The following is a 104,978-nucleotide window of genomic DNA, read 5'->3' as shown; positions in this document are numbered from 1 at the left end:
CTCCCTATGTACAGTATCCCTTCCCAGTGTACAGTATCCCTCTCGTTATGTACAGTAATTCTTTCTATGTACAGTATCCCTACCCAGTGTACAGTATCCCTCTCGTTATGTACAGTAATTCTTTCTATGTACAGTATCCCTCTCCCTATGTACAGTATCCCTTCCCAGTGTACAGTATCCCTCTCCCTATGTACAGTATCCCTCTCCCTATGTACAGTATCCCTTCCTATGTACAGTATCCCCTCCCAGTGTACAGTATCCATCTTTCTATGTACAGTATCCCTACCCAGTGTACAGTATCCCCTCCCTATGTACAGTGTCCCTCTCCCTATGTACAGTATCCCCTCCCTATGTACAGTATCCCTTCCCAGTGTACAGTATCCCTCTCCCTATGTACAGTATCCCTCTCCCTATGTACAGTATCCCCTCCCTATGTACAGTATCCTCTCCCTATGTACAGTATCCCTACCCAGTGTACAGTATCCCTCTCGTTATGTACAGTAATTCTTTCTATGTACAGTATCCCTACCCAGTGTACAGTATCCCTTCCCAGTGTACAATATCCCTCTAGTTATGTACAGTATCCCTCCCTATGTTCAGTATCCCTCTAGTTATGTAAAGTAATTCTTTCTATGTACACTATCCCCTCCCTTTGGGCAGTATCCCTCTCTCTATGTACACTATGTCTGCTTATCTACATTTATCCCTCCCTAAGTACAGTATTTCCCTTATGTACAGTATCCCCTTGCATTGTACTGTTTCCGTTATGTGTTCAATAACCTTCCCAGTGAACAGCAGGTCCGCCACGTAAATATATGCAGTATACGTCAGCTCTATGTTACAGGTGGAGAAGATATTTAGTCTCGTATGCATTACGTACGTATGAGTATAGCTAGGCCTTTACACCTGAAGAGGAAAAACACTATTGCCAAGTACTGTATTTGGCCCAGGTTCCTGTCACCTTTTTAAAAATAGACATATTGATAATATCTGTGTCGAGTTGGTGCAAGTCGGGATCAAATTTGAAAGTGTTTTTTTATTTAATTATCTTTAAAAGCTAAGTTTGACACAATTTCGATAGTAGGTTGAAATCATGATATATATTTACCATATGACTTTATTTTTCAATTTTTAAATGAACTTTCTGAGGTATTGGATTTACATGTATTATAATCGACAGTTTCTATTAGTCGGCTGAATGCTTTCTTTATCGAATACTCATTTTCGAGATTGTTCTTCCAAGGGCATGCTCCAGAGCTTTAAATCCGGGAAAACAAGCATCAATATCTGTTCTTTGTATACTTGTGTTTGAATAAATATTCTTGGTCGTCTCGCCTAACAAGCTAATGCGAAAAGCAATATCACACTGTAATGAAGGAATTTACAGTACTCGGTTATCTATACAATAGTAATAAGACCGATTTCTCCGCTGCCATTTGAAATGTTAGTGCTGTTGGGTTGATCTCTTCGCAACTCTTGCCCCGAAAGTCCTTCAAAACGAGCACGAGAACAGATAGTGTGCCGCGTTGATGTCTCCGATACCCTTTGCGATGTTGTTATATAGAGCACAATCTAATGATATGACCCGTGATTTCTCTGCTATTCTTTGCGATGATAGTCTTAATCGGCCTAACAAAGACACGGATCAATTCCTGGTAATGGCAGCAGGTAGTTACACACAAGACCATTCAACCGAAAACGTGAATAGCGACATTCGGAATATCAATTATAGTGAACAGACAAGTTTAACTTCATACTCCTAAAGACAGACTATCGTTATTTCGGACTATGTACCTTCTGGCTATCGCTACTTCGGACAATGTACCTTCTGGCTATCACTATTTCGGACAATGTACCTTCTGACTATCGTTATTTCGGACAATGTACCTTCTGGCTATCACTACTTCGGACAATGTACCTTCTGGCTATCGCTATTTCGCCAAATGTACCTTCTGACTATCGCTATTTCGGACAATGTACCTTCTGACTATCGCTATTTCGCGCAATGTACCTTCTGGCTATCGCTATTTCGGACAACGTACCTTCTGAATATCGCTATTTCGGACAATGTACCTTCTGACTATCGTTATTTCGGACAATGTACCTTCTAGCTATCACTACTTCGGACAATGTACCTTCTTGCTATCGCTATTTCGCGCAATGTACCTTCTGGCTATCACTACGTCGGACAGTGTACCTTCTGGCTATCGCTATTTCGGACAACGTACCTTCTGACTATCGCTATTTCGGACAATGGACCTTCTGGCTATCGCTATTTCGGACAATGTTCCTTCTGACTATCGTTATTTCGGACAATGTACCTTCTGGCTATCGCTATTTCGAACAATGTACCTTCTGGCTATCGCTACTTCGGACAATGTACCTTCTTGCTATCGCTATTTCGCGCTATGTACCTTCTGTCTATCGCTATTTCGGACAATGTACCTTCTTACTATCACTACTTCGGACAATGTACCTTCTTGCTATCGCTATTTCGCGCTATGTACCTTCTGGCTATCGCTAGTTCGGACAATGTACCTTCTGGCTATCGCTATTTCGGACAATGTACCTTCTTGCTATCGCTATTTCGCGCAATGTACCTTCTGGCTATCACTACCTCGGACAATGTACCTTCTGGCTATCGCTATTTCGGACAATGTACCTTCTGGCTATCGCTATTTCGGACAATGCACCTTCTGGCTATCGCTACTTCGGACAATGTACCTTCTGACTATCGCTATTTCGCGCAATGTACCTTCTGGCTATCACTAATTCGGACAATGTTCCTTCTGGCTATCGCTTCTTCGGACAATGTACCTTCTGACTATCGCTATTTCGGACAATGCACCTTCTGACTATCACTACTTCGGACAATGTACCTTCTGACTATCGCTATTTCGGACAATGTACCTTCTGACTATTGCGATTTCTGGCAATGTACCTTCTAGCCATCGCTATTTCGCACAATGTACCTTCTGATTATCACTTCTTCGGACAATGTACTTTGTGATTTTAGAGGAGGGAGAGGAGGGGGGCCGGGGGTCAAGTATTTGTTCCTCTCTTTTGTCAGAAGCCGTAGCTTGTACGGCGTGTTAACGGGTTATGTGGCACACTAAGTAACAGAGTCTATGATAAGTGTTCTTTAGACGTAAAGGAATAGGTCGAACGACGCATTCTTATCAATTTGATGTTATTTTTTTATGAAATTGAAGCAGACACAAAACTACTTAAGATAAGTTTTATGATGCTACTTGAAAGTCACACCTTTTTAGCGGTAAAACGAGAAATTAGACAACCCAGACATAGCGCAACGATAAGACGAGTCGACCAGCCATCTTGTTATATTACTCTTATCGCCTTATACATCTGGGTACCGATACACCACAGTGCTCAAACTCAGCCTTGCTCCGAAGTTATCAGGGATTCAACATGTTCTATAGCAATAATTCATTATTTTAATATGATCTAAAACTAGCACGGATTCAACATCTCCTAAAAAACTCTCGTGGGTTCAACATATCACTAAAATATATTTTAACAATTAATTTGTTCTCAATCATTCATATTTAACTGCACCCGAATTATCATGGATTTAACCTGTTCTCGAATGATCACGTATTTAACCTGTTGTCGAATGATCACGAATTTAACCTGTTGTCGAATTATCATGGATTTAACCTGTTCTCGAATTATCACTGATTTAACCTGTTCTCGAATGATCACGGATTTAACCTGTTCTCGAATTATCACGGATTTAACCTTTTCTCGAATTATTACGGATTCAACCTGTTCTCGAATTATCACGGATTTAACCTGTTCTCGAATTATCACGGATTTAACCTGTTCTCGAATGATCACGGATTTAACCTGTTCTCGAATTATCACGGATTTAACCTAGCCTGTTCTCGAATTATCACGGATTCAACCTGTTCTCGAATTATCACGGATTCAATATTTTTCATATGAAAAATGGTTCTCACGTATCTGTGAATTACAATGGGTAAAAATCGTTCTCAAACTTAGAACCATCAACATATTCTCCAACAACCACATATTCAACCTGTCGTAACTTTTCCACAATCTACTTTTTTAACGTATCGCAGTGTGGAAACCGTATTTCATGTAGTCTATAAACCGTCTAGTTTATAGACTACATGTACATGTATATAAATGTACAGTGCGCTATAGACGTGGTCACCACTGGTAGTTAAAGTAACGGTCTGTCTCTTTGTGAGCTTGGCTGTGAAGTTGCAACCTCGAAACACGTGATAAGGTGCACGTGTGTGCCGAGGAAACATCATCATAAACATCGCACGCGCGCTACCAATGACTAGTGCTGTATCAATCAACAGTTCAATAATAATCAGCCTTTACTTGCAATCAGACAAACTGACCGGTCGGTGAGAGACATCCGGCGCCGACATCTGACCATGTAGTCTGACCAAGGCTCTACGGGCGGGCCGCGTGTTTTGTACTTACACAGATGTCCGAGCAGACTGGTGTATCCGATATCCTATCAACGCATCACTCAAAGTATCATTCTACTCAGCCTGCATATTGGAACTGGTCCAAAGATTCGTCATTTGATTTGAAATATTGAGGCAATATCAAATGCGTCCGCTTTTATAAAGAAAGATACATTGTATAACATAAGCTCTCGTTATTTTCGTGGAGCGCAATATGGTGTTGCGTTGGATTCAATTTACGGTACGCTTTTTTAATCGAATGTTAGATAAAGTTTGCATTTGAATGCCAAGAAAACAAGTTTAACAATATTAAAACTGTTTGCCAAACTTTGCTCTAGCAATCAGCAGAGAAATCTTAAGAAAACAATATTCTGCAATTCTTTCAAACTCTGCCGCAGGAATATATTGCAGCACTGCACGTCAGCCCGTCCCCGATCACCAGGCTCTGCAATGCATAGTTCCTTTGTAGAGGACGGTGCTATACACATGTATGAAGTATAGAACTCTATTATAACGGACCGTCCGTCGCTTCTCATGGCAGTGAGGAGCTTACCTCGAGATATCAAACGAGTAACTTCTGAGCTGTATCTCGGAACCTTCTATCTAGAAAGGCTTATCATCCCAGTCTAAATCTGTATCACAGCTTGGCGTAATTTCTTTAGTATTTTATTGAAGAAAACGCCGCCAACGTGATACATTACCAATAAACGTCGGCTAAAATAGCGAGCGTTTCTTTATCAATAACACACACACATATATATATATCTACCCAGATAAAAAGACGAGACTTTGATAATTAAGTGTTTGCCAGAAAATGTCAATTATCTCCGCACGCTAGCCACTCCAAACCGTGATGATTATAGACCTGCTAGTTTAGGAATACAGCGACAATGGCGGGGGAGGGCGTGGTGGACCCCGCGGGGCGAGATCATCACGTAATCCCCAACAATTTTCCACAGCTAGACACAAATACAGCAATCAAAATTAGTTTAATTTGCATTGAGAAATAAACTGTTGGTTTAAGTATATACGTTTCAGAGAGGCTGTTAAGAGTCGCGCCGAGGAGAGGTGCTATCGGCAGACAAATGTGGCGATGTATGTATTCACACTTACAAGGGAAACCCATAATTTCCGGCGGCGACCGGCGAGTAACTGTTTGTCAGCGCCTAGTACGTGAGAACATCTATGGCCATGTATTCCGGTGCTGTGAGAGGAGGTCTCCAGTTTCAAACTTCCTATTTCTGTTCCGCTCTTGAACATTGCGTATAAGTTTACTACTACCCTAAACAGCTCCAAGTGTAGTTTTAAATGCGACGAACCATACGAGAGTTGCATCCTATCTTTAGTCGGTTTGATGGATTTCCTCGTCTGGCAGCAACTAAAATCAGTGTGAAAATGTTGTTTTCTTTCTTTTAAGGATGCTGTGGTCTTTGTTTTAACGGATTACTTCTTGTCCCATGCTAATGCCATCCTGGCAAACTCATTTCGCAAACATGGCGACATAATTCCGATGACATCATGGAGTTACGGCAACTGGTTACGTTGTGTTTTGTCTATATGGCGCTTGTGCCGGACGCATGTGCAGGAATCAATAACCTCATCGATGGTTTTCAAAGGGTGAGTATGTGTCTTCGATATCAATCATTGTGTGGTCTTAACAGCACATCAGAAAAGTCGAACATTGCTGGATTAAATAGCAAGCATATGAATGTCTTGATATCCTTAAAATCGTCATTGAATATACGCCAGATCTAATAGGCAATACGCTATTGGGCATAAAACACTTCACATGATCAACGTTGTATTTTTAGTTGATCATTAGGTATCGATACTTCAAAGGAAATATCTAGTGATTTGTTTAATGCAGATAATAAGTGTGGTGTCCTATGCTTGGTTTGGTTTTAAAGTGTAAAATGTCCGATTAACAGTCAATGATATTCATGACGTGCTTCCAGGCGTGTACTGTATGTTTGCATGTGTGTACTTGTTCTGGAGACGGTATGTTGGTGTATTGCCCCCTTGCGATAGCGTGGATCTAATGCCGACTTCATAGTGTTACCATGATGAAGACACCGAGTATCGACCCGGTCACATCATACTGACAACGGGTAAAACCCCAGTTGTTGTCATTACTCGAAATGCTGATCATTTATGAGGTTATACGTAATAACAGCTACCAGTCTTAAGGACCTTAAACTGTCCAAGCCTGGGTACAATACCTATTGCCTTCCCCTATTTGGTAAACGGTCAACACTAGTGAGGTATTGCCAAGGAAGGCGCTAGAAAACATAAAAGTTGTTAGGAGGTAGAGAGAAAATATAAAAACCAAGTCGTTACTACTTGTAATAAACCCCTCTATAGGTATACACGGATTGGAGCTGTACTGTGTCTTTGTCTCGTGACTTCGGTCGGGTAGTCAGGTGACGCAGTAGATAACGCACTCTCAAACACCAACACGACCGGGGTTCGATTCCCCGATCGCGTGTGAAAAGGTCTCTCTTGTCCCGTCATAATGGTTTTCTCCGGGTATCCCGGTTTCCTCTCACATAAAGACCACTGTGCGATAACATCCGGACTAAGAAGAGAGATTTATATATGGTATAACATTGTTTCATTATTGTTGTAAAATAAATACGATAAAATACATCCTGATCTCGGAGACAATGGGTGTCATTTCTATGGGCCAGTGTTCTATGCATGGCTTCTGAGTCTTAGTGTGTTATTTATATATCACAATGATTTACTACCTCAGAGCCTATAATGTCATTTTTATAAGAGTGGACTATCTCTATCGATAGGCAACTCTTCATATGCTAAGTTTGTTTTAATTGTTTCATTACAGGCAAGTTTGGACAATTTCTATGAGAAAGTGTCGCATGGATACCTAGCTTCTATTGAGTTGATACTACATGGCAAAATTAAAGTAGTAAGTTATTTCAGCGGGCAAGGTTCTCATGGCTAAACAATTGTAGTAAGGTATGTTTGAGGGGCACATAACTAATAGTAGGGTTTTTCTAATGGGCGATGTCTCGTGGCCACAGAACTTGAAGTAGGATATTCCTAAAGGGCAGTGTCTCAGAACTTGTGGTACAATATTTCTAAGGGAAAGTGCACGTGTCTCATAGCCAAATAATTTGTAGTGGGGTATTTCTAAGGGGCAGTGTTTGATGACCGCATAACTAGGAGTAGGGTTTTGCTATGGGGCAGTATTTCATGGCCACATAACTTGTAGTAGGGTATTGCTATGGAGCGGTGTATCATGGCCAAATAATTTGTAGTGGGGTATTTCTAAGGTGCAGAATTTGATGACGACATAACTAGGAGTAGGGTTTTGCTATGGGGCAGTGTTTCATGGCCACATAACTTGTAGAAGGGTATTTCTAGGGGGCAGTGTATCATAGTCACAGAATTTGTAGTAGAGTATTCCTGAGTGGCAGTGTCTCATGTCCACATAACTTGTAGTAGGGTATTTTCTTGGGGTAGTGTCTCGTGGTCACATCACTTGTAGTTGGGTATTTTTAAGGGGCAGTGTCTCATGGCCACATACTTTGTAGTAGGGTATTTCTGAGAGCCAGTGTATCTTGTCCACATAATTTGTAGTAGGGTATTTCCTGGGGGCACTGTCTCATGTCCGCATAACCTGTAGTAGGGTATTTCTAGGGGGCAGTGTCTCATGGTCACCTAACTTGTAGAAGGATATTCATAAGGGGTAGTGTGTCATGGCCACATACCTTGTAGTAGGGTATTTCTAGGGGGCAGTGTATCATGTCCACATAATTTGTAGTAGTATATTTCTATGAAGCAGTGTCTCATGGCCACATAACTTGTAGTAGGGTATTTCTATGAGACAATGTCTCATGGCCACATAACCTGTAGTAGGGTATTTCTATGAGACAGTGTCTCATGGCCACATAACTTGTAGTAGAGTATTTCTATGAGACAGTGTCTCATAGCCACATAACTTGTAGTAGGGTATTTCTATGAGACAGTGTCTCATGGCCACATAACTTGTAGTAGGGTATTTCTATGAGACAGTGTATCATGGCCACATAACTTGTAGTAGGGTATTTCCTGGGGGAAGTGTCTCATGTCCACATAATTTGTAGTAGTATATTTCTATGAAGCAGTGTCGCATGGCCACATAACTTGTAGTAAGGTATTTCTATGAGACAGTGTCTCATGGCCACATAACCTGTAGTAGGGTATTTCTATGAGACAGTGTATCATGGCCACATAACTTGTAGTAGAGTATTTCTATGAGACAGTGTCTCATGGCCACATAACTTGTAGTAGGGTATTTCTATGAAGCAGTGTCTCATGGCCACATAACTTGTAGTAGGGTATTTCTAGGGGTCAGTGTGTCATGGCTACATACCTTAAAGTAGGGTATTTCTGAGGGACAGTGTTCCATGATCACATAGCTTGTAGTAGGGTATTTCTGAAGGACAGTGTTTCATGGCCACATAATGTGTAGTATCGTATTTCCTAGGGGTAGTGTTTCATAGCAACATAACTTGTAGTATGGTGTTTCTAGGGGGCAGTGTCTCATGGCCACATAACCTGTAGTATGGTATTTCCCTGGGGCTGTGTCTGGTGGTCACATAACTTGTAATAGGGCATTTATAATGGGTAATGTCCTTTGACCACATAACCTGTAGTAGGTTATTTCTATGGGGCTGTGTCCTATGGCCACATAACCTGTAGTAGGGTATATCTACGGGGCTGTGTCCTATGGCCACATGACTAGTAGTAGGGTATATCTGCGGGGCTGTGTCCTATGGCCACGTGACTAGTAGTAGGGTATATCTGCGGGGCTGTGTCCTATGGCCACGTGACTAGTAGTAGGGTATATCTACGTGGCTGTGTCCTATGGCCACATGGCTAGTAGTAGGGTATATCTACGGGGCTGTGTCCTATGGCCACATAACTTGTAGTAGGGTATCTTTAAGGGTATCATGTCCACATAATTTGTATTAGGGTATTTCCTGGAGGTAGTGTGTTATGGTCCCACAGAGCTTGCAGTAGGGTATTTCTATGGAACAGTAATCCATGGACACATAATTGGAGTAGGCTATTTTCTAAGGAGCAGTGTATGATGGTCTAAGAATTTGTTGTATGTTATTTCTGCGGATCAGTGTATATTTCGCTACGGGGCAATGTCTCACGGGCACATGATTAAACTTCTGGGAAAGCATTTGATATTTATATTGTCACAGATTGTTTTAATCGGCATCAGTATGATTCAACATATCGTACATGTATACTACTACGATTCGAATATATCATATATGGACGACAATGTGTTTTGGCACCATTCTGAATAGTTTACCCCAGCCAGAGGTTATCGGCACAACATAACTCCCTTTACCACTGTTGTTGACCATCTGATGGACAGTAATTGGTTGTATGCTATGACCTGTTTGTGTCTGTTGGCTTTCGATACAAACTTGATTTCCGAATGTCTGAGCATGACTGTCGAATCAGGTTATGACCAGTCTGTAAACAGAACAGGTATACACTTGCGTCTGGTTGCGATGTCAGGTTCTTCATGGCTAGCTGTATACAAACACTCGTAACTCTTTGCAAGGTGTCCGAAATATACTTACAGAAATTGTGATTCTCGAAATGAAACCCTAGCGAATAAGTTTCGAAAACAAAATCGCGAAATTTTAACCCCGCGAAATTTAACAATTTAACAGTTACACGATTCTGGGCCTGTTTTAATAAATAGATATTACGATGGGGAAGAGGGGTAATTGTCAGCTCTCCTAGACCAGATAGAAATCATATAGAAACGAAGCCTGCCACTAGCAAAGTATCGCCTGTACTGGTTATGTTGTATCTATTCTGTTCAAACCCTAATAATTTTCTATCCAATGCTCGTTCTATCCCAATAAATGCTGCATCTATAATCGTACTATTTACACTCAATGTCCGACCTACCTATCATCTTTGTTCATTGATGTTGTCTATCTCTTGTTGTCCAATCCTACTGAATCAATTTCATTGATAAATACGTTTCAACTGAATATTGTTAACAAAAATGTGTACGTTTTACCACCAATGTACGTACGGTCTACCATCAATGTTAGTACGGTTTACCATCAATGTTTGTACGGTTTACCACCAATGTTCGTACGGTCTACCATCAATATTTGTACGGTCTACCATCAATGTTCGTACGGTTTACCATCAATGTTCGAACGTTTACCATCAATGTTAGTACGGTCTACCATCAATGTTTGTACCGTTTACCATCAATGTTCGTACGGTCTACCATCAATGTTCGTACCGTCTACCATCAATGTTAGTACGGTTTACCATAAATGTTCGTACGGTTTCCATAATGTTCGTACGGTCTACCATGAATGTTCGTACGGTTTACCAGTCTACCATCAATGTTCGTACCGTCTGCCTTCAATGTTCGTACGGTCTTCCATCAATGTTCGTACCGTTTACCATCAATGTTCGTACCGTCTACCATCAATGTTCATACGGTTTACCTTCAATGTTCGGACGGTGTACTATCAATGTTCATACTATTTACCATCAACGTTCGTACGGTCTACCATCAATGTTCGTACGGTCTACCATAAATGTTAGTACGGTCTACCATCAATGTTCGTACGGTCTACCATCATTGTTAGTACGGTCGACCATCAATGTTTGTACGGTCTACCATCAATGTTAGTACGGTTTACCATCAATGTTAGTACGGTCTACCATCAATGTTCGTACGGTTTACCATAAATGTTCACACGGCCTACCATCAATGTTCGTACGGTCTACCATCAATGTTCGTACCGTCTACCCTCATTGTTCGTACGGTCTACCATCAATGTTATACTATTTACCATCAATGTACGTACTGTAAACCATCAATGTTCGTACCGTTTACCTTCAATGTTCGTACGGTCTTCCATCAATGTTCATACGGTTTACCATCAATGTTCCTACGGTTTACCATCAATGTTAGTACGGTCTACCATCAATGTTCATACGTTTTACCATCTATGTTCGTACAGTCTACCATCAATGTTCTACCATCAATGTTCATACTATTTACCATCAATGTTCGTACGGTCTACCATCAATGTTCGTACGGTTTACCATAAATGTTCGTACGGTTTACCTTCAATGTTCGTACGGTCTACTATCAATGTTCATACTATTTACCATCAACGTTCGTACGGTCTACCATCAATGTTCGTACGGTTTACCATCAATGTTCGTACGGTCTACCATCATTGTTAGTACGGTCTACCATCAATGTTCGTACGGTCTACCATCATTGTTAGTACGGTCTACCATCAATGTTTGTACGGTCTACCATCAATGTTCATACTATTTACCATCAATGTACGTACTGTAAACCATCAAGGTTCGTACGGTCTACCATCAATGTTCGTACCGTCTACCCTCAATGTTCGTACGGTCTACCATCAATGTTCGTACGGTTTACCATTAATGTTCGTACGGTCTACCATCAATGATCGTACGGTCTACCATCAATGTTCGTACGGTTTACCATAAATGTTCATACGGTTTACCATCAATGTTCATACGGTCTACCATCAATGTTCGTACGGTTTACCATCAATGTTCGTACGGTCTACCATCAATGTTCGTACGGTCTACCATCAATGTTCGTACGGTTTACCATAAATGTTCGTACGGTTTCCTTAAATGCTCATACGGTCTACCATCAATGTTCGTACGGTGTACCATAAATGTTCGTACAGTTTACCTTCAATGTCCGTAGGTCTACCATCAATGTTCATACGGTTAACCATAAATGTTCGTACGGTTTACCATAAATGTTCGTACGGTCTATCATCAATGTTAGTACGGTCTACCATCAATGTTCGTACGGTTTACCATAAATGTTCATACGGTCTACCATCAATGTTCGTACGGTCTACCATCAATGTTCGTACCGTCTAAATCAATGTTCGTACGGTTTACCATAAATGTTCGTACGGTTTCCATAAATGTTCATACGGTCTACCATCAATGTTCGTACGGTTTACCATAAATGTTCATACGGTTTACCATCAATGTTCGTACGGTTTACCATAAATGTTCATACGGTCTACCATCAATGTTCGTACGGTCTACCATCAATGTTCGTACCGTCTAAATCAATGTTCGTACGGTTTACCATAAATGTTCGTACGGTTTCCATAAATGTTCATACGGTCTACCATCAATGTTCGTACGGTTTACCATAAATGTTCATACGGTTTACCATCAATGTTCGTACGGTTTACCATAAATGTTCATACGGTCTACCATCAATGTTCGTACGGTCTACCATCAATGTTCGTACCGTCTACATCAATGTTCGTACGGTTTACCATAAATGTTCGTACGGTTTCCATAAATGTTCATACGGTCTACCATCAATGTTCGTACGGTTTACCATAAATGTTCATACGGTTTACCATCAATGTTCGTACGGTTTACCATAAATGTTCATACGGTCTACCATCAATGTTCGTACGGTTTACCATAAATGTTCATACGGTCTACCATCAATGTTCGTACGGTTTACCATAAATGTTAGTACGGTTTACCTTAAATGTTCGTACAGTTTACCTTCAATGTCCGTACGGTCTACCATCAATGTTCATACGGTTTACCATCAATGTTAATACGGTTTACCATAAATGTTCGTACGGTTTACCATAAATGTTCGTACGGTCTACCATCAATGTTCATACGGTTTACCATAAATGTTCGTACGGTTTACCATCAATGTTCGTACCGTCTACCATCAATGTTCATACTATTTACCATCAATGTTCGTAAGGTTTACCATCAATGTTCGTAAGGTCTTCCATCAATGTTCGAACGGTTTACCTTCAATGTTCGTACGGTCTACCATCAATGTTCGTAAGGTCTTCCATCAATGTTCGTACGGTTTACCAATAATATTAGTATATAATGGTTAACCGTCAATGTAGACTAACAAGTCATCAGTATCTGTCCTGTCAGTCATCACCGTCATTCTCTATCTACTATCACTACTCGTCCTGTCTTGATCAGTGTCCTTCCTATCTACCATCACTACTCGTCCTGTCTGGATTAGTGTCCGCCTTATCTACTATCACTACTCGTCCTGTCTTGATCAGTGACCTTCCTATCTACCATCACTACTCGTCCTGTCTGGACCAGTGTCCGTCCTATCTACCATCACTACTCGTTCTAACTGGATTAGTGTCCGCCTTATCTACCATCACTACTCGTCCTGTCTGTATCAGTGTCCTTCCTATCTACCATCACTCCTCGTCCTGTCTGGATTAGTGTCCGCCTTATATACCATCACTACTCGTCCTGTCTGGATTAGTGTCCTTCCTATCAACAATCATAACTCGTCCTGTCTGTACAAGTGTCCGTCCTATCTGCAATCATAACTCGTACTGTCTGGATTAGTGTCCGCCTTATCTACTATCACTACTCGTCCTGTCTGATAGGTGTCTGTCCTATCTACCATCACTACTCGTCCTGTCTGGACCAGTGCCCGTCCTATCTACCATCACTACTCGTTCTGTCTGGATTAGTGTCCGCCTTATCTACCATCACTACTCGTCTTTTCTGATAAGTGTCTGTCCTATCTACCATCACTACTCGTCCTGTCTAGATCCGTCGCCCTATATAATTACACTACTCGTCCTGTCTGTATCAGTGTCCTTCCTATCTACCATCGCTACTCGTCCTGTCTGGATTAGTGTCCGTCCTATCTACCATCACTACACGTCCTGTCTGGATTTGTGTCCGTCCTATCTACCATCGCTACTTGTCCTATCAGGATCAGTGTCCGTCCTATCTACCATCACTACTCGTCCTGTCTGGATTAGTGTCCGTCCTATCTACCATCACTCCTCGTCCTGTCTGGATTAGTGTCCGCCTTGTCTTCCATCACTCCTCGTCCTGTCTGATAGGTGTCTGTCTTATCTACCATCACTTCACGTCCTGTCTGGATTTGTGTCCGTCCTATCTACATGTACCATCACTACTCGTCGTATCAGAATCAGTGTCCGTCTGATCTACCATCACTACTCGTCCTGTCTGGATTAGTGTCCGTCCTATCTACATGTACCATCACTACTCGTCGTATCAGGATCAGTGTCCATCTGATCTACCATCACTACTCGTCCTGTCTGGACCAGTGCCCGTCCTATCTACCATCACTACTCGTTCTGTCTGGTTTAGTGTCCGCCTTATCTACCATCCCTTCTCGTTCTGTCTGTATCAATGTCCTTCCTATCTACTCGTCCTGTCTTGATCAGTGTCCTTCCTATCTACCATCACTAATCGTCCTGTCTGGATTAGTGTCCGCCATATCTACCATCACTACTCGTCCTGTCCGTATCGGTGTCCGCCCTATCTACCATCACTACTCGTTCTGTCTGGTTTAGTGTCCGCCTTATCTACCATCCCTACTCGTTCTGTCTGTATCAATGTCCTTCCTATCTCCCATCACTACTCGTCCTGTCTGGATTAGTGTCCGTCTTATCTACCATCACTACTCGTCCTGTCTGTATCAATGTCCTTCCTATCTACTCGTCCTGTCTTGATCAGTGTCCTTCCTATCTACCATCACTACTCGTTCTGTCTGGACCAGTGTCCGCCTTATCTACCATCCCTACTCGTCCTATCTGTATCAGTGTCCGTCCTATCTACCATCACTGCTCGTTCTAACTGGATTAGTGTCCGCCTTATCTACCATCACTACTCGTCCTGTCCGTATCAATGTCCTTCCTATCTACCAGCACTACTCGTCCTGTCTGGATTAGTGTCCGTCCTATCTACCATCACTCCTCGTCCTGTCTGTATCAATGTCCTTCCTATCTACTCGTCCTGTCTTGATCAGTGTCCTTCCTATCTACCATCACTACTCGTTCTGTCTGGATTAGTGTCCGCCTTATCTACCATCACTCCTCGTCCTGTCTGTATCAATGTCCTTCCTATCTACCATCACTACTCGTTCTGTCTGGATTAGTGTCCGCCTTATCTACCATCACTCCTCGTCCTATCTGGATCAGTGTCCGTCCTATCTACCATCACCACTCGTCCTGTCTGGATCAGTGTCTTTCCTATCTACCATCACTACCCCGTCCTGTCTGGATCAGTGTCTGTCCTATCTTCCATCACTCCTCGTCCTGTCTGATAGGTGTCTGTCTTATCTACCATCACTTCACGTCCTGTCTGGATTAGTGTCCGTCCTATCTACATGTACCATCACTACTCGTCGTATCAGGATCAGTGTCCGTCTGATCTACCATCACTACTCGTCCTGTCTGGATTAGTGTCCGTCTTATCTACCATCACTACTCGTCCTGTCTAGATTAGTCGCCCTATATAATAACACTACTCGTCTCTACAGTGTCCTTCCTATCTACCATCACTTACTCGTCCTGTCCGTATCAGTGTCCGCCCTATCTATCATCACTACTCGTTCTGTCTGGTTTAGTGTCCGCCTTATCTACCATCCCTACTCGTCCTATCTGTATCAGTGTCCGTCCTATCTACCATCACTTCTCGTTCTAACTGGATTAGGGTCCGCCTTATCTACCATCACTACTCGTCCTATCTGGCTCAGTGTCCGTCCTATCTACCATCACTACTCGTTCTGTCTGGACCAGTGTCCGCCTTATCTACCATCCCTACTCGTTCTGTCTGTATCAATGTCCTTCCTATCTACCAGCACTACTCGTCCTGTCTGGATAAGTGTCCGCCTTATCTACCATCACTATTCGTCCTGTCTGGATTAGTGTCCGTCTTATCTCCTATCACTACTCGTCATGTCTGGATCAATCTCCGTCTTATCTACCATCACTACTCGTCCTGTCTAGATTAGTCGCCCTATATAATAACACTACTCGTCTCTACAGTGGCCTTCCTATCTACCATCCCTCCTCGCCCTGTCTGGATTAGTGTCCGCCTTATCTACTATCACTACTTCGTCCTGTCTGCCTATCTACCATCACTACTCGTCCTGTCTGGATAAGTGTCCGCCTTATCTACCATCACTATTCGTCCTGTCTGGATTAGTGTCCGTCTTATCTACCATCACTACTCGTCCTGTCTAGATTAGTCGCCCTATATAATAACACTACTCGTCTCTACAGTGTCCTCTCTATCTACCATCACTACTCGTCCTGTCTAGATTAGTCGCCCTATATAATAACACTACTCGTCTCTACAGTGTCCTTCTAATAACACTACTCGTCTCTACAGTGTCCTTCTAATAACACTACTCGTCTCTACAGTGTCCTTCTAATAACACTACTCGTCTCTACAGTGTCCTTCTAATAACACTACTCGTCTCTACAGTGTCCTCTCTATCTACCATCCCTACTCGTCCTGTCTGTATCAGTGTCCTTCCTATCTACCATCACTTACTCGTCCTGTCCGTATCAGTGTCCGCCCTATCTATCATCACTACTCGTTCTGTCTGGTTTAGTGTCCGCCTTATCTACCATCCCTACTCGTTCTGTCTGTATCAATGTCCTTCCTATCTCCACCACTTCTCGTCCTGTCTGGATAAGTGTCCGCCTTATCTACCATCACTATTCGTCCTGTCTGGATTAGTGTCCGTCTTTTCTACTATCACTACTCGTCATGTCTGGATCAATGTCCGTCTTATCTCCCATCACTACTCGTCCTGTCTGGATTAGAGTCTGTCCTATCTACCATCACTAATCGTCCTGTCTGGATTAGTGGCCGTCTTATCTACTATCACTACTCGTCATGTCTGGATCAATCTCCGTCTTATCTACCATCACTACTCGTCCTGTCTAGATTAGTCGCCCTATATAATAACACTACTCGTCTCTACAGTGTCCTTCTAATAACACTACTCGTCTCTACAGTGTCCTCTCTATCTACCATCACTACTCGTCCTGTCTGAATTAGTGTCCGCCTTATCTACTATCACTACTTCGTCCTGTCTGGATCAGGGTCCTTCCTATCTACCATCACTACTCGGCCTGTTTGGATCAGTGTCTGTCCTATCTACCCTCACTACTCGTCCTGTCTGGATCAGTGCCTGTCCTATCTACCATCACTTCTCGGCCTGTCTAGGCCAGTCGCCCTATATAATAACACTACTCGTCTCTACAGTGGCCTTCCTATCTACCATCCCTCCTCGCCCTGTCTGGATTAGTGTCCGCCTTATCTACTATCGCTACTTCGTCCTGTCTGGATCAGTGTCTTTCCTATCTACCATCACTACTCCGTCCTGTCTGGATCAGTGTCTGTCCTATCTACCATCACTAATCGTCCTGTCTGGATTAGTGTCCGTCTTATCTACTATCACTACTCGTCATGTCTGGATCAATGTCCGTCTTATCTACCATCACTACTCGTCCTGTCTGGATCAGTGTCTTTCCTATCTACCATCACTACTTCGTCCTGTCTGGATCAGTGTCCCTCCTATCTACCATCACTACTCGTCCTGTCTGGATCAGTGTCTTTCCTATCTACCATCACTACTTCGTCCTGTCTGGATCAGTGTCCTTCCTATCTACCATCACCACTCGTCCTGTCTGGATTAGTGTCCTCCTTATCTACTATCACTACTCGTCATGTCTGGATCAGTGTCCGTCCTATCTACCATCACTACTCGTCCTGTTTGGAGCAGTGTCTGTCCTATCTACCATCACTACTCGTCCTGGCTGGATCAGTGTCTGTCCTATCTACCATCACTACTCGTCCTGTCTAGATTAGTCGCCCTATATAATAACACTACTCGTCTCTACAGTGTCCTTCCTATCTTCCATCACTACTCGTCCTGTCTAGTTTAGTCGCCCTATATAATAACACAACTCGTCTCTACAGTGCCCTTCCTATCTACCATCACTCCTTGTCCTGCCTGGATTAGTGCCTGCCCTATCTACTATCACTACTCGTCATGTCTGTATCACTGTCTGGCTCAGTGTCTGTCCTGTCTACCATCACTACTCGCCCTGTCTGGATCAGTGTCTGTCCTATCTACCACCACTACTCGTCCTGTCTAGATTAGTCGCCCTATATAATAACACAACTCGTCTCTACAGTGCCCTTCCTATCTACCATCACTCCTTCGTCCTGTCTGGAGCAGTGTCCTTCCTATCTACCACCACTACTCGTCCTGTCTGGATCCGTGTCTGTCCTATCTACCATCACTAATCGTCCTGTCTGGATTAGTGTCTTTCCTATCTACCATCACTACTTCGTCCTGACTGGATCAGTGTCCTTCCTATCAACCATCACTACTCGTCCTGTCTGTATCAGTGTCTTTCCTATCTACCATCTCTACTTCCTCCTGTCTGGATCAGTGGCCTTCCTATCTACCATCACTACCCATCCTATCTGGATCAGTGTCCGTCCTATATCTACCATCCATAATCGTCCTGTTTTAGTTTATTGTAAGTTATATATGTGCTATCCTTATCCGTCCTGTTTATCATCACTGCATGTCTTTGTCCTATCAGGATCAGTGTCCGTCCTATCTACCATCACTTCTCCGTCCTGTCTGGATCAGTGTCTGCCCTATCTACCATCACTTCTCGTCCTGTCTGGATTAGGGGCCGCCTTATCTACTATCACTACTTCGTCCTGTCTGGACCCGTGTCCTTCCTATCTACCATCTCTACTTCCTCCTGTCTGGATCAGTGGCCTTCCTATCTACCATCACTACCCGTCCTGTCTGGATTAGTGTCCTTCCTATCTACCATCTCTACTTCCTCCTGTCTGGATCAGTGCTCGTCCTATCTACCATCACTACCCGTCCTGTCTGGATTAGTGTCTTTCCTATCTACCATCACTACTGCGTCCTGTCTGGATCAGTGTCCATCCTATCTACCATCACCACTTGTCCTGTCTGGATTAGTGCCTGCCTTATCTACCATCACTACTAGACCTGTCTTGATTAGTGTCCGCCTTATCTAACATCACTACTCGTCCTGTCTGTATCAGTGTCTTTCCTATCTCCCATCACTACTCGTCCTGTCTGTATCAGTGTCTTTCCTATCTACCATCTCTACTTCCTCCTGTCTGGATCAGTGCCCTTCCTATCTACCATCACTACCCCGTCCTGTCTGGATCAGGGTCCTTCCTATCTACCATCACCACTTCGTCCTGTCTGGATCAGGGTCCTTCCTATCTACCATCACTGCTGCGTCCTGTCTGGATCAGTGTCTTTCCTATCTACCATCTCTACTTCCTCCTGTCTGGATCAGTGTCCTTCCAATCTACCATCACTACTCGTCCTTTCTGGATTAGTGTCCGCCTTATCTACCATCACTACTCGTCCTGTGTTGATTAGTGTCCGCCTTATATACCATCACTACTCGTCCTGTCCGTATCAGTGTCCGCCCTATCTACATTCACTACTCGCCCTGTCCGTATCAGTGTTCGTCCTATCTACCATCACTACTCATCCTATCTGGATCAGTGTCCGTCCTATATCTACCATCCATAATCGTCCTGTTTTATTTTATTGTAAGTTATATATGTGCTATCCTTATCCGTCCTGTTTATCATCACTGCATGTCTCGATTACAATCAATGTCTGTCCTGTGTACCCACGCCATAATGAATGTCTGTATTTCTTATATCTCGTAAAAGTAGGTTCCGTCCACAAACCTGGGAATAAACATGATACAGAGGAGCGATTGTGTTGCGCACTTAAGTCCCGGTAGTGTTTGCATTGTAAATGTTCACGTGCATTATCAAGTAGATGCACGAAGGAATGTATGATAACTTACTATCTTCACATCCGCTTGCTCTTGACGTCGATATGATGGTGATGCTGGGCTTACATGTATAAGGGTCTAGTGTCAACGGAGAAAACATGTGCCTATGCCTACGACAGAGAAATCTCATTCTCTGGTAGATAAATCTCGTTGTCGGACAGGCAAATTAAATATACATATCCGACAGGGAAATTTCGCATCTCGGAACGAAATTCTTGTTCTTAGATAAGGAAATTTCGTATCTCTGTCAGGAAATCTCCTACCAAGGTCAAAGAAGTAAATTGGGCAGGGGAATATCGATCTCAGAAGGGAAATCTCGTGCTCGAACTGGGAAATCTCGTATCAAGGACAGCGAAATCTCGTACATGTAACTAGGACAGAGAAATATCTCGAACAGGGAAATCTTTTTTTGGACAAAGAAATATCGTTCCCAGACAGGAAAATCTCGTATCTCGGATAGGGAATTCTCGTATCTTGTACAGTAAATTTCCCAGCATTGAATTTTTAGAGAGTTAGGGACCAATGCCACATTTCTTTTTTTATTGAGATGGACACACTTATAATATATACTACTGACTGTTCACAATGGCCTTTGTTTAATAAGCATAGCCCATATTACATTTTATCCTTTGTCAACAATATTTGACAATATTATCACTGATATTATGTATGTGTAGGTTCAGCTCAAGTCAAGGAACGAGACATGTTTCGCATAATAGTTTATAATTTAATTAGCGATATCGCCATCGTAAATCCCGTGTCGTGAATTGTTTCTTTAATAAAAAAAAAATACATACATCTTGAAGTATTTTGCTTTAGTTAAATAATCTGATATATAAATGATGTTGTCATCAGCAAGCAGCGCCTTGAAGGTGACTACGTGCTTACGATTTCGTGTACCAAGTTGTTTAGCCAATTTTATTACACCCTACATCAAATCTTACATCGATGATATATTAAAAGATAGAATTATCTCTCAGTTGAACATAGTAAATTATCCGGTAAAGTAATCTCAAGCAGCACACATGCTTTATGTGATAGGTATCATGTCTGGTGAAAACCATGTGTATAATCTAAGGAAGGATATATGTTTAGTGTAGCGGCGTTATCACTTCCGGCGGATTACGTACTTCCGGCGGATTACGTATCCGACAAACCTAACAACACTACGCTCTCCACTCTCTCACACACAACTTTCTTATCTCGCCTGATATCGCGCAGTAGGGATACAGACGACTTATAGCGCTTTGAACATCAATTTATCTGCTACTGAAAAACCGAATGGAACTTCAACAGTGATACGATTTATGGGTCAAAAAGAGATATATCCTTTCGCCAACTGCATCCTGGCATTGGAAATCAGTAATAGCTATTGCTGACAGCTTAACTGCCCACTTGTATCCCACGCTTCTCCCCACATCAACAAACACGTGAATCTGCTGCCAAGCATGCGATAGACCGCTGGGCACACAATGCAACATATATGATAACAGTTTTAAAGAATATGGTTAAGACGCACTAGAATTCAAAGCGTTGTGTCATAAATCTTGTTATATTTAGATAAACTACCTTCCTATACAACATTGTTTCTATTTTCCTCCGTTTCCTTGATTTAAAGATTAACCTTAAAGCATCTTTTCGGTTATCTATCGGTGTCAAAAAAGCACCGGTTCGACTTGTGAGTTGACAGGAGGATGCGATGTATCTCAACACATGTCATATAAGATTGAAGGCTGTATAACAAAGAACAAAGAGTGTGATTTTATCACATAATTCCCGTAATGTTTAGAGAATATATCCTTGTTCTATATTTACCATCGTATGACGTTGTCGCTACCTACCACATTCAGATGTTGTAGGGTCTGAAGGGTACACGAGTATATTTCATACACAAGGGTGGTTGAAAACGATATAGTAAGTACATATAAGTGTTGAACTACTTTCAGTTGGAATTCATAGGCAGTTAAATGATCAAATAACCTCACATCCTATTGTGACGTCATCAAAAGATACATGAAATAACGTCACATGATTTCAAGATTATATTATGTCGTAACAATGGAGATTTATAGAATCCATTACTCTAGTTTGATAAAAACACAGAAATATCGACCCGAGTGTAATATTTTAGTTAAGAACGAGCCTTCACCGAATGCAAAACTTTAAATTTCATATCCGGAGGATTGAGATTTTTCCAGTGTGAATTATTGTTTCTCTCACATTTTCCGATAAGTCCACCCATTGAAAAGCGCCTGTNTTAAAAAAAAAAAAAAAAAAAAAAAAAAAACATCATCAAACTCGTATTTAATGTGCAACAAAATTACGCAGACTGTTTATAGTGATGTGATGGTGACGTCCTTTAGTTAAAAAATAATTGCGTGTGAACTGTCTTCATTTCCCTTGCAAAAACGGGCATACACATGTGATGTGTGAGAGAAAAAACATAGAGCCAAGATGGCAAATTTGAAAATGTTATAGAAAAGCATTCTTTTTGCAGTACAAGTGTAACAGATAAGGAAGTTGAGGGGTAAATACTGTCTTACTGGTAAGCTTGCTTTCCAGTGATGCGGTATAACCCAGTGACACGCTCGCTGGTTCAGCAATGTCGATCGTGGTCAGTAGTTGGATGAGTGACCGCCTGCACGTTACCCTCGCAAGCATTCTAGATTATGTTGACAGACAGTATTTTAAATTCGCTTCCAATCATACTCGTCAACAATTGTAAGTTAAGTTTCCATAAGTTCGCTGAAATAAAAATGTTGATATTCTTTTCATAAATCTCATGACGTGGTAACTCAAATAAGACTTATATGTATGAAGAGATTGCTATACAAGGAGTGGGAACAAGTATTTATGTTGAAGTATATGTATGTGTATCTAGATGTTGATATCTGTCAAAGTTATCACTAGCGCTCCACCACTGGGTCGCGGGTTCGAGATCTACGTGGGGCAGTCGCCAGGTAATTGTTCACAGGTCGATGGTTTTCTTTCAGGTACTCAGGCTTTCCTCTACCACAAGAACCTGGCACATCCTTAAATGACCATAGCTGTTTATAAGACGTAAAAAAAAGAAAAAAAAAAGTGAATTTTGTTAACACAATGGTGGCAATGCGTATATGCTGTTTCAATGACTATGGAGTTAGGAACAAGATCTTTACTGCTGTTTGATTCTGGAAAGCCGTGTATAAATTTGACACGTACACCAATAGCCCGTTTTACTGAGTTAACAGAGAAGGCGTCATACTTAAGGGTTGATGAAAGTAATAACACTTATACACGGAACCTAATGATGCTAATGTAATGGAAAGACAAAAGTACGGAAGCCGGTTAGTGTCACGTGAAATGTTATCTTTATGTTGGCAGACCCTTACGTTGTTACGAGTAACATGTACCTATCCTAGTTAAAATGTTTATTTTCAAAGTACCATGTATTCATAATTCGTAACTTAGTTTAAACATTTGTTAATTACGATAATGTGTTTCCAATGAGAAGCTAATTGTATGTTTGTAGATAGACATAGACAAATGAGAAGTAATTCTTCAAAAAAACAACAACCCCACATTGAATACCCCCTCAGCTCAGAAATGCTTTGCTTCCGTGAAAGCAACGATTTCCTCTTCAAATAGATGTTTTTTAAGTTTAAGTCCTTTTTAGCAATCGTACCCTGTGTCTCTCCATGTAGATGGACCTTCATTTTGAAGGCGTATACGGCAGTACGAACGCAGTTGGCAACGAACATATTTTATGGTGCGAGAGATGCTCCGATCAATTCAGAAAGATGTCGTCGAACGCCATTTTCGCCAAATTTTCCTGCGATTATTTCATTGGTTGACAAGAAGTTCACCTGGACAGCATATCTATTGGGCTACCTCAGATCCTCACGTTAGAATATCAGAGAGAACACAAGGTGATTATAACATTATTTTAATTAGATTGCCCTCCACAGAACGAGTTCGTACAAGACTTACATGTCACTCCACACGTGGGAGTGCGGCCGATGTCTGTTCCGCTATGGTAACAGCGATAATGAGATGGTTATCGCGATGAATTAGGCGCGGTACAACTTGTACTGGTTACGGAGGTTGATCCGTTAACGTAATCATACATTTACCAAAATATCCCAAACATCTTATATCGATTTAACACAAACAGTTTTATATTACCATGAACATAGGTTTTGTATGACGTTTAACGTTTATTCAAAGTGAGGTATGACCCATGACGTGTTCATAGAGGTTTGTATGTATGACTGAGGACGTGTACACCTAGTTAATTCATGATTTATAACGGTTTTATCAGTTTGTATGAGTATGGAGTTGTACAGTTTGTATCACTTTAGACAAGTATATTAAACATCGTTTTTTTTGTAAACACTACCATTCAAAACTTTGGACGCATAGAGTTGTTTGTAGCTTCGTATGAGTCCGTGTACATACAGTTCAATGACTCTGGACGTGTACGTGTAGCTTCGTATGAGTCCGTGTACATACAGTTCAATGACTCTGTGCGTGTACATGTAGCTTCGTATGAGTCCGTGTACATACAGTTCGATGACTCTGTGCGTTTACATGTAGCTTCGTATGCATGAGTCCATGAACATACAATTCAATGGTTCTGTGCGCGTTTATGTAGCTTCGTATGAGTCCGTGTACATACAGTTCAATGACTCTGGACGCGTACGTGTAGCTTCGTATGAGTCCGTGTACATACAGTTCAATGACTCTGTGCGTTTACATGTAGCTTCGTATGCATGAGTCCGTGAACATACAATTCAATGGTTCTGTGCGCGTTCATGTAGCTTCGTATGAGTCCGTGTACATAAAATTCAATGACTCTGGACGTGTACGTGTAGCTTCGTATGCATGAGTCCGTGTACATACAGTTCAATGATTCTGTGCGTGTACATGTAGCTTCGTATGAGTCCCTGTACATAAAATTCAATGACTCTGGACGTGTACATGTAGCTTCGTATGCATGAGTCCGTGTACATACAGTTCAATGATTCTGTGCGTGTACATGTAGCTTCGTATGAGTCCGTGTACATAAAGTTCAATGACTCTGGACGTGTACATGTAGCTTCGTATGCATGAGTCCGTGAACATACAGTTCAATGATTCTGTGCGTGTACCTGTAGCTTCGTATGAGTCCCTGTACATAAAATTCAATGACTCTGGACGTGTACATGCAGCTTCGTATGAGTCCGTGTACATACAGTTCAATGACTCTGTACGTGTACATGTAGCTTCGTATGAGTACGTGTACATACAGTTCAATGACTCTGTGCGTGTACATGTAGCTTTGTATGCATGAGTCCGTGTACATACAGTTCAATGGCTCTGGTCGTGTACATGTAGCTTCGTATGAGTCAGTGTACATACAGTTCAATGACTCTGTACGTGTACATGTAGCTTCGTATGAGCCCGTGTACATACAGTTCAATGACTCTGTGCGTGTACATGTAGCTTTGTATGAGTCCGTGTACATACAGTTTTAATGATAATGGACGTGAACATATATAGCTTCGTATGAGTCCGGGTACATACAGTTTTAATGGCCGTGTACGAAGCATTAGGATTGATGCTGGGACATTGCTACGTGTAGTTAGTAGGTCTTTCACGTCATTAATTGGTGCAGATTTACATGGAATGAAGGTCATGTATGAGTTCGGCTCTTTGGCATGGTGCAAAAGAAATCCAATCAAAAGATACTGCGTTTAATCTGCAGGGTAGGATGTGTCAAACACGAGTATAACGCTGTGTCTTCACCCTGTAGTTCTGAAGGATCTTCGTTAATATGCTACGGAGTCTTGGCATACTGACAATCCTGCAAACTTCATATTACATTATGTAAGACAAAAGTACGAGGTAAACGTAATTAAATTGTACCAAGAAATAACAGAATGTGCCTTGACAGGATAAGTTATCATCATTATTATAACCAGGTTTCCGTGTACAAGGCTGGCATTTAATTCAATTAATATAATTGTAAGTGTATTTAATATGTATTATGAAGATTATCGAGGCCTTAAATATTTGAAATATCTGCTGATTTCGCGTTTACCAAGTCATCGCAAAACAAAAGAAATAAAGTAATTAAATAAATAAAGGCACTTGCGAATATATTTACACGCCCTGGGGAATTGCTATGCCAATACTAAAAAAAATACTCAAAGAGTAGTTTCAGGAGTTCAAACGCGAATTTCCACTTGATTGCATCGCACAAATGCACTATGTGGTAAAAGTACGATATGTTAAAAATGCACAGTCACAGCTGGTACGTTATGTTCGGTATGAGATCGGAATACGCTATGTGTGCTTGTTCGGGTAAAAACACAGTCAGGTACATATAGTAAGTTAGGTTTATTGGTAGATGGTTTTTGTGTGTTTTCCTTATTAATTGAACAGATTAAACGTATATATGTACCAAACACGTCTTTGGCTTTGGACAGCTCGGACCCCTGAGAATGTCTGCCAATGTATACACGTGAGGGGCTGTAAATGCTGTAATTGTGTAAACGAGGCAGGTTGAATGAGACTTTTGTTATCCTGTCCTCGTATTATCATAAACAACAATGACTAAATGGCGCGTAAAGTAGCGAGAGGTGTTCCGAATGCGTGAGATTCGCCATCTGCGTCTGGCGTACACGTCTCAGATTGTAAACACATTACCGATGTGAAACAAAGACCGCTAGGCAGCGAAACGGAAGCAATGTTTTTTATGAACTAACAGATGTCATTTCCATTTTTTACATCATCTAAGTACGATCACGGTTCTGTTGAAATACAATCCGTAACAATAATAGGTTCTCACATTACAATAAACATCCGCAAAGAACCCATACAAATTACATGTTTGGCATTCCAGGGAAAATAGACGCGAGACGAGGATATGAATTATCAATTATATATGTTTAGCCCAGACGGCAAGAAATGGATTTTTAAAACAAAACATTTGGCCATGAATCTCATTGATATACATGATAAAGACAAGTGTTTTCCTATGATTCATATGGTAAGTTCAGGCGTAAGGGGAAAAAACTTATCCTGTATGGGACGAATTAGCACTCATGCTATTTCTATCAGCTCACTTGTATAGGACGAGTTCGTTTCTATGAGCTCACTTAAATAGGACGAGTTCTTTCCTGAGGTTTTTATTATAAACTCTCTTCAATGCTTGTATGGGACGAATTTGTCCTGTATTGGACGAATAAGATATCATGCTTTTTCCATCAGCTCACTTTTATGGGACGAGTTCGTTTTTCTTTGATAATTATATTAAGCCCTCTGCGATACTTGTATGGGACGAATTTGTCCTGTATTGGACGAATTAGATATCATGCTTTTTCTATCAGCTCACTTTTACGCGACGAGTTCGTCTCTGTGATAATTATAACAAGCTCTCTTCAATACTTGTATTGGACGAATTTGTCCTGTATGGGACGAATTAGATATCATGCTTTTTCCATCAGCTCACTTTTACGGGACGAGTTGGTCTCTGTGATAATTATAACAAGCTCTCTTCAATACTTGTATGGGACGAATTTGTCCTGTATTGGACGAATAAGATATCATGCTTTTTCTATTAGCTCACTTTTTCTCTTCAATACTTGTATGGGACGAATTTGTCCTGTATGGGACGAATTAGATATCATGCTTTTTCCATCAGCTCACTTTTACGGGACGAGTTGGTCTCTGTGATAATTATAACAAGCTCTCTTCAATACTTGTATGGGACGAATTTGTCCTGTATTGGACGAATAAGATATCATGCTTTTTCTATCAGCTCACTTTTTATGGGACGAGTTCGTTCCTGAGGTTTTTATTATAACTCTCATCAGTGCTTGTATGTGACGAATTTGTCCTGTATTGGACGAATTAGATATCATGCTTTTTCTATCAGCTCACTTTTATGGGACGAGTTTGTTCCTGAGTTGTTTTTTTATAAACTCTCCTCCGTGCTTGTAGGAGACGAATTTATCCTGTATTGGACGAATTAGATATCATGCTTTTTCTATCAGCTCACTTTTACGGGACGAGTTCGTCTCTGTGATAATTTTAATAAGCTCTCTTCAAAACTTGTATCGGACGAATTTGTTCTGTATGTTATTTCTTATGACAGTGTGTTTTCAGGGGTTACCGTTAGAACAATTTTCTCATCACGAGCACGTACAATGTAGATAAAATCGAGAGGCCACTGCAAATGGACTCGAGTTTTTATCCACATGTGAGCGATGAGAAATTGTCGTTAGAACACACATGGGGGCACGTCCTTAAATGACCTTAGCTATTATTATTAGGACGTTAAACAAAATTAAACAAAACGAAACCAAATCGTCAGAACAATTTTCTCATCACGATCGCGAGCACGTAGATAAAATCGAGAGGCCACTGCTGATGGACTCGACATTTTATCCACGTGCGAGCGAAGAGAAAAAATGCTAGAATAACAAACTGAAAATACTGTATGATAAACTGTTTGGTTGAGATTCAAGGTCGGTGATAAACGTTACAAGTTCTACGCGGGGAATACCACGAACCCCTTATATTGTGTAGAAGAATATTTCCAATCAATTTTCTTGTCATTGGCTTCTCCATACGCACTTTACGATTAAAAAGATAAATGATAGAAAAATGACAGACCGCGAAAAACACCCATTTTACAGTAATCGCCAAATAGTTTGTTTAGTGGAATTTTGTTCGTTGTATTTTTTTTGAGTAACCAACTTTTAGTTAAATCACATGGATAAATGAATGAGTCTGATGCTACCTCTAGACGAAGAATTTCATTTCGTTCGCATCGAAGCCGACGAAATATTTTTCAAATTCTGTAGACTTGTAACATTCCCTCCAATTTGGAAGTATGTATATATTTTATAGGTGATCTCGCTGTGTAAAAGTAGTAAAAAAGCTCCTTTGATCCGTACAGGTCAACATGTTGAGTCTGGTCAGGGTTGTTTGGTGTTTGGCAAGTCGACAGCGTAAGAACATTGATTAAATCATGGCAAATCACTAAAGACAACAACAGGTCTGGATGGTTGCCTCGTGTTTTGCTGCCAATTATCGAGAAAAGATGAAAGAAAGAATGTGATTCGTGAAGACCCACTTTATAGACGAAGCTGCAGACATAATGTTTTACACTGCATGTAACATTTCTCTACAGAATCTAGTTGTAACCCAGTTGCTATTCTACAAGCCGTGTCGGATATCAGTCGGTTATTGCGCGCCTTCACTACTCCTCCTATCTCTGTGATGGATGATGACGATATGATGCTCACTGATTCGTGTCAGGATGGCGTTTGTCTTTGATACATGAATTAATTGAGCGTTTTGCTGACATATCAGGTGGAACGTGTGTACCATTGTCGGAAACATTTAGTAATGTCACATTGATTACGTGTAACATCCCTCCATTGATCAATTACAAACAGTTAAACTATAAACCTTCTACCATTGCCCGACAGAACTACAGTGGAAAATGTATGTATATACAAACTTTATTTTACAAAAATTATGAAACGAGTTATTTCAACTTATATTTATCACTCTTGTCGGCCCGGATGTTACCGCGCGAGGGGTCTCAATGTGGGATAAATCTACCAAAATATGAAAAATATAAATTTCAGTGTTGAATACTGTTTCGTTTCCTTTGCAGGGTCCGTCAATCACCTCCCTCCACATCCGGTCTGACATCCGGTTCCGTTTTGCCACCACGACCGTCTACAGCTCCATAGCCAACGCCGACATTGCCGACCATGAGACCACATTTGACGTCACGCTTCCGGACGCTGCATACATCACGAACTTTACATTGTACGTTCCATTTCTCTAGTCTTGAACACTAAAATAACGTTTTTAAGTTCTTTCTATATTTACAATGACCGTAATGGTTTCCGACTTCATGAATGAAAAAATCTCCGTCCATTGAATTTTCTAAATCTTTACTTACGCTTGGGTCAAATTTGTTAAAGCTTTACTGATTGCTCAATGTTATTTATCTTTCCTAATGGATGGATTTTGTAAAATCTTAGCTAATGTTTTATTTAAACTTCATCGCAATATTGTACAGGTTTATTTGAAGTCATTAGCGAGGGGTTATTTTTACCTCTTCAAAATATTGTTCATATCAATTTGTCGAATCAGCTTCACTTCATCCTTTTCAAAAATTAGAATACACATCAATTATCTGCATATCAGTATTTATGCATGAAATAAGAGACTATTGTAAAACATAAGGATTGGATTTCCGCTTTGTCTAGCTGAAGGACTGGGCCCACTTGTATAAAACATTTTAACTCTTGAGATTTCCTCAAGTCTAAGATTTCCCATAGACAATACATTGCTTGAGATTTTCCTTTACTTTGAGATGTTTTATACAAGTGGGCCCTGATTAGATAGACTCCTTAGAAGTTAACCGAATTTGTATGTTTTCATCTTATAAGCCCTTACCAGTACCTCGTAAACTAGACAAAAATCCAGATGGCTAATCAGTTTCATCTCTATATTTGGTCTTGAGCTGTGCATACAGGAAATTACAATCACAACTGCAATAAAAAAACAGATTGATGTGCTTGTTTTCCTATAAACTGTTACAATGTATTTGTTTCATTTTTCATTTTTTTTATAATGCTTGGAATACCCTAAATGTCGAACTCAATTCCAATATTAGATAAAGATTTGGGTAAAATTGTAAAAACATTTCATATTATATGTACCTGATTGGAAATAGTAATAAGTCATTAGTCCGGCTGCCAATAGACTGAATAATAATTTCCCAGTGAAGACAATGACGTATAGCAAAATTAATTTGCTGTCATCTGTTTATTTAAAATCTGATCAAAATAATACTTTTTGACTCCCCGTGGACCCCTAATTTTGAGCATGATGGCCATGCGACAGTAGGTCAATGGTTAAACTGTTTGATATTTCCACCAATACCAAATATTGTAACAAAAATATAATTTATGATTTACAAATCATTGAAGTAAGGGTGATAACTCTAACACAAGTCATCGGTGTACGGTAGCATGCAAGTTTTCTTCAAATCATGTTCCCATCATCTAAATTTCAAATATCTTTTTTACAGAGGGAGATCGATGAAAAAAATGCATTGCTCCATAAATGTATGAACGATGTACATTCTTTTATATAGCTGCCCACAGAATGACTGTTAGGGCAAACTATATTAATCCCATTGCATACTTTTATACCTCTGCCCATAGGGAGATTCGTTGGCAAAACGTATTGACCCTAAAACTGTGTAGATATGTTTCATATCATTTTCCTCGCGGAAACACATTGCCAAAATATATACTTTGTTTTATATACCTGTCCACAGGGAGGTATATCTAACCGATATATTCGGTTTTTAAATCTCTTTCCACAGGGAAATCGGCGGGGTTGTGTACCCGGGGGTGATCAAAGAGCGAGAGGCTGCCAAGTCCCAGTACGACAAGGCCAAGAAAAAGGGACAGTCCGCTGGTCACATCGCCACCAACAAGTGAGAACCTCACGATAACGAGGTTGACTTCCGGTCAAACGACCTCTAGTCGTACTAGTCTCGTCCAATCAGACTCTTGTTGTCTGCGCAAGCTATGACGAACAGGGAGACTCTTGTGATCAAGCGTCTGGTTGAACAAGACTATAGTCGTACCTGTCTCATGTATCTGTAGTCATCAAACGTACCGTGAAGCCAGTGTATAAAAAGTATCTATATAGTCTGATATACCAGACATATACCAGACTAGTTTACGTTGTAAACTTACATTTGTAAGTTAAACCTTTTGAAAAATGTGTCTGTCCATATTCATACATTTTGTTCATTATCAATAGTCTTAATTTAATTTTCATGAACATATTTGAGTCAACGACACTCGATGAAATAGTATCATATAATTTATAGTAATTTACAGAAGATAAAGCAGGAAGAAATATAAAACAACCTCAACTTAAGTTCATTATTTTTATGGTTAAAGTTTCTATTTTACATCAAACGATTATCTACCACAGACCCAGAGATACCAATCGATTCAAAGTATCCCTAAATATAGCAGCGCAAACCAAGATCAAGTTCACCTTGACCTACAACGAACTTCTCCAGCGTCGACGCGGCAGCTACGATCACACCATCTACATCCGGCCAAGGCAGATCGTCAACGACTTCCGGGTAGAGGTTTACATCCAGGAATCTCGTCAAATCACGTACCTCCGAGTCCCGCCATTACGAGATGATGTTCTCATTAACTATAATAGTATTGGTATGCATTATTTGATTTCGTCACTTGTTTGTTGTCTTCTATACCACCTAAAAGGGAATAAAATTGAGTCTGTAGATATGCATTCCGTTTGGCGGTATGTTTGAATTACCGATAGTTTCGTACAGAGATGGCAAATTGAAGCATTGGCAAATATAGTCGCAAAAATAACGAGCGCGTAATAAGCATCAATCTTCCATCTATCTATCCGTCCGATCTTTCAGCAATGAATATGAAACAGCATTTAAATCGGTTATTTTAATATTTTTTTTTTAGATTCTCTATAAAAGTGCATTACAGGAAAAATAACGTGTGTATTTGTTTGTTCTGGTCTTTTCTTCGGATAAGAAAATCTATTGACTTGAAGTTTGCTTTCCCAATCAAACAATTCCGTATCCCTATTCATTAACACATAGTGTAGTTGTTGAAACTGAAAGAAAACAGAACAAAGCATTGTTTTTCTTATTGTTTGATATATTTTGACAGAGCAGAATCGGCTCGCGCAGGTCAGCCGTCCGTCCTCCACGTCCGCCCATATCGTGTATGAGCCGTCCACCGAGGAACAGAGCCTCGTTTCCCAGCAGGGACTTTCCGGGCTGTTCGTGGTGGAGTATGACGTGGACAGACGGTTGGACGCAGGTGACGTCCTGGTGGGTATATGGTGAAGGCAATTTGTCATCTCCCTTTATTTGTTTTAACATGCGTTCAACTAATTAGCAACGACTGTTTTAGCAAATGCTGTTATGGTCCTATAACACACATCGCTATTGATGACAAACTTAATAAAGCCCGGTACAAAAGAGATTGATGACTTTACAATAGCAAAAATGTTGTTATAATCTCCCAACAACATTTGCCTTCCACGTTGCAACGGAAGGATGCAGAGCAAATGTAAATAATATTCTGCATTTATGAGAATATCTTTTCTTAGTGTATACCAACGTGTAAATTTGTTTTTTGTTTGTTTATTTGTTTTCATTTTATAATTTTGTCATCTCTGTATTACGTTCAGCAAAACTAGATGTTATCTTTGTCTGGGACAAAATACGTGTCTCAGAAAAAAAATCAGCTAGAAATGCATGAACATGTAGTGTGACATTGGAACTTTTTAAAACTATGTCGTATGCTGTGTTCAGATCTTACTCCAGTTTAACATTACTAAGAACCCTTTTGCGTATCCGGTTCAACAATGACACGAAAGACATGCTCATATCTGAACCGAGACTGACCTCGGGAATATTCGGAACGTGCATATCGTGGGGGTTCAGACGTGCCTGATTCCCTCTGACTGAACTAAAATGCTGACTATTGCTAGTCTGCATTATTTCTGCATAAAATAAAGTCGATTCACATGCATATTTAAGAAATTAAGCGCACGCGTGAAAGAAGGGCATGCTATTCTCGATATATTGTTATTAAATTGTCACAAATCTTCGAAACTGTGCAGTTTTAGCTCTGCCTAAATCTTTGACACAGTTCCGGTCCAAATGCCTTCGTTTATTGCGAAATACGTTTTCAACAATTTAACCTTTCGAACCAGGATCCACGAAAGCGACCTTATTCTATTTACATGCACGTGAAGTGATAGTCTTTGGAAGAAAGTGCTGTGGTTGGTTTATATATAGAAAATTTACATATGCGTACTCTTTCGTAAATCAAGTACCATATATGAGTAAATGGAATATGGTAGATAGGCTAAAGTATTGTTTTAACGACAGGTTGTCAACGGATATTTTGTCCACTTCTTTGCTCCCCATGGGCTAGACCGCATGCGCAGACGGATCCTATTTATCCTGGATACCAGTGGGTCGATGGTAGGTACGAAAATGAAACAGATGCAGACCGCCATGATTGAAATCCTCGATGATCTACACGAAGGGGATAAGTTCAACATCATCGAGTTTGACGGGAACGTCCAAAAATGGCAGGATGGCATATCGGCTGTTCCTGTCACACAGGAGTCCATAGAGTCAGCCAAGCAGTATGTCAAGGGTCTGGTTGCTGATGGCTGTAAGTTTACAAAAGTTTGGCAAAGTATGTCAGCTTGAAGGACGCACTCTTGTTGATCAACGTTGAAAACTTGTATAAAGAAAAGAAAAAGTGAATTGTCGGGTTACCTAACTGTTATGGTCAGAACTCCCCCTTGAAAATACTGAAATACGGTGACATTATGAAAAGTCAGTGAAAATCGGGGGGAGGGGTGGCCGGGCGGGGGGATACTGAAAACAAAAATCTCTGAAATTATCTTAAATGAATCTATATTATAAATAGATGAATAGACATTGCAAACGAGAAGTGTTTAATTCATTGTGAATGTTACCGCATGTCAATGACAATGTTATGTTTATACAGGGACGAATATAGATGGAGCTGTGATGCAGGGTATCAAGGATATCCTAGCGGACAGTATGGACGAAAGTGTCCCTATTGTCATCTTTCTCACGGACGGAGAACCAACCACGGGAGAAATGAACGTCAACAAGATCCTCGCCAACATCAAGACACGTAACACAGAAGGTGTACCCGTGTTCTCGTTGTCTTTTGGCGATGGAGCAGACTTCGACTTCCTAAAGCGGCTGTCTTTACAAAACAATGGGTTCGCCCGCAAAATATACGAGGCTTCTGACGCGGACATACAACTTACTGGTTTCTACGACGAAGTCTCGTCAGTTCTCGTATCTAACGTTACATTCCGTTACTTAGATGATACTGTGATAAAAAATACTGTTTCAAATGTGATATTTCCTAATTATTTCGCGGGGTCCGAATTAGTTGTGACCGGTCAGCTGATGGACACAGCAATGACCGATATACCTGTCTCTATATTCGGTGAAAGTTCGAATGGTCTGCTGGAACTACGTTCCTCTGGTAATACTATACTCAACGACATGGAATTGACGTCATTTGATGACGACTCGCAGCCGACCGTGAACTTCACGGACATCGCCGAAAAAATATGGGCGTATGTGAACATTAAGCAACTATTGGACGAACGACTGAGGGAGACCAATCAGACCATACGGGACGAGATCAAGGAGAGGGCCACACAGCTAGCACTGAAGGTAACCAATCAAATATGCTGACATTTCATTTCATCAAATATTGACAAGATGTCATAGTCAATTGGATAGAATAACAGGCAAAGCATATTTAAATTCTCTCCGTCAAATGGCCAAAGTGGAATAAACAATGAGACAAAATATTTTAGACATGTTGGAAATAAAAAAATTAACACAAAATAATTCATATTTGTATGCTGACATAAATGTATACATATTAATGTACCGTCGTTACACATCAGCATATCTCTTCCATAAGCACTTAATTTTTCTCTCACTCCCGACTCATTGGATAAACCGGCTAGGAGTTAGTAAACAGTTTGGTTACCCACTAGGGGTTAGCCCCCAGTACGTGATTTCATTGGTCAATCTTTTAAATATGAAGTCAAGTAACAATGCTTTACGTCATCATCTTTTATTGTGACGTCATAGTTCATCGCAATTGTGTCCCCGATCTGAAACAGGGATAATGTATGCCGAAGAGAAACAATGGTTTAATAGATATAGTATGTGAACGTTGTCGGAGAAAAGGTCCCCAAACTCGTGATTGTTGATTATCATGTTTATCTAACTTTCGATTGCCTGCCACCAACAGAGTGTTCTCAACTTGTCGGGTCATTTTACACATAGTACAAAATATAACTCATGTAATTCGAGTGACGATGCTCTCTTGTAATATCACAGTTGTATATATGAAATGTTTGAAAGGTAAACGTACAATCCTAATTTTGTTTAATTTTTAGTACAATTTTGTGACTCCCCTGACGTCTATGGTGGTCACGAAGCCAGAACAAGAGACAATGGTCGACCCTAACGGTAAAGGATAAGCCAACATAAACACCGATTATCTCCCTTATCTTTGAATGCAACTGGTATTATATCAAACTAATGTTATCCAGTGAATAATTGACATTCATGAAATGGAAAAAATGAAATAAACAGAGCCTTTTAACTAGAGTTTGATTTTTCCCAAAGCATTAAACGGGAGGGGAGATAACTGTAATATCAAAGTTTTTCAGCACATCTAATACAGCCAGCCTTTCGTCTGAAGAAAATGATCAGTATGTCCAATACTCAAAGTATGGCAATGCAATATAATAATATCCAGCACTAAGTCATATACGGTTAAATGTATAACTTTAATTCCAAATATTAGGTATCCTAGTTTGTTGCCCCCCCCCCCCCCCCCCCCCCCCCCCCCTACCTTCCATACGAAAATTCTCTTTAAGTTAACAGGTACATGTATCATATAAATTACCTAGTTTTGAAGCAGAAATCGTGCAGTTGGTGTTTGTTTACTGTTTACGTCATGCAATCCGCGAAGCTTTCCTGGCTGGTGATCAGTGTTCCAATTGTCATGGTGTGTCTGATTTTGCAATTTCGAGAGTAAAAGAAAAGATACATAAGAAAACCTTAATGTAGTGATTTTACTCTATTTTTGAAGAGGTCGAGAAAGCGAACCAGTCCGCCTGGCAGTCCGGTGCCAATCCTGGCCAGGCTCTCATCGGCAAGTCGCCATCCTTCGGTAAGATGTTGACAGAAAACCGCATTCACCTTGAAAAGAATCAATTGCAAATAGCCAGCCGTTATTTGGCTGATGCTGGCAAGTCGAATATATTGATAGAAAATCGCCTTCCTTTGACCGAATCATCCTCTTGTAAAAAAAATGATGGTACGTTTCCACTCCTCTCGTGGGCTGTTGGTGGTAAGGTGTTGATACATGTAGCATGTCACATTCCTTTCTGGCATGGCCCTTTTGTGGTACGTAATTGATGGCCAAGTAGCTCTCCAGCGGTAAGGTATTAATGGCAGGATGGCCTTTCTTTGATATGACATCAAAACAGAAGCAATCCTTTGGTAAGACATTGATTACGAGTTGCTTTCCTTTGCTAATAATGTATTTGATGACCAGATTGCCAAAAATTGTTTTGGTAAGAAATCAGTATAATTCCATAAGTGATGCCGAATCAATACTTGGTAAGATCGATAATGGTTTACTCTGAAACTCCAAATCACACGATCCCCATGTTGTGTGTTTTATTTGACGTTGTAGCTTGACTAATGATGTTAAATTTTATTTGAATCATGAACACGAGTTTGTTTTGTCTTTGGATGCCTTGAATGTACAATTGTAATTCAAATCAGTGTGAAATTATCGGTATGGATAGGTTCGATAGGTTGCTAGCTAAACGTTACTCGCCATTTCACGTCAATAACGACGACTGGATGAACTGTTTCTGCCATAAGACTGTAAGAAGTGTAAGAATTTACACACCTCTAAAACAATTTTGTTTCAACAATTGTTAAACAACCCCCGCCATAGCATCAACGATATGTCCCTGAAGGACGATATATATATGTTGTGCATTGTAGTTTATTTTTTGGATTATGCCTACTGTATTTATAAACAAACTTTAAAGGTGAAATCACCTTTACGTGCGTGTTAAGAAATCTCCATATTGAAAAAGAATCAAATAAGTCCCATATTGTTTATCAAATACTTTCCACCTCAAATTTCATTATGTGTGAAAGCACTTACGATGTGGTTTGGTGTTATTGACTAGGTTATGATTGGCGATCTCACGATTTTCGTTGTGTGTGTCTATTTTAAAGATGATCAGACACCTTTTGGCCTTGTAAATCTGTCATACCGTATCCTACTATCTACGGGGCTTTAAGTATATACCTACTATAAAATATGAATGGAAAACAAAAAGATGTTTATCATCTTTGGAAACACATTTATATATGTCACATTAAATCGCTGTGGTGAGGAAGTATACGTTTAGAAGTCATTTAAGTGCGATGTCCGTTATCATTGTTAACCCGACACAGGCTCAGTCTGACACATGATATGTTCTCAAATGCAAGCTGTAATGCTGTCTGTGACCGCGAATCAATCTAAACATCATTCCGTGATTTATACTTTATGATAATGGGGATTGGTAAAATGTTAATGAGGAAACATGTACAAAAGCTATATTTAAATGGTACCAATTATCAATATATTAAAGAGGAAACCACAGCTAATTTGAATTTGAATTTAGAAATATTATTTAGAAAGAGCATCCATGTTTTTGTCTTCATCACATATTGCGAAAAGCGTAGAGGCAATCTTCGGGCTTAAATGACCTTTACTGTCACGGTGACCTTCTTCTGGTAGTAAATACTGTACCGTTATTTTTTTAACCTTTGTTCTCTCTCTGACATGTTTCAGTGGACAGTGACCCCCACTTCATCGTGCATGTGAAGGGTCTGGATACCTCGGTGTGTTTTGACATCATGGGACAACCGGGCGATCGACTCAATCTTGTCTCCGACGACGTGTCAGGTACGGAAGCAGCAAATGTTGGCTGTACATAGGGGTAAAATATGCTGTCTGTTCACTAGAGGGCAGTATATATGTTGGCTGTACTCCGACGGGCAGTATTCTTCGGGCTATACTCTAGGGGGTAGTATATGCTCGCTGCACACTAGGGGGCAGATTATGTTGGCTATTCACTAGGGGGCAGCACTTGTTATCTGTTCACTGGGGGGCAGCACCTGCTATCTGTTCACTAGGGGTAGCACATGTTGGCTGTACACTAGGGGGCAGCACATATTGGCTGTACACTATGGGTCAACATTGCGGTTGTACACTTAGGGGCAGCAAATGTTGGCTGTACACTAGGGGGCAGCACATGTTGACTGTTCACTAGGGTGCAGCACATGTTGTCTGTGCACTAGGGGGCAGCACATGCTGGCTGTTCACTAGGTGGTAAGCACATGCTGACTGTACACTAGGCGGCAGCACATGCTGGCTGCGCACTAGGAGGCAGCACATGCTGGCTGTTCACTAGGTGGCAGCACATGCTGGCTGTTCACTAGGTGGCAGCACATGTTGGCTGTGCACTAGGGGGAAGCACATGCTCGCTGTACGCTAGGTGGCAGCACATGTTATCTGTTCACTAGGCGGCAGCACATGTTATCTGTTCACTAGGGTGCAGCATATGTTGGCTGCGCTCTAGGGGGTAGCACATGCTGGCTGTTCACTAGGTGGCAGCACATGTTGGCTTTGCACTAGGGGACAGCACATGTTGGCTGTGCACTAGGGGGCAGCACATGCTGGCTGTACGCTAGGCGGCAGCACATGCTGGCTGCGCACTAGGAGGCAGCACATGCTGGCTGTTCACTAGGTGGCAGCACATGTTGGCTGTGCACTAGGGGGAAGCACATGCTGGCTCTTCAATAGGTGGCAGCACATGTTGGCTGTGCACTAGGGGTAGCACATGTTGGCTGTACACTAGGGTGCAACACATGCTAGCTGTTCACTAGGGGGCAGCATATGCTGGCTGTACGCTAGGAGGGCAGGCAGCACATGCTGGCTGTTCACTAGGTGACAGCATATAATGGCTGTTCACTAGGGTGCAGCACCAGTTTGCTGTATAGTAAGCGGCAGTTTCAACTATAACAATATCTTAATAACTATGTGACTTTTTCCGATAAAATGACATACATAAATAATATTTCGTTTGGTTTTAAAGTTGATTGAGAAGATTATCCTGCAAGTTTACATTGTTTTTCAAACAAGGTATATTTTATGGATAATAGTATTCTTCTAGAGTATCATTACATTATGCAGATACAATCACTGCATGTGGGGATAGTAAAACTAATAAGTTGTGTGCCCTCATTTTCATTATCCCCAACCCTCACCCTTGTTTCTTGTGTTAAACTGTATTGGATTTTGGTATGAACACACGTCCTCTCCTGTAGGTATCAGCGTCACGGCAGCCATAATATCAAACAAAGACACGCCAAGGTCACGCAGGAAGAGGAAGGGCGGATCAGCTGATCAGATAAAGGAGACGACAAAGACATATTTAGGAGAAATACGAATCGAGGGACTGAAGACAAAGCTGTCCTTCACGCCTACAAACTGGACCATGGATGGCCAGCGATACGCGTGGAAAAGCTCAGAGGCTTTGAAATCTCACAGAACGAAAGTTGTGACTGACGGCACTGGTCAGCAGATCGCCATTATCTTCCCGAACAAAGTGCTGTTGCTCGTCATACGCCACATGAGGACCAAGTCACAACTGAGGATGGGCAAGGTGCCATTTCTAGGCTTTTACATCGTGGAAGAGAAAGGATTTTCGTGGCACACACACGGGATTCTCGGTATTTATTTATTTTAATTGTTCACTTTCACAGATATTGCCTTGTACTATAGATTACACACTTTATGTAAACTAAATTACAAAATATCTTATCCAACTGATATAGCGATTCATATGTATCCCTAACAAAAACGTACATTCTCCTAGAATACGTATTCTACCTTATTTGCAAGGAAATGGTACGCTAACCGAACCTACAATTCATCAGTTCATTACTATTTGAATGTTTATCACGGGAAATTGTCAAAGAAGTTTTGCAACAGGTCAAGACCGTAATATGTCCTCCATTTAGAGGAGTGCTTTATCTTTTTAGTATCCTCGATATCCAGGGGTTACGGTAACTTTCGCTCTCTGCACACTTGGGATATGTCGTAACAAAATCGAAAGCTCAGCGTGCACCACATTGTGGATGAGACGAGAAGACTAGTTTGGTCCTTTGATGTACACCAAAAGAATCTGTCGGTCGCGTAACAGTAAAATTAACTGGCTTTGAAGTCGGGTGTCGCTCCTCTGTGATCTGTTTTTTTTTACCTGAGACCAATCAAATTGCCTGCCGTGTGCCTTCCATTTTGCTATGACATATTCCAGAGGTGCAGAGAGCGACAGAGAGCGTAAACCTTGGAGTATCGAGGATGCCTTTTTAATAACTCCAGCTAAACACGGTTTCAGAGTTCGTTCAGTACCATGGTGAATATCTAACACGGGTAAAAGTATCGACTGGTAGGACTTTATTACAACATATAGAGGACAAGTTAACACTAAGTAAACTGTCAGTTGGTGACAGAAGCCAGAGCTAATGTGATTGTTTCTTTAGCTTATAAAAGCTAGAGGTCTATATTGAATTGATATTTGAGTTTTGCTTCAGGATTGACGTATTTTATTAATATTGTATTCAATTCCAGAACAAGATAACTGATTAAAGATGAACTCAAATGAACATCTGGCTTCCTGAAACGTACATGAAGAAATGTTACCGATACATCTGTCATCCATTCTTTATATATTAGTATGGTCAGAAGCAAACTAGAATATGCTTGTGAAATATGGTATCCATATCGAACTTCTTTAGAGAAAATTTCTTATTTTTTTATGCATTAAAGCAAAGATTGACTGTGATGTTTTATCTTATTAAGATATATGTGATTTTTTTAATTTACCACCTCTTTTAAAACGCAGAATGTATTTAGATCGTTTGTTCCTTTTGATGTGTGTAAACAGTATGTTTGACTGTCCATATATCTTATTGAACAAATCAACATGTTCCATAATTCATACACAAGATGTAAACACATTGTTGTTTGTTATAATATGAATGTCTCAATGGATCATTAACATAAAATAAATTCGAATTGCTCTTTCGAACTTGTTAACTACCTATGTACATTATCCAGTCATCGATTCTCTTTGTAAGAAGTATACACATTCATGTTAGTTACGCGCAATTACTTCAACATATACCTTATGTTTTAACACTGCCTGTGACATTACATCAATGTGTGAATGGAATATTAAGTTATAGTAAACTCTCCAGCAATTCGCTGAAGCTAGGGTGAACAAGTACTTGTAGTTGGGCCTCTAGCGTCACCGACAAGTCCTAGAAGGACGAAACAGCTGTTTGATGCAGTGCATGTAATTCAATTTTTGGCATCTTATATCGATAAACAAATTATTAAGGTGCTGTCACATTCAACTTTGTTGCATTCATCTTTATAGGACACGCGTGCCAACGTGTTTAGTAATATCGCTTTATCTATTTTAGGTCAACTTCTTCATAGACGCATATCATTGAGGAAGACCAAGAAAGTGGATGGTAAAACCAGAGGCAAGCTCTTGGTGAAGGGAAATACCAAAAAGACAAGGAAACTGACAGCCACTCTTGGGACGCGTCTCAATCTAGCTACAAACAGGGACACGCCTTGTTGGATGGTACAGAGGAACGGCAAGAAACTTCTGGACGGGAGCTATAGAGACTATCTTGTGCGCGACAAAAACTCTACTGTCACTTCAAAACGCAAGGGACGCCGGAAACGAATTATGAAGAGGATAAGCGGCTCACAGTGATCCGGATTAAAAATGGCGAAATTGGAATGATTTGAGATATTAAGTACTATGTCGCAAGGCAAATATTTTGTTTTCTTTTAGGAAACTTTCTACAGTGTTAATATTTTATTGAAAAATATTGGTTTATGTTTAAACGTTGGCCATATAATATTTTCTTGATTATCATGCAACATTGTGCAATATATATGAATGGTAACAACTGACTTGTATAGTCTGTGGACTATAGACATATACGTCAATTGTAATGCCATTGCTGGAATATTAATAGAGCTTCGTGGCAGTTTAATATATATTGTCGAACACTCATTGACAAAATACATACACGTTATTTATGTTTTTATATATGATGTTTAGTGTTGCAGATGTTGTACCAGACAATGCATCAATATTTCATGTTTCTGTGAAATACATTTATTTCATACTTGTTCATGAGATGTATCTGCTTTTTAACTTTGCCTGTAGAAAACGAATTGAATTTTTGCAAATTTAAAGATTTAAACAGATATAATTAAAATATATTGTAGATGTGAGTTTGAAAATATATGATCATTACGTAGAAAGCATGGTATCGGTAAGACATAATTGTACAAGTGCAAAATTTTGCGTTTAAACTGACCGTGGTATAGAAATTTTCGCGATGAGACTCTTTGTCGTGATCGCGTTGTGGAAATTTTCGTTTTGGGAATGGTTCTGAAATCAATATAAATTCTATAGATCTATATATAAAAATATATAAAAGTTCACGTGGAGACCTTTTTCACGCTTATTTATTCAACTCGAAAAACGCAAAGGTTTCCACACTACAAAATTGTCAAACTTTCCTGTAATCAATAATAAAAATATACCTGACCAGCAGGTACAATTATATTAGAAAATATATACCACTGCGGACACTGTTATGAACTTAATTAGAACTAGAAGTCAATAATAAGATTGAACAACAAAACCGAGGTGACACGAAAGGAAAAAAAAAAGAGATTACCATCATGAAACCGCACAAATCTGTGTCTGAAAACACATTCAGTAGGAAGACAGAGAAAAAGAGAAGGAAAACAAATCAAAAGATCGCCGACGTTGGTCGTATGGAGCCATCTGTATGATGTGTATACACAAGATATGGTTTATTTTCCATAAGACAGACATTTATTTTAGGTCCAATGTATTTACAATATATAAATATTTTATAATCCTGTTAACATCATCCTTGTAATTTATATTAAAGTTATGTATAAATCAAACTTAATGAAGCGGCCGGAACACCAAAGACAAATATATATTTGAAAAACCCCTGCATGTAAACATCACTTTCGTCCGCGTCCTAGGAAGAAGTATACCTCATTGACAGAAGGAATACAGCACACCTAATTGACAGAAGTAATACAGCACACCTCATTGACAGAGTAATACATCATACATCATTGACAGAAGGAATACCGTATACCTCATTGACAGAAGTAATACAGCACACCTAATTCTCATAAGTAATACAACACGCCTCATTGACAGAGTAATATATCATTGCACATTGACAAAAAACAATACAGCATACCTCAGTTACAGCAGTAATACATTATACTTCATTGACAGAAGTAATACAGCATATCTCATTGACAGAAGTGATACAGCATACCTCATTGACAGAAGTAATACAGCATACCTCATTGACAGAAGTAATACAGCATACCTCATTGACAGAAGTGATACAGCATACGTCATTGACAGAAGTAAATCAGATTTTTTTTATAAATGAGAGAAATGATAAATTATATTCGCTGCTAGTTACACAATTTATGATGCATAGACATTATTTATAACCCCGCTTGAAAAAGGGGTGTATGTTTTGTTCATGTTGTCCGTGTGGTTCCGAACCATAGTTCCCTTATATTCAAATGAAATTTGACAAATCTTCTGCTACACTTTTAGATAAGGCTATGTGCTTTCAATTACGTGTATCTATGAATTTTTGTCGTCCTTCATAATAAGGTTACTGTGACCTCTATTTTCCTCCCCATTGAAGAATATAGGAAATCATCCTTCGGTCATTATTTCCTTGCCTTTTATATGTAGGTTCATGAATGTTTTTGCTGTTGATGAAGTTGTGTTGTTTACCATGAATAGATCGCTATACCGGTGTACAATCCGTGTCTTTTCATTTCCACAATTTGGGTTTATACATTTTCATTAGAGAATTCTTAAAACATATAAATTATACAATTGTCATCAAAGATGACCGTAAGAGAAGAACGTGTGATTGTCCTATTAAAATTTGATAATAATAATAAAGTATGCCAAAATTTAATTACACATCATCATTCAGCTGTTTTATCGTTCTAGGCCCAATGGGTAATGCTAGGGGCCATAAAGGCAAATATCCAAAATGTTGTTAACTACAATTGAAACCAGAATAGGAGGTGCATAAATTATTAGATTAATTTTAAAACTACAGGGGGATACGTTATTTTCAAATTAATAATAAGTAAAGAGCGTATATTGTGAACCATATCACTTCTCTAAAGAGATTATTGTGGCTATCAACGTTACGGCACGCCTTGGGGGCTAGGAAAATCACCAGCAGGCTATTTTAACATTATATTTGCTAGATGATTTTACCTATAGAAAATCATCTATCTGTTGCAAAATTGGAGGGAAAGCCAGATCATTACGTCGAAACATGCATAAAATTGATTTACGACAGACAAGGAAAACAATTGGACCTTAAAGACGATAATCAAAATCAACAAATGCAAGTATTAAATAAACCATCTAAAACACCAGAAGAGTGAATAATTTGCGGAAAAGTGTTTCCTGCTTCATAATTGGAAAAACGTCATAACAGTAAAAGGACCACACAAGACCTAAGCCTTAGCGTATATATCTTCATTTAAAAAAAGGAGATTACCAGCAAAATAAAACAAAATAGAATAGATGATTAATACTTCAAAGTGTCTCCAGTTTAGAAAACTCTGATAACATACACGAATAAAAGTCCTGCATCTGACAACAGAATAAATAGTAAAATCGCTTCGAAGAGAAGGCGAATACGTGTTTTTCTTATCAACTTTAATAAAACAAATTCCAAAGACATGATATATACGATATTTGTCCTAGCTTTACGCACATTCCATCCATTAATGAAGAATACGAAACAATTTGGCGCAGAAGTAAGAGCCTTCAGACATAAGAACATATGAGACAAAATGCGTCGTCGTTGGTTACCAGACATAGCCCATTAAAAATGTCATTTAGAAAAATAAAAATAATATGAGAAAATCCAAAGATAATGCAGTATTTTAAGAGGATGATAATTACATAACTTAAAAAAGAATAAAAACGGTTTTAAAGGTGATCAAGAATCAAATGATTTAAATAAAAACTTGTTGTGGCACATATTTCTATTTCAGATGTTCCGTAATCTGAAATATGGCAAGAAAGTCATATACAAAACGCATTATCCATTAAAAACATCCGAAGCAAACTGTGTGTAACACGTGATACAATCAACACAGATTCTCAAAGAATCTGAATCTTTGGTGATTGACAGGACATTTTAATATGATCGATCGGTAGAAAACGTCTGCCTCTGACATAATTTACAATTCCGTGCTACAGGTGTCATGTGTTATGACGGAGTGTGTTGTCTTTTACGTTTTTTCACAATTAATTGATATCCAATTAATTTGTCTTCACTCAGTGTGATCCGTTGCACAAAGAGTGTCTTTTGTCTATAAGATAGGTGTGGCATTAGTTGTACACTCCCTGGTATAAATAGATTTTTACTACATTCCTTCACGTAGCGTGTCAGTTGTACGAAATATCATCTTCAATCAATATTCTTATCACAATAAAACTATTAACGGCGTACATTTGCCGCTATAAATCTGTCAAGTTGGCTAGATTGTTTGAGGTCTAATTATGTTTAAATCTTTTATCAGAACAACAATCAATGACCGACTGTCAGCCAGGTAATAACTTACAGTCCTGTCTATATAGACAGGCCACTGGAATCCATAGACTATAAAGTCAGTCATATTCAACTTAATTAGCAGACCCTTATACCAGAACATATACTTTGTACTGAACGATTCTTTGGATTTATCCATGCTTTATTGCATTATTTTTCTCTTTCTTCTTTTTTTCTTCCTTCTTCTTACTATTCCTTCTCCCCCTTACGTTTTATCATGCTTTTGATAAATATACCAATTTGCAAACTTATCAATAAATATTCTTATATTTCTGAAATAAATAAGAGTAAAAAAGCGTCAACACAAAGAATCTAGTTAAAAGTCAAATAAAAAGACAATAGGAGGATCCGACATGACACCATATTGAAAGAAATGACACATGTAACACCTATGATATTTGCAGAGAAACATGTAGATCACCAACGACAATTTAGGAAACTTTAATACATTTGTCTTTAACCATAGCCGATGCCGAGATCCCAGAGTTTAAAAACAGTTCACGACGACGACCAGATCTTAAGTGTAGATCGGTGACTTCTTGGAAAAAACAGCAAGTAGCTTTACTTATAAATGGATGCATTTATTTAATGATCCACTATATGTAAAAATGACATTGGGTTATCAACTGTAATAGCAGGGATGATGGCATGTAACACTAGACTAAATAATTCGGTCATTACATTAGACTAAAGAAATTGGTCATTACATTGGTATAAAGCAATCGGTCATTTCATGGTTATAAATTGATTGGTCATTACATTGGTATAAATTAATTGGTCATTACATTGGAATAAATTAATTGGTCATTACATTAGACTAAATTAATTGGTCATACGATTAGACTAAATTAATTGGTCGTTACATTTGTAAATTTTTATTTTCCATTCCATTGGACTTAATCTGTTTGTCATTACATTGGTATAATTTGATTGGTCATAACATTGGTATAAATTGATCGGTCATTACATTAGTATAAATGAAGATAGACCTTATTAAAACAATGATGTGTCAGTTTTCACACTTGCCACATCCTGACATTCATTTGATGGAGTTTTGTCCCTTGTAATTTAATATGTATATATATATACTGTATATTCTATACAGGATTTTACTGACTTTTCTAATAATAAGGTTTCTGTATACAACCTAAATAATGGTACATTATGGCATTTACACAATACCAACTTTTCTTGTATGCAAAATATAAATTAACAATATAATTATGGTTTATTAGTTTATTAAGTTTAATAATCAATGGGTAGATGTTTGTACACGGCCATTAGCCATACACCTCCATCTCACACAATCTTAAAACAAAACATAAGTATGGTATACTTTGAACTTGAGGTATTACATATATTAAGTAGTAATTGATATACTATAAAATCGTGGCATATTATAATCAACAAAACATTTCCGTAAAAAGCTGTCAGAGCATATTCACGTCGTTAAAGATTTTCTCAATATTATAATATAGACAAACATACTATAAACGATGACCATTCATATATTATACATCATTTTCATTTTAAGATCAGAGTAATTTAATATTCACATAATGCTGACAATGACATAAACTATAAACATATACCAGATAAATATAAAAAAACAACGAAACAGATATGGGACTTTAAAACGTAATCTGCTATTGCGAATTCCTTCTGAAATGGTACTGCATACCTCAACACTTTCGGTCCGATACCTTACAGTGCTTCAGAGCTTATTGCATGGTTTATTCTTCACTATGAACAATGAATTAATCGATGTGTTAATGAACGATCATGAAGATTTTATATTCTTGGCACATGCGATTTTCAGATAAATATAAGTCAATTACTTAATATATGATTAGCTAAATAAATACATCATCTCATCAATGGAAAAGTAAGGCTTCTGTCCCCTTACATCACGCACAGTATATCAGTGGTTTTTTTTTAAAACAAGGCGTCTTGTGAACTCATCACCTATATAACTGAACGTTCTGTCGAACTTTGTTGATATGATGTCAGTAATAATACTCCAGTGCCATAGTTATAAAATATGTGTTAATAGGAACCTACTTAATTGGTTGCATCTATTGTAATATATTTCATATTGATATAAATTAGGACAAGTCCCTTATGAAAGTACGTTTTGTGTGTTGTCATTGGTGATTTATTGACATATGCATGATTTGAATAATTTATAGTAAATCATTTTCATTAAACTTGAAAAAATAAATTAAAATTAGTGACAATATTCTAGCCAAACATTAATTGTCTCCTGTAAGCAATATAAATGTCGTCTAAGTGGAATGAAAGTTATATATCATTTGAAAATATTCAAATTTGTAATTAGCATACTTCATTCATGTATTCTGTCTTGTTAATTGACCTGGTCACCACAATTGAATGACATTCACCTGACCCGGATTGTGGTTTATCGCCTCGATAGTTCCGAGGACCCAGTGCTGTCAAATATCACAGCCCTGCAATCAGAACCGTCAGAAAAACTCCATACGTATTCATCTCTGGCGTATCAGCTTAGCATTTGTTACATAATTCATGTGAAACCAAAACATAACCTAAATGTTCGCATTAATACATCAGTTGACCAAGTCCGTTGCACATAAATGTTCTGTTTTTATGAATCGTGAGTTGTATAAAAGCTGATATCAATCTGATGCTGTTGACATATCGCTAAAATATAAATAAATATATGCATATATAAATATATGAATGTAGATTTTTCGAGTATTATTGGCACTAACTATTGTGCATCTTAGGTATCATTGTTGAAACCGAGGTTATCGGTTCATTCCCAACTGTTGTTTCCTGTTGGGGAAACAATAGCAGTTATTGATAATTCGTTGTAACTTATCCAACTGCAATACAAAACTGTTCCCTCTGTCTCTTGCATTCTTGCCAAGATGAATATTCTGATCTTCTGCCAACACACCAAACATGCCAAAAGGTCAAATCTCATTTCCTAGGATTTGTGAATATCCGGACAAAAGCGTTTCTCTGAAATCGTGTGTTGTGTATCATGGTCAGTTGTGAACACCGGGTATAAACAGTATTTGCCGATGTAGGTTGAAGCTGGCTCAGTATAACTTGATGTTAACATACTTTAAATGTAAGCTAGCTGAGAGCGCCAAAATGTAACTGGTCTTTGTCGATATTTGCGATGCCTAGCTGTGGACATCCGATGGAAGCTATGTCGGCCGATGTATGGCACAGCTAGCTAAGATCACCCGGATGTTATCGGTATTTGCCGATGAATGATATGGCGAACTGTGGACATTCGTGTGTGAACGGTATTTGAGGTGCACTAGCTACTTCAATGATCTTTCAGAGCTGTATGCTGCTGCAAAGTTTTCCTCCAATAAATGTCAGTTTGGTAAATTCTTTGAAGGGCTATTCATACAATCGCATCTACATTGCTTGACACTGAGAAACTGTAAAAAAACAATGTAATTGTGATTGTTTCTTGCGAGACAAAATTTAAAGCAGTGTTTCACAACGTTACATACATTAATATTAAGTTTGCAATTGCAGGCACTCCTCAAGTATTTCTTAAAATATAAAAAATAAACATCATTTACCGTGATCATTGTCAACATTTTCAAGTATGCGGTACACTTTTGTCATATAAATAACTTTTTGACAATCGTCGCGATACTAACCTCGTCAAAATATCCATCAAAATGGTCCATCGCTTGATAGGGGGAACCAGCAATCGTCAATTTACAGTCACGCTTCCGAAGGGCACCTGTAATAGTGAGGTGTATGTTAATCATTCAGCAAAGAATATCATAACTAACACCATAATACTGTTGGCATTGATGTGTAAATCCTTTTACATTTTTCTTTAATCCTTTCCCATGAAAAATGATACACATATCACATTTCGTTCTTTTTCTTTCTTACCACGTATAAAGGGAAACCGAAAAGTAGTTTATATAATTCGATTAATATGCTTACCTATCATTCCCGTTCTAGTGAAGACTGTTTTGTTGTTGACTAGTAACTTAAGGGTATTATCCTGTAGGTATATCACGACTTTGTACCAGCCATTCCTGTCCTGGAAAATAATATTGTTAGCATATTTATTAAACCGTCAAAATACCAAGTTATTTATATATATCTGATTAACAAAAATCAAAGTTAGAATAGAAAATAATGAAGCACTGAGATAACAGTTAGGGGCAAAATACATATTCCATAGTGGTAATAAACAATGCTTAAGGACGATTATATATAATAAAGCACAGCTTCAATACAAAAAGATGGTATTTCTATTAAGTAATGTCAAAAACGACGTAATAAATGTGGTGAATGTGTGTTAACGTAAAATTACACATCGTCAAAAACAAAAAATTAAGCAACAACGTCAATATTCAAAAGGATAAAATACCATAGCTACAATAAACATTGATCAGAAAAATCGTATCTGCAAACAAGGATAGCTTCACAAACCATAATGTCAACACAATAGGACAATATATACAATAGTGGCAACACAATAGGACAATATATACCACAACCTCAATACACAAGGACAATATATACCACAACTTCAATACACTAGAACAATATATACAATAGCGTCAACACACTAAGACAATATATACAATAACCTCAACACACTAGGACAATATATACTACAACGTCAATTCACTGTGTAAATATATATACAATAGCGTCAACACACAAGGTCAATATATAACACAACGCCAATTCACTAGGATAATATATATACAATAGCGTCAACACACTAGAGTGATCCCAACGCAAACGAGACGAACCTAGGGACTAGCCTAAAATCTAAATATTATGCTTTAAACACTTTCAGATGATCCTCGCGCAACCTCCATTTTCATCCGATTGTATTCTGCTTTCTTTTTACACAATTTTAACTTATCATTCCATAAGAATTTATTACACAATTATTTGTTTTTCCTCTAAGCAGCGATTCCTTCTCATGAAACCTGTTAATGCAGTACTCACTCTATTTCCTCTAATATTTTTGATGACTCGATTTCCAATTGTTTCAAATGAAATCCCGAATGTCTGGTCGAAAGGCCTGAAGCGGATCTCCACTGACGGTCTTATCTTATACCTCATAGACGTTGACGTAGACCAGCATCCATTGCTCACAAGGACCATGTGACGTCTCGAGTTTATGCTGAATCTGTGTATCTTAAAATTAAATGCAAATCGCACAGTGTCAGTGAGATCGTTTGCATAGAACGACTCTACTTCGATTGGTGACCTGCGTATAAGGGCTGATCCACCCTTTGATCCGTTAATTCTGTTTGTAATCCGAATGTGAGAGTTCCTGGATAGTGTCAAATGACCCCCGCTGTCGTCTTTGACACGTATGTCCATCGTAATGTTTGCAACAACAACACACTTGGATATCTCTGGAATGAAGAACACAGACATTTGTTTATCTTGACCCAATGTGTAAGTATACATTAATGCATCAATATATATTCATAACGACAACCATTGTGTTTAGGAAGGTTATTTTATTTTATTTCGTAATCCGAAACTGAATGGAAAGAACAACTTCTTAAATTTCTTTTTTGGTTGAATGCGTTTAATCCGTCGACTATTCAGAATCATCGATATCTTTTCGATGGTACCAACAATGTTGTCTTTCGTGATATTAATTACCATGATGTCGTTGGGTGAATGGTATTGGTTGAAGATTTGGCTATATTAAAAAAGCATTGGGATATGACTGTATTGAAAATGTATAAACCAAAGTATCATTCATGTTATTTTACTAAAGTATGATTTTGAATATGTTAAGTGATTTGCCTACTTACGTTTCGGTACTGGGTCCGTTTTGGGAATTTGTATTGTGGTCTGGCTTTCAATGCTTGGTCCGTAGTTGCATTTACACGTTTGTTCTGAGAAGAGCCCCCTGATAAACACACTGCAAGAGTAATCTATCCATTCTCTGTTGACAAGCCTTTGGTACATCCATGGTCGTTTTGAGTCGGGATGTTTGCGGTACTCCCCACACATAAGATCCTTCAGGGACACGACCGTCGGCCAGTCACAAGCACAATTCGCTTGGTTCCATACTAACGTGGAGGCGCACGACTGGTACTCGCCTTCGAAGTGATTAGGTGTCCGTGCTATTTCAAACAGTCTTGGATTTGTTGGATGAGGCCTGTGCATGCAACCTGATTGATATAATGGCAAGACATCGGATTATTTACTAGTTTACATTATTTACTTATTTACAACAAATCGAAATAACAAGTACCCCTTCTCAAATAATGAGCAATGAAACAGCATTGTAAGTATGATATATTTTGAAATAATTAGAATACTAATGTTGCCCTCTGTTTGCTTAAAATATATTATTGCATGTATCAGATATAGAAAATGTAAATGAAAGGTTAAAATTAAGCTGCAAATAAGTCCAGCGTTACCTGGATCAAAAGTCGATGTTGGCCGCAACGTCGACCTGGTGACACGAACAGTTGTGGATTTCTTTGTGGTTTCCGGTGCGTCCTGAGGAAGGGAGGGAGTTGTTGAGGTAGAAGTAGTAACAACAGGAATGGAATTCTGAGGGGAAGCACCAACAGCTCTTGGATGCCTAATTACGGAGGTAGATTGCATGGTGTGAGTGGCCGGGGCGCCTGATGTGAAGTACACAGCCATGGTCAAGAGTAGCACTCCCATCCCGATCAACGTCAGTCGGTTAGCCATTATTTAGCGTCTGAAATTCAAATATGCAGGTGAGCATGAATACATATATTCGCTAGTGCATTTTAACACTCCAAACCCCACGATATGATAATCATGCATTCATTCAAAAGAATAAATAGGCGACAAACCTCGTTTTTCCGTGGTGCACGCAGCAGATACGTAAATTAAATTGATGCACACAGCACTATGCACATTCCAGAGTCAAACACATGCACTGTAACAAAATGTGTATCTACTCTGGATGAGGACATTTATGCTGACGCTTCAGTTCATCTGCTGCGTTGTGACCCATCGTATTACAATCACCTAAGCTATGTCGCAGCTGCCGGGAGATCATACTTATGGCTATGAATAATTCAAATGATACATCTTCTTTTCTTTTGTTGGAAAGTTTAATCTCTTCTCATTGACAGTTTGATTTAATTAAGTTTGAACCTTGGAGAACCCAATACCGCCATTAATAAAAGTAAAAGTAGGATGAGCTTAGTACAACAACTCCATAAAAGGTCAAAGTGTACTTACCATATGCAAAAGTCAAGTGAAAAAATGTATCATAACCATAAATATAGGTTGTATTCGAGATTTAATCCTGAAATACCTTAGATTGTTTTACTGTTGGATATTCATAACAAATGCAAATTATTGCCACGAGGCAACTCCAGTGCAATTCATTCTTGAAATTGATTTAAATTCCCACACATAGGTTAAGCCATGGAAATAAAACAAGTTCATATTAGTGACATGTACATTACATGTATACAAGATATCGCTGCTTGTTGCAAACAAAAAGCGAAAATGCGAGAGTGCAAAATGCGTAATCTCAGGAGAATATATAACACACATATAGATATTACAGCGCGTATGATTCACTTCTTCCTTTTGTTCCACTCTGACAATAGGTTTATGCAAGCATTCTTTTAGAAAATGTCTGGTATATCAACTTAGATGTCTTAGCGGTAGGATGTTTAATCTACAGTTCTACTAATGTGAAATTCCGTTAACGCAACTGTAAGATTTTTAACTTTAAATGATCAACTAACCATTTTACAATTTTTTTCTTTATTTTATTTTTTCGTTAAAATCTTCTTTCTACCTTATATCAAGGCAAATGTCGCGGTTATAACCCAATTCAAAGAATAATATATATTTGACAAAAAATCGTTTCTAAAGGAACGTAACCAGTCGACTGATTCATATGATACAAGATTCCTTTGAAGTGATGAGTATAATATATATATTATAATATTGAAAGTATAATTAGTATCTATTTGATATATTTAGCATTATTACTGAAAGCTGACAATACTTACAAAACACTAGCGTTTACTAGCCGATTATAAGGTAGCACTTCCACTATGAAAAGGCGAGACTTCCTTCCACTTCTCGTTATATCATATATCAGCTGACCCGGTACGGTCAGGACGCCATATAAAAGCGTGCATAACACTCCAGAACGTGTTGTAGTGTCATTTTATAGCTTAAGTCTTAAATTATCTTCTAATATATAATGACCTGTCTCCCGTGTTGGTGATAAATAACAATCGTAATTAACTCTTCTTTTGTTGGTAATAAAAACATTCTAGCCTTTCTGTACGTGATAGATTGACTTTTATTGTGTTAACGGAGGGATAATTAACTTCTGTTTGTATGAAAACATTGAGGTATCTACTTGCATCTGATATACAAATATATATGATAATATGTTGTAAATATAAGTGTTATCATTTAGATAAAAGGTTTTTCTGTCACTGCAATTTGAGATGATAAACTGCAATTTTGATCCAGGAGGCACGTTAAGTTCGATAATATTTTTTTCAAATATGATTTTATAAATGGACGTAGACGATTACGTCATTTCCTTTCATTTAATAATAACAAGCTGTTTGTACTATAAACTCACGTACATCTCATGTGATCAATATTTGTGTGTTAGTTGGCAGGGAGACTTTGTTGCCAATGAATATGCTTGATAATATTGATTCAGACTTAAATAAGCAATAATCAATAACTAATAATTAATAAAAGTTTGAAGAACAGTCATTCAACATTGTTCATAATATTAAAATATGTACCTGTATTTATTATTCGCATAATTAATGCTGCATCAAAGACATTTCACGATTTATTTATATTTCAAATGTAAAGATATTTTGATTGAATTAATACGAATGCATTTACGGATTCTGTCCTGTAGCAACACTTTTAAGCAATTGCAATGGAAAACTTATACAAATATAGAATGATTTAAAAAATCACATTCCTAACTAAATAACGTTCAATATTTCAAACGAATGTAAAATGGAGTACATCAAAAGAATAGACAGTCGCCGATAGGGAGTTGAGGCGCCTCATGTTACACACGTGATATTGTTATAATGGTACACTAAGTATGAAAAGCACCATAACAGAATTCTAAGATAATTATGATCGTGAGCTTTAAGTAACGTGAAAATCACTCAACTTCAATTGCATTTAATCTAACGTAGCGATGAAAACTATTTATCTCTATTCACAAACGGTGTTATTGCTAATAATTAGTTTTTAAAACATTGATTAAATTTGAATATTATCATTAAATAATATGTTAAAATTGATAAGGAAAAAGTCATAATTCTCATTCATTCAAATAAATCTGATGAAGGAAACAATATTTTTTTTAAATCAAAGTGAAAAAGATGGTCTTACCTAAGGGATATAATTCCATGAAAAAAATCACTGTGATAATTCAATATTTAATTTTCATATATATCTATTGGATCGACCTGCTGTTAATTAACCCACCCACGCATTCACGGAATGCTAAGGTATCGATATACGGCTATAAAGCAATGTCAGAACGTCAATCAGGTCGTGTGGGAATGTGCACGTACATCACTAAACGTCATCCTGCGCATACCGCGGCATATCAGGCCAACATAGCTGGTAGTTGTTTAACTCATTCACCCCTATATTTTCAATCTGAATTTGCCCAGTCTTTGATTTGGTAAGGTTCAAATGCGACTTCAGGGGTGAATGGGTTAAGAAAGATATTTGATTTGAATATTATGAAATTCACATTTCACAGACATCTCTCATCACCACCAGTCTAATTGTATAATGATAAATCAATACATACAGATATTAACTATTTATAGGTTTTTATATGATCCATCATCTTCTTACGGTTGGTTATATAAAACTGAAGGTTATGAGAGAATATCTCACTATTGTAAGGAAGTGAGAGGTTAGTTGACAGCATGCTATGGTTTATTGGCCTTTTCGGCAGCCTCCCCCGTCTTTTTCGGCACGTACAGAATTTATATCGATACATCCATCATTGCCCCTCCCACACGTTATTAATATAGATAACCAATCAAGATTAAGTTAAAACCTGTATACAGAGTTTTAATGGTGTTAAGTGATTTTCATTTCAGGTTTGCAATGTAAACATTGAATTTATTTCGATTCATATAAGTCAATGATACATGGTATGATAATATTCATATCGAATTGTACGGATATAGTCTTTTTATTTTATTTTAGTAATTTTGGTTATTTAACAATGTCTCGCATACATAGTCCTATTCAGCGATAAATGCCAAATAAACCTAAGCATGTCTTACCCCAGCATACTACCCCACATACATGCAATGTACCCATACCATGATCTCAGTGATACATTAGTCTCACCGCTTCGTTTAATTTCATAGTTCAGTTGAACTTCAGTGAACCCCAAACAGAACACGGCTGGGAAAACAGGCCAGGAAATTGACATGTAATTCAAAGAGGTACTTTTATGTATTCAACAATTCAACTGCATTTCGGGTTGATTGGCTGTTGGCGTTGTTTCAATTTTCTTATTTGGATATCATTTTCAGAATGATTTCTTTTTTTAACTTATTTTTAGAGGGGACATTACCAGAACCTCCGTTTTTAGTCTAAAATATTTTGAGTATGTGTTTTAGTCTGCTTGTATTGAGCGCTTATCCCACAATTGCAGCCAAAATACCAAAGTGTCCTTTTCGGGATACAGTTTCATCTGTTCAAGAGCCAACTTGACCCTAATAGTATTTCGCGGTCGATTTATAGATCCACGTGCCGGAAACATTAACTTATAATAGAAACTTCTAAGAAGATGATGTCTATTTATGAAAAATTGGCAAACATTTTTGGAATTGATACCATGGTATGAAATACATAAATATTTAACTGAAAGCGTTCCGTTTTGGGTACAGTGATATGTATGTATGAACAGTAATATACATACTGAAGAAGCCATAGAAGGCAGAAAGGCCTAGCGGACGATCTGAAAGATTTTTGTTTTTATTCTATATTTTCCTTCGCAAGGACTTATTTCTTTATTTTCTACAGTAATACGTATATAAACAGGTATTCACGCATTTAATAAAAAGGTACATTACTGGGTATTTTATGCCGGTGTATTTGTTGAATGGTCAAGCAATTGAGCTCTCACGATTGTTATTAAAAGTCAACCGGATATGCGCAAGCGTTGTGTATCCTTTATCAGTAATCGCAAAAAGACAATGTCGTAGAGGAAAGCCGGGATTCCCGGAGATAAACCACCAAAGCCAGACAAATTTTACCGTTACATGACCGCGAGATTCTTCTGATGTATATCAAAGGATCGAAGCAGTCTTCTTTTCTCATCAACGAGGTGGCCCACACTGAGCCTTCGATTTCGCTACGAAATATTCCAGGGGTGTAGAGAGCGAAAGTGAGAGTAACCCCTGGTATCGAGGATGAAGGTCAGATGCCTTAACCACTTGGCCACCGCGGCCCCTCGGTAACGATTGATACAAAGATTAAACAGGAATAAACAGACGTTAAGTATAAAACACAACTGTAGAGCATTAATAATTGTTAAACTATATACAGTGCCGTTTATATGGCTCTGATTGCTGGACCTTGATTAAATGTTACGATTCAACACCAACAGTTGTCAATCAAATGTGTACATCAGACATACCAGACATGGCGCGTGAAACAAATGTCATATCATTTCCGTTTCAAATCTATTCAGCAGAATTAAACTGTGAAGTGTGGCTTTTCAGGCCAATGTCAGGTCACTAGACCATATGGAAATTCGTTTGTATAATGCTAATGTCAAATGTCAGTTCCATTGAAAAATATTTTTGAATTTTAAATCACACTTGTGATGCAGGGCATAAGAAAGTATGAATGGATGTGGTTTCCCCAGACATGTATCTCACACGTGAAAAGACATGACATATCTGTTGACAATTCAAACTAATAAACGTCACTAGGCAGACCTCACGTTCATATGACCCGCGGTTTATAAACACTCATCGTGTGTAAGGTAATCATTAAAAAGTGTATACGTACTAAAAACAACAAATTCGTTTATCATTTATGCGGAAAGTTTGGGTTTTTCAAAAAATTAAATAAAACCGTTGTAATTTAAGAAGCGTGTTATAATTTTATAAGAAAAATATTTAAAATGCCTCTATATAATATATCCATATATTCAAAGAAATGTCTGATACCGAGACCTATCAGTACTAGTGCAGACAACAAAGACACATTATCTTTTACTCAAATATGCACGTGTATGCAGTCAATTTTATTCACGGTTTTTACATTTTGCATATAAGACATGATATTATTCGCGGGTGTTAACTTGTACGAATACCACAATTAATTTTGTATCATTCTAGAAAAATAATCCATTGTAATAAATTTTACTTTGTTGTTGTTTCCGTTTTTAATCTTAAAACATGATATCACATCTCGCGATTTAAAGCAAACGAAGTGAATTTTCGCTTAAGCAACAGTGTGTTCACAGCAAAAACAATGTTTTGGCGTAATGTCTCGTTAGAACCAGATCCTCTTGCCCCACTGACACCAGACTGGTCTACTGTACCCTACAGCAAAGCTGGTCGACCTTTTCTCATCAGACAGATACGTCTTCCGAATTCACGGAAGTGAATGGGGACTGGTTTTGTACGGATATTGTGAACTATAGGGCAACAAATTATCACTGTTTAACCAGGCGTCCAGCACCAACGAGGCAGAGAGGTTGACCTTATTTACAGAGCAATCCATTTATTTAACACCTGCGAGCTATATCAACAGAAGTGTGCCACAGGGTCATTGTATTGTGTTGTAACCACACTTGTCAAACCATTACGTCACGATAAGTTTCCTATATATAATACAATTTCGTACTTTGCTAACATTTTCATACTGACTCTTCACTACAGCGATGTACTACATTTAGAACTAACAATGTGTATTTTGTTTTTGTAACATTCAGGAAAAAAATAATGGTTTCACTGGTGAGAATATCACATTTTCGGTATGTTCACTGCTTAATTGTAATAAAAGAATACATACAACATTCATATTCACAACTACAAAGTATGTGTTTTATCGACAATGACACACTTACTTTGAGCATTTACTTCATCAAAAGATGCACTGATGGCAAATAACGTTATGTAGCCAAGGCATTCTACCAGTGAACCTTAAATCTACATTGAGGACAATGATCGTTGGTGACCGACATATATTCCATGACTCATTGACCAACAGGATTGGCTCTATCTAGAAAGCAGTACGCTTTTGAAGAATAAAATCAATTGTTACATACAAAAATATATTATCAAAAAAATAATATGCTACTGCCAAGCAAATATCACAACGTCAGCGTATATGTACAATATGAATATATAAAATACGAAACACCTTGAACTGAAAGAAACATTTTTTGGTTAAGTGAATTCACACCATTAATATCCACGCGAGCCATGAACAAAGATCTGAATTCGGCAAGGCGACAATTAAACCTGAGCAATGTGTCGAGTATTGTATATCAGTGACAAAATGACACTCCTTGTTATAAACCAATGCAAAATCGGCAACTCTTTGTCATCTCAAAAATATTGCAAAGCTTGACATACCATTTCTTTCTTGCAAGGTACAATTTTGATGATGCACATGAAATCCACAAAAGAAATATATTATTGTCAGTGATGGTATAGAATATGACATAGGGGTTGAATATGGTCATTTACAGTTTCTAAGTTAGTGAATTTTATGTCGTTTAAGAACCGTTGGCACGTGATTATAAATCCCATGAGCGTTTCATGAATGTTTAATTTCTTTGATCGATCAGATTTCTCCATACAGGAAATACCCACCAATGAAAACGCTTCAATACATTTCATTCTTATTTCCTTGAAATATGTACCTAAGTAACGCTAAGATTTCCGTTGAAGATGATAGATGTTTGAATGTCTTAACTGGATCGAACGTTCAATTTAACTTAAATGCAATCATAATTTCTCCTCATAGTATTAAAAAAATAAAATAAAATAGCAACACTGTTATGTTCAGGGATTCGTTCGATTTATTTCCTGAATCATCAGTTTACAGTGATTTATAGTGAGTAGGTCAATGACAATGGTTATATTTAATACAATAGTCGTTTTGGTTGCCTAGTGACTCAATTAATAATGCTGTAGCATCAATCTTCATCATGTCTATTGTGAAACACTACTTTCCTTTGTTATTTAACATAGCATGTCGAATCTTGTATTTTCTAGAAGAATTATTAGGGAAGCTTAACAAGATAATTGCCTTCGAGTTTATATCGATCATGTTCATACGATAACGAGTTCTTACGGCTATTTACTGTATAAGGAAATGGATATCATATTGAGGAGAAGAGAAATGATCAACCAGAGAGTAAGATTGTAGTTTGCTTATCGCAAGGATATAGATTATATGTATCCATCCAACATGGATGACTGATTCTTTCTTCTGTCTGTCATAGCGACAAATCAACATTGAAATGCAGACTTTGGGTGTTAAGTCACACCATTGAAGATTTACAGCGCTTATAGTTCTGTCGTCAAGTATCCCGCCAGTCAAGTTGGGGAGAGATTTCGCTTGTTCAACACAAAAAGATGTGTGATGGATATTGACCAATAAAGATCGACTTTACGACATTAGAGCACGACATACAAATGTAGTTGTATAATGGCCGTTTGTCACTTTTTTATAATTGCTTTTTGCAATATGAATTGGGGTTGTTTTTACATTGAATTTTCTTTTTATTATCAGTTTTTTGTTGAATACCATATTCACGATACAGGAAGAAAAATGAAATAAACAGAAGGTGGACAATATATAAATTCAACATGAAACCAACGTATTTATCTATTTATGAAATATATTTGGCAATGTTAGAACAATCAACTACAGTGAATATGTACTTTTTTGAAATTGCAAAATGTAAACAATTTAAAAATCTACATGATAGTTTTGATATAAACTTAGTTAAATTATTTCCATCAACTTCAACGCACATTCACTTTTTTAAATTGAAAATTATTAGTAATTACTTGGAATGTGAACTCAAATTAAACGATTTCAAGTAGTTTCATCAAATACACGTTTTAAGTCAAAATTGTCAAGTTGCAACGTTATTTTTATCCAATTAATTTATCCATGTTTTTCAATTTTTGGATAATTATGAATCACAATGTAACTAAAACCTTTTAAAGATGTTTACAATAAATAAGTTTATATTTTGGGGTGAAATGTGATGTCTCCAATGCCTCCTCCCGTCTCGATAGTCACAAGATTATTTATATAGAATTCTAAACGAAGACTCACTACTTATAAAGGTTTCTAGTGACACTTTCGACATGATATGAAATGAATGCATTCAGTTGTGTTATAACGTACAACGTACAATTTCTAATTATACATTTACAAGGTCTACAACATAAATGGACAATAAAATATAAATAATATTTGTACTGTATAATTTATAGGCGTAACAATATAGAATCAATAGAGCATCTAATGGTTTCGTCGCATTAATATTTACAAGATGTCACATCAAAATGTAAGGAATCTGCAATATTGACGGACAATAATTACTGAGCTCTTACCTTCAGCAATCAAAACAAGTCAACGTCAGATGCATCAACTCCCAGCCATCAGCTCAGCTGATTATACAAGTTGTCAATGGCAGACTTCTCAAACCTGACATAACCTCACTATGCCTAGCGTTTGCATCACTTTTGATTGAGACCTGATTTCAGATTAAAGCCTCTAATGCAGGAGCCGTATAATTTACTGCCTTCAGTTGGCCTACTTTTTTTGAAATGCCGTTGGCAAGCAATAAATTTTTCCTACTGACCCATATACGCTATCGCCTGTAACTTATGTAATACTTAGTGTTAAGTTGACGGTTTAACCAACTAAAGACACGTTTATTCTAATATAAATATTATATACTTGATAAACCCGTTTCAAATTGAACTTCTTTTAATAGTTTAGTTTTATTATATGAACACGCAATTATTTATTAAAATGAGCATGCTTTTTCTGCATCAATGTCATGCATGGTTTTTTTTCCACATAGTGTAAGCATTTGCATAATCTGTATAAGTATATAATATTTATATTATCTAGTTTGAATCATGTCTAACTCGCCCTTGAAATAAGCTGAAAACCTGCATAAACAAAGACGTTTACATGCTTTGTATAATAATTACATTCGAGTTTGCGACTATAACTTTCTCTTTGCTAATTGGAGATGTCAATATCGATGTTTTTGGTTTAAACAGTTTAACAGTAAAGATGTCCGTAGAAAATGTCCAAAGAATGCTTGTTAGTTATCAAGTTAGTGTACCTAACTCGAGTTTCTTTATACAATTAGAAAATTAACTACAAAATAAAAAAAAAAATGCAAATTGGATACACACAGCCATTACGATTTCCTGTGTCGTTTTCCCTCTAGCTTTCATATTATATCTTAAAACAAACAATAATTTACATAATTCGGATTTCCGTTTGAAAAATCAATTGCATTGCCTTGAATCCTGACGCCAAAATCAAAGATGAGGCGCAAAGCATTATCATATGACGACGTAATTATAAAACTGTCCATTAAAATTCCTCATGAGTGTGACGTGAAATGTTGATGAACTCCTTGAAGGTTTATCAAATGCGTTAGGAGTAGACCAACATAAAGTAGTGATGGAAGAAACATAAATTAATATATATTTATTACTTAACGTTTATAGTTATAATATACCTTAACTAATATCTCTTACATACAAAATACGCTATATTGGCACTATGTATATGGTCTTTTGTGTTTCTATGACCTATATAGACACACCACAGGTATTTATAAAATGGTATCTGTATATCTTGTAAATGCTGCGTATTGTATTACGTGTACCTGATATATACCTGGAAGAAAGAGTATATTTACTGAAACAGCCTTTACACTTTATAGCAGGTCAGTATGTCAGGTGTAAATGATTTCGAAACTACACTATTTTCAGTACATTTCCGACATCACTCTATGCAAAGTATTGAACTTTTAATTTTGACCCACATCATGCACATTTTATATTGGCTGCTTTAGTACGATCTTTTACAATATATATCATAATGAGGTACACAGGTGTAACGTTAATTACATCATCTATATCATATATATATATATATATTATAGCACTGCACGCGTTGCTAGCAAATATCATTCCATTACTAGTATGCATATTGAACAGTGTATTGGCACACATCAAATGAACATTACTACCGTGATCTTGAATGGAATATTCAGATTTAAATACCTTTTTGTCAACAATTCCGCATGGATCTAAATCTAAATATATACGAATTTGCAAATTATACAACTTTTTACAAGAAAAGAATTATTTATAAGTATGACACTTATACATAACATCAACATGTCAGAGGACCATTACTCATAGTGACCCCGTCTACGAATGTCACTACGTGTAAGTTACACGTACAACCGTTAAATAGACAGTCATTGCGTATCTACATACGCCGTAATAATAGCCATGTAATTAGCCGCAACAACAGGCAGATCATGATATGTATAACCAACCTTACTTTAATGGAGAAATGTTATGCTATCGACACACAAATATAGGAAGCAAAGCATTACCTCTGTTAAAGAAAAAAAGTAACGTAATTCAAACCTGCAACACAAAATTTGGATGGGAAACATATTAACCACGTGGAGCAAAAATAGATACATCATTAGCTGTGACACCAAACAAACACTTAACCGATGAGACACCACATAGAAACACAAACAGAAGGGCCATAAAATACGCATCAACAGTGGGGCATTACATCAACACGTAAAGAGACTAGAGGAGATTAAAAATGCACTAAGAAAGTATGATACCAATCAGACACATCAGTATTGACGCATGAAAGGACGCACTAAAGGCGTGCCATTAAATGACACATTATCAGTGGAAACACAAACACGGGAAGAGTAGGGGAAACACGCAAATTCGCCAACAGCTAGAGACGACAACAAACAGAAATAACAACATTGAGACATAGATGCACTAAAAGGCACATCAATAAATGGGACCTATATAAGACAGGTAAAGAGAAAGCAGAACATACAAAATACACTGAGAGAGTTGACACCAAATAGACACACCAACCGATGAACATCAGATGCAAAAACGGTGGGGAATACCAAATTAAACAAATCACAATAAAAAGGGCAAAATAGACACATCAACAATATGGGACACAGCAAAGAGACAAATCCTCAAAGGGACACATCAATTAACAACAGAGAGAACACAGAATAGAAAAGTCAACAATGGAGGAAAGACAGCAAATAAACATGTCAACAATTGTAGGGAATACAAAATAGAAACGTCAATAACGGAAGGCAACAAATAGACACATCAGCAATGAGACACGAAGTATACACGTCACAACAGAGGGAAAACCAAATAGAAACTAAAAGAAATACCAAAATTTACACCCATAGATGTGATATGAAATAGATATCTTAAGGCAAAAAATATCACACAGACATGACAGCATAACCACATTGAAGTGCTGCTTGGTGGACAAAGAAAGCAACAAAGTCCAACTGAAGTTAATCTACCAGACTTTTTAAGACTACGGACAGTCACATAGACTTTCTAAAGATAGTTTGTGTTGGTTCTTTTCTATTAAACTACAAGACTTCCAAACAATATTCAGGGACAATTAGGACGACAAATACCAGTAATTGCAGGTACCTGTATCAATTGGCATTAAATAAATCGATGATAAAGGCCGGGGTTAGCATTCTCTATATCAGACATGAAAAGCCATAGAGTTCCTCGTGTACCAACTATTTAGAATATTTACAAATCAAAAATTTGATTAAAACATGAGATAATGTTACAAACGTTTTATCAGAACATTGCGTACTCACAGTTGACGGAGTGCCTACTCGACTAATATGAACAAGTATCCCATTGATCGGAACGGTTGAACGTTTGAGAGGAAGAGACTGGAACGCACGTGAGGTTTCTGCAACAAGCACGCGCCTCTCAAGCAGACGACATGTGAAATCTGTCATAAAAGCCTGTTTTACTTACAGGGATGTGACAGAAACGATCAGTCATACGATCCAGAACCCAGCAGATGAAGTGTCAGCAGACGAGGTGCGTATTGTAATCGCCTCTAGCTATTTGGAGAATGCCCAATAAGCAAAGCTAATATATGGACAAAAGTGTGTTACAGAGGCGAGCGTCTCACTTACGACGTCACGTAAATTATCCTGCGTAATTAAGATAGAAACACCTTTCTACTTGTGACGTCATGATGTTGTTATATATATGCTACGCCATGCTTTAAGTGACCACATAGTCATGCTAGCCAATTTTTATGAACAGTTATGAGTAACATGCACTAAATTCATATAAACAAAAACAATCATAGGTGTGGCAATGCACTGTGTAACATGTAACATATCACGAGTATAATAGTAACTTACATAAACTGACACGCCATACCAACAAAACCAACGTCAAATTTTGAATTAGCATACGTAGTTTGGATAAACGGTTCGTGTTGAACACAACGATTTTAAGAAGAGTTGGTTCTTAACAATAAATAAAAAATGTCATCACGTTACTTGCAAGAAGTTATCATGTATACCTTGAATGAGAAGTTGACGTTTCAATAAACAACGCGATACATAATGTGTTCGTCTCATTAATTTGTGAAATCAACCATACTAATACCCAGTAATAATAGACATTCATCAAACGAGGGCTGATAAAAGTGCATTTACTTTGACCGCTCACCAGTCGGGTAAACATGGTGTACTATCCTTAATCTCACAAAAAACTACACCATAACGGGTGCCATATGTGGTGCAGGAAACGATTATACTTCCGGTTCCGGTTTCATCACTGCGTTTTCGTAGGTGTGCATAATGAAATCATCATTTTTTTTTTTAATTTCTTTTTTAGCATCTTCTTGGTTCCTGATACTTTTTGTTGAACCAATTTTTCTACTTTTGTATTGATACTGGGGAATATGATTTCTTACAACACAAAGCCCCGTATTTAAACACCGGTGTGCCTAGTATTTCTTTCAACTTATCTGTTTTGCACTACGTTTGATCTGTGTATCACAAAATCACAAAACAGAACAAAGTACCTCCTAAAGGTTATGTTTGAAAAAAATAGATGATGACAGCTTAAGCCATGAACTGCAACTTAAATATAGTCAGATATGTGTCTGATCAACTCTTATACACAATAAAATTGTAGCCGAGCATATGTCTGTGGAACTCCTATAGACAATAGCTGGATATGTGTCTGAAGAGCTCTCATAGACAGTATAAGCATTGCAAGGTATGTATGTGGTAATCTTTTATAGGCAATAATGGCATGTCCAGGTGTGCGTAAGAGGATCCCTTAAAGACAGTATATCACTTAAGTACAGCATAATCGTAGCCAGGTAAGTGTGTGTGGATATTTTATAAGGAATATAATCACAATCAGATATGTGTTTGACGATCCTTTATAGACAGAGGAATTAATAGTCTGGTATGTGTCTGAAGATACGTGTTATAAATAATATAAGTATATTCTTATATGTATCTGAGGTTCTCTTACAAAAGAATAATTACAGTATGTGCATAGTGAAGTAAAACAGGCACGTGCACGATCTCTAATAGGTACATTTGTATATGTAGACAATCCGTGTACAATTCCAGCAATCTAACCTAATGGGCTGTTGATTGTATGATAGTATGTATTTCCAATCGCGTGTCAGAGGACCTCTAATATTATTTATGTCTGACAAAAAGACTAAGTTATTATATCATTTTAACAAAACAAATGTGTACCTTTCTTTAAATCGTCAACGAAGTAATCTCCCCCTTACGTCCAGTCCTGCCATCTGCGTAGGTACAAGATAGACATACTTGCTAGAATGAACATTAGAGCACGTGTCAGTTCTTCCTAACTATCTCCAGTAAACGGTCTGTTCAGCAGTTCCTATAGCTGCTGTACGTCCTGTAACCTGACAGGAGGTACATGCACAATGTAACCACAAATGTAGGTTTTATATCATTAACATTGATAGCTGAATTTTTAATTGCAAATAGATGTACCGTTTAACACATATATATAATGAACCAATTAATCAAATAGAGAATATGCATGTGTTAGATCTTAGGATTCCAGGATTGACGACCCTGTATCAGCTGTAAGCACAATGCATGTCAACATTACATAAATACGTACATAACATTAACTTAATACAATAATTTTCTTCAACAGCACCAAAAAACAACAAAACCACAAAACCAAATCATTATCCTGTCGGTTTAGTTGCTGGTACTAGGATGTAATGTGTACCGTCAAGTATTCGTCGTGATCCGGTGGTTAGCTGGTAATATATTGTTAACGGTTTGGACACACCTAAAAATGAAATATACATGTTATCATAAAATAGCCATACTCCCAACATATATCACAACGTCAACCACCCTTCTAACGACAGTCTAGACAAGGTACCTCAGTACGAGTGTTAACAACCCTCGTTTGATTACACGGATAATCACCCATCACAAACAGTAATTCTCCCATCATAATCAATCATCTCTATCTCTATCTAATGAATCCTCCATTATATCAAATACTGTATTGTCTTCATTTACATATCATATTTATAAAAATGCAAATGCTCGTGTGTTGTGTATTAGTGTTAGACACGTTTATAACAATGTAGAATGCCTGCATTAAACAATATGCCATCAGTTATGTATACAATACCACATTAAATAGTATATATAAGAACACTTATGTAACGTTGGTTGATTTATTTGAGTGCTATTTATGGTAATTCGCACTGACAAGTACTTGGCCATAAGATGTATTAATTGACTGTCGAGGGGGACAAATATTCATGTTACACCAACCTGAGGTCAATGCAAATATTAATAGTTTTATTATACCGATTAAATGCAAAATTCTCATAAATATTTACAAACACGTGATTCATAGGGACGATTGTGTAACATTAATCAGATATCCATATTAACTCATTTGAATCATGCGGATGAAAGGATTTGCGCTCACTTTCGCTCTTTTTTAAGTCGGACGTCTCTCCTTTGTAATCTTCAAAGGACAGGTATCAGCCTAGCATTTGGTCATTTTTTGTTTTTACCAGAGACCAATCAAACAGCTATCTTCGTGTCTTCAATTTTGCTATGACATATTCCAGGGGTGTAGAGAGCGAAAGTGAGTGTAACCCCTGGATATTGAGGATTGGCTTGTGTATGGTTTGTGTCTTTGGCGCCCAAATCCATCAAGTTCAAAACAATTGATTGAACTTTCCAATCACTGTTTCTTTCGTTATCAATACTTCCCTGATATAATAATAAAAATGTTAAATTGTGCTTTTAATCGTGTTGCCATAGTTTCTAGTTAAAATGGTATGAATTAGGGAAATGTGCCCATTCAATCACTATTGTGTTATACAGCTTTGGATAAAAAAAAAAAGTTAATTCGAGAGTTTGCTCTATGTTTACTAAGAAAACAAATCAGACAAAACTGTGTGCCAATTCCAACTGCTTACAATGTCAATCATAATTCAATGTTTGAACATTTCTTGTCGTAATAATATCTAGAACGTATTAAAAATTCAGAAACAGACATTTTAAATATTCAATGAAAGGTTCTGAATGTTTTGAAATGTGTAAAGAGTGTATCGTAAGAAGACTGTGTATTTATATCTATGATAAATTATAAGTCTACAACATGTGGATACCCGGAATGGTCGATAAGTAGAAAGCAATACAAATGGCTCCAACAATCAAAAAAGGTACAAACCCAGAGAGACCCACTAACAGCATGGTCACTATACCATACATAAAAGGGGTGTTTGAAGCACGTTCAAGAGTGTTGCGCAAACATCACATCTACAGGCCCATGTGACCACACAACACCATCGAGCAACTATTAGTTCCTCTCAAAGACAAATGGTAGAAGGAAGACATAACAGGGGTGGCCTACCAGACTCCATGTAACAGCTGCAACTCTACACACATCGGGGAAACTGGCCGGAAATGTGGGACCCACCTAAAAGAACATCAGAAAGACGTTGAAGCCATGAAGAAGCTAGTCTACACTAGAAATACAAGGAAGGCATCGGAGAAACAATGCAATAAATCAGCCATTACAGACCATGCTAACACATACAACCACATCATAGATCGAGACTGGAACAACTCGAAAGAGCTTAAAAGGGAGGACAACTAGAAAGTAAGGAAAATCAAAATATTCATCTGGGTTAGGAGGGAAAGGGATTGGATGAACAGAGACGAAGGGGGCTACCAGCTGAGTCATCTTTATTACCCCATTTTTACATCGTCTAAGGGGCGAAATAGTTAAACATATGTTACCCGTCCCCCTGAGTTGTTTCTTAAAAGCTCGCAAAATAAAGTTTCTATTCCGACTTATCTTGATTTTTCGTGAGTATGGACTTTCATTTACTTTATCACACTGTGAAATAGCAGGAAGACTCATATTTACTTTCTCGCAATGATAATCGCAATAGTGATTGTTTACACTTATAATTACGCTTTCTGAGATGTAAATCGTTGTTTGATTAGTCATTAAGGATAAGACAGTAGTGTTCAAGTGGGGGGATCCATATTGGTGCTGTAATACCTTAAGCTGATAAATGTATATTATAACATATCTGTTTCACACATTTTAAATATAAACATAATAAACTTATAAAAATAAAAGTTTGAAATGCTCCTAATCTTCAGTATTACAGCCGACCTAGTAGCTTCCAGAATCATCACATCACAAATATAAACCGATGTGTGTAGAGATTCAAAATGGTCGTTTACAGACAAAAATCAAAGGGCTGAAAATGACTGAGAGCCTCCTACTGTCGACACAACAATCGCTAAGCTTTTAATCGCAATCTGCTGGTACAGGCAACTTTTACTTGAGTGTGCTGGTGAAACAATCATGATAGTATATTGACATGATATTCAAAGTTAATACATTTTTAGACTTGTTCATAAATATTGATATAGACACATACTTCTACTTAACCAATGTTTAGGAGATGACAGCATATAGAGATGACGAAAACATGTAAACAAGTGGAATCTTTACCTAAAACCCAATATTAACAAAACTGTTGGCTCTTCTATGATTTTACTTTTGTACCTCAATGATTGACCCCTCAGGAAACTTCATGCCGAATATCACCATTCTGGTAGAAGTATTGATTGGTGTGGGCCTGTATAACCCAACTGCTTTCCAATGTTGCTGCACGTACATTTCACGTCTATGATCTTCAAATTAATAGATTCATTAAAAAATGGAAACAAGTTTTCAATCAAAAAAAGGTTTTAATGGAAAACATGTCAAATGTCCAACAGATTTAATACTTGGGCTGTTGCCTATTTATGGGATAAAGTAAAAAAAAAATGGCAACGAAATATTTTTAGAGTCGAAAAACCTGACTCTTAAAAAATGTTATTTTCAGATATCTCTGAAATAATGTGTTTTGAAAATTTTGGAAACTTTGCGCGGTGAACGACTTGTTAAACTTTTCAGACTGTGAACAACTTGACTCAGTTAATGATATCAACTTATTTAATAATACATCTGAATTTCAAAAACGTTCCACACAGTCACCGTACAAATGCAACTAGGAAAAACTAGCGTCAAAAATGCTGTGGAATAGTATTTCAATATGCTATCGTTACAACGAAGCTGAATCTATAGAAATGCCTTAAATGAAAATAAGTAAGATACTTGTTGTTGATTTCACATTCAGGTAAATTTTACTGTGTCAATTAATATAAGAATTCGAAATTTACTTGCATCTTATTTAATCTCCAGAACTTGTAATGTTAATGTAATAAAATATGAACATTCAAACTCAAAAATCGAAAAAAAATAGGTTAAAATAATTTAAAAAAAAAGGAAATATTTAAATGTGGACCATTACGATAACACCAGAATGAGACCATTTGTTTCGGAAGGGTAAGCGTCTTCTGCTTCATCGATAATACCTGCCATATAAATCTAGGTCAAATCCAACTAATGTCATGTTCTCAAGGCGAGAACTGGGGTAATAATGTAAAATATGAAGACCGATTCACCAACTTCATTCCTATGTAGAATAAACAGCAGGTTATATCATTTTCTTGGTCGTTTTTCCTACCATGTCAACTATTTGCACTAACTTAACCCTCAAATTGACATCACATAGTTATGGAAATCCTCTAAATTCACCATACAACATGTACGGGACAATCCTTTTATACACATTTTACATTCACTTATACAGTTGTAAGTAGTAATCCTAATAATATATTTAAACGCATTCACCCCTGAACTTTCATAATGAACTATTCCAACTTTTGAATTGGAAGAGTTCAAATGTGTCTTCAGGGGTGAATGAGTTAAAGTCCCATTATACTTAAGGATTAACTTGAATATATTTTTCATGTTATGGAGATATAACACAAAAAAAACGGAGTGTACTCTAAATAAACCGAAGCGGTTTATGATGAGAGTACACTCCGGTTTTTTGTGTTATAGCTCCATAACATGAAAAATATATTCAAGTTAATCCTTATAATTTAATCTACTATACATTATCCCTGTGGAAATCCACTTTTATTGATGGACTCTTTTCTCTTAGAAATTATTGCGCTGCTGTATCAGCCAATCAAAAGCGACGTTACAAACGGCGACGTCATTTTTTATGTTATGGACTGATAACAAAAATGTCTTGTTACAAGCAAAATGAAATTATTACATAGTATAACAAAACTAATAGTATAATCAAGGAATGACCAAGATTTTGTTTTGAAGATTTTTTGGCATAAACCGCTTCGCGGATTTATGCAAAGTGCACAATTATTTTTCGGTATATACCAAAACAAAATCTTGGGCATTCTGTATGAATTAATTTAAAAAAGTAGACAAACACGTTGTAAATGCACAGTTAAAAAGATTTATTTAATTTTTACATAAACTAAACAATTGCGCTAAAAAAAAGCTGCGTTGTAATTTTGCATTCTGAAGTGTAAAAAGTAGTTCCGTCATCAGTTGTTTTTCTTTTTAGGTATATACGATATATACGAAAAAAAGTATTATGGGGGAGATAGGCAAAATTAAAGTATAACAGATTCATTCATAAATATTCTTGGAGTATTACATTTCTTATTTGTCGACAGCTGCACGTGATGCTTTATTTCCCTGTTCTCGTTCTAGTTTTGACAGAGTTTCCAGTATGATTAATCATTACCCCAACCTAAAAAATATGTAATTTATTTCGAGCAGTTTCCATATATAACTTATAGTAAATGAAATTTGTAAGTATTTATATCTTATTTCCATTAATTACAGTACACCTCGAAAGGCATTTAGTGCATAAAATTTGCAAACAAAATCACGAACTGTTCTTGGCTGAGATAGTCAATATCTTGCAACCAGTCTCTATATAACTATATCGAAAAAATATAGCTTTGAATATAAACATATCCGATATTGTCTCTTCATTCTTTTACACACGGCTTTGTTTTTTTATGAGATAAAAGTAATAAGCACAATGTCACTTTTCCCCCAGATTATAATGCAATGTAGATAACTCATATGTAAGAAAAGATATCATAAGTCGGAAACATCTCCTTACTTGAGCTTGCGCAATCGTATTAGGATTGATTTCTTCTGAAAGTTTGTTTAACCAGAGACATATAAAGCCAAAAGTAGTATATTCGTCTTTGGTTTAACCTACAGTTAAAAAATAAATAAGATAAAAAAAAAACCTTCCTAAACATGGCATTACAGTGGTAGCTATATACATTACGAAGGTTTTATTATTATGTTGTTTTTTCTAATTAATCGGTTTTATAGTGCATTTTTTGTGTATTCGTTCATAAAAAAAACTTTAGTAACAGACGACGTGTTATTCGGAAATTTAATGACTTTATGAATTATTATTCTATAAACATTATGCTACACTAAGGAATGAAAAAGCTCCCTCTTTATTTCTGCTTCTCAGATAGTTACCTTATAGTATAAATATCAACCGATGTTTTTACCTTAATGTCCATAATTCCAAGTTTCTTTTTCTATCATATGTTTATAATCTCCTCGTCTCTAGATACTGCTATGTACTGTTATCTAAAACTTTTCTGTATTCTGCACAAACTTTCTACTTCTTCTTCTACTTCTACCGTTTGAATGTCATGTCATATATAGGTGTAGCGCTATGAAAAGAAAGGAACAGAACTTAATATTGATGAGCAGAGATAGATGATTTGAAGGACAGTATTGGATCAGAAGAAATGATTTGAGAAGGGAGTTTGTTCCAATCTTTGATAGTCCGAGGAAAGAATGGTTCCTTCCTTACAAACGTCCTGCACAAGATAGTTTGAAATGAGGTTTGATGACTATGCCTTGTTTGTCTGGTTATAGGGGTGAGATATTTAGTGGTAATGGCAACTTTATTATGATGGATTTTATAGAGCATGGTAAGCCTCGCGTCTTTCCTGCGATCTGCAAGACTACGCCCTTTTAGGTGTTCTAACATGTTGCCAACGCTGGAGGTGTTACGATAGCGGTTGGCAACGAAACGAGCAGCCCTGCGCTGTACCATCTCTAGCTTGTCTATATTTTTTTTAAAGTAAGGGTCCCATACTTGGCTAGCGTATTCAACCTGAGGGTGGACTAGGGACATAGGATGAAATTTTGAGATTGCGCCTCAGGAAGCCCAGAGTGGAATTGGCCTTTTTTGTGATATTATCGATATGAGTCCTCAACTTGAGATCAGAAGTAATGGTGACCCCAAGATATTTAGCCTCTGTCACATGCTCCAACTCGTGACCATGTAGTATGTAGGGATGACAGATGGGATGTCTATTCCTTGTGACAGAGAGGCCCTGGCATTTCTCAGGGTGGAAAGCCATCGGCCTCCATTTAGTCTCCCAAAGCGCCAGTTTCTCAAGATCTTTTTGTAGAGTGTGAGCGTCTCTCTGAGATGTAACTGTCAGATACATGATGGTATCATCTGCAAAGAGTCTGAAAGAAGATGTTATACCCTGATAAGCGGGTATTGGTATCTACAGTGATATTCAAGGTTTCATTTCCTCTGTACATTTTCTTAGCATCACATTTACGTTTAAACCAAGAAATGTTGGTATTTAATTTGTTTTCTACTTTTTGTTATTTTTTTAAACCGAATACATCCTTGGCTGACATGAATATCTGGCCCCAGTTTTTCCAAAGTAAAAATTGCTGCCTGAAGTTAAGGAAAATTCCCAAAACATCAAATTGTTCCTGAACTCCAGTAGGCTAATTAACAACTTGAAGATAAGGACTATAGAATTTCAGGCCGGTTTTAAATTCAAAATCTACGTATTTTCTTCCTGTTTAGGTCGTCTCTGACCTGAGATGAAGTTTCTGTCTGAGCGCTCAATAATTACTGCTTCCGTTTTATATAAAGGGCGGGAAATATTTAGGACTAAATTTAGGGTCGTCATGTGATTTGTCATGTGACCACAGTCTTTCAAAATGGCGAACGAGGTGATGGCAGGAATGGAGTCCAATGCGATAAATCCTGATATCGCGAGAGAAAGACTGAAGGCAACATTCGATCCTCTGGAATTGACTCATATTTTCGATGGCGGAAAAGAAAGGACTACTCGCCGAAAAGAACTGGGTAATATACTTTTCCTTTGGAACAATATGTCATGATGACCAACGTTCCCTGTAATGACCGTCCTGTAAGTTTTCTTCTCAGTTTCGACCCCATGTACACGATTTTAAAGTTTGTAGAGAGAGAATGAAGGTCTAAAATTGGAACACTTCTAATATTCTTTTGTTAATACAAAAAACATATATATTGTATTTCTGATGCAATATACCGTACAGCTACCTGACTACACATTTCCATATAAGGCATATTTACCTGTCAAGGGTCACGATCCAGCACGATTCTTGTAGACAGTCATACTGTAGGGTCCAAAGTCCATTACAAACTTTTTTTATCACAGCAATCAGCACCCATTGATTGATACATTTTAGAATGAGATAGAATAACCTTTCCTAATTGCTGCATTATGAAACAGGTTCATATCTCTTCAATGAACTTAAGATGTTCTTAAGGTTCAGCAAGCCCCCTAAAAGATGTAATACAAATGTAGTCACCCTAAATGTCAACCCCTTGGCAAGTCATATTCAAATACCCTTATCTTTTATTTAACAATCAAAAACTCATTTTTTAAGGGTTTTGCATTAAAATAGATATGCTAAAGATATCAGCAAACGCAATACCAATATTAATTGATAATCCAATAAAATATGACAGTTAGTCTACTAAATATAATCATATAAGTTGAACATTATTCATTACATAAAATCAGTCAAGATCTTATGATAAATGTAGATACCTTAGTATAGTTGACACAAATCCACTTAACTGACTATTTTCTAATTATGAATATTTGAAAATGCATTATATTTTCAAAGTCTTTAACATTCAATTATTTTTCCAAATAAGAAAAATGGGAGATGGGTCATAGGGTAATCTCTCGATTTGATGGTTTTAAAATGCAAAGAGGAGAAGAAAACAACAGAGCCAGACCGGGATTTGAATCCCGGGACCTCCAAATTCTAGATGGATGCTCTGACCAATTGAGCTACCTGTTCGCTGGCGATTGACCAAGTCAAGTTCCACTTCATATCTTCATACTTATTCTAGGTCTTCATCCCCAAAGACACCTTGTTTCCAACCCAGGATTGAGTATCCCCTTGTCAAGCAAACACCAAGTGCTTAAAACAATGGTTTGTTACAGGCACCACTAGTACTGTAACAGAAGAAGTAAAATACATGGCCTAACTGGGTTTTGAACCCAGAGCTTTCCAAATCTTAAACTCTTAACCAATTATGCTTTCTGGTCAAGGGTGATTGACCAAGTCCGGTTCCGTTACATTCCTCCCTCCTTTTTCAAAGTCTCTGTCTAAGAAAAAAAAAATCCATTCACAACCGAGGCTTGGTCATCCCATTGCCATTTGAACATCCAGAACTTGAAATTTCCCACTCAAACATTGCCTTAATTATTAGTGTGATGTTGACTTTCAGAGAACCTGCTGTTCAGTGATCCGTTGTTTTGTCTGCGTGACAACATATACCTATCAACATCAGACCTTTACTCCGCCACCATGGCCCGCTCAGTCAAACTCTTCCGCCTGAAGCAGGATCAGAAATGGAGCGAGGACGACTTGCTATTAGCACTGAGGTGATCACTGTAAAAAGTTTTAGAATGAATCTATGAATGAAATATCATTGTTGGAAGAAACGAACGAATGAAACAAACATAGAAGTAGAAAGAAAGAAAAAGAAAACCTGCTAAGACTAATCTATATTAGTAAGTTAGGACAAGGCCCTATTTCCGAACCTGTACTCCTGAATGAAATTGATTATAGTGGTATGAATGTATGTAGTTCCCAAAAGTCTTGCTATTTTATATGCAAGGAATATTAATATATGATTAGTTATTGTAATAACACCCTCGATTGTAATCTAAATCAGATCAGGCCCCGGAATCTCGAAACTTCTTAATTCTCAATTCTTAACATTCCATTCTTAAGCTAAGTACGTACTTAGCTGAGAATTTCTCAAATTGGTGTATCTCGAAGGCGTTCTTAAACATTTGAGAACGTACTTAACTAAGAATGTGTTTGTTGATACATAAGGGACCCTATTTGGAACTCTTTAATGAAAAAGGTAATATCAGTGTATGAAATACTTCGGGAATTAACTAGGATAGATACTCCCGCACTTCTTTTGCAGTGCATTGAAAACCATATTTAAGTTTTCAAGCTAAATTGTATATTAAAAAACAGTTGACACCATTTTTGTTGTTATGACAGACATATTATTGAATGTTAGAGATTAAAAGAAAATATTGAATAATTATCCTAAACTGATTAAATTTATTTATGACGATTCATTAGAACCATGACTGGACACTTTTTATACAATGGTATTGTTCATATGTTCAGATATGAATTCAATAGAGCGATGAAAAAAGGTGATAAATATGTACGCACGGAACAAAACACCCCCTTACCCATTACACCACCACCACTCCCCATGGGAGGGGATAAAAAAAGGTTCCACACTTCAAATGAAAATGTCTGGTACAGAAGCCTATTGGGTTAAATTTGAAGAAAAAAAGTCATTTTAACGTGTTCACTATAATGTTAAAATTAGGGTTGTCAAACCAGACAAATTTACTAACCGGTTACTCGAAAAATCTTCTGACCGAGTAACCGGTTAATCGGTCAGTTCGGTAATCAAACAATTAACAACAATAACTACAATTTATGTAATGCTTCTCTCATTAACAAAGCAATGACCTAGTTTTAAATGTGTGGAACGATATTAACAGGTTGTAACGAGATTGCTAATGTAATAAGAAATGCTATGACATTAATTGTTGCATTTACAACATTTCCTTTAAGAAATATTTCCTGGGTAAGAAATATTTGAGGAAAGGTGCCTATCATTATGCATGTATTCGCGATATGAAAATTTTACACTCGGGTGGGGTCAGAACCTGCCCCAAATCCTCTGGTAAAATTTTCCTTTTCCCCATAACCGAATAGGCCATATCAGTTATTTGCCAATGTCTGATTTTATGGTCATCCTGTGATAGAAGACTGTATTGAATGGCCCCAAATGCTGGTTTTCTAATTATATCCAAAGTGTTGGCTAATTATAAATAAATAAATAAATAAATGAAAAATAACGATAAACACTGTGCCTTTCGTCTCCTTTCTCATTTCTAGCGGCTGAATTTCATGACTTATAAGACAATTACAGTTGGCCATTTTGTGTATTTAAGCACGTTCTTAAATATATAAGCATGCTCCTTACCATTCTCAAATATTGAGCCCGTTCTCAACTTAAAAATTGAGAATGCATACTTAAGAACCTTTGAGATAAACTTTTTTTAAGTATATGCTTAAAGTTAAGCATATGCTTAAAGTTAAGAATTGAGAATGGTTTAAGAACCTTTGAGATACATTTTTTTAAGTATATGCTTAAAGTTAAGCATATGCTTAAGGTTAAGCACTAAGAATGGGTTTAAGAAGTTTCGAGATTCCGGGGCCAGGTCTGACACTGATTTATATGCAGCACAGAGTTAGATGATATTTGCAATTCAAACTGAAATTTGCTCAATGAACGTTTGTACAGTAATACATCAACTAGAGCTCACCTAGATTTATTTCCTCAAAACTGGAACAAAAAAGAAAGCTATAGGGTCATTCAGTTGTCTCAGAATTACAATGTGGTTTCATTTAATTTCTGTACAGGTTAATCCGTGACCAGAACTGCTTGTCACTTCATCATTCTATGTTCTTGCCTGCGTTGGAGAGGTTAGCCTCAGACGACCAAAAGGCCCGATGGCTGCCACTTGCCAGGAGGTACCATATGGTTGGCACCTACGCTCAGACAGAATTAGGACATGGTAAACTGGTTTATTGACTGTTGTCTTTATGCATGTGTAACAGTATAACTAGATTGATTTTGACAGATTTAACAATAAATACCAGTTAGAAGGGTTAAAGTGGTGTGAAGTCAATTATCTAGAATGGAAATAAAGTTTAAAGTTAATATAATTAGTGCCCCATATCGGAGATACGGGTGCCCTCTAGAAATCACTTTCTGTCTGTCTGTCTGTCCGTCCACAAATTTTGTTCCTGGCTAATAACTTTGGTATTAATAGACCGATTTACATGAAACTTGGTCAAGATGTTCAGTTCACAAAAATACACACTCAGGTAAAAAGTCAAGGTCAAAGGTCAAGGTTCAAAGGTCCAGGTCAAATTTTGCATCTTTTCACTGATGAACATTTTGTTATGACATGATGAAGCAAAGTTGATCAGAATTAAACAAGGAGTTAACTGACCGAAGGTCAAGGTCATCGGGTCAGAGGTCTAGGTCAAAGGTCAAGGTCAAATTTTGTAGCTTTTCACTAATGAGCATTTTATGAAATTATGAAGCAAAGTTGGTCGAAATTAAACAAAGAGACACTGAGGTAAAAAGTCGAGGTCAAAGGTCAAGGTCATAAGGTTCAAAGGTCAAGGTCTATTTTTGCATTTTTTCACTGATGAACATTTTGTTATGACACTATGAAGTAATACTGGTCAGAATTAAATAAGGAGTCAACTGAACAAAGGTCAAGGTCATTGGATCAAAGGTCAAGGTTAAATATTGTATCTTTCCACTGGTGAATATTTCTTTATGATGCTTTGAAGCAATGTTGCTTAGAATTAAACAAGGAGTCAATTAACCAAAGGTCAAAGGTCAAGGTCAAATTTTATATCTTTTCCCTGATGAACATTTTGTTATGACATTATGAAGCAAAGTTGGTCGGAATTCCACAAAGAGTCAACTGACTTATGGTCAAAGTCAGTAGTTCAAGGTCAAATTTAGTATCATTTCACTAATGAACATATTTGTTATGACACTATGAAGCAATGTTGGTCAGAATTAAACAAGGATCCAACAGACCAGAGGTCAAGGTCACTGGGTCAAAGGTCAAGGTCAAATTTAGTATCTTTTCCCTGATGAACATTTTTTTATGACACTATGAAGCAATGTTGGTCAGAATTAAACAAGGAGTCAACTGACCAAAGGTCTAGGTGACTGGGTCAATGTCAAGGTCAAATATTGAATCTTTTTACTGACGAACATTATTTTTATGTTATTATGAAGCAAAGTTGTTCAGAACATAACACCGAGTCAAATGACCTAAGGTCAAGGTTACGGGGTCCAAAGGTTCAAGGTCAAGGCCAAGTTTTGTATTTTTCACTGATGAACATTTTGTAATGATATTATGAAGCAAAGTTGGTCGGAATCAAAGAATAAGTCAACTGACCAAAGATCAGGGTCACTGGGTTAAAGGTCAAGGTCATTTGGGTCCAAAGGTCAAAAACAAAGTGGATCTCTGTCTTTGACCCTGGCTCTTGATGGAGGAGGTATTTAAAGTGAAATAAAACATATCAAAGCTTATAAATGAGTATTGCACCAGTATTTACATTTCTGTTAGCCTAGCAAATAAAGAGGTGGAAGGAAACAAGACTCACATCATAGTACATGTTAAATGTATATTTTGCTTCCTTGCGATTCTTTTTGAAGTCCAAATATCAGACGTGAAGCTCAGCTATATGGGCAGATTGCTTCTTTATGATTATGGCGGATATATTGCCACAAGACGGGGCCCTCACTGACCTGTCTGTGTTCTAGTTTTGTATGTCTGCAAAGTAAATTTTCTGAAAAAATAGTGATAAGTGTCTAACCCTGTATAATTCTTTTTAAATTGCTTTAAATTTGATAACAATAGAAGCACTGTTTAGTATTACCAGATTGTCTATGAGCATGCTCATCTTTTGTCCATACTTTCTGTCTTGAGGAACGAATCTGATGGAGTTGGAGACTACAGCCACGTACGATAAAGCTACAGATGAGTTTGTCTTGAGTACACCCAAGCTGTCCTCAATTAAGTGGTGGCCTGGCTCCTGTAAGTACATCCTGTTGGATCTGTTAAGTGATCATTAGATATTGGTTTATATTAATGTTTGCTTTGCATTGCCAGTGTATAAACCTCATTTGTGTGTAACAAGGCCATTAGTTTGATGTGATGATTGTGATGTCATTATGGAATACATTGACGATCACTGGTGTGTGCTGACTGATACTTAGGTATCATTGGATTGTTGAAATAAATAAAAACTGTACCATTTGAGGGACAGACCTATGTAGGGCTGATAAGCAGGACTAGAAAGGGATGTTGATATGCTTTAACTTGGAAACGGTTGAGATTGCTACCCTGTCCTAGGTAACCATATACATTGTACCTGACGAACAAAATCATGCTACCAGAATTGACTCGAGGGTCCGGCTCTGCCCCTGAGGATTTATAACTTTGGTTAAATAATAAAAATGGTCAAGATGATCACCCTAACCATACACAATAATGGATTTTAAACAAAATTTCTTACGGAGCATTTTCGAGCCCTGGGAAATCAATTATTGAGAAAAGGAAGGGTGTTGATCCCCTGAGAGCTGAGCCCATAATGGGGGTAATTTGGGCATTTTGGTACAGTCTTTACAAGCCTACTCCTCCTGAACAGTTGATGATATTATAATCATCCTTGGGTATAAAGAATCAATTGTTATATAAATGAAGAGAATTCTCTCTCTACAATTGGCACATCTAATGTTTACCCATGTTTCTACTGTAAGTCCACATGTGTTTCCTTGTTGTGTTAATGGACAGTGTTTAGACTTCTATCTAACTATCTAACTTGTTTCAATATTATAGTGGGAAAAACCAGCAACCATGCCATTGTGCTTGCTCAGCTGGTTGTGGACAGCAAGAAATGTGGCATGCATCCGTTCATGGTACAGATCAGGAGTTTGGTGGACCACACACCAATGCCAGGTAGGTAGCACTGGATAGTCCTATGGAATTCATTCCATTAATCAATTTTAAAAATGTATTTAGGTAAGGTGAAAAAATGTTCCCTTAGAGCCTTGGGATAGACTTCCAAGCAATCACCCCTCCAGATGGAGATTTCTCTGCCATACCCTGTAACACCCTCAAGGTAGGGTATGCTTATTATTCTCCCATCTCTTTCACTGTATTCCGTCTTTGCGTATTGCAGAGTTATCTTCTCTTAGGAGCAGGTGTTGATTGTTACGTCATTGGTTTGTTTCAGAAAATTATGTCGTTTTCTCAAAAATTGATGACGTTACTCTCACAAACAAGTAACGTAACAATCAATACCTGCTCCCAAGAGAAGATAACTCTGCAATACGCAAAGACGAAATATGTCTGGCATGGACGTGTCATTAATTGTTGTCGTCTGCTTCCGTCATTCATAACTCGGTTGTAGTGGCTCTTGCCCATTTTTTCTACAGAGGTTCTAAATAAGGGAAATATGATCAGGGAACTCAAGTCTGTGAGGGCGAGATGATGTTTTATTACCCTGTCATGTGATCAATGTTACCCAATCAGACACGCTGTGATAAAGGTGAGGTATAATACGTCAGTTTTGTGACCTGTAACTTCCCGTCATGTAGTGATTGTTGTGTTGTAGGTATCAAGTTGGGTGTGATTGGACAGAAGATGGGAAGTAATCATAACGACAATGGCTTCCTCTTCCTCAACAATGTCAGGATCCCACGAGAAAACATGCTGATGAAGAATGCACAGGTACAGTATAACACCAACGACATACCTGATGTCACACCTGGGCCCGTATTCATGAAACCGTTCTCGTGCTAAAGCATGGATTCTGTGCTAAAACCAATTTTCTTGTAAGTCGCTTAAATCTTGCCAAACAATCAAAAAGTCAAATGTAAACATTGAGAACAGTATTTGGCTTTAAGTCTCTTAATTTTCTCCCAAAATCATTGACAAAATAAGATATCTTTATAAATTTATAATGGGAACAAAAAATTAGGCTTGAGCATAAAATCCATGCTTGAGCATGAGAACGATTTCATGTATTCATGAAACCGTTCTAATGCTCAAAGTCTAATTGTGTGCTCAAGCCCAATTTCTTATTCCAGTGATAAATTTAAGAAAAATGACATTTTGTCAATGATCTGGAAGAATTGGGGAGAGTCTTAGGGATGAATACCATTTTCTATGTGTAAACTTGACGTTTGACCGTGTAACATGATTTTAAACCAGCGGCAAGAAAGTAGCTTTGAGCACAGAATCCATGCTTGAGCATGAGAACGGTTTCGTGACTACGGGCCCTGGTCTTGACTTTCATGATCAGGGGTGTACAATTTTGGGGAATTCCAGTAGCCTATGCCTAGGGCTAGTAGATTTTATGTCAGGGGTAGTGAACATTTTCAATATTTGCTTGGAGGATATAGCTTGGGCTAGTAGAAATTTGCAAACTTTGCCTGCTGGCTAGTACTCAAAAATATAATTGTACACCCTTGGTAATTTACATGATCCCCATAGTTCCTAGTTATTCCTGCTTCAGAGTCTGATGGATTCAAGCTATTTTTAAATGAATTATCAGTTTTTCATGAAACTTGCCCGGTTTTCTTTTTACCAATGCCCCTCATTCAAACTTGTTGCCAAAACAACTTTGGAAATATTTAATGAAGCTGCTTTTATTTGATAAATAAACAATGGAAATGTCTAATATTGTATTCTTCCAACACGGGTAAATCAATAAGACATCATTCAACCTTAGCTGGTCAGGTAACCATCCACTTTCATGGAATTCTCGTTTACAGGTAACACGAGCGGGAAAGTTCCTGACCTCTGGCCCAAACAAGGCTAACTACGCGACCATGATCTATGTGCGGGTGATGATCTTGAGCTGGTCCTTTGGTGCTATCTCTGCTGCTGCAACTGCAGCCATCCGGTACAGCAGTGTCCGCCGCCAGTCTTCACTAGCGCCAGGGTCAGCATTAACGAGATATGTCAAATTAAACTGTAAGGCATTTTTGGGGGAATACAGTAAAAGTGAAAATTTCTGCTGTGCGGAAATGCTTATGTGGGTTTTTTTTGCGTTGAGTAAATTAGCTCGAAAATATCCACACACAAATATTTAAGTACCGGTACAGATTATAGATATATAGAATACATCAATTTTAGAACTATTGCAAGCATAAAAATTTCCATACAGTAATTAGTTTTAAGGATCATAATATTTCCACGCATGAAAATTTCCTCATTTTCAGTATAGATATTTTGTAAAGCTTTGGAGAACTATCTCATGGTATCAGTCTTATGAGGGTGAATGAGGAAAAATTTATTGTCTAGCTGTTTGATACATCACCAGTAGGATTGAAAAATATATGTTCATAAAATATAAAAAAAAAAAAAAAAAAAAAAAAAAAAAAGCATACAGTTTTCTGTGAACTGTCTTAACATATTTGTTGGCAGATAGAGTCAAGATTTATTTATAGATAGTCTTACTCTTTGTCATGAAAGTGTTACATTAACTAATTGCTGTTGCTGCAGATCTCTGCAAGACAATCACTGTTTTGTGTTTCACTGATAAATATTTGAAAAGGAAATTAAGATTAAAGTTATAGAGAAGCATCTCGATTGACACTAATTACATTATTCAGAGCCATATACAGAGTTACATATTTGGCACTGATAGACTAGGCCTTAGTGTACATTTGTATAAACTGTGAAATGAGATATTTTTGTGGTGCCCAAATTTTGTGGTTTCCTGCCGACAAAACACCATTTGGTGGGTACTTGAATTTTTGTGGGCTATGAGCACCTACTCAAACGGAGAAAGCTTAATATCAAACTTGTAATTACTTTGTGGACCTATGAAATCGTGGATGAAGATAACATGCATAATAAACGAAATTTAAAAAACCCTCAAAAATTAGTAATTTCAAAGTATGTTACAGTATGATATGTATGGAACAATAAGTTATGTACAGTGATATGTGCTACAGTATATATATCTTTATATTTGTGACACAGACAGGAGGAGAGCCAGGTTCTGGATTACCAGACCCAGCAGTACAAGTTGTTCCCTACCCTAGCGAGTGGTTATGGATTTTTCTTCATACATAAGGTCCTATCTGCCAAGTACAAGGCCATGTTGGTCGACATGCAGAGCGGCAACTCCAAGGCTCTTCCTGAGGTACGTAGTGATTGACAGGACAAATGTGACAAATACCCGGCTCTGTCACTATATATAGCTAGTTTATATTGAAAATTTTCTCTAACCCTAGCAATAAATCTACCATGTCAAGCTGGTGTGATTTTCCATCCCTGATATTGATTTATACTGTGAAATCACTAATTTTCGTGTTTTTTATTTTGTTTTTATTTCATTGATTTCGTAGGTAATTTTCATCCACCAATTCATAGATCCAGAAAGTAATTACAGGTTTGATATAAAACAATTCTCCATTTGAGTGGGTACTCAGGTAATCCACAAATTTATGTTCCCACGAAATGGTGTTTTGTCGGGAAACCACGAAAGGATTTGGCCCCCAAGAAATTTTATGATTACACAGTATTGCACTAGTATTATACAGTAGTACCAAACTATTGTGATAAACCATTACATATACAATGTAATACTTTATTACTGGTCTGAGCATATAACTTGATTTATTATCCTCATTTACATGAATTAGCATGCTAAAATTCTGTGGGCCGTGGTGGCCAAGTGGTGAAGGTGTCTGACTTTCTGCTACCACTAGCCCTCCACCACTTGGTCACGGATTCAGTTGCCAGGTACTGGCCGTAGGTCGGTGGTTTTTCTCCGGGCACTCCGGCTTTCCTCCACCACCAAAACCTGGCACGTCCTTAACTCATTCACCCCTGAAGACGCATTCGACCTCCTCAGATTCAAAGGTTGAAAAAGTTAATTATGAAATTTCAGGGGTGAATGAGTTAAATGACCATAGCTGTTAACAGGACATATAACACAAACAGACCAAATGTAATTCAGTCGTTCAACTTTGTCTATCACCAGAACATTCCTCTATAAGGTATAAACATTCCTCTATTAGGTATAAACATTCCTCTATTAGGTATAAACATTCCTCTATAAGGTATAAACATTCCTCTATAAGGTATAAATATTCCTCTATTAGGTATAATCATTCCTCTATTAGGTATAAACATTCCTCTATTAGGTATAAACATTCCTCTATTAGGTATAAACATTCCTCTATTAGGTATAATCATTCCTCTGTTAGGTATAAACATTCCTCTATTTGGTATAATCATTCCTCTATTAGGTATAAACATTCCTCTATTAGGTATAATAATTCCTCTATGAGGTATAAACATTCCTCTATTAGGTATAATCATTCCTCTATTTGGTATAAGCATTCCTCTATTAGGTATAATCATTCCTCTATTAGGTATAATCATTCCTCTATTAGGTATAAACATTCCTCTATTAGGTATAAACATTCCTCTATTAGGTATAAACATTCCTCTATGAGGTATAATCATTCCTCTATTTGGTATAATCATTCCTCTATTAGGTAAAAACATTCCTCTATTAGGTATAAATATTCCTCTATTAGGTATAAACATTCCTCTATTAGGTATAAACATTCCTCTATAAGGTATAATCATTCCTCTATTAGGTATAAACATCCCTCTATTAGGTATAAACATTCCTCTATTAGGTATAAACATTCCTCTATTAGGTATAAACATTCCTCTATTAGGTATAAACATTCCTCTATTAGGTATAAACATTCCTCTATTAGGTATAAACATTCCTCTATTAGGTATAAACATTCCTCTATTAGGTATAAACATTCCTCTATTAGGTATAAACATTCCTCTATTAGGTATAAACATTCCTCTATTAGGTATAAACATTCCTCTATTAGGTATAAACATTCCTCTATTAGGTATAAACATTCCTCTATTAGGTATAAACATTCCTCTATTAGGTATAAACATTCCTCTATTAGGTATAAACATTCCTCTATTAGGTATAAACATTCCTCTATTAGGTATAAACATTCCTCTATTAGGTATAAACATTCCTCTATTAGGTATAAACATTCCTCTATTAGGTATAAACATTCCTCTATTAGGTATAAACATTCCTCTATTAGGTATAAACATTCCTCTATTAGGTATAAACATTCCTCTATTAGGTATAAACATTCCTCTATTAGGTATAAACATTCCTCTATTAGGTATAAACATTCCTCTATTAGGTATAATCATTCCTCTATTAGGTATAAACATTCCTCTATTAGGTATAAACATTCCTCTATTAGGGATAATCATTCCTCTATTAGGTATAAACATTCCTCTATTAGGTATAATCATTCCTCTGTTAGGGATAACATGATTTTCCTATGTTGTTTCAAAGATGCATGCCTGGTCATCTGGAATGAAGGCATTGATAACAGACATAACAACATACAACATGGAGATCTGTCGTCGGTCGTGCGGTGGTCATGGCTACCTGCGAGCCTCGGGGCTCTCCGACATGGTTTGCGAGGCTTTTCCACTTGCTACTGTGGAGGGGGAGAACACAGTGCTTTACCTACAGGTGGCCAGGTATTGTCCAGAATCATATTTAATCAAATATTTAAAATTTACTCATTCAGAATCAACCGTTTTAAATTCAACTGATTCGAACTCTGACGACTCACCTGATTAAACTTTAGCTGAGTATTATTCCAAACAAAAGCAATGGATTCAAAATAAATTATTCAAAAACAAATATACTGATTGAAAATAAGATATGAGTCAATTTAGATTCAGATATTGGAAAACGATGGACTCAAAATTAAATAAGTTGGAATTCAAATGACTGAAAAAGACAATTGATTCTACAGCAACCAATTGAAAACAAATTAAACTGATACAATATCAGATATTAGCAAACTGAAATCAAATATTCAAACACAACTGCGTCAAAATCATATAAAATCATAAGTGAAATGATTTAAGATCAACTAGTACAAAGACAGTATTAATTCAATTCCGGGTTGATAAACTTGGTGTGCCAATATCTCCTTTTTGATAGGGTATGAACAATGTATTTTCTAAAGACAGAAATTACAATTATCCTATTGATATGTCATTGTGATATTGTTTTGACTGTTTACTGATATACAGCAGAAACTGTCTTTATACCAACAAGTTAGTCAGATTTCACTGTAAAACTTTCTTAAAAATTGTCCTTGTTTTTCAAGATACCTGCTGAAACAGATTGCCAAGGCATTGACCGGGCAGCAGACCACGGGAACAACCGAGTACCTGACCATGAATGAAGCTTCCTATATTTGTCCTCTACAAAAGCCTGTAGACTGTAGGAATCCAGACTTCTTATGTGAAGTATATAAGAAAAGGGCATACAGGTATGACATTATTCTCTCTCATACAGGTATGATATTGTCGTGAATTTGGAGTGTGGTTACACACCGTCACAACATGTAGTTGAAATCTATAAGACTATGCGGAGAAAATCACTCGCGTGTTATCAGTTTGATGTCGGGATGTGAAGAGACCGCGCTGATATGTCACATGGATGTTGTCAGCGCGGTTAGCAGTCTAAGGGAGATAACTCACCTCATACAGGTATGATATCGGTATAATAGTATTCCCTCTCATACAGGTATGATATCGGTATAATAGTATTCCCTCTCATACAGGTATGATACCATTTTCTCTCTCTTACAGGTATATTAGTATTCCCTCTTATGCAGGTATGATATAATTCTCTCTCATACAGGTATAATAGTAATCCCTCTCATACAGGTATAATAGTATTCCCTCTCATACAGGTATGATGTAATTCTCTGTTATACAGTTATGATGTCATTCTCTCTCATACAGGTATATCATTCTCGGTCATACAGGTATGATATAATTCTCTGTCTTACAGGTATAATATTATTCTCTCTCATACAGGTATAATATAATTCTCTGTCATACAGGTATATTATTCTCTGTCATACAGGTATATCATTCTCTGTCATACAGGTATATCATTCTCTGTCTTACAGGTATAATATAATTCTCTGTCATACAGGTATATCATTATCTGTCATACAGGTATATCATTATTTGTCATAGAGGTAAATAATTCTCTGTCATATAGGTATATCATTCTCTGTCATACAAGTATATAATTCTCTGTCTTACAGGTATATCATTATCTGTCATACAGGTATATCATTATTTGTCATACAGGTATATCATTCTCTGTCATACAGGTATATCATTCTCTGTCATACAGGTATATAACTCTCTGTCATACAGGTATATCATTCCAAGTATATCATTCTCCATCATACAGGTATATAATTCTCGTCTTACAGATATAATATCATTCTCTCTCATACAGGTATATCATTCTCTGTCATACAATTATATCATTCTCTCTCATACAGGTATAATATAATTCTCTCTCATACAGGTATATCATTCTCTGTCATATATCTCTGATATTGTTTGGTGGTTTGACAGATCCCCATTTAGAATGCAAAATTTAAAACGATTAATTATATAAGTAAAAAAATAATATTCATTGAATTTTTTCATCTTCATCAAACTTCTTGAGTGTATGAAATTAACAAACCATTCATTGGAATAGTTTAGCCTTGCCAAAATTTGGCGTTTTTTGCTCGAAATGGGTTAGTTAAAGTTTGGTACATCAAATTTTCGTTTCTGATGATCCTGTGTGCTATAATTTGGAGCTTTCTGATGCCTTTAGTCGCTCCATCAGTCCATTGTGTTACAGTAGTCGTGCAGCAAGATATGAAAGATTTCAATCCTCTATAGCTTTTGTTTACCCAGGTATTGTACTGAAAACATGTCAGTTATTTTCAGATTCCATAGATCTACATGTATATACAGCCATTTGTATTTCGTTGCACCCTGGCATCAGTCACATTAACAGGAGAACACATATTTACAACGACATTTATCTGTATACCCTTGAACACAACTAAAACAAGAACGGATATGAAAACATTGAAAAGTTATGACAACTTCAGATGAAAATACCTTTATTGACATCTTATAACAAAAAATTATACCTTTTTCGCTTAAGCAAAAAAAACCACCAACAGTCGCTTAAGTGAAAAAAACCCACCAACAACATGGAAGTCACTTTTTGGTGCATGATAAATGGAGTAGTAAGACAGTCATCAGAAATCTGGAGGTAGCAGTGACATATGTTTGGCATTGTGAAATTTGTTTTTATTTTGGCTCAGTCACTCCAAGCACCAAATCAACCAAAATAAAAGACATAAAAAATATTGAAAAGTACAGTAAGTTGTCTGGTTTGGAGGTGTAGACAAGCACCCACTCAGAATAACGGGAGTCAGACTGGTTTATAATAGTTATACGACTAATTAGCTGCCAAGCTGTAATTTTCAAGCATACCCGGTATGCAACAGGAGAAAGAGAAATGCAATGGCCGGACCGGGGTTTGAACTTGGGACCCTCTGGACTGTAGATGGATGCTCTACCAATTGAGCTATCTGGTCGCCAATGATTGACTCTGTCCAGTTCCGCTACACATATAATTGAATGCAAAAATTAAAAGACATAATTTTTCTCAACCAGAATTTGAAGATAAAATCACAGTAATTTCCTACTTTATAATAGTATTTCAAACAGTACATGAAAAATTATTGAATATCATAATGTTACACAACTTTCTTTTAAAAACTTTTCCAGAATGGTTTTAAAAGTTGCTCAAGCGTTACAGCGAGACATGGAGTCTGGGAAGGAGCAGGCCGTGTACATGAACAACAATCTCCAACCTCTGGTCAGGATGGCAACGGTCAGTAATGTTTTAAGCAATGGTCAACATTATATAGTATTTGTGCATCTAATTACACATATGGGAAATGTATTACAATACTCTAGTGTCTGAGTGGTTAAGGCGTCTGACCCTCTTTGATCTCTAGCCTTCTGCAACTGGGTCACAGGTTTGAGGTCTATGTGCATGGGGCAGTTGCCAGGTACTGGCCATTGGGCACTCTAGTTTTCCTCCACCACCAAATCCTGGCAAGTCCTTGAATGACCATATAAACCTGTTAATAGAACATAAAACACAAACAATATAAGAATGTCTGATTTATAATTACACACTTACTAAATCAGAAACAATTTCAGATAAAAATATCTTGCAGTGAAATGCATTTGATGCAACAGTTCGATACAGCAGATGCACAAATTACTCGAAGCCCAGATTATGACGCAGACGGCTGGGGTTCGATCCCAGAAGTTGTTGTATGCATGGATATTCAGAGAAAGTGTTTTTCTCCTGCCCACACAACTCCAACAACCCAGGTGGAGTATACATTGGTCTGGGATGGATGTTGCGGTATCTGTGCTGTAGCATTCAAGTGAGGTGGCACTATAAATGATGTCAATGGAAGCACAATCCCAGTACAAACAGAACACATTACATCTCCAGCACGCACGCAGGCATACACACATAGGGAGATATTAGCCAGGTGGCATAGGACTAGTAGCTAGCGCCTGATAAGGTAGGTCCTGCGAATTCTTCAAAATTGTGTAGAATTAACGTATATGCAAATTGTATTAATTGTATATCTATGTACATGTACTGTAAAGCACTTTAGAGTGGTTTATGTTAGCTAGATAGGGCGTTATATCAAATGTTGTATATTATTAACATTAATCGTTTTTCTATATACAGGCCCACTGTTACTACCTGGCCATGAGGAGCTATATAGAAGGCCTTGCCAGTTTACAAGTCAGTCCTCCAGCAAGGAAGATTCTGGACAAGCTGTGCTGTCTATTTGGAGTCCACTACATCGTCACTCTGTCCGGGGATTTCCTGGAGGTAATATTATCACACTCTGTCAGGGGACTTCCTGGAGGTAATATTATCACACTCTGTCCGGGGTCTTCCTGGAGGTAATATTATCACACTCTGTCCGGGACTTCCTGGAGGTAATATTATTACACTCTGTCAGGGGACTTCCTGGAGGTAATATTATCACACTCTGTCCGGGGACTTCCATGAGGTAATATTATCACACTCTGTCCGGGACTTCCTGGAGGTAATATTATCACACTCTGTCCTGGGACTTCCTGGAGATAATATTATCACACTCTGTCCGGGGACTTCCTGGAGGTAACATTATTACACTCTGTCCGGGGACTTCCTGGAGGTAATATTATCACACTCTGTCCGGGGACTTCCTGGAGGTAGTACTATTACACTCTGTCCAGGGACTTCCAGAGGGAATATTATCACACTCTGTCCGGGACTTCCTGGAGGTAATATTATCACACTCTGTCCTGGGACTTCCTGGAGATAATATTATCACACTCTGTCCAGGGACTTCCTGGAGGTAACATTATTACACTCTGTCCGGGGACTTCCTGGAGGTAATATTATCACACTCTGTCCGGGGACTTCCTGGAGGTAATATTATCACACTCTGTCCGGGGACTTCCTGGAGGTAATATTATCACACTCTGTCTGGGGACTTCCTGGAGGTAATATTATCACACTCTGTCCGGGGACTTCCTGGAGGTAATATTATCACACTCTGTCCGGGGACTTCCTGGAGGTAATATTATCACACTCTGTCCGGGGACTTCCTGGAGGTAATATTATCACACTCTGTCCGGGGACTTCCTGGAGGTAATATTATCACACTCTGTCCGGGGACTTCCTGGAGGTAATATTATCACACTCTGTCCGGGGACTTCCTGGAGGTAATATTATCACACTCTGTCCGGGGACTTCCTGGAGGTAATATTATCACACTCTGTCCGGGGACTTCCTGGAGGTAATATTATCACACTCTGTCCGGGGACTTCCTGGAGGTAATATTATCACACTCTGTCCGGGGACTTCCTGGAGGTAATATTATCACACTCTGTCCGGGGACTTCCTGGAGGTAATATTATCACACTCTGTCCGGGGACTTCCTGGAGGTAATATTATCACACTCTGTCCGGGGACTTCCTGGAGGTAATATTATCACACTCTGTCCGGGGACTTCCTGGAGGTAATATTATCACACTCTGTCCGGGGACTTCCTGGAGGTAATATTATTACACTCTGTCCAGGGACTTCCTGGAGGTAATATTATCACACTCTGTCCGGGGACTTCCTGGAGGTAATATTATCACACTCTGTCCGGGGACTTCCTGGAGGTAATATTATCACACTCTGTCCGGGGACTTCCTGGAGGTAATATTATCACACTCTGTCCGGGGACTTCCTGGAGGTAATATTATCACACTCTGTCCGGGGACTTCCTGGAGGTAATATTATCACACTCTGTCCGGGGACTTCCTGGAGGTAATATTATCACACTCTGTCCGGGGACTTCCTGGAGGTAATATTATCACACTCTGTCCGGGGACTTCCTGGAGGTAATATTATCACACTCTGTCCGGGGACTTCCTGGAGGTAATATTATCACACTCTGTCCGGGGACTTCCTGGAGGTAATATTATCACACTCTGTCCGGGGACTTCCTGGAGGTAATATTATCACACTCTGTCCGGGGACTTCCTGGAGGTAATATTATCACACTCTGTCCGGGGACTTCCTGGAGGTAATATTATTACACTCTGTCCGGGGACTTCCTGGAGGTAATATTATCACACTCTGTCCGGGGACTTCCTGGAGGTAATATTATCACACTCTGTCCGGGGACTTCCTGGAGGTAATATTATTACACTCTGTCCGGGGACTTCCTGGAGGTAATATTATCACACTCTGTCCGGGGACTTCCTGGAGGTAATATTATCACACTCTGTCCGGGGACTTCCTGGAGGTAATATTATCACACTCTGTCCGGGGACTTCCTGGAGGTAATATTATCACACTCTGTCCGGGGACTTCCTGGAGGTAATATTATCACACTCTGTCCGGGGACTTCCTGGAGGTAATATTATCACACTCTGTCCGGGGACTTCCTGGAGGTAATATTATCACACTCTGTCCGGGGACTTCCTGGAGGTAATATTATTACACTCTGTCCAGGGACTTCCTGGAGGTAGTACTATTACACTCTGTCCGGGGACTTCCTGGAGGTAATATTATCACACTCTGTCCGGGGACTTCCTGGAGGTAATATTATCACACTCTGTCCGGGGACTTCCTGGAGGTAATATTATCACACTCTGTCCGGGGACTTCCTGGAGGTAATATTATCACACTCTGTCCGGGGACTTCCTGGAGGTAATATTATCACACTCTGTCCGGGGACTTCCTGGAGGTAATATTATCACACTCTGTCCGGGGACTTCCTGGAGGTAATATTATCACACTCTGTCCGGGGACTTCCTGGAGGTAATATTATCACACTCTGTCCGGGGACTTCCTGGAGGTAATATTATCACACTCTGTCCGGGGACTTCCTGGAGGTAATATTATCACACTCTGTCCGGGGACTTCCTGGAGGTAATATTATCACACTCTGTCCGGGGACTTCCTGGAGGTAATATTATCACACTCTGTCCGGGGACTTCCTGGAGGTAATATTATCACACTCTGTCCGGGGACTTCCTGGAGGTAATATTATTACACTCTGTCCAGGGACTTCCTGGAGGTAATATTATCACACTCTGTCCGGGGACTTCCTGGAGGTAATATTATCACACTCTGTCTGGGGACTTCCTGGAGGTTATATTATCACACTCTGTCCGGGGACTTCCTGGAGGTAATATAATCACACTCTGTCTGGGGACTTCTTGGAGGTAGTATTATCACACTCTGTCTGGAAACTTCCAGGAGGTAATATTATCACACTCTGTCCGAGGTCTTACTGGAGGTAATATTATCACACTATGTCTGAGGACTTCCATGAGGTAATATTATCACACTCTGTCTGGGGACTTCCTGGAGGTAATATTATCACACTCTGTTCGGGGACTTCTTGGAGGTAGTATTATGACACTCTGTCCGGGGACTTCCTGGAGGTAATATTATCACACTCTGTTCGGGGACTTCTTGGAGGTAGTATTATGACACTCTGTCCGGGGACTTCCTGGAGGTAATATTATCACACTCTGCCTGGGGACTTCTTGGAGGTAGTATTATCACACTCTGTCCGGAAACTTCCAGGAGGTAATATTATCACACTCTGTCCGGGGTCTTACTGGAGGTAATATTATCACACTATGTCCGAGGACTTCCATGAGGTAATATTATCACACTCTGTCCGGGGACTTCCTGGAGGTAACATTATTACACTCTGTCCGGGGACTTCCTGGAGGTAACATTATCACACTCTGTCTGGAGACTTCCTGGAGGTACTCTTAATCCACTAATTCATGCACCCAAGAAATGACGTTGTGTCGTGAAACCTAGACATTTGGGCCCCACGAAAATATCTGATTTCATAGTAACTAATATGATGTGCTGGTACCTAAGAAGTAAAATATAATAACATGTAGTTATATGTTGTTTACCTGTAGAATGTTGGTTATCAAAAGTGTATTTATAAACAACTTGAAGAACTATAACCATTAAGATATCAGTTGCGACTGTCCTGTTGTCTCGTACTGTATAAATTGATTAATGTACTTAAATTTTACCAATTATCAAACTTCCACAGATTAGCATAGTCACAAAACATGCAATAGACAACTTCAGTTTGAGCAATCTTAATTTTGTACAATACAATTACCTCTAAAGTATGTACATTCACAGTATCGTAATATATTATACAGTGTCTAATTTCACCAGACTAACTAGTCAGAATTTTTCAATGTATGAAAATATATTTTCAGGCTGAAGCTATTGGGCTGGAACAGCTCCAGTGGCTGCAAGAATTAGAGCTACAACTACTTGCTGAGATACGGTAGGTTCTCAAAGTATCTGAAATAACTTACATTCAGTTGTATAGCAGATAACTTAACATATCCTATTTGCCGTAATCAGCACCCAAAGTACTTGAAAAATTGGGTTATTGAGATAACAAAACATAGATTGTGTCAGTTGCTAGTAAAATCAAGCTTGATTTCCACCGCGTGTTTCATAACTGTCAGACACATTCCCAAGGAGAAATTCAAAAATGTTCGGTTTCTTTTTCTTAAACACAGTGAAAAAGTATTGGGAAACTTTTACATCTGATATCAATTATATATAGTACTATCTTTTTGCCAGAAAAGGCCAGAAAAGAAGTTTTTGGAGAGCAGGCACTTATATTATTTCAAAAATTTCTGAAAAAAGGGGAGGGTCATTTATAAGGGGTTGGGCGCTAATTACAGTGAATATGGTACATTGTGTAAATACCAATCCATCTGGGAGTTAGAATGACAAACAGAATACTATTTTTTTAGACCTGATGCTGTTACATTGGTGGACGCGCTGGACTTCCATGATGAGACTCTGTCGTCAGCTATTGGATGTTATGATGGGCGTGCGTATGAACGGTTGTACGAGGCTGCGTTGAAGGAACCGATGAATCAAACAGAGGTACGTGATATAGAACGAGTACTGTATACAAGGAAGGTTTCGTCCAGTCAATTAATCACCCTTTGCCAATAAAATCCATGGTCGCCCAGTGTTAATTTCGCCCTTCACATGTAATTACTATATATCGCATGTTGTGTACTAAAATGTCATGATATTGGGAAGGGCGAAATAGGCGAAAGATTAACTGTGGCGAACATTTCACGGTATACATTATCACTTTACCATTTATTTCTATCAATATTATTTCAGGGAACACCTCACAGCTATGCAAGAAATATGTATGTCATTTCTCCAAAGTAAAACCTTAATATTGAGTATCAAGGTTATAACAAGGACCCCCCTGACACTCTCATTCTCAACAGTTTGTCGAATAAACAGGGAATATAGTCTCTTACCTTAGCCTTTTACTCCTTTTGGAGGTTAGATAGGGTAATCTCAACCCAAAGGGAAGATTCTTAAGTTACCAAACATAAAGATTGCCGAGTGTTTTAGCAGTCTAAGATTAATAGAATCTCTCACCTCTTTGGCGAGTGTGAGATATCCTTTTTTCTTACCCTGGACAAGTGTATCCACACTTTTACCGGTGTGAAATTTCCTTGTCTCACCCTAGGGTTGAGACAGGGGGATTCCCCTATTCATAACAATGGTCACGTCAACAATCCATCAACGTCATGTCAACCCTGAATTTAGCATGTAACGTTATCATTACATTGTGTATCTGATACACAATGGGAGAACAAGGTAAGGGGAAAAGAATTATTCACCCCCTGGTGGGTGAGATAGGGGAATCTCACAGCCCCCTGGGAAAGATTTGTAAGTTGCCAAACACGAGGTTTTGAGAGATTCTATTAGTCTCTAACGTTGATCCTGTTTAGTATTTTGTTTATTACTTGGTAGAACCATGAATGTCTACTCACGTAAATAATTGTGCTGTTGATCATCACCATTTCTCAATTTCCACTTCATACCGATTTGTTTACTGTATGTTACAGGTTGATCCTGCGTATGACAAGTACCTGAAGCACTTGATAATGGAAGGAGCTCAGTCGAAATTATAATGCTGTTTTCGTGTGTATCACAACAGAACTATTTCAACTAATATCTGTGATATCAGCATTAGGATATAATTTATTTTGAATTTGTTCGAGGAACTTCATACCAGTTAATATCTTGTCACAAAATAATTTTCACCTTATTACGTAATAACGAGTAAATGAATAATTTCTGATAATATTAGTACACAGTACAGCATGAATACCAATACACACAATTTAACTCATTCACCCCTGAAATTTCATAATGAACTATTCCAACCTTTGAATTGGAGGAGTTCAAATGTGTATATAGGGGTGGATGGGTTGAGGGCAAAATTAACTCTTAGATGTATTGTGTTATCGGTGAATCGACTCGGTGAAATTCTTTGGCTATTTTGTTATCAGAGAATGAACTCGGTGAAATTCTTTGGGTATACAGTATTTTTATACATTTATGTGGAGTAAAACATTCACTGTAGATTACTGATTTCTCATGTTTATGATGGTCATTGATCACCAATTCAAGTTTCACATGAACAATCAATATATTATGATAGACATTTATTGTGATTGTATTTCCTCAGGTTAAGTAATGAAATGCGCAAACAAATATTCGAGTAGAAGCTTTTTTGGGGATTTTCAGCCTCAAAAAGTGCCTGCGCAAATTACACAGGTGTGCAAATTACATGGGTTTTTACGGTATTTGTATTAACTCTGCACAAAATACAGGTTGTCTGCAGTATAATATTGCAGTAATAACAGGTAATGGTGACCCTCTCTAGAGGTACATATTCTCAATAGGAATATATCTATTATACTGAAAACAAAGCGAATTTTGCAGTATAAATTAGTGTACAAGCCAGTTCACTACATTCACAGTAGACATGTACGGATTATATCTTGACTGTAGGTGCTAAATTCTGACCATGTCTCTAGTAACAGTTATTGTACAGAAAGTTAGAAAGCCAACATACCATACACCAAGATCTACAAAATTCCCTTCCTAATTCAGGAAGCAGTGTTCCTTTGGTGTAGTGTCTAGAGACTTTGTATGCGTTTTCTCCTCTACTTTGATGTAGAATGATTGCGTACTCCCGGAACAGGTTAGCCTAGATACATGTATCATTTATTGTTTTTAAAATAATAAGTCATATTTTATAGAATGTTAATGTTATTATATTCCTGTTCATTGCGGGGTACCGATATTACTGATATGACGTTCAGGAAGTAGAAATATATCCGTAATTTCGTATTATTCAACTCGAAAGCAAACCTGTTGCTCATTACTGCTGATGTAGCTTCGGAGGGCATCACAAAGATGAAGTGTCCTGCCCACACAATTTTGCAGCAACTGTCATCAATGATTCTTTTACAAAGAATTTTTGACACGACAAGATAGCTATAAATAACACTTATAATAACACTGGTAAGACTCTGTCGAAACATCATTTACATTAATTACATCAATAATGTAGATGGCCATTTAACAGCAACTCATAAATACCAGTGTTAAAAAATGTACACAGACACACTCAATTTTATTTTAAAATATTTGAGAAGAATTTGTATTCCTTTGTTCAGTATATATGTGTATATACCTTTATGATATTTATATATGTTTTATGAAGACATTTTTGGTTTATTAAAGGGCATAACATTCTAACATGTTTTTGTGTTAGCTGTACGGAATAATTTGGATTAATCAATTTTAGCTTGAATGCATTGAATATATATATATTTATTAACTTGAAGACATGTAAACATTTTTATGTTTAATTTGTTGGCATATTAGGTACTTAATGTTCATTAAGATGCAAAACGAGATGGTTAACCATCACCAAGTTTTTCTTTATTTAATCTCCTGATAAAGGTTGTTATTTTATAAATACCAACTAGATACTTAATACTAGTTACCTTAATTGGAAAGTGTTCAATGCACAGATGACACTGCCTCAGCATTTTTTAGAGGTTTCTGACTGTGTAACTAAAATTACATATATATCCTGAATATTTTCATGAACCATTGATAACCAGTGTTGCTATACAGACTTGTTTCTGCCCCACCCCCACCCCGTCTTTGATGGGCTAACCACTAGTGTATATTAGGATTTGACATGCTACAATTACCACTAAATGCCTGATTCCAAGTTAAGACATGTAAAGCACGAAAAAACAAGAACACCTGGAGTGAATTGAAAATGGCTGTTTTTATTCGAAACCACGTGTTTTTATATATATGTATAAAATCTTAATATAGAAAAGTATTTTTGTGAAATGTACTTAACTAACAAGTCTTAGGTGAGGTACGAAAATGTCACAGGGAATACAATCCCTTCGGAATGTAATAACTACCACTATCCGAAATGTACTACATAGATGTCCAAATATACATTGTATACCATAATTAATTGGAAACAACACTTACTTACAGTATATTGTTGTAGAGAAATTATATTTTTTATCTAAATTCATTTGGTCACCAAAATATATGACTATAATCAGATTTATTATATCAGGAATTATTTTCTGTTCATGATTATTTTTATTGTTATGCAGATGAAACAATTTTGTTGCTTTTTATTTTCTTCTAAATTTTAAACTGTGTTCATCGTTAAAGTCATTGCTTAATTTGTGAAGATAATCATGTCAATAAAAAACATCAATTTAATTACTTGTTTTGAGATTTTGATATCTAACCCTTTCACCCCTAGGTAACTTGAGTAGACTCTACCATACATTCATCTGGATGAGTCGATTATGGTCTACAGTGGTGAAAGGGTTAACTCACCCGACATAATGTCTTGGGATGGAGGTCTGTCAGGTTTGTTCAAATATATGCACCTGAAATCACTCTATGTCACATCACTCAAATGTGTGTAGAACATCAAACGACTTTGTGAAGACTACGACTCTTGATATTGATGATTGACATGTAGTAGATTGCTGGGATTGACGGATATTAACTTTGCTATAATACATTACCCGGATCCATTTTTTTATGTCAGAGGTCAAATGCGGTAAACATTTCAAACGACTTCCTCACATATAGATTGCGGAGACTCGGGACCATCAAGTTTGTTCAAATGAACGTCTTTCTCCCATGTTCAAGGTAACATCAGACAAACGTATCCGAAAATTCAGATCCACAAGGTCAACACAGCAGTCATGACATTTGTTACGCGGTGCGTTAAATTTGGTTGAAATGATCAAGATCACAGGGGTCAATTTTTCCATTCCGTAAAAATTCTTAATAATTTACTTATTCTGTCAGTGTTACGCTGCAAAAATGTTGCGTTTTTAGATTGATTAAAAAAGAACCCCGATATATTGACAATTACCACAAACATTAACACCGTATGCTATTAAGATTCTATTTTGTTAATTGTGATTTTTTCATGGCGTATCTTAAAAACACAGGAATCTACGCGCACTCCAGAGCGATCTTTCGACAGACAACGCATCAACACACCCGTCCACATTAGGTAAATATCTTTCCTTCACGCCTTAGTTTTACTTCCAAAATCGTTAACTAAAGAAATACAATAAATGGTATGAGGATTGTGAAGAATTTGAAATATCTTATGATCGATCTTTAACATCCTTTTATTAAAAAAAATGTTTCTTCTGTCAAAATGTTTGACTTTTCTACCTCTTTACACTACCAATCCTCATACCAAACTGAAGAAACTTTCTTTTCAAAGTGGGATGTTCGACGATATTGATATATGGTTGTAAATCATTTTGGAGCTTGTTTTGTTAAAAGCACAAAAAGGCCAAAATGAAATACACTGAGGACAATATTGTGAGAATGATTGAGTTCCTGGTTGACAATATTGATTTTGAGTTCGGTAGCAAGATTTTCCCAGCAGATTGGAGACACTCCCATGGGAACAAGCTGTGCCCCTCTTAATTATGGCCGATTTGTTTCTGTACTTATACGTACGAACCTGAATTCATTGATGAACTTATTAGGTCTGGTAACAAAACCCCAGTAAAGTCCTTCAATTTCACAGTCTGAACAGCCCATCAACACAATATGCTCATACAGGGCCACATGATATGAGCGTATTGTGTTGATGGACCGTTAAGACTAGCGTGTGGATCTGTATGAGCGTATTGTGTTGATGGGCCATTAAGACTAGCGTGTGGCCCTGTATGAGCATATTGTGTTGATGGACCATTAAGACTAGCGTGTGGCCATGTATGAGCATATTGTGTTGATGGACCGTTAAGACTAGCGTGTGGCCCTGTATGAGCATATTGTGTTGATGGTCTGTTCAGACTAGCGTGTGAATCTGTATGAGCGTATTGTGTTGATGGACCGTTAAGACTAGCGTGTGGCCATGTATGAGCATACTGTGTTGATGGACCGTTAAGACTACCGTGTGGCCCTGTATGAGCATATTGGGTTGATGGACCGTTAAGACTAGCGTGGGGATCTGTATGAGCATATTGTGTTGATAGACCGTTAAGACTAGCGTGTGGCCATGTATGAGCATATTGTGTTGATGGACCATTAAGACTAGCGTGTGGCCCTGGATGAGCATATTGTGTTGATGGGCCATTAAGACTAGCGTGTGGCCCTGGATGAGCATATTGTGTTGATGGGCTGTTTAGACTAGCGTGTGGCCCCGTATGAGCATATTGTGTTGATGGGCTGTTTAGACTAGCGTGTGGCCCCGTATGAGCATATTGTGTTGATGGACCATTAAGACTAGCGTGTGGCCCTGGATGAGCATATTGTGTTGATGGGCTGTTCAGCCTAGCGTGTGGATCTGTATGAGCGTATTGTGTTGATGGACCATTAAGACCAGCGTGTAACCCTGTATGAGCATATTGTGTTGATGGGCTGTTTAGACTAGCGTGTGGCCCTGTATGAGCATATTGTGTTGATGGATCGTTAAGACTAGCGTGTGGCCCTGTATGAGCATATTGTGTTGATGGGCTATTCAGACTAGCGTGTGGATCTGTATGAGCGTATTGTGTTGATGGACCGTTAAGACTAGCGTGTGGATCTGTATGAGCGTATTGTGTTGATGGACCGTTAAGACTAGGGTGTGACCCTGTATGAGCATATTGTGTTGATGGACCGTTAAGACCAGCGTGTCGCCCTGTATGAGCATATTGTGTTGTATGGGCTGTTCAGACTAGCGTGTGGCCCTGTATTGAGCATATATTGTGTTGATGGGCTGTTCAGACTAGCATGTGGATCTGTATGAGCGTATTGTGTTGATGGACCGTTAAGACTAGCGTGTGACCTTGTATGAGCATATTGTGTTGATGGACCGTTAAGACTAGCCTGTGGCCATGTATGAGCATATTGTGTTGTATGGGCTGTTCAGACTAGCATATGGTCTGTATGAGCGTATTGTGTTGATGGACCGTTAAGACTAGCGTGTGACCCTGTATGAGCATATTGTGTTGATTGACCGTTAAGACTAGCGTGTGGCCCTGTATGAGCATATTGAGTTGATGGGCTGTTCAGACTAGCGTGTGGATCTGTATGAGCGTATTGTGTTGATGGACCGTTAAGACTAGCGTGTGGCCATGTATGAGCATATTGTGTTGATGGACCGTTAAGACTAGCGTGTGTCCCTGTATGAGCATATTGTGTTGATGGACCGTTAAGACTAGCGTGTGGCCATGTATGAGCATATTGTGTTGTATGGGCTGTTCAGACTAGCGTGTGGCCCTGTATTGAGCATATTTTGTGTTGATGGGCTGTTCAGACTAGCATGTGGATCTGTATGAGCGTATTGTGTTGATGGACCGTTAAGACTAGCGTGTGACCCTGTATGAGCATATTGTGTTGATGGACCGTTAAGACTAGCGTGTGGGCCTGTATGAGCATATTGTGTTGATGGTCTGTTCAGACTAGCGTGTGGATCTGTATGAGCGTATTGTGTTGATGGACCGTTAAGACTAGCCTGTGGCCCTTTATGAGCATTTATTACCGTTAAGACTAGCGTGTGACCCTTTGCGTGTATGCGATACGACACAATTGCTCTAACCCATATCAGCCCTCGCCGTATCACACCCCAAAACCCGTATCAGCACCCGCCGTATCACACCCCAAAACCCGTATCAGCCCGCAAAACCCATATCACACCCCTTTTGGAAAAAAATCGTTTTTCAATATTTCAAAAATAAAAATAAATCATAAGATAGTAGTGTTTATTAGTAAGTACGTAATAAACAGAATAAAACACGCCTTTTTCCATATCACACCCAGTATCAACCCGCGACCAATATCAGCCATCTGCAGTCTCGGGTTGATACTGGGTGTGCTATGGAAAAAGGGCTTGTTCTCGTTTCCCCCACTTTTTAAAATAACATGGGGGGAAGAATGTTGTTAGAAGGATTATAGTCTGTTTCTAAGTAGTATGGACAGTATTTACCTGTGTTTTTACCCTGTGGTTAACCCTTCTATCTAAGGTGGTGTTTTATCATATTTAATTAAATAATACATTATATAAGTTTTTATTAAGGCTTTATTTATATTATTTCATAAACAACTCAATTATGCTTCATAAGAGTCCGCTAAGTTACCTTAGGAAAACCTTAAAGTTTTCCTAAACTTATGACGATTTTGATAATTTGTAATTATTATGTATGGAATTGAATCTATTGTTAAGTAGACAAACACGTTGTAAATGCACAGTTAAAGATTTATTTAATTTTTACGTAAACTAAACAATTGCGCTAAAAAAAAGCTGCGTTGTAATTTTGCATTCTGAATTGTAAAAAGTAGTTCCGTCATCAGTTGTTTTTCTTTTTAGATATATACGATATATACCAAAAAACATATTATGGGGGAGATAGGCAAAATTAAATTAATTGACTGTAAACTCTACATATGTATAAATATAAAAATATATCGATTGATGATGGTGAATGATGTTTGACATTATACAATTTTTACATAGAGGAGGAGGAGGAGGAGGAGGAGGATGAATAAGATGCTCATCACGTATAGATGATGATGATGATGGTGACAGTGATGATGATGATGATGATGATGATGATGATGATGATGATCTTCCCCCCATGTTATTTTAAAAAGTGGGGGAATCGACATTCAGGAAAACGATGAAAGTTATATTCTTATATATAATGTTCTAAAGAGTCAATGCTGGTGAAAATTGGGTTGACGATTTCAGTAAAGCAACGGAATGATCCAGAAGAGCTTTATATATCTTACGATTACCCCCCCC

At 37.8% G+C, this 104,978-nt stretch overlaps 3 protein-coding genes across 6 annotated transcripts; 2 read left to right on the top strand and 1 right to left on the bottom strand.

Moving 5' to 3' along the window:
• The first annotated feature begins 5,573 nt into the window (after positions 1–5,573).
• Positions 5,574–43,786, top strand: LOC110443858 (inter-alpha-trypsin inhibitor heavy chain H3-like). Its single transcript, XM_021488291.1, has 12 exons — positions 5,574–6,083; positions 29,862–30,019; positions 31,593–31,706; positions 32,216–32,463; positions 32,947–33,110; positions 34,179–34,470; positions 34,813–35,522; positions 36,263–36,335; positions 36,964–37,044; positions 38,737–38,850; positions 40,275–40,679; positions 42,438–43,786. Exons 1-12 carry the CDS (start codon positions 5,985–5,987, stop codon positions 42,737–42,739), a joined length of 2,760 nt encoding a protein of 919 aa, XP_021343966.1. The 5' UTR covers positions 5,574–5,984; the 3' UTR covers positions 42,740–43,786.
• A 244-nt stretch (positions 43,787–44,030) lies between these two features.
• Positions 44,031–67,699, bottom strand: LOC110443859. Of its 4 annotated transcripts, none has more exons than XM_021488293.1 (7): positions 67,594–67,699; positions 53,132–53,421; positions 52,517–52,879; positions 51,690–52,105; positions 50,664–50,763; positions 50,366–50,451; positions 44,031–50,137 (listed from the first exon to the last, which is right to left on the bottom strand). In XM_021488293.1, exons 2-7 carry the CDS (start codon positions 53,409–53,411, stop codon positions 50,072–50,074), a joined length of 1,311 nt encoding a protein of 436 aa, XP_021343968.1. In that variant the 5' UTR covers positions 53,412–53,421; positions 67,594–67,699; the 3' UTR covers positions 44,031–50,071. The 4 variants fall into 4 exon arrangements, with proteins under 4 accessions (XP_021343968.1, XP_021343967.1, XP_021343969.1 ...); XM_021488292.1 differs by lacking the exon at positions 67,594–67,699 and adding an exon at positions 65,665–66,002; XM_021488294.1 differs by lacking the exon at positions 67,594–67,699 and adding an exon at positions 65,831–66,002.
• Positions 67,700–75,155: 7,456 nt separating this feature from the next.
• On the top strand, positions 75,156–100,420 carry LOC110443877 (peroxisomal acyl-coenzyme A oxidase 1-like). The gene is made up of 15 exons (XM_021488313.1): positions 75,156–75,452; positions 76,875–77,031; positions 79,115–79,269; positions 81,217–81,324; positions 82,129–82,248; positions 82,907–83,022; positions 84,069–84,238; positions 85,285–85,447; positions 87,662–87,852; positions 88,494–88,658; positions 90,988–91,093; positions 91,979–92,125; positions 96,043–96,113; positions 96,595–96,730; positions 97,723–100,420. The coding sequence occupies exons 1-15, from the start codon at positions 75,305–75,307 to the stop codon at positions 97,786–97,788; spliced, it is 2,019 nt and encodes a 672-aa protein (XP_021343988.1). The 5' UTR covers positions 75,156–75,304; the 3' UTR covers positions 97,789–100,420.
• The last annotated feature ends 4,558 nt before the right edge of the window (positions 100,421–104,978 follow it).

This window comes from Mizuhopecten yessoensis, unplaced genomic scaffold, assembly GCF_002113885.1.
Source record: "Mizuhopecten yessoensis strain PY_sf001 unplaced genomic scaffold, ASM211388v2 scaffold716361, whole genome shotgun sequence".
NCBI lineage: Eukaryota > Metazoa > Mollusca > Bivalvia > Pectinida > Pectinidae > Mizuhopecten > Mizuhopecten yessoensis.
This window is presented reverse-complemented; position numbering and strand designations above follow the sequence as displayed.

Bases quoted from the DNA above. Each gene is read 5' to 3' on its own strand.
- LOC110443858 (XM_021488291.1), top strand. From the start codon at position 5,985: ATGGAGTTACGGCAACTGGTTACGTTGTGTTTTGTCTATATGGCGCTT. The intron at 6,084-29,861 runs GTGAGTATGTGT...TTTCCTTTGCAG, and splicing joins TCATCGATGGTTTTCAAAGG to GGTCCGTCAATCACCTCCCT. The intron at 36,336-36,963 runs GTAAAGGATAAG...CTATTTTTGAAG, and splicing joins GACAATGGTCGACCCTAACG to AGGTCGAGAAAGCGAACCAG.
- LOC110443859 (XM_021488293.1), bottom strand. From the start codon at position 53,411: ATGGCTAACCGACTGACGTTGATCGGGATGGGAGTGCTACTCTTGACC. The intron at 50,764-51,689 runs GTGAGTACTGCA...ATTATTTTCCAG, and splicing joins AAAATATTAGAGGAAATAGA to GACAGGAATGGCTGGTACAA. The intron at 50,138-50,365 runs GTTAGTATCGCG...GTTTTTTTACAG, and splicing joins TTGATGGATATTTTGACGAG to TTTCTCAGTGTCAAGCAATG.
- LOC110443877 (XM_021488313.1), top strand. From the start codon at position 75,305: ATGGCGAACGAGGTGATGGCAGGAATGGAGTCCAATGCGATAAATCCT. The intron at 83,023-84,068 runs GTACAGTATAAC...TCTCGTTTACAG, and splicing joins TGCTGATGAAGAATGCACAG to GTAACACGAGCGGGAAAGTT. The intron at 87,853-88,493 runs GTATTGTCCAGA...TTGTTTTTCAAG, and splicing joins CTTTACCTACAGGTGGCCAG to ATACCTGCTGAAACAGATTG.